Here is a 144,179-nt window from a genome sequence, read left to right as displayed (position 1 = left end):
ACCTTGATCAATACTCATAACCTCCTTGGGTCTCAGTTTTTTAATGAGTTTGGGAAACCTCAGCAAACAATGACCACTCCCTTTATAGATTCTTCATTCTCATGGGGAAATATAAAACACAGTTAGGTCTTTTTGCTGTGAGTAAGAAGATGGTAAGTAGTATAGCTTGAAGAAAAAGTAGAGCAGGGTGGTGGATGGGGGAGGGTGGGTCACCATGTTCAACAGGGTTGTCAAGGTGGTCTTCACTGAGAAAGTGAGGTTTGAACAGAATTGTAAGAGATGAAGGTATAGTCATGAAAACCTGGAGAAGAACATTCCAGACTAAGAGAACGGTTGCAGGAATGGGGACCCCCTTCCAGGCCCGAGAGTGGGCTCTTTAACACTCGGAAATGAATTGTCGGAGGAGACACACAGGCTGACAAAGCAAGAGACTGTTGGGAAGGGGTACCCAGGTAGAAAGCAGCAGAGTAAGGGAACCGAGGAGACCAGGTCTGCTGTGTGGCTCACAGTCTCGGGTTTTATGGTGATGGAGTTAGAGTCCGAGTTGTCTCTGGTCAATCATCTTGCTTGGCCTGTCTTTGGTGACTCAGGGTCCTTCCGGTGGCGGGTGCATCACTCAGCCAAGATGGATTCCAGTGGAGGACTCTGGGAGGTTGGCAGGACATGTGGCATCTCCTTTTGACCTTTCCCAAATTCTTCTGGTTTGCTGGTGGCTTGTTCTGTGTTTCTTACCAGGACCTCCTGTCATGAAATAACTCATGCACATGGTTACTGCAGTGCCTGGATAGGGTGGGTGGTTTCAGTCAGTGTTCCCTGTAACAGAACTGCTAGAACACGGGGCCCCAGGCAGGAATGGCAAGGAAAGTGACCCTGAAACCAGGTGAACTGGGGAGAGTAGGAAAGGAAGTTAGGGGTTGAGAAGACTTGCTCATGTAGGACCTTGGGGGCCATGGGCTTTGACTATGAGTGAAAGGTGGAAGTGCAGCCAGTGTAAGGTTTTGAGCAGAAAAGTCACATGATCTGACTTAGATTTTAAAGGATCATTCTGCCTGTCGTGTTGAGAGTAGACCAACATGGCAAAAAGTGTAGAAACAGGATCTTTTAGGACAGAGTGTCGGCATCCACAGCTTCCCCCGTGGTTCATTGGTAAAGAATCCACCTGCAATGCAAGAAACACAGGAGACGCAGATTCGGTCCCTAGATCAGGAAGATCCCCTGGAAAAGGGCATGGCAACCCACTCCAGTATTCTTGCCTGAAGAAGCCCATAGACAGAGGAGCCTGGCAGGTTGCAGTCCATGGGATCGCAGAGTCAGACACGAATGAAGCAACCAAGCACGCACACACGCACATTAGCATCAGTGGGAAAGATAGTGGTTACTTGGACCAGGTGATAGTGGAAGCAGTGAGAAGTGGTCAGATTCTGGTATAATCTGAAGGTAGAACCAACAATTTCCTCATAGATGGAATGGAGCGTGGGAGAAAGAAGGGGTAAAGATAATATCCAGGTTTGGGGCTTGTGTAACTGACAGAGGGGAGATCAGGAGATTCTTCTTGCAAACACTGCACTGGAGATTCTATTTACACATCCCAGTGGGGACCAGGCAGGCAGCTGGATGTATAACCCTGGAGTTTGTGGCACAGGTGTCGGAGGGATACAGGTTAGGGAGTCATCATCATAAATGGCACTTAAAGCCTTGAGATGGGTCAGGAATTGAGTACTCAGAAGACCAAGGACTGAGCCCTGGGGGTTCTGACAACTCAGAGTTCACGGAGAAGTGTGGGAATTCACAGGGGAGACCAAGAAGGAGGAATCAGAGGATGAAGGAAAACAGTTTGGTGTCCTGGAAGCCAACTGAAACATTGTCACATAGGGAGTGTCAAAAGCTGCTCATCATTCAAGTATGAAGAGGACTGAGAATTGACTGTTGCATTTCGAGACATGGAGAATATCACCTGAGTGGAGGGTAGAAATCTGATGGGAGTGGTGATAAAATTTTCTTATTGGGGTTTGGTGGGGAGGCAGTTAACGCAACACAGTAAGTCTCCTACATGCGAACCTTTATGTTGCAAACTTTCAAAGATGTGAATGTGCATGCCAACCCCATGTGCCAGCTGTTATACTGAACTTTCCAAGATACTGTACTGTAAGATTCAAAATGTTTTCTTTATTTTTTGTGTCTGTTTGTTGTATTATTTGTGTGAAAAATACTATAAACCTATGACAGTACAGTATTATATAGTCAGTTGTGTTAGTTGGGTACCTAGGCTAACTTTATTGGACTTTCAAACAAATTGGACTTAACCAGCTCACTCTTGGAATGAAACTTGTGTTTATGTAGAGGACTTGGGCTTCTCTGGCCATTCAAACAGTAAAGAATCTGCCTGCAATGCAAGAGACTTGGGTTGGGAAGATCCCCTGGAGAAGGGAATGGCGAACCACTCCAGTATTCTTGCCTGGGAAATCCCATGCACAGAGAAGCCTGGTAGGCTACAGTCCATGGGGTCACAAAGAGTCTGACATGACTGAGTGACTAACGCTTGCAGTTTTTCACTTTTTTTACAGTAATATTTGTGAAGGATCTTTGTGAACTAACAAGGACGTGAGCAAGTTCATAGCGATTTTGTCTTAAATTTCATTACACTTCTTGCCCAGTGTATCTTGTATTAACCTTGGCACCTAACACAGTTGAGTATTCACGTATATTTGTTAAGAATTTACAGAAATTGGTTTATGTGGCCTATTCACTCCCCTGTGTCCCAAATCTGTACTGAGAGATGACAGCATTGCATAGTGATTTGGAATTCAGATAGATCGCCACCCCTAATTAGCTTTATGAAAGTGAAAGTGTTCGTATCCGACTCTTTGCAACCCCATGGACTGTACCCCGCCAGGCTCCTCTGTGCATGGGATTTTCCAAGAAAGAATACTGGAGTGAGTAGCCATTCCCTTTTCCAAGGGATCTTTCCAACTCAGGGATTAAACATAGGTCCCCCATATTGCAGGCAGATTCTTTACCATCTGAACCAGGAGGGAGGCTGATTAGCTTTGTGGTCTTGTGCAAATCATGTAAAATAGTCAAAAACCTATCTCAGAGGGTTGTTATGTGGATTAAAAGCTACTACATTTGTATCCATTCAGTGAACATTGCATGCTGACTTTCTGCCAACCTATGTTAAGTACTAGGATACAGCAGGCAGGAAGAAAGAGAGCTAAAGGCCCCCCTCTCCTTGACATGGTTATATAAAACTTACTGGCAGGGAGTACATAAAGCAGCTTTTATAGCACAGGCACCTAATAGATGCTCAGTAAATGATAATTTGCTTTATTGTCTCCAGTCCTTCCTCTTTCCTGTGCTCCAGACTACGAGATCTAGTGTCTGCTCATCAGAAGCATTCGATATGTCCAAAGTTCATTTTCTTCCTCGAAACACATTCTTACCTTTGTCCCAGTTTTGACCAATGGCGATACCTCATTTTCAGTAATTAAAGCTAGAACCTCATCCTTTTCCTGTCTTTATAAAACTTTTTTAAGAAAACCTTTATTGAGGTCTAATACACATGCCATAGAATTCACCCATTGAAAGGACACAATTTAAAGAATGACAAATATTATATGATATCACTTATATGTGGAATCTAAAAAAATAATACAAATGAACTTATAAAACAGAAACAGACTCACAGATATAGAAAACAAATTGATGAAAGGGGAAGAGGGGGAGGGATCAATTAGGAGTATGGGCTCAACAGATAACATGACTATATATAAAATAGATAAAAAAGATTTACGGTATAGCACAGGGAACTTTATTCAATACCTCAGAATAACCTATAATGGAAATGTTACATATATTATACACTCAGTTACAGGTAACTGAATCACTTTGCTGTACACCTGACCCTAACACAATATTGTAAATCAACTATAGTCCAGTTTTTTTAAAAGGTACAATACAGTAGTTTTCAGTATATTCAGAGAGTTGTACTGATATCACCATAATCAATTTTAGAACATTTTATTACCCTTCAAAAAAACCCTCTACCCAATAACAGTCACTGTCTTTCCCTCCCCCCTGCCCCGCAACCCTATATAAGCACTTATTCTGTGTCTCTATAGATCTGCCTATTTTAGTCATAAATATGTAATCACACTGGAGAAGGCAATGGCACCCCACTCCAGTACTCTTGCCTGGAAAATCCCATGGACGGAGAAGCCTGGTAAGCTGCAGTCCATGGGGTCGCTGAGGGTCAGACGCCACTGAGCAACTTCACTTTCACTTTTCCCTTTCATGCATTGGAAAAGCACATGGCAACCCACTCTAGTGTTCTTGCCTGGAGAATCCCAAGGATGGGGGAGCCTGGTGGGCTACCGTCTATGGGGTCGCACAGAGTCGGACATGACTGAAGTGGCTTAGCAGCAGCAGCATGGAATCACACAATACATGGCCTTCTATGACTGGCTTCTTTAACTTAGCATGGTATTTTCGAGGTTCATCTGTGTTGTATCAATGCTTTAGTCTTTTTTGTTGCTGAATCATATTTTATTATATGGACATACCCTATTTTATTTATCTATCAGTTCATGGATATTTGAGCTGTTTTTACTTTTTGCCTACTCTGAATGGTGCTACTCCGAGCATTTGTGTGCAAGTTTTCGTGGAGGCATATGTGTTCATTTCTCTTGAGTATATACCTAAGAGTGGAATTATGCTAACTCTATTGTCTAGTCGTTTGAAGAAGTACTAGACTGTTTTCAGAGGGGCTATACCATTTTATACTTCTATCAACAAAGAGTGAGTTGCACTTTCTCCACACCCTTGACAATGTTATTATTATTTGGCCATACTGGGCATCATGTGCGGTCTTAATTCCGCAACCAGGGATCACCCTTGAGCCCCAGACAGTGGAAGTGTGGAGGCCTCATAGGGAAGTCCCGACAACACATATCTTCTTGATTGTAACCATCCTGGTGAGTACGAAGTGATATCTTATGGTTTTGATTTACATTTCCTAGTGGCTACTGAGCATCATTCCATGTACTTATTGGTCATTTGTGTATCATCTTTGAAAAAGAGTCTACTCAGATCCATTACCCATTTTTAAACTGAGTTATTGATCTTTTCATTGTTGGCTGTGAGAGTTCTTTACATATTCTGAATACAAACCCTTTATCAGGAACATAATTTGCAGATATCATCTCCCCTTTATGGATTGTCCTTTCACTTGCTTGATGGTGGCAACATTTTAAAGTTTTAAATTTTGACTCATCCTTTTCTTAGGTCTTCCCTTACCCAACATCTAATGAGTCACAAATTTCACTGATTCTTCCTTAGAAATATCTCTGAAATGTACTCCACCCCCACTGTCCTGTACAACCCCCTTGTTATTTCTCATCTGAATATAACCACTAGGTTTCCCAAGTGGTTCAGTGGTAAAGAATCCACCTGCCAATGCAGGAGATGAAGGAGATGTGAGTTCAATCCCTGGGTCGGGAAGATCCCCTGGAGAAGGAAATGGTAGCCCACTCCAGTATTCTTGCCTGGGAAACCCCGTGGACAGAGGAGCCTGACAGGCTACATGTAGTTCATAGGGTCACAAGAGTCAGGCACGACTTAGCAAATAACAACACTGAAATCTCAGTAAAGTATTTATGAACTACAGTTAATAATAATGTACCAATATTGGTTCATTAATTGTGGCAAATGTCCAGTAAGTAGTTGATAGTAGGGAAAACTCGGTGCTCCATTCTAGCGTTATAACTTTTCTGTAAATCTAAAAATTATTCTAACACAACATTGTAAAGCAACTATACTCCAAAAAATTGTTTTAAAAAGAGATTAAAACTATTCTAAAATAATTATTTAAAACACCTGTCTGTAAGCCCCCTGACAGCCATCAGAACCTGTTTTCTGTCACGCATCAGTGACCCGCCTTGGCCGGGCCCTGGACCAACAGGCCCCACTCCTGGCCGCTTCTACGATGTGTGCTCTTCAGTGAGTGAGACAATCAGATGCCCAACTGTTGCTGAGAACCCACCATTGATGATGCTGGGTAGTTTCCTTTCCTATTTTTGTTTTCCGTCTGCCTCTTAGGATACATTTTTTTCCTATTTACCCCCAACTCTGTGCCCTGAGAAGCTGACCCACATAGATGGCCTCAGAGAGCATCCTTGTCTTTCGGCTTCCATCTGGGGTTGGTCCTTGGGAAGCCGTGGCAGAAAGTGGCAGGGAAGAAGGATCGTGAAGTTAGGTTACCCATTTTTGGTCCTAGTCCTGCCGGGTCACAGAAACTTACACAGCTCCTATTCTCATGGCCTTTTCCATTCAGCTACTCTTCCAGGTTCCAGTAACACTGGATCCCCTGATCCCTTATCTGCCTGTAGCACAGCCTTGACTCAGTACTATGGTGTTCTCCTGAGAGGTAGCACCTGGCAACCCCTCCGGTGCCTGGATACCAGGTAGATGTGTGTTTGCCCCTTTGTGCTCCCTCAATATTGTACTTGTACTTGTTAAGTCACTTCAGTCTCGTCTGACTGTTTGCATCACTGTGGACTATAATCTCTGCCCATGGGATTTCCCAGGCAAGAATACTGGAATGCGTTGCCATTTCCTCCTCCAGAGGATACTCCCCACCCAGGGATTGAACCCACGTCTCTTAAGTCTCTTGCATGGGCAGGCAGATTCTTTACCACTAGTGCCACCTTGTAAGCCCCAAGCTCAGTATATGTTTGTTGAATGAATTGGTCAGTAAATCACAGAGTGTTAAAGTTATAAGAAACCCTGGGCAAAAAGCAGCTCAGTGTTTAGAACACTGGGCACTCAGTGTTGGGGTTAAATTGTGGCTCCTTCATGTACCAGCTGAGTGATGTGGGGTAATTTAAGTTTTCTGAGCTTCAATTCCTTGTCTTCAAAGTGAAGATAATTCCATTTTCTTCACTACATCGATTAAATGTAAAAAGAGTTTATGCAAAGTGCTTGGCACAGTGTCTGGCACAAAAACATTCAGTAAACAGTAGTTGTAAATATTGTCTAATTAGTTGTCTAAATCCAATCATGGCTAAAATTATGCGGCCTCTTGCAATAGATAAATGAGTAGCCTGCAGACAATTAGCAAGCGACTAGAAGGAACTGGCCAGCAAAGCTGTAAATACAGGCAACCTAACCAGGAAGCGAAGAAATGCAAATAATAGAGACTATGTCTTGCCTACAAAATTAGGACATTGCTTTCATAATATGTAAAGCTGGAAAAGGACATAACCAAGACTCTCAGTCATGCAGTTTGGGCCCTCCACAATACCAGAACACCATAGTCTTCACAATTTAAAATGCAAGACTTCCTTGGTGGCCCAGTGGCTAAGACTCGGTGCTTCCAAAGCAGGTTCCATTCCTGGTCAGGGAACTAGATCCCCCATGCCTCAGTTAAGATTTCACATACCACAAGGATGATAGAAGATCCTACGTGCCACAACTAAGACCCACCACAGTCCAGTGAGTGTTAGTTGTTCAGTTGTGTCCGACTCTTTGTGACCCCATGGACTGTAGCCCACCAGGCTCCTCTGTCCGTGGGATTTCTCAGGCAAGACTACTGGACTGGGTAGCTATTCCCTTCTCCAGGGGATCTTCCCGACCCAGGGATCAAACCTAGGTCTCCTGCATTGCAGGCAGATTCTTTACCATCTGAGCCACCAGGAAAGCACCTTTCAGTCCAATAAAGAAATCTTTTAAAATAAATATAAAACAAATAAAACCACCTAAATATCTGTCAATAAGGAAACACTGACTAAATTTTGTACAGCTATCCTGTGGGTGACTGTGCAGCTGTGGAATACGATTAAGTTCATCTCCAGCTTGAGGGGCTTCCCAAGTAGCTCAGTCAGTAAAGCATCTCTAGGTTGACCACCACACAAGGGAGCCCACTGCCGTCTCTTCTTGTTCACCTGCTGCACCAATTCCTGCCTCCTGCCCAACTCTGAGTCTGGAGATTCACACCCATTCCTCATCTGGAAATGGAGGGTAAGCTGTTTGGAGCCCCAGGGACACTGTGTCCAGGGTGTGAATGGGTGTGAAGGGAGTAGTGGGCTCCCTTGTGTGGTGGTCAACCTGGAGATGCTTTACTGACTGAGCTACTCGGGAAGCCCCTCAAGCTGTGTGGATGCTGGGGATAACCAGGCCTCTTTGTACCCTTGGCAGAGCTGATCAGCTTGTGCAGTAATACCCTAACAAAAATATTTCATCTGAGGAAGGAGTGCCTTTTTCTAAATCTGGTAAAAGGTAAAGGCAATTCAAGGCTGGTAAAGGCCCTTTTGACTTGTGTGTATTTGACCAAAGCAAGTTGCATAACAACAGATACAGTGTGATTCCATCTAAATAAATATGTACATACATGTCAATGCATACAAAAGACGATCACTAGCAGGTGTTGCTGGAAAGGGGAAATATGGGTGGGGAAGGAAGAAAGGAGACTGAGATTTTTCTTTTTTCTTTGTACTTTGAATTTTTTACACTTTGAATGCATTTGCATACTGCTTGTGTAATTTAAAAAATAAAATTAGGAATAACAGCAAAGAAATGCTAAGTGAGTTTCAATAACTATTCAGTTGAATATTTCAGTTTACAGACAGTCTGTAAACTGCCTGTAGAATTGAAGTGAATAAAACCAAAGATTTAGAAAAGTATTTCAGTAATATATTAAGTGAAAAGGCAAGTCACAAAATAGTATTATGTTAAGGTCATATTTATGTTAAAAACAGAAACAGGGACTTCTCTCGTGGTCCAGGGGCTAAGACTCTTGAGTTCCCAATGCAGGTGGCCCACGTTTGATCTGTGGTCAGGGAACTAGATCCCACATGCTGCAACTAAGAGATCCCATAATGCCTCAACAAAGAGTGAAGATCCTGCATGCTGTAACTAACAAACAGACAACAAATTAATTTTTAAAAAAGAAAAGATCTTCAGAGGATCTTTATGCATCTTACACTTTGAGAAGCACTAGTTTGGATCACAGACTTGGCTTGTCAGTGCATGGGCCCCTAGAACAAGGCTCTAGGCCCAAAGGTGAGACCATCACTGAGCAGGACCAACAAGCAGAACAGGACAGGGACCCATCTGAATGGACAGGGACACAAGAGTCCAGACAGAAGGAGTTCCCTGGTGGGGAGAGGAAGGTATGATCAGTTACTCAAGGAAATGGATTCTGTGTCTGGAGTAAGAAAGCAATCTTAGGGAGCAGCACAGGCCTGGACCAGGGCCAGAGCCCAATTGCAACAGGCCCCGTGCACTCACCCCATTTGCGGGGCCTCTCTCAGGCTCTCTGTGCACTTTGCCCATGTTTCCTGCTCAGGCCAGCAGCTGCCTGAATCCTGAGCCCTCAGAACTTTGCTCTTTCTCAGCCCCAGACTCAGCCTGATCAAATCCAGATTCTCTGCGCTGCAGGTCCTGCTGATCCAGCTTACACTCACCAGTAGTTGGTCCCAGAAAACCTGAAGCCCCCCACCCCTGCCCCTGGGCCCCACCCCAGCACTGGGAATCTGAAAAGCCTCAGGTCATCCTGATAGACAGACTCTATCTGCCCAGGTTTCTTCTCTTGGTCCCACAGGCTTATGGAGGAAGAGCCCCAGTGCTACCCAATGGCTAGACAGGTTAAAGAACTTGCCTGCCAACGCAGGAGACACAGGAGATATGGGTTTGATCCCTGGGTCAGGAAGATCCCCTGGAGGAGGCCATGGCAACCCACTCCAGGATTCTTGCCTGGGATATTTCATGGACAGAGGAGTCTGGTGGGTGACAGTTCATGGGGTCACAAGGAGTTGGACACGACTGAGTGACTAAACAATGACAACACGTACTTCAGGAGAGTTCTTAGCCCAAACACAAGGGTGCCCACTCAACTCATCTAGAAGTCCAACCCTGGAATCCGTCTGTACTCAAAGGGGCTGCTTTCCTTGTAAGCGAGAAGCATGTTTCCTTCTTCTCCTTCCTAACGATGGGCATGACCCAACCAGTCCCTAGACACCGGAAATGGGACACTAGATACGTCCCACCAGGTAGGTTTAAGCCAAGGCTAAAGGCGACTTCTCTGCAGAAAGCAGCAAGATGGCTTCCCTGCTCAGGTGGGAGGCCGGGCTTCTTTCAGCACTGAGGTGGTTAGTCTAGAAATAGCCCCCACTCCTCCCACACCCTCCTCACAGCTCTCAGGGGACCCAGCCGCCAGCTGGTGGTGAAAGTGTTGATTGGGAAGGAAAAGAGGAAGGTTGACACTTCCCTGGGTGCCTCATTGTCACCTCATCAGCTGCCTGACTCTGACCGGAGAGGATAGCTGGGTAGAGTGGGATGGTCCCGGGAGCTGCCAACTCAGAGGTTCAGAAAACTCAGCATTGAGATTTCCCAGGGGAGGTGCAGGGCAAAACACAGGATCCTAGTCCAGGCAGCTGCCAGACTGCAGACTGTGGGCGACTGGGAAGCCAGCACCCTGGAGTTGAGCCCAGGAGGTGGACGCCCTGGCTCTAAGCTATGGGAAGGAACTGGCAGGAGCAAGGCAAGGCCACTTTGGGGCAGGAAGGGGCAGAGGGCTGTTGGATAATGGCCAGGGGGCCTGGGCAGCTCTAAAGCATCCCCATGGAGTGGGAAAATGAGAGGGGCTGGATTCCAGGCAATGTGGGTGCTCTAGGCTGATTCTCAGGTCTGGACATCCTATGTGCAGTCGTAACAGAGGTGACCTGAGCAGAGGGTCATGCAGCCTGGGTCAAGGGCATCCCCTAAGCCCCATTGAATGGACAGACCCAGGCTGCTCTGAGTGCATCTGTTCTTGGCCACTGTGGCCTGAAACACTCTGCTAGCTGCTAAGACAGAGGATGGAGGAATGAAGGAGAGCAGCAGGGTCTCCACCCTCCCTCATGGAGCTCAGACCTACCCTTTCTGCCTCCCTGGGGACTGACTCAGCAGCTGAGGTGTGGCTGAGTCAGCAGGCAGCAGGTTGGAACAGCCTGGGGCCTGGGACCTGGGGCTGGCAGGGTGCCACATCAGAGGGGCAGATGCTGACAACGAGATCCCTCCGAATGCGCCAGGGACCACCTCTCTCTCTGTGAGCCCCAGACCTGAGGCCCTGGCCCAAGTGTGCAGAGCAGCACGTATGGCAAAGGGTACAGACTGCAGAGTGGTGATCAGCTCTCCTGTTTACCTGGGACTGAAGGGCTTCCTGGGACGATGCTAAAATGGAACCAGTCCTGGGGAAACTGGGACAGTTGGTCTCTCTGGCAGAGAGCAATGAGGCCCAAGGATTGAGGCCCTCAGGCAGCTGAGAAGGAGGGGTGGCCACACACAAAGTGTGTGATAACTGGCCCTTAGGTGAACTCCCTAGGCTCAAGCCTTGGAAACCTGAAGGATTCAGGGTTGGTGTTTGCTCCTAGATGGTCTAAAGGGCCACACCACGGCTGGGTGTGTGGGAATCAATTAGTGAATGGCATCTCTGACCCCGATTCCTCCAATTCTGGTTCCTTAGTCATTCTTATACATGAGGAAATGAAGTCAGAAAAAGCACTAAAGATTAAACCATGTATTATTTTGATTTGGGTATCTGTTCCCAGTGGCCCCTGGGTGCTTTGTTGTCTTATCACCCTGGATTGTGCAGTTTATTTTATGAGACTGACGCACTACCTACTGTGCTAACGCAGAATCTGGTGCGTTTATTTTAAATATTTTTTTAAATTTTTTTTAATTTATTTTGGCTACTTTGGGTCTTCATTGCTTCAAGCAGGCTTTCTCTAGTTGTGGCGAGCAGAGGCTACTCTCTAGTTGGGGTGTATGGGCTTCTCATTGTGGTGGCTTATCTTGCTAGCAAGAACCAACTCTAGGTGTGCAGGCCCAGTAGTAGTAGCACATGGACTTAGTTGCTCTGAGGCATGTGGGATCCTCCCGGACCAGGGATCGAACTTGTGTTCCCTGCATTGGCAGGCAGATTCTTAACCCCTGGACCACCAGGAAAGTCCTGGCTGGCTTTCCTACCAGACCCTTCAGAATCTTCTGAAAATTTAGTATCTAGCACATAATAGGCACTAAGCAAATGTTTAATGAATGAATACAGGAAGATTCTATTTAGCTCTTGCAGAAACTAGAAGCTAATAGGACAAGATGACATGGTGAAGCTGATCATTCTGAAAGCTGGTAAGTCAAAACAAGAGGACAGGAATAGACAACTGTAGAAAGTCTGGTTACAAGGCAGCAAACAGGAAGCAGTCAGACAACAACCTCATAGTCATCCTGGGGGCCTTGTGTTGCTAGATTTCCTGGCAGAAGGTCCATTTGTTCAGGATCCTCCCCACCAGCTGGTCTGACTGTCAGGTCTTCCGCTGGCTGTTCATTCCTTCAGGCTGGATCCTACTTCAAGGGCACTGGGTGGGCAATAGCAGGGTGTGTGCACGTTTATTCGCTTAGTCGAGTCTCGTGTCTGACTCTTTGCAACCCCGTGGACCATAACTTGCCAGGCTCCTCTGTCCATGGGATTCTCGAGGCAAGAATACTGTAGTGGGTTGCCATTTCCTCCTCCATGGGATCTTCCTGACCCAGGGACTGAACACACGTCCCTTGTATCTCCTGCCTTGGCAGGTGGGTTCTTTACCACTGAGACACTTGGGAAGCCCAGCAGGGTGCTGAAGCTAATAGAAAAATGAACTCCCCTGAGAGTGCATGTGTCCCAGAGGAACTCGGCACAGAGAGCCACGATGTGGTAGAGAAGCCGTGAAGTGTCCAATGTGGGTGTTTCCTTTTGACAGCCATGGCGTGACCTATCAGGTGTAAGCCAAACCTTTCGAAGAGCCGGAAGGGTGCCATTGCCAGTGACTCAGGCCTGCCCTGTGTTTCCTGCACCTGCGTCCTTGCTCACCTGTGCTGGCTCTTGGCTTGTCTCTAGATGTGGCTCTTAAGTGCCACCAACATATATGTGTGTGTGCCTCATTTGGCTTGCAGCCTCTTTCGTGCCAACTGACGCAGGCAGTTGACTCATGTCTTACTCACAGCTGACTCCACCCTCACCTGCCCCCATGGCTTTGATTCTTGGTGTTGGCCTCCTGTACCTACCAGCTCATTAAATGCTTATATGCAATGTTTCCTCTGTGCAGGCGGTGGACTGGGCGCCGGGCTCCACTGGTAAACAAGACGAGTGCAGGCGGAACGCATCATCAAGGAGGAGGAAGGCAATCACCAGACAATTATACACAGGGTATAAACACCTGTGCACATAGGGTGGAGCAGGGGCCGGAGGTGGGCAAACCCAGAGCAGGGAGAGGACGAGGCTGAAGCTCTAATCCTTGGTTGTACATCGTAAATGTTGTATGCCATGAATTTCAGCTTAGTGCCTTGCCCATCTGTCCTCTGTCACCCATCGCTTCACTTATCCATTCATTCATTGGCTTGTGATGTGCCAGATACTCTGTTAGATCTGGGGAACATGATGATTAAAAAAAGACTGGTTCCAGCGCCACATGGACTTCACCAGTGGCTCAGATTGTAATGAATCCACCTGCCAAGGCAGGAGACAGGCGCTCCATCCCTGGGTCAGGAAGATCCCCTTGGAGTAGAACATGGCAACCCATTCCAGTATTCTTGCCCAGAGAAGCCCATGGACAGAGGAGCCTGGCGAACTACAGTCCATGGAGTCACAAAGAGTCAGACACTGTTGTGCAACTAACACTTCCTATGCCACACTGGACTTGAGGTTCCCAAATGTGTCTTGCTCCTCCCTGCCTCAGAACCTTCACACTGACTGTTCCCTGTGTTTGGAAGATCTTAGTCCTATTCCTCTCAGCCCCGACCTTTGCCAGTACGCCTCCTCCGTCTTTTAGACCTCAGCTCGAAGGTCATCTCCATGGAGACGGCTTCCTTGGCCACTCGACCAGTTTAAGGCCTCAGTGTGATACTCTTGTTACAACCTGTCATTTTCTTTCATAGCACCTGTAATTATTTACTTATTAGTGGAACTATTTCATTAATGTTGGTTCTCCCAATCATCTCTGTCAGAGGCTCATTTGTTATAGTATTTACAGTATTTAGTACAGGGTAATACATTTAATAAATGCAAGTTGAATGGATAGATGGGTGGATGATTGGATGAATGGATGAGTGATGGATAGATGGATGGATGGATGAGTGGATGGGTAGATGGATAGATGGATGAATGGATGGATGCATGGTTAGATGGATGGATGGTTGGATGGATGGATGGTTGGATGGATGGATGGTTGGATGGATGGATGGTTGGATGGATGAACTAGAGCTGAAGCAGACAGGTACCAACTAAGAGACTGACCCAATTGTCAGGGCAAGAAAAAGATGAGAATTGGTGAATAGACCAAGGCAGCACAAGTGGGAAAGTTGAGGAGAGAACTGACAGGAGAGAATCTGCAGGATTTGGTCTCTGGTTGAATTTCAGGAGGGAAGCAGAGAGAAGAATACAAGGTGATGACCAGGGTTCTGACAGAGGACAGGGCAGACAGAAAGCAAGAGAGCAAGCTTGGAGGTGTTGGATAAAGATGATTTTACCTTAAATTCTCTTGAATTTGAGATACCTGTTGAGACAATGAAGTGGAAATGTTTAATTCTGGCCACTGTGAAAGTTAGGATAATACTAGCTGCTCTAAGAAATAAATTGCAGCGAATTCCCTGGTGGTGCAATGGTTAAGTCTCTGTGCTTTCACTGCAAGGGGCATGAGTTTGATCTCTGGTCGCAGAACTCAGACCCCACATACTGCACAGTTGGCAAAATAAATAAATAAAGGAAGGAAAATAAATTTCCGCATTATCAATGGCCTAAAATAATATGTTTTTATTAAAAAAAAATTTTTTTTTGGTCCATGCTACCCTGTAAGGATAACAGTTGGATACACAGGTGGAGAACTCTGGGGAGATCTAAGCCAGAGATACCCATGGAAGGGTGTGAAGCCATGGGAGGGGACAGGATGGATCTGGGAGTCCATTTCATGGCAATGGAAGAGGGCCCAGCCTGGAGACGTGATAGTAACAGATGAGAAGGGGCTCCCAGGGAAGTGAAAAGGAACCGAGTGTTCAGCTCTGTTCCCAGCATGCCGAGGCCCTGCTAGAGTCTGCCGTTTTGGGAAATGGATTCCTAGTCCAACAAAATAAATCACTTAATTTTTTTCTTTCTTTTTTTTTAAAATTTGATTTATTTTTTTGGCTGTGCCAGGTCTTAGTTATGGCACTGAAGATCTTTAATTGTGGAATCTTTAGAACTGGGATCTAGTTCCCTGACCAGGGATGGAACCCAGGTCCCTGCATTGGGAGTGTAGAGTCTTCGCCAACTGGACCACCAGGGAAGTCCCTCCCTTGATCTTTCAAGCTTTGTTCTTTTTCAGGTGAATTTCTGCTGCTTCTTTCATGGCTGGTTTTACTAAGGCCACCAAAGAAGACTTCTGCCATTATGATGGTAATTACAGCACCCACACATCCAGAATGGTAATGTCATATAGGTGGGGTCTATATAGATGACACCCTCCCAATACCAGCAATCTCTGGTGATCACAACAGGCATTTTTACCCATACATTGTGCTGTTTCCCAATGAACTCAGATACAGCCTCAAAATCCTTCTCAACCCAGGTCTCCAGGCAGCACTAATAAATTCTTGGGAGTTCGCTCATGAGATGAAGTCTACTTGCTAGCTCAGGTCAATAATTTTTCAGTTTGCACAGTATTTTTATATATATTGTTTCCTTTTCTTAACAGCTTTATGAAGTAGTTGCTACCAGGCCTCTTTTATAGGTGAAAAAATAGCTGTCTCAGGAAGTTAAATGACTTATCTAAAATTACACATAGAAATCATGGGAAACTGAGGGTGTGAACTCAGAGATCTTGGTGTAATAAATCCCAAGGATACTGACAAGGTATTCCTCACCTGTGTGTCTTATAGGTTACAGGGATTTTTTCTTTAAACTTTTTTTTTTGATATTGGCATATACTGAAATAACTATGTTGTGATAGTTTCATGTATACAGCAAAGGGACTCAGCCGTACATATACATATATCCATTCTTCCCCAAACTCCCCTCTCATCCAGGGTGCCATATAACATTGAGCAGAGTTCCCTTGTTGGTTATCCATTTTAAATATAGCAGTATATACCTGTACATCCCAAACTCCCTAATTATACCTTCCCCTCATCCTCCCACCTTACAGGGATTTTTTAAAATGCATTTCAGGAGAACAGAAAAGGTCAAGAGCATTTGCTAAACCTCATGAGCTGGCCAGCAAAAAATAATGGCTTGTCTATCTGGGAAACATGAGCACATTCTAGATAAGCAACTGTTGTCTTTAGCTGGAGTTTGGGCAAGTATTTGAGTCTACGTTCTAAAAAGCCATGTACATGCCAACAGAGGTAGAAAACAGCAATCTTTAAATGTCCAGGACAGTGGACAGTGAGCATCTGCAAAACTGGATCGTGGGGAGTAGTGCCATAGCCACTGAGGGGACAGAATTCAGGGACAGAATTTTGTCCAGTTGTTCACAGTTTTAAAAAAGTAAACATGCTTAGTCCTTTAAAAACATATACTAGGGACTTCCTTAGCAGTCCAGTGGTTAAGACTTCACCTTCCAAAGTAGGGTGTGTGGGTTCAATCCCTGATCAGGGAACTAAGATCCCACATGCCTAGCAGCCAAAAAAAAAAACCAAAATATAACACAGAAATAATAGTGTAACAAATTCAATAGATTTAAAATGGTCCACATCATCAAAAAATATCTTAAACAAACAAATATATACTAGACCCAGTGAAAGGTACCAAACCATGGACACATGGATTAATAGAGATACACATACCCATTGTAAATGAGAGGCTGGAGCTAAAAATGGCATTTTCTAGACTTCCTTGCCCCCAAGTATACAAGGTGTGAATTACTTTTTATCAACCAGATGACCTCGCGTGTGATGCTGAATTATATTGGGAGGAAAATGTGCCAGGGGCTGTGGGAGAAGCCGTGTGGACCTGGTAGCTGCTGGGGACGTCCTGATTTAGGAAGCCACTCCTCAGAGATGCCTGTGGCGCAAGATTTCCTGCCTCTGAAGCTTCTTGGTCATGCAAGAGCCAAAGGTTCCATCGCTGCCCAGTTGTGTGTTGTGGTTTGGGGAGTTCTTCCCAGAGCCTATCCTGGTGTCTGCTTCTTCATCCCTCCCGTGATCCTGTGGTCTGTCTTTGCTGTGTTGTTTCTTATTTGTTGTTGTTGTTGTGCTGTGCTCAGTCATGTCCGACTCTTTGTGACCCCATGGACTGTACATGCCAAGTTCATCTGTCCATGGGATTTCCCGGGCAAGAATACTGGAGTGGTTTGCCATTCCCTTCTCCAGGGGATCTTCTCGACCCAGGGATCAAGCCCAGGTCTCCTGCATTGCCTGGCAGATTCTTTATCACTTGAGCCACCCAGGAAGCCTTTACGCCTTCATAAATACCTTTCTGCTCAAACTCACTGGAGTGGATTCTGTGGTCTAGAACCTAGAACTGTGATCAACACCCCACCCCTGGGAGGAATGCTTCTCCCTGTGGTTGGTTTCTTCCTGGTAACTCACAGGCCTTCTGAGAGGTACTTTGTGAGCGTGGAGCCGGCAGGCATGCAGCCCTCCCCTGAGACAAGGATTGCACCCTGCTCTGGTTCCAGCTGCATGGGGATCCTTTTCTGAAAACAGAAGCCCAGGTCCCCTGGGAGTTATAACTGGAAGCTTCCAGTTGAAAAGGTGATTGCTGTTCCTAATGTCCTGGTTGAAAGGAAACAAGAAGGAAGACGTGTTCATTCTCCCTCTAGAAAGAAAGCAGAGAACTATACTTTGAGCACCTCTTTCTTTTTTCCCCCTAATATTTATTTGTTTGGCTGTGCCAAACAAATGATTTTGTTCTTTATCCACTCAGCCGTGTCCGACTCTTTGCAACCCTATCGACTGTAGCCTGCCAGGCTCCTCTGTCCATGGGATTTCCCAGGGAAGAATACTAGAGTGGGTTGCCATTTCCTTCTCCAGGGCATCTTCCCAACCCAGGGATTGAACCTGGGTCTCCTGCATTGCAGGCAGATTCTTCACCATCTGAGCCTTCAGAGAAACCCATGCTGGGTCTTAATTGCAGCATATAGGATCTACTTCCTTCACCAGGGATCAAGTCTGTGCCCCGCTACATTGGGAGCTTGGAGTCTTAGCTACTGGACCACCAGGGAAGTACCATTTTGCCCATTTTTTAATTGAGCTATTTATCTTTCATAATTGGTTGTAAGAGTTCTTTACATATGCTGAATACAAGCCCCTTATCAGGTATATAATTTGCAGATATCATCTTATCTTTGTGGGTTGTCCTTTCACTTGCTTAATGGTGTCAATATTTCAAAATTCAAAATTTTGACTCATCCTTTTCTCAAGTCCTGCCCTCCCTAACATGTAATGAGACACAAATTTCACTGATTCTGCCTTAGAAATATCTCTGAAATGTACTCCACCCCCACTGCCCTGAACATCCCCACCAGGGAAGTCCTAAGCACCTGTTTCAATAACCCTGGCCCGGAGCTGCTTCCTGTGTGTATGTGTATGTGTGTGTGTGTGTGTGTCTCTGTGTGTGTGTGTCTGTTAATAACTGAAGGACTAATCTTCTGGGGAATTTCTTCAGACCAAACACTCAGCTTGCTTCTTATATTAGTCACATAGTCTGTTTGTTGTTCTCTGATACTCTGACATCTTGGGGACTGCTGGCCCTGGAGAGATTTCCCTTCCATGGGATTAGCCAGTTCCTAGAGACAGTAAGCAACTCACCTGGGAGTGGACCTTTAAAATGTAGACCAATCCAGAGCTTGTACCCCTAACCACTTCCTTTACTGGGTTCTTCCACTCCAGATCATTATCTACCTGCCCTCATCACCCAGGAGCAAGGCCCCAAGTATCTAAGGACAGCCCCCAATATGCCCAGCATCAGCAGAGATTACTTAAACCAGCCAATCCTCAGCCTTCTTCGCCTGCGTCACCTGTAACTTCCTGAGGAAACCCCAGTGGAGGCTCTTGTCCAAACTTCCCCTCTCTCCCTCTGCCACCCAGACTGACTGTGAGGTTTCTCTGTGTGTCACCCATGGTTTGCCACGTCCCCTTCTCTTGGGATCTCTGGGTGTAACTACTTTTTCAGAGGCAGTTGTCTCCTGATTTATTGACCTCACCATACCTAAAAAGTAATAAAGCCTAGATTTTAAAAACACTTCATTGAATACTCATTGGAAGGACTGCTGCTGAAGCTCCAATATTTTGGCCATCTGATACGAAGAGCAGACTCATTGGAAAAGACCCTGATGCTGGGAAAGATTGAAGGCAAAAGGAGAAGAGGGTGGCAGAGGATAAGATGGTTGAACAGCATTGTATCAATTCAATGGACATGAACTTGGCAAACTTCGGGAGATGGTGAGGGACAAGAAAGCCTGGCATGCTGCAGTCCATGGGGTCGCAAATAGTCAGACGCGACTTGGCAACAGAATGACAATAATAGTATTGACAATAAGAGTATTAGGGAGGGATTTCCCTGGGAGTCCAGTGGTTAAGACTTCACCTTTCAATGCAGGGGATGTAGGTTCAATCCCTGGTTGGGGAACTAAGAGCCTACATGCCTTCTGGCCAAAAATCCCAAAACATAAAACAGAAGCAATATTGTAACACATTCAATAAAGACTTTTAAAAAAGAGTAGAAGAGAAACTAAGCGACAGTTCTGTGTGGTTCAAGAAAACTACTGACACTTTGAAGAGGGGTCCAATGGAGAATGCATGGAATTGGAAGAAATACACTGGATTGAGTGTACCAATTTGGCAGATACTCAGACATGTACTTTGCACTTAAGATACAATTTTATTTGTTCTTTTTCTAAATACCATCTTGGACTTGGAATGAAGCAGTATGGAAGCAGCCAGCAAAATAATTCATTTAAGTACATTTTTGCTTTTAAAAGAGAGCTAAGATAAAGAAACACTGTGGAAATGCTAAACCAAGCAACTCAGCACTTTGCAACAGTATTGGGGGATTATGACAAGGGGGTCAGTACATGATCAACTTGTGATATTACATTTCCTACACAAGGAAAGCTGTCCAGTTTATATGTTCTGTTTGAAAGAATGCAAGTAAGGACTGGCTTCAATTTCCCATGGAATTTCTAGTATGAGACTCTAAGTGGAAGTTATCTCTTTGCACAGAAGTTGGTATGATAAAAAAAATACACAAATATAAAAATAAAAACTCTATTCATTCATCCATACATTTAAAGAATATCTTTTGGACTTCCCTGCCAGTCCAGCGATTAAGACTCTGAGCTCCCAGTGTAAGGGGCCTGGCTTCCATCCCTGGTCAGGGAGCTAGACCTCACATGCTGCAATGGAGATCCAAGATCCTGCAGGCTGCAACTAAGACCCGAAATAGCCAAATTAATTAATTCATTAATTTTTTAAAAAAGAATATCTTCTTAAGCCTCTTAAGTGCCAGGTACAATGCTGAGCCTCAAGCATCCAGTGATGAGACAGTCAGACACTGTTGTTGCCCTTTATGCCCTTTAGGGCAACAGACAGGGAACAAATAATCACATAAATCAATGTAAAATTTAAAATATGAAAAACTGCATGAAGAAAAAATCACATAAAGGAGCAGAATGTGGCTTCTAAACTAAAGCCAGACATGTAGGCCAAATGAAGCATGGAGGAGAAGAATAGCATCTGCAGAGGCCCTGAGGCAGGGAAGGGGGTGTATTGGAGGAGAGGAGGGAGGGTTAGGGTAGCCCGAAGCATCAGGAGTGAGAAGCAGCAGGCATCAGATGGTTGCAGAGAGGCTGGCAGGAGGAGGTCATACAAAGCTTCTAGGGACAGCTTCAGGATGTCAGAGTTCTCTCTAAAAGTAATGACATGTCTTCAAAGTATTTGGGACAGAGTTAACCAATCTAGTTTACTTGTTTAAAAAAAATAATTAATTAGAACTGGTTTTTCCGTTGCTAAAGAAATGAGGTTGGATGCTTTTTTTTAAAAGAAAAATCAAGCTTCCTGAGGTAAGATTTACATACAATACAATGCGCCCATTTAGACTTACAATCTGATGTGTGGGTTTTTTTTTTCTTTTCAGTTCAGTGGGTTTTTACGAGTTTTGAAACCCATGTAACCGCCAGCAAGCTATAGAATATTTCCACCACCTCCAACAGTTCCCTTGTGCCCCTGTGCAGTCAGTTCCTGGACTCCAGCCCCAGGAAACCAGCGATTTGCTGTCTCTGCTCTCATGAGTTCTGCCTGTACAAGAATTTCTTATGAAAGAATCAGATGGCATGCAATTTTTGTGTGTTTGTCTTCTTTCACTTAGCGTAACGCGTTAAAAAGTCTCCCTAGATTTGCATGTATTGGCAATCCGTTTTTATGGCTGATCAGTGTCCCATTGCATGGATGTACCATTTCTTTTATCCATCCCTCTGTTGATGGACATTTGGGTTGTTTCAGGTTTGGGGATGTTATGAATAAAGCTGCTACAAATATTGGAGTATGTGTCTCTGTATGGTTATCTTTTTATTTCTCTTGAGTAAAATAGCAAGCGTGGAATTGTGAGGTTGATGACAAATTTATGTTTAACTTCATAAGAAACCGCCAATCTCTGTTCCAAAATGACCATGCGATTTTACAGTCCCACCAGGAGTGCATGAGGCCTCACTTGTTCGATGTCCTTGCCACACTTGTTTTCATCATTTTTGTTTCCTTTAATTCAGCCATGCTAGAGGCTATTGAGAGGTAATCTCTCAAAGTGTTTTACTTCCTGTTTTGAGGTACAGTTGACAAATGAGTAATATATACTTAAAGTATACAATGTGACACTTTAATATATGCATATCTGTGAAATAAATGATTCTCACAATCGAGTTAATTAGCATCTCTATCACCTCACAGAATTATCTTTTTCCCCCCTTCTTTTGGTGAGAATGGTTGAAATGTACCCTCAGCAACTTGCAAGTATAAAATATTGTAGTATTAACTATAGTCACCATGTTATACATTATCTCCAGAACTTCTTTTTAAAAAATATTTATAATTATTTATTTATTACTAAGATATGGCTGCACCACATCTTAGTTGTGGCATGAGGATCTTCTGTCTTCATTGTGGCATGCCAGATCTTTAGTTGCAGCATGCCCTGGTGGTCCAGTGGTTAAGACTCCACACTCCCAACGCAGGGTGCCTGGGTTCAATCCCTGGTCAGGGAAGTGAATCCACTTGGGGCGATTAAGAGTTCACATGCCACATCTAAGAGTTTGCAGGCTGCAACCTATTATTGTTGTACCTGAAAGTTTGTACCCTTTGAGCAACATCTTCCTATAGCCTCCAGCTACTGGCAGCGACCAATCTACTCTCTGTTTCTAGGAAGCTGATTTTATTTCTTCGATTTCACATATAAGAGAGATCATGCATTATTTGTTTTCCTCTGACTTATTTTACTTAGAATAATGCCCTCAAGCCCCATTCATGTGGTTGCACAGGCAGTATTTCCTTCCTTTTATGGCTGAAAAATATTCCATTGTATGTATAGACCACATCTTCTTTATCCATTCATCTCTCAATGGACATTTAGATTGTGTCCAAGTCTTGGCTATTGTGAATAAACACCACAATGAACACGGGAGTGCAGATGTCTCTTCCAGACAGTGATTTCATTCATTGGATATACACCCAGAAGTGAGACTGCTAGGTCAGATGGTAGTTCTATTTTTAATTTTTTGAGGAGCCTCTATAATGGTTTCTTAGAGGCTGCATCAATTTACAGCCCCACCAGCAGTGTGTGAGGGTTCCCTTTTCTCACATCCTTGCCAAGTCTCTCAGTGTAGTTTTAGTTTGCATTTCCATCCCAAGGAATGACGTTGAGCTTCTGTTCATGTGCTAATCAGCTGTGGGACTATTGTGAAATGCCTATTTAAGTCTTGTGCTCATTTTTCAAAGTTGTGTTGTTCATCTTCTGGTTATTGAGTTATAAAAGTTCTTAGTATATTCTGGGTGCAAGTCCTTGGTCAGATATATGCATTCTACTTTTTCTCCCAGTCTGCTACTTTTTTTTCATTTTCTTAAGAATATCTTTTGAATATTTTCTGAAAATTGGTGAAATCCAATGTATTATTATTTTCTTTTATTGTTTAGACAACAGGATAGCTTCTTTGTGAAGTAATCAGGTTCTGTCTGACAGGAACTCTACAGCTATTGCAAGCGAAAATGAGTGAATGAGGACTTTTGGTGTCCAGGGGTAAAGAAAGGTGGGTAGGAATTTGGAGGAGCCTAGGGGAGGAAGGAAGAATTATGAGGGAGGTTTCAGATGTCAGGATCTTTTTTTTTTTTTTTTCAATAATAGAACTATTTTATTAAACATATGAATGTACTTATTTTGTACAACACACATTTCTTTCTTTCTTCTGCGCCAGGAAGCTAGCGCTCTAGAACCCCATGTTTATAAAAACACACTTTTGGCAGCTACTATGACAAGGTGAAAAACGTACAGTTCTGAAAGTAGCAACACATAACCAAAGTGGGGAACAAAAAAAGACAGAGGTGAGTGGCCCCAGTGCTGCTCATCTTCTCTCAAGAGGAAACAATTTAAGAACAGAAACTCTTGAGCATTGTTTAAGCAGTACTGCCCAACTCTCTTGGTAGCATCTCTCTTTCAATTCCATTTATCTTGATGTTGTAACTAACTAATCTGTTACTTTTTAAAGAAATTCTGCCCTGTTTTATATCCTTTTCAGTGGCCTATATCCCTTTGAGCTTCAAAAACACAGAAGTCGCTCAGTCGTGTCCGACTCTTTGCGACCCCATGGATTGTAGCCCACCAGGCTCCTCAGTCCATGGGATTTTCCAGGCATGAATACTGGAGTGGGTTGCCATTTCTTTCTCCACAGATGTCAGGATCTTGAACCAAGAGAGTGGAAACAGTAATACCAATAGTAGCCAGTATTAATTTAATGCTTACTATGTTCCAGGCCCTGTTGTAGGATCTTCACATGTGTTAATCATGAAATTTTCACAACAACCCTGTAGAAGAAATACTTATTATCCCCATTTTACAGATAGGGAAACTGAGTCACAGGTGGTTAAGTAACTCAGGGACATCCAGCTAACAAGCAGCAGAGTCAGGATTTGAACCCACACAGACTAGCCCCTGACTGTTAACTATGCTATGACTGCTCACAGAGCTGGTATTAGGCAAATAGGCTGAAAAATTCTGCTTCATGGGTACTGTCTGAATGTCCATTGGTCTCCTCACCAGAATACTACTCAGGCTTCTGTATCAACAAGCTGCTCAGTCATCACATAAGCTAACCTAAATTTCTGGTTCCCTCAGATTCAAAAGTCTTCCCAGGTGGTGATAGTGGTAAAGAACCCTCCTGCCAATGCAGGAGACATGAGAGACGTGGGTTCAATCCTTGGGTCAGGAAGACCCCCGGGAGGAGGGCATGGCAACCCCCTCCAGTATTCTTTCCTGGAGAATCGCATGGACAGCCCTAGTGGGCTACAGTCCATGGGGTCCCAAAGAACCGGACATAATTGAGTGACTTAGCATGCACGACCCAGATGCAAAGCAACATTTAGTTCCCCAGGAAAACAGAGGGTAGGGAGACCAGAGCCCCCTACCTTGCTTCTCAACATGCCCCCTGGAATGTTTCCATGGGATTTTTGCCTCTCACCTCCCACATTCTGAAATTTACTTCCATCCTTGCTGGGGCTCCCTCAGTCCAGGATATTCCCCTTCTATTTGTATCTCACGTCTCTACCTTCACCCCCAGCCTTTTTATACCATTTGGTCCATTGGCCCCATTTGTAACCCATTTTGAGGGAGCTCCCTCAGAATTCCACTGTCCCCTGCATACCCCCCACAGACTGGGGGACTTGGAGGAGTGGGAGAATGTGGGGTGGGTTCTGTGCTTCCACTTCTGTAGGTTGAGTTGCTGGGCTCTCATTATAAAGATGTAAGAACAGGGACTTCCCTGGTGGTCCAGTAGTTAAGACACTGCCTTTCAATGCAGGGGATGTGGGTTCAATCCCTGGTCGGGGAACTAGGGCCCCACATGCCATGGGAGTGTGGCCAGAAATTTTTAAAAAAGAGAGAGTTAGGTATAGAAAATAAATTTTAAAATTAGTTGTTAGCTATAGAAAGTAATTTTTTTAATGTGAGAACATTAAACAGAGTAAACATATTTCAAAAGATAACTTTATGAAACACAACTCCCTGCTACACACACTTTTTTTAAGCTAGGAGAAAAACCTGTATAGTTTGAGATTATTACAGTGTCAGAATAGTTTCTGGCTTCTTCATCCTGGAAAGAGTAGCTGTGTCTAAGCATTTGCAGATGAATAGGTGACAATAACAGAGACTAGAAAATGGGAACTAAAAAATTACAGTATTCTGTATAATTAAAATATTGCTCTGTCCAAAAAACTGGGTTTAAAAAAAAAAAACTTCAATAGGTTCAAATCCAGGAGACAGTTAGGCGTAATGGAGCCTGAAGGGCTTAAAATGAGAGAGATGAGCTATTGAAAATATTAACGAAGTCAAGGCTTTGATAAAGTTTGAAACTAAGATGAACTTCTAATTGAACTCACCTTTGGTGAGGTTTAAGCGAGACCCCTAGGCTACTATAAGCCATATGTTTCATGAAGATTTATCCTTAATGGAAGATCCCTAACTCTCAATGCAGACTTTTTTTAAATTTAATAATTTAAAATTATATTCTTTTCATTATATGGTAATTATACATGATTGAGTTTCATTTTGAGGTACTTATGCCTCATCTTCCTGTCATGCAAAATGTATTAGAGCATCAGATTAAACGGCCAACTTTTGAACCTTACCTCTGACTTTTCTTGTGACGTGGTTGATGTTAGTCACTCAGTTCAGTTCAGTTCAGTCGCTCAGTCGTGTCCGACTCTTTGCGACCCCATGAACCGCAGCACGCCCGCCCTCCCTGTTCATCACCAACTGCTGGAGTCTACCCAAACCCATGTCCATTGAATCAGTCGGTGATGCCATCCAACCATCTCATCCTCTGTCGTCCCCTTCTCCTCCTGCCCCCAATCCCTCCCAGCATCAGGGTCTTTTCCAATGAGTCAGCTCTTCACATCAGGTGGTCAAAGGACTGGAGTTTCAGCTTCAACATCAGTCCTTCCAATGAACACCCAGGACTGATCTCCTTTAGGATGGACTGGTTGGATCTCCTTGCAGTCCAAGGGACTCTCAAGAGTCTTCTCCAACACCACAGTTCAAAAGGATCAATTCTTCAGCACTCAGCTTTCTTTATAGTCCAACTCTCACATCCCTATATGACCACTGGAAAACCATAGCCTTGACTAGACGGACCTTTGTTGGTAAAGTAATGTCTCTACTTTTGAATATGCTATCTAGGTTGGTCATAACTTTCCTTCCAAGGAGTAAGCATCTTTTAATTTCATGGCTGCAGTCACCATCTGCAGTGATTTTGGAGCACAAAAAAATACAGTCAGCCACTGTTTCCACTCTTTCCCCATCTATTTCCTGTGAAGTGATGGGACCGGATGCCATGGTCTTAGTTTTCTGAATGTTGAGCTTTAAGGCAATTTTTTCACTCTCCTCTTTCACATTCATCAAGAGGCTCTTTAGTTCTTCTTATCTTTCTGCACTCAGTCGTGTCCAGTTCTTTGGGAACACCAGGCTTCTCTGTCCATGGAATTCTCCAGGCAAGAATACTGGAGTGGATTGCCTCTCCCTTCTCCAGTTAAACCTAGGTCTCCTGCACTACAGGCGGATTATTTACCATCTGACCCACCAGGTAAAATGTGGAGCAACTAACTCCAACTAGATGAAGCAACATGCCTCTCTCCCACCTCTTCTGCTATCATGTCAATCCTAAAGGAAGTGAAGCCTGAATATTCACTGGAAGGACTGATGCTGAAGCTGAAGCTCCAGTGCTTTCGCCATCTGATGCGAAGAGCCGACTCATTGGAAAAGACCCTGATGCTTGGAAAGATTGAGGTCAGGAGGAGAAGCCAAACTGCCTTGTTGCTGAAGCCCCTCAATGCCCCAGGGCCCCCTAAGTCTTGCTTGTCTGGGAGCCTGGGGCCAATGGGAGTCAGAGAGCCACAGTGAGGAAAGGAAGACAGCTAACAGCTTAGCAGGTGCTGATGTGTTCACGAGGAATGGTCAACATAGCATAGCTTCCTGCTCACCTTCCTGCTGACTTGAAGGGTATTTGCTTATACTTAGTTTTCTTACCCATCTAATAAAGGAGAGATATTCAGCCAATACCAGACTTTTTAAAAAAGTCATACTTATTTGTTTTATTTGGGTGGTGGAGGGCTGTGCTGGTTCTTTACTTTGTTGTGCATGAGGGCTAAGTTGCCCATGGCATGTATAATGGTATATCATTGAAGTACTTTCAGCTGAGAGTGAACATGATCTGATACAGACCTTAAGATCTCTCTGGCTACTGTATGTGAAATGTCAAGAAGGAAGGAGGCAAGAGTAAAAATAATCATAGGATGAAGATAACCTAAACGAAGGGTTTCTCAGGTGGCACTGGTGGTAAAGAACCCACCTCCAATGCAGGAGATGCAAGAGACACGGGTTTGATCCCTGGGTTGGGGAGGTCTCCTAGAGGAGGAAACGGCAACCCTCTCCAATATTCTTGCCTGGAGAATTCCATGGACAGAGGAGCCTGGTGGGCTACAGTCCATGGGGTCACAAAGGAGCAGACATGACTGAGCAACTGAACAACACATGTAGAATCCTAGTTCCCTGACCAGGAGTTGAACCTCACCCCCTGCATTGCAAGGTGGATTCTTAACCACTGGACCCCCAGGGAAGTTCCCCAGTATAAGGCCTTTGTAGTGAGAAGCCAAAGTGCAATGGAGCGGGGTGGGAGGTGGGATTGAGGAAACTCACCTGGACAGTTGCAGGCCCTACACCTCATGTCAGACTCTTCACTGGTCCCTCTGACCCCACTGTCCACAAAGCCTGCCCCTGTAAAATCTCTGCCAACAGTCTGGCCTCTCCTTGTTCTGTGTTTTGGAGCAGTTGGGACCTGCCCCACCTGTGAGATCACCACATTCCACTAATGACTATAATGGCTTAATTCTTCTGCCATCTGTGCCCAGCCTCAGTAATGATGCTGATTGGAGGCAAGAAGCCCATGAGTTGGTGACTGTGATGTTTGAGGAATGCTTCCCAGATGCAGAGGGGCTGAGCATGGCCAAGAAGCCAAAGGCTCTCTTCAGGAGCACTCACCTTGGGCCGGGAAGTGGGTGTTGTACAGACTTGAAGAGTCTGATGTTGGTGCACATTATCATGTGGCAATACCTCCAGAGTAAAGTCCCTTATCTTAACCATATTGAAAAAGGAAAACTTCAGACTTACAGGAGAAAATAATATGAAGAGATAGTGTCCCCTCCAGGAAGTGGAACTTTTTTTAAGTTTTTTTGTTTGTTTGTTTGTTTTTTTCTGATGGGGACCATGTTAAAAGTCTTTACTGAATTTATTACAATATTGCTTCTGTTTTATGCTTTGGTTTTTTGACATACGGGATCGAACCCGCACCCTCTGCATTGGAAGGTGATGTCTTAACCACCTGCTGGGTTAAGTCTGGGCCATCAGAGAAGTCCCGAGGAGGTGGAACTTTGTGCAAAATAGAGAATTCCCTTCCTCCAACAGCACACAGCACATGCAGGGTGGACCCCTTGCCCTCTTGGCTGAGTGTAGCACAGCCTCACAGGTTCACATAGTGGCTGTATTCATGGTCTGGCACAATCTGGTCTCAAATTGAGCTGGCTTCATTTCCCATTGCTCCCTTTTTTGTTGGGGGACTATCAGACAACCCTCCTGCCCACCGTGGCATGGGCTCTGTAAGGCCTATATCTCTCTGATGCCCTTCTCTCTTCTCTGCTTGGTGGAGTCCTCTATACTGTATTTTCCCCCCAGTAATTTTAGTCTCTTCTTTAAAAATATTATGAAATGTAACACTCGCACAGGAAAAAAAAGTGCATAAAATATAAATTCAAAGCTTCGTGGATTATTATAAAGCAAATATCCAAGTAACAACACCTACTTCAAGAAATAGAACCTCCTCAGACGGCCAGCGTCGCCTCCTCCAGCTTCAATTTTCCTCCCCCAAGTCTTTTCTAATTACAGTCCTCTCTCTCCATCATCCTGACTTTTATGTAAACCACGTCCCTGCATTTTCTTTTTTTCTTGTTACCACATAGGAATGCAGCCCTAAATTCCACCATTTAGTTTTGCCTGTTTCAAGCACTGTGTACATGGAATCATGCAGAATGTCCCTTTATGTTTTGTTTCTCTGCTTCAGTTGTGTCCTCGTGAGATTCACTGAGGTTGTTGTGCATAGCTGTAGGTAGTTCACTTATGAAGTTGCATAGATTTCCTTCATATAAATACACCGCAGATTATTTATACATTCTATTGTGACAGGCGTTTGGATTATTTCCATTTTTGCTGATTGTGAATAATGTTACTGCTGATATTCTTTAGCACCTCTGCTGTTCTATACACACCTTCATTTCTGCTGGAGACATACCTTAAGAGTGGAATTTTTGGATCTTAGGGTGTGCATGTTATCCACTGGAACAAATCCAGCACACTAGCGATTGTATCAGTTTATGTTCCCATCAGAAGGTTATGGGAGTAGAGGCTGCTTAGTATCTGTACCAATGCTTGGTATTGTTGGTCTTTTAAGTTTTAGCCATTCTGGTGGGAGTAAATGGTTTTAATTTGCATTTCTCTGATGATTAGTGACATTGAACACCTTTATATCTATTTATTGACCCTTTAGTATTCTCTATTGCAAAGTGCTCATCCAAGTCTTTCACTAACTTTTTTTTTTTACTGTGTACTCTTTCTTTCCTTATTTTATATATATATATATATCCAGGATAATGTATATAGAGAGAATAATATATATAATAAAATAATAATTGATACATCTATATACACGTTATAAATATGCATGTATTTCATATGTATGTATATCTCCATAATAATATATACACATGTGTATGTAAATGTACATATTTTTATACATGTATGTATATATATCTGGAGGAGGGCACGACAACGCTCCAGTATTCTTGCTTGGAGAATTCCATGGACAGAGGAGCCTGGTCAGCTACAGTCCACAGGATCACAAAGAGTTGGATGTAACTAAAGTGACTTAACATGCATGATCCTCTGAGAGCTTAAGTATACAGCTCAAGGAATTTTTAGAGTATAAACCCATGTAATCACCACTCAGATCAAGACAGAAACTTACAGCAAAATGAAAGACTTCCCAGTGTCTTTCCAAATCACTTAGCCTCCTTCCTAAGAGAACTACTGTTCTAAATCTGTTTATCTCTTCTCTGTTGGGGGATATCTGAGTTGTTTCCGTTTTTCACTATCATGACTAAGTTGCTATGAGCATTCTCTTATACACAGCTCCTAGCACATCTCTCCTAGGCTGCAGACCCCTTGGTCTGCCTCCCTTGGCTATCCCTGCAGCATGTCCTGGGCAGCTCTCCTCCTCTCCACCAGACACGCCCTCCTTCTTGGGTGTCTGAGGGTGTGTCCTTTACGTCCTGTGAGCCGCCAGCTTCCTCATCCCCCTGTTGCTAGTCATTGCTGGTCTGCTTCACAAATGCCTCTCCCCCATCTTTTCCTCTGCATCCTCAGGAGCTCTGCTTTTATTTGGGTCCCAAGTATCTCTCTCCTAGCTACACAAGCATTGTGTGTGTGCATGCTCAGTCGTGTCTGACTCTTTGCTACCCTATGGACTGTAGGTCGCCAGGCTCCTCTGTCCATGGGATTCTCCAGGCAAGAATACTGGAGTGGGTTGCCATGTCTTGCTCCAGGGTGTCTCTTCTGTCTCCTACATTGGTGGGCGGGTTTTTTACCATTAGCGCCACCTAGGAAGACCACACAAGCATTACAAAATCACGAAAGACTCCTAGATCTTCCCTAGTGGTTCAGTGGCTAAGACTCCACACTCCCAATGCAGGTCCCCTGGGTTTTATCCTTGAGCATGGAACTAGATCCCACATGACTCCATATAGACCTGTTGCAGCCAAATAATTTAAAATGAATATTGAAAAGAAAAAAACCCAAAACATCCTACCCGGCCTTCATCCCTCCCAGTCCTCTCCCATCCAGAGTCTCCTCTGTTCCTGAAATGTTTTTTCTCAAATGCAAATTTGACCTTGTCAGTGCCTTACTTCAAGCCCCACTATCCACAAGATAAGTACTACTCTTGTTAGCATGGCTTAAGACTCTATGACCTGGGCTCCTGACCACTGCTCCCCTTTCTTCCCTTGGTTTTTGAGGCTCCGTTTGCAGGGCACCTTTGTAGGATGATGCTGAGCTTGCCCTTGACGTCTATTCTCTTTCCCACCCTATCTCTCCATGCTTCCTTCTCAGCCTGATAAACTCCTACACATGCTAGAGTGCCAGTTCCCTGGTAATCTCGTGGGGAGGCTCTCCAACCTGCCCTGTGTTCCCTTCTATCAGAGCACTTGGCACGTGGGATTACAATGCTCATGCACTTGGCCAACTCTCCTTTCTAGACTGTGAACAACTCAAAGGACAACCTCTTCCCTCCCAAATCTCTGGTGCCTCCCAAACAGCTGTGACAGACAAGGGATTTCTTAAAATACAAAGGACTTTATTGTAAACAAAAGAGATAGCCACTTAGATTTGCAGGTGCTTCCCCAAGAAGGGTTGCTATTGCCCTTGCCAGAGGCTTGGATTTTTCCAACTGAAGCCAAATCTTTGGTAAGGGGCACTGCAGCCCTTTCCACACGATATTGTTGGTGTTGTTCAGTTGCTCAGTCGTGTCCAACTCTTTTCAACCCCATGGCCTGCAGCACGCCAGGGTTTCTTGTCTTTCACTATCTCCCGGAGTTTGCTCAAACTCATGTCCATTGAGTCAGTGATGCTATCTAACCATCTCATCCTCTGTCATCCCCTTCTCCTGCCTTCAATCTTTCCCAGCATCAGGGTCTTCTCCAAAGAGTTGCCAAAGTACTGGAGCTTCAGATTCAGGATCAGTCCTTCCAGTGAATATTCAAGGTTGATTTCCTTTAGGGTTGACTGGTTTAACTCCTGCATTGGCAAGCAGATTCTTTACCATCTGAGTCACCAGGGAACCCCCTCTCTGGATATTAAACCTAGACAAAGGCTTCTGTTCCTCCACTGCAGTCCCACCTGGAAACACGAGGTGGCGATCTATGGAGGCCAGTGGAGGTAGGTTCTGGGCTAGGAGCTTGCCTAGTTCAGCAACAAAGGAGCCCTGATGATCCGGAACAAAACTGACACTTCACGTGTTTGTCATGATGTATAGAGCTAACAGACGTTTGCATCTCTTCATTTATGTGTGTATGTGAATGTAAGAAAAACTTACAAGCAGCATTTTAACTATGTATTTTGGATTCAGACCATGCCGGTTTCACTCCTGGTTCTGCTGCTTCTAGCTGTGTGACCGGTCAGGTTCTAGGGGTCAGATTCCGTCCCGGTGTAATAGAGTTGATACGTCTATGAGCTTTGAATGAAATGAAGTTTTCAAGATTTCTGGCATCCTTTCTGGCACATGCTAGATGTTCAAAAAATATTCATTTTCCTTTTAAGCATTTTTGTATCACCATCTATGCCTCCTTGACGCTTTCTATTTTCTTTTCTTTTCTTTAGTTCTACCAGTTTATTGCTACCAACCTATTTCCCTCCACCCTCATGCACTGCTGCTGCTGCTGCTAAGTCGCTTCAGTCATGTCTGACTCTGTGCAACCCCATAGACAGCAGCCCACCAGGCTCCCCCGCCCCTGGGATTCTCCAGGCAAGAACACTGGAGTGGGTTGCCATTTCCTTCTCCAATGCATGAAAGCGAAAAGTGAAAAGGAAGTTGCTCAGTTGTGTCAGACTCTTAGCGACCCCATGGACTGCAGCCCACCAGGCTTCTTCGTCCATCAGATTTTCCAGGCAAGAGCACTGGAGTGGGGTGCCTTTGCCTTTTCCCGCCCTCGTGCACGCATGCTCAGTTATGTAACCCTACCCCTCCAGGCTCCTCTGTCCATGGATTTCTCCAAGCAAGAATACAGGAGTGGGTTGCCATTTCCTTCTCCATCTATTTTCTTTTTTAATAGCTTCTATATCTGTCTCGGGCTCCCCAGGTGGCTCATTGGTAAAGAATCTGCCTGCTAAACAGGAGACAGTGGGTTCAATCCCTGGACCAGAAAGATCCCCAGGAGAAGGAAACGGCAATACACTCCAGTATTCTTGCCTGGGAAAATCCCATGGACAGAGGAGCCTGGCAGGCTACAGTCCATGGGGTCATAAAGAGTCAGACACGACTTAGCCACTCAACAAGAACATCATCTGTCTTGTTGCTGCTTATTCTAATCTGGGAACTCCTTGAGGGCAGGGCTTGTCTGACCTTTCTCTAACTTCACCATGCAGCTCAGAACCAGGTACATAGTGGATATTTGGTAAATATTCCATGAAATGATATTAACTAAACACAGCACTCGTTTCCCCTCCCTCTCCTCATAATCCTCCTCTGGCACCAGTGTCCTCTTCCTGGGCCAGATAAAAACCTAAGTTATTCAGGTCTAGGTTCGTGGCTATTTTTTTGCATTAAACACACAAAGGGGAAAATCTGGTAAAATCTGAACTGATACTTATGCTGCCAGCAACCCCGGAGGCTTGTTTGGCTGCAGGCACCATCTGCAGCCTGCCTGCAATCCCGTGGTTGGAAAGCCCGCCCTTTGGGGCTGTGCAGAGGTGCACAACTCCTCAAGGTATATGCAAACTCACCTGTTGTGGACAGGAGCCGGTAGGTGGCCCTTACAACCCTGGCTTGCTGGGCAGGGAGAGCACAGAGCAAGAGAGGGTGGGTGGGCTGGGGTTGCCCTCCTTCTGTTCAGGGTTCTGTTTTTTTCCTTTTTTAAATATTTATTTGACTGCATCAGGTCTAAGTTGTAGCCCATGGGATCAGGTCCTGGGGTTCTGTTTCAGTTTCAGTAATCCTGCCAGCAGGTGGCTCAGTGGTAAAGAACCCTTCTGCCAATGTATGAGACGCAGGTTCAATCCCTGGGTCGGGAATATCCCCTAGAGGAGGAAATGAAAACCCACTCCAGTATTCTTGCCTGGGAAATCGCAGGGACAGAAGAGCCCAGTGGGCTACAGTCCAAGGGGTTGCAAAGAATTGGACATGACTTAGCGACTAATCAACAGCAATCCTGAAAACCCTTTTTTCCTGAGGGAAGAGGTTCAGGCATCTCCCTGGGAGCCCTTTCCTAGGCCTGGGGTTTGCCAGCCCAGCCAGGTTGGCAATGGGGAGTGACCTCAAGTCCTCTCAGGCTGAGGGAAGAGCTGAGCAGGTCACCCTAAACTGCAACCAGTTCGCCAGTGAGCAGCTCCCCTGGGAGGCTTCCTTAAAGCCCCTAACTTGGCTGACCCTGGATTTGAGTTTGCCCTTGCTTGTGACTTTTCTCTTTAGAAACGTGATAGTTCATCTCTAGAGAAATGGGAAGTGGGAATTGAAGATTCTGGAAAGTCCCGAAGCTTTTCTAAAACTGGAGCAGCATAGCAGCTGAAGTTATCTGTCCCAGGGATGGAGATGCGGATGCCAAGGGCGACAAAGAGAGGGGCTTTCCTTTGGAAGGTACCTGTTATTAGGATGCTTACTTCTCGAGGGTGCCAGAAAATAAAGATCATAGAGATACTCATATTCAATGGAACTTTCATTAAAAAAAAAAAAAAGGGACAAAAAAACGTTTTTTAGCATAGAATTTTTAAAAATTTGTATTTATTTCTGTGCTGGGTCTTCACTGCTGCATGCGAGCTTCCTCTGGTTTGAGTGAGAGGGGGCACTCTCTAGCCGTGATACATAGGCTTCTTGTCTTGGTGACTTTTCTTGTTGCAGTGCACAGGCACTAGGCGCACAGGCTTCAGTAGTTGCAGCACATGAGCTCAGCGGTTTCGGCTCCCAGGCTCTGGAGGACAGGCTCAATATTTGTCGTGCATGGGTTTAGTTCTTCCAAGGCATGTGGGATCTTCCTGGATCAGGGATCGAACCCATGTCTCCTGCATTGGGTAGGCAAATGCTTCACCACTGAGCCACATGAGAAACCCTAGCATAGAAAAATGGTATTAATAACATACACAAGGTAAAGAGAATAGAGAACTCCCAAGTGCTCCTCAACCAGCTTCACATATTTCCAGCCTTTTGCCTAGCTTGTTTCATTCCTCTCCCGACTTCTCCCTGCCGCCATCTTTTTTGTTAGAGTAGCCACTACTTGACTTATTTTAGGAGGCTAATAAGGCCTTATAAGGATTTGAGATAAAGATTGAATAATTTGTGGAGGTAGAAGGAAATCTGAAAATGTTCTGGTCCAACATTCTTAGGTTGTTGTTTAGTCTTTCAGTTGTGTCCTGTTCTTTGCGACCACATGGACTATAGCCCACCAGCCTCCTCTGTCCATGGAGATTCTCCAGGCAAGAATACTGGCTGCCATTTCCTTCTCCAGGGGATCTTCCTGACCCAGGGATCGAATCCATGTCTGCTGCCTTAGCAGGTGGTTCTTTACCACTGAGCCACCAGGGAAGCCTCTCTTAGGTTTCAGGTGCAAAAACTGAGGCCCAATAAGGAACATGGGCCAAGAAACCAGGCCTGGGCACTCCCAGTGTCATGGACTCTTCTGGTTCCAGGCAATGAAAGGCCACTGACCCCTGCAGCAAAATCTACTGTGAAGGAGGGAAAATGTTGGGGGCACTCAAATCCCAGAGTCCTGAGAGCACAAAGAAGCAGCTCACACTGACATGGAGCTGCTGGTTATGGAATTTGGTTATGGAGTTTGATCCCCACATCTATAACGGTAGGTGTAATCATTCTAGGCGCTTCCCAGGTGGCGCTAGTGGTAAGAATCCACCTGCCAATGCAGGAGACACAGGAGACTTGGGTTTGATCCCTGAGTCAAGAAGATCCCCTTCAGAAGGGAATGGCTACCCACTCCAGTATTCTTGCCTAGAGAATCCCATGGACAGAGGGGTTCACGGGGTCACAAAGAGTCAGACACAACTGAGCACACAGTGTGTATATATGTCAGTGCTAATCTCCCAATTCATCCTGCCCACCCCTTCCTCCCCTGTGTCCACTAAAAGCCATAGAAGCTTCTGGAAGGTAAGGGGGTTTAAGTGAGTGGCAGAGCCAGGACTAGCACCCAGATCTGAGAACATCTTTCCTGGCCCCAGGGCCATTCTCTCATCTGGGCTGTGTCTCTGCTAGAAGGTGGGGGTGGGGCTTTACTAATGGGTCCCTGTTCTCTGAACTCCAAGAGCCTTGGGCCACCAAGGACTAATTATAGCCTTACCTTGAAGAAGAAAACCCACAGAGTCAGTGGCTTTGTTGGGGGAGGGAATCTGTTCTCCTTTGAGAGATCTGCTCATGGCTGATGCCACAATGACTTCTGACTAAGGCCAAGGTGCAGGGGGTTCCCCCCCAAGCAAGAGAGCATCTTCCTGCTTCCTGGTGCAGCGGAGCAAAAGAGCATCCCAGAAACCTTTGGGTATGAAGGAACACAGGCTTTTTCTGGAGTGAGTCTTCTCCCTCACTGCCCACTGGGAGGTATCCTGAAAGGCAGGGGAGAGGCTAAGACCCTGTGCTCCCAATGCAGGGGGCCTGGGTTCCGTCCCTGGTTAGGGCAATCCAGATCCTGCATCCCACAACTCAAGGCTGACCGTATGCCGCTGCAATAAGGATAGAAGATCCCGCACGTAGCAATCAAGACCCGATGCAACCAAAAAAAAAATAATAATAACAACATTGGAGGTCATGAGACCACCGTTCCACACTGGAAAGGGAGAAGCACTGGACCTGACACTCACAATGCATCCAGCTCATGGCAGCCACTGTTCATCTCCCTCGATGATGAACTGTGTTTCTTAGGACACTTTAATCTGGACCATTTTTTCAGGAACGTTCTTAACAGAGACAAAGCCTACTCTTCTGCTGGCACTGTGTTGGGGAAATACATTTGTCTGAAGCCCTTCCATGAAACAACTCTAACTTTGACAAGAAGAAGAATTTATTGGGCTTCCCTCATGGTCCAATGGTTAAGAATCCACCTTGCAACACAGGGGACACCAGGTTAATCCCTGGTCCAGGAACATCCCACATGCCTTGGGGCTAAGCCTGTGAGCCACAACTACTGAGCCCACGTACCTCAGCCACTAAAGCCTGCATGTTCTATAGTCCGTGCTCCACAATAAGAGAAGCCACTGCATTGAGAAGCCCACATACCCCACCCAACTAGAGAGTAGCCCCCTCTTGCTGCTACTAGAGAAAGCCTGCATGTAGCAACAAAGACCCAGAGCAGCCAATAATATTAAAACAAAAAAAGAATTTAGAGGAAGCACCCTGAGATGTCTCAGATACCTGAACAGGGATGGAACAACTGGAACAAAGGGTTGGAAGGCCATGGGGACCCTCTCACCATCTGGCAGCCCCCCTCCTTTCTGCACATGGACTTCATTCACTTTTACCAACTTCCTTCCCAAAGCAGGAAGTATGGCCACATCCCAGTCTTCTCTGGGAAGTGCTTACTTTCTCCTTCGGGCTGAACTTTCACATCTCAGAGTCTCAAGGCACTTATTCTGCATTTGAATTTTCCAGTGGTTTTATGTGAAATCCCCTTACACCTGTGTTAATGAAACAAACTCCTTGCATACCCATCCCCAGCTCCAGGGCAGGGCCTGTGCTTGGTGGGCGCTTTGTAAAATTTGTTGAGCAATAAACCTAGTGAGTGGCTGTGGGCTGTCTGCGCTTCGCTCTTTGGGGAAATCTGAGTTCTGGCCTTTCCAACAGAGGCTTGCCCTTAAGGGGCCCAGTTTCACTTGCTCTCACCAAGCACACTTCCTGCATTTGCTTTGTGTCTTATGGCCATTCCATTTAGGGAGTGGAAAGTCCGAGGCCCTCTACCGAGATCACTTGAAGGTCCTATTCAAATAGGCTTCTGTCTTGTACTTCCCCTGAAATGACATTTGGGGAAAGAAAAGATAATTTTGCTTTTGCTTTGCCAAGTAAAACTTCACAGACATAGTAATACAGCTTCAGCCCCTCATGGCTCAGACAGTAAAGATTCTGCCTGCCATGCAGCAGACCTGGGTTCGATCTCTGGATCAGGAAGATCCCCTGAAGAAGGGAATGGCAATCATTCCAGTAATCTTGCCTGGAGAATTCCATGGACAGAGGAGCCTGGTGGGCTAGAATCCGTGTTGTTGCAGAGTTGGCACAACTGATCAACTGATTTTTCTAAAAAAAAGAAAATCCAAGTCCTTCTGCCTAGATCACTTGAAGGTCTTATTCAAATAGGCTTTTCTCTTGTACTTCTTCCAAGGTAACATTTGAGGAAAGAAAAGATAATTTTACTTTCGGTTTGCCAAGTAAAACTTCACAGACATAGTAACAAAGCTTCAGCCCCAGGATCAGTCTGATTGTGAAGCGGGCAATTGGTCGAATATTCGGTGTTACTGGCAATGATGATAGTAGAATCCAGTCGACGTGTGTCTTGCATGTCAAAGATAAATAGACAGCTCTCTTCCTTGGGGAGCCAGCAGCCAAGGGCACGAGACAGCACCACGGCTTCAGTATAAGATGTACCAGGAGATTGCACGGGCACAGGGTCTCATGGGAACACATGCCGAGATTTCTCCTGGCTCAGGTGAGTGGGAAAGGCTTATTTTCACTGGACGTGGAAGATGGAGGAGGTTTGAAGACACGTGCATGAAAGAGAAAAGCCACTGCCATTGGAGATAGCTGGAAGAACAAGTTCCTAGAGACAAGAGAACACATCACAGAGTCAGGTTAGGGGGTAGAATTGCGGTGAGAGGAGGTCGAATCAGAGCACCAAGACCCTTCCAGGCTTTGGGCTCCTCTTCATAGTCAACACGAAGCCCTTCGTTTGGGGAGCAGAATGAGCAATGGGTGTTCCAGTGAGATTCAGAGAGGGTAAAGGGAAAAAATGGGTCTGTCCACACAGGTGTGCAAACGGGATGTATCACAAATCAACACATCAGGACACGTTGCACTCAGACATTCTACCTTATGTGCGACCATCTACAATTTTAACCTCTGCTGGGACTTTCCTGGTGGTCCAGTAGTTAAGATTCTGCACATTCACTGCACAGGAGACGTGAACTGTTTGATCCCTGGTTGTTGTTCAGTTGCTAAGTCCTGTCCAATTCTTTGTGACCCCATGGAATGCAGCACACCAAGCTCCCCTTTCCTTCAACTATCTCCCAGAGTTTGCTCAAACTCACCTCCATTGAGCCGGTGATGCCATCCAACCATCTCATCCTCTGTCGTTCCCTTCTCTCACCCTCAATCTTACCCAGCATCAGGGTCTTTTTTCAATGAGTCGACTCTGCATCAGGTGGCCAAAGTATAGGGGCTTCAGCTTCAGCATCAGTCCTTCCAATGAATATTCAGTGTGAGCACAGCCAAAAACTAGACCAAGAAAAAAAAATTAACCTCTCCTTGGCTTTCTCCTCTCCTCTTTTCACCTCCATCTCCTTTGTAGCCTCTACAATGTTAGTCAAAAATCCACCCCCACAAGCCGCATTTATGACACCTGCCATCTTCCCTCTCTGTTTCTCAGCTTCCTTGGTTCACAACTGGTTGTTCTCTTCAGGGCCCACTTTCAGCCTTGTCTCCAAATTCGACAGGGGAACTGGGGGAAGTCCCCACATGCTTATTTTGCTCATAGGATTTCCTGGATATTGATCTCCTGGATAGGAACCAAGCTTCCTCCAGGAGCCCTGTCCTACTGAGCAACTCGTTTTTTCTGACACAGTGTGGACAATCTTCCATTGTGCTTTCTGATGATCAAGGCTTGGCCCCACCAGACCCAGGGAGATGATGCCGGGATGAGGGGCACCCAGGTGACTTCTATTCCTCCCTCCCTTTTGTGTTACGACAGCATTCCCACTGAAGACCATTGTTCTCTCTTGGCCCTGGTCAGAGGCGTGGAAAAAGGAAGTTGTCATGATAAGCTCAGAGGACCTGAAGAGTGAGCTAGGCTGGGAGTTTCCCAGGGCCACCTCCTCTGAAGCAGCCAAAAGCGCAGCAAGTTTCCTCCCAATGTCTGCATTTGGAGAAAAGAGAGCTTGACCTCAGCAGCCCCTCCCTGAAGTCCCACACACGGGCCCCTCGTCCCGGAGTTTTGGTTCCTCTGGCCACTTGTCAGCCAGGGTGGCTTCGGGGTTCTCCCCTCAGATTCCCCATCAAAACTCCACCTCTGTCAGTCGTTGCCATAGCAGGAGGTGGGCTCGTGACCTAATAAGATCTCCGAGGTCAGGAGAGAGATGAAATGAAATCTTCAGGCAGTCGTGCTTCAGGCCACTTAGAATACCTCTGTCTTCAGAGAATCTACTTCAGAGGATTCTCAGACCTCTAGTAACTTGATGGTTATAGAGGTGAGCAAGGTGGCTTTGAAGGACCTCCTGGATCACTCAAAGATTTGAACTGCCTCCCTGCTTTCCAAGTCCAAAGGATGGCAGGAGGGTATTGTTGTTGTTCAGTCACTAAGTCATGTCCGACTCTTTGGGACCCCATGGACTGCAGCACACCAGGCTTCCCTGTCCTTCACCATCTCCCGGAGCTTGCTCAAATTCATGTACATTGAATCGGTGATGCTATCCAACCGTCTTGTCCTCTGTTGACCCCTTCTCCTCCTGCCTTCAATCTTTCCCAGCATCAGTGTAGGAGAGTGACACTGGTTAAATTGCACATGATTGTGCCTATAAGTGGCCTTGCATGTGAGTTGCATGCTGTGGCAGTTTTAAAAGGTGGCTACCAATTCTTGACACTCTTCTTATCAATAAAAATATCTACGTTTCCTTTCCTTGAATTTGAGCAGTCATGTAATAACTTGTACAACTAGGTTAGTATAAAAATGATACTGTGTGAGTTCTTTTTTTTTTTTTTTTTGGCTGTACAGCATGTAGGATCTTAGTTTTCTGACCAGACCAGGGATTTGAACCTGTGTCTCCTGCAGTGGAAGCAAGGATTCTTAACCACTGGACCACCAGAGAAGTTCTAATACTCCGTGAATTCTAACCTGGATTATAAAAAGCTATTCAACTCCTTTATCGATCACTGGCATGCTTGCTCTTGGCACCTTTAGCCACCACATGAGAAGTATGACCAATCTGAGATTGCCACGCTGGACAGACCACACGGAAGAATTCTGTGACTACGTGAAGAGAGACGCCCAGCCAACCCCAGCTGTTCCAGCTGCCACTATCTGAAACACTCCAGCTAAACCCCAGACACCATGGAGGAGAGACCAGTCACCCATCTGAGCCCTGCCCAAGGTTCATTTCATGAGCAAAATGCGTGATTAGCGTTTGAAGCCACTGACTTTGGAGAACTCCTTTGTGAGGAAGCAGTTAGAAAGCCATAGATAACATATATGTACAGATGTGGCAATTTACATAAACACCACATATAGACATGAAGGTGTAGTCCATGCGTGTGTGTGTGTGTGTGTGTGTGTGTGTGTGTGTTTAGTTGCTCAGTCATGTCTGACTCTTTGTGACCCCATGGACTGTAGCCCACCAGGCTCCTCTGTGCATGGGATTTTCCAGGTAAGAATACTGGTGTGGTTGCCATTCCCTTCTCCAGGGGATCTTCCCGACCCAGGGATCCAACACTGCAGGCAGACACTTTACCGTCTGGGCTGCCAGGGAAGCCCTGGAGCCTGGTGAATGCAAAGCCAGGTCACAGCGGCATTAACAAAGGATACGTTCTTCTGTCTCTATACCTGCTTCATGATCAGCTACTTGTCTCTGTCCCACATGGCCCTCCCTCCCAACACACCTGAGAAATGGGACATTTCCTGCCCTATCAGTAAGTAAGAATTTCACAGTCATGAGCAGGTGCCACCTTCCAGAGTCAGGGAGCCTGAAGGAGCTTAAGAAGGAAAGAACACCTGCTATCTAGCAGCCATGCCCTACGGTAAGCCCTGAGGAAACTCAGGATGAGAGAACACAGGACATGGGTCCCAGATACCTGGGATGCACATCAAAGGAATGATTTCAGTGAGCCCAGACTCTTGCATCTTCCTATACAAAGAAAAGCACTATCTTCAGATGTCTGGTTTTCCTTTAACAAACAACAACATTTTGACCTTCCCTTTGTTGCAAAACGTCTATAAACTGGCTCCCACCTCACCTCCTTGGAGCAGTTCTCTCAGGGTTACTTACGATGCTACTTCCTAGCCTGAAGTCCTGAAAATTCCCACTGAACAAAACAACTCAACTTTTAGGTTGTGATTGTTTCTTAAGCCTACACATCCCATTCCAGTCTTTTCATACTTTATATACAAATAATTCTTTCTGGAAAAGACTTTGTCTTTCCTCCACCTATCCTGGAAAAGTGATTATTTGGAAATGCTGCAAAATAAACTAAAGCAGACTACAATATTTAAGACTTTTTACAACAACTTCTTTTCAGTTCTAGATAAGGAACCCAGAGCCCTAAATGTAGTTGGCTCCAGGTGTGACACTGGTCATGTTTTGTTTATTCAACAGAGATCTGCCCCTGGCTTCCCTAGGTCCAGGCTTGAACACTGGCAAGAGAGGAGGGAAAAGGTAGACCCTGACCTTAGGAGACTGAATTGCAACTCTTTAAAGTCAGACTTTTTTTTTTTTTAAGTCTTCATTGAATTTGTTATAACACTGCTTCTCTTTTATCTCTTGGTTTTTTGGCCCAGAGGCTTGTGGAATCTTAACTCCCAGACCAGGGTTCAAACCTGCACTCCCTGCATTGAAAGGCAAAATCTTAACCAGTGGACCACCAAGGAAGTCCCCTGTACAATAACTCCTAAACCACCTGCTCATACCATTTTTCCAGAAATGCTCATCACCACGGGAATGTAATTGGGCCGGGGTGGGGGTTGGCAGGATATAATAAATTTTCCCATCATTGCCATGATTCTTTTGGTGCTTGAGGATGATTTGAGGAGAAAAAGCTGGCTGTACTTGGCTTCCTGCTCCTGTGGGCCAAAAGGCATTGTCCTGGGTGGTGGGAGGAGGGGAGGAGGAACCTCCCCAGGGGAAATCCCACAGGTCTGTGCGCTCCTTTGTTCTATAACTCTAGGCGGAAAATGCCCAGAGAGGATTAGATGTGTCAGAGATTTAGTGGGGGTAATGCCTGTGAGGGAGAACGGGGAGGGAGCTATCAGACCACAGTGTGGGCCGGCCTGGCTGAAGAAGAACCAGGAGGAAGGAGGACCCAGGAGGAAGAGTCTCAGTTGGAGCAAAGTCTCAGCCATTCTTCACAAAGCTGATAAGGAGTCGTCAAGCCACCTTTCAAAGGAGGCTGACCTACAGGGATGGCTCTTCCTACTCCTGCCTTGACCAGTCATTGACAGGGACAGCCTGCAGGCAGCACAACCTCCGTGCCAAGTCATGGGGGCGATAGATTAAGGGCCCAGCTGTGGGGCCCTTGGTCAGTTACACCAATTATGCCACCATGGCACGAGGTTCACAGTGCATTGTCGTTTTCTTTCTTCTTTTTATTTTTTAATTTAAGTAATTAATTAATTCATTTAAAAACTTTTGGCCACACCCTGTGGCGTATAGGGTCTTAGTTCCCTGACCAGGGATCTGACATGCACCCTCTGCATTGGGAGGCTGAGCCTTAAAACCACTGGACCACCAAGGAAGTCCCAGGGGTGCATTTTCAGGGCCACCACAAGTCTCTCTCAGCCAGCACACTAAGCAGCAGCTCTCCCGTCCTCCTTAACCCTTTGGAGATAATTCAGAAATACAAGGTACGTGGGATTTTTTTTTTTTTTTTCCTGTTTGCCACTCTTCAGAGACACGGACGCGAAGAATTAAAGTTACTCCATATGTGGATAGAACAACAACAACAACAAAACTAGTGAATCCCGTCTCTCAAGGGACCCTGCACTGTTTACTCTTTCTCCCACTCTCTACTCCTGCCTAGTAGCAACCCTGGCTCCTCGGCCGACAGAAAGATGCGGCCAGCAGACAGGGATACAGTGCCCTGACTGCCTTCATTGCCACATGCTCTGTTCCCCAGGGCTCTTCTTAGCCAACACTTTCACCATTTCCACCAACTGCTTCCCAGAACTGGTGCCAAAGCTAAATGAATGACAAATTTGCAATTCATTTGAACCTAAGCGTTTAGGAGTCTATGTCCTTATTGGGAAGCTGAATTTCTCATTAGTCTGTAAAAGATTGATGGAGAATTAGGGCTGATGAAGGCCCCACATTGTGCCAGCTGTGGTCACAGGTGCTACACGGGTCATCAGTTGCATACCTCACCCCTGGGAGTTCATTGTGTATGGCTGCATTTTACAAACCCTGGGCACATACTGAGTAAGGGAACAGAGATTTGGGTAGGAATGAGGCTTGGGTCCTCTGACTCCAGGTTTAGTGTTCCTTCTGGCCCCTAAATTCTATCCTCACGTTGGACAATTTGGTTGACTTAAATAAGAGGAAATAGAGGTGTTGGCTTATAGCAGGATTTTGTCTTTTTTTTTTTAAATTATTTGTTTATTTCATTGTGCTGGGTCTTAGTTGGGGCATGTGGGATCTAGTTCCCTGTGTGTGTGCTCTGTCGCTCAGCTGTGTCTGACTCTTTGCGACCCCATGGACTGTAGTCCACCAGGCTCCTCTGTTCATGGCATTTTCCAGGCAAGAATACTGGAGTGAGTAGCCATTCCCTTCTCCAGGGCATCTTCCCAACCCAGGGGTCGAACCCACATCTCCTGTGCCCCTGCACTGGCAGGTGGACTCCTTACCCACTGAGGCAGCAACCCAGGCCCCCTACATTGGGAGCCCAGAGTCTTAGCTACTGGACCACCAGGGAAGTCCCAAACCCCTTTAGTTTTGTCTGGAAATATCTCGTTTTGCAGTCTTTAGATTTGTATGTGTTTAACACCTAACCCGTTGCTTAATGCTCTTGGGTAACATATTTTTCATTCTTGATTGTACTTTTAAAAAATTTGTGTTCATCTGGTAGTTATGCAACAGATATTTACCTAAAAAAAAAAAAACAGAGTTCTAGGGTAAATGGGATGTGAGGAACGAAGCAGATACATTTTTCTTCCCTCCCATGTCATCCTATCTGAGCACCAAAGTGTCAAGCGCCGTGTTGCCTCAATGGTGCTTGAGAGGCCCTGTTTTCTGGCTGTTTGCTAATCTGTATTTCAAATTTTCATTAATTCAGCTTAGCCACTGGGCTATATTGAACTTTTTTTCTTTTGGAGGTTAAATTCACATAATGTAAAAATGATCCATCTTATTTTATTCCCTTTATTTTTTATATTTAATTTATTTATTTCACCATGCTGGGTTTTAGTTGTGGCATGCAGGATCTTCATTGTGGCATGTGAGATCTAGTTCCCTAACCAGGGATCGAACCTGGGCCCCCTGCACTGGGAGCTCGGAGTCTTACCCACTGGACCACCAGAGAAGTCCCCACATGACCCATTTTAAAGTGTACAATTTAGTGACGTTTAGCATCTTCTCAGTGTTTCACAGCCAGCCACCACCTCGATGTAGTTCCAAACCATTTTCATCACAAGATAGAAACCTGTACCTACTCAGCAGTTACTCCCTTCTCCCCTCAGCCCCCAGCAATCATCAATTTGCTTTCTGTCTCTGTGGATTTACTTATTCTGGCTATTTCACATAATGGGATCATACAGTAGGAGAGCTCTTACGTTTGGCTTCTACCATTGGGTGCCCTGTTTTTGAGGTTTGTCCATGTTGTAAAGCGTATGGGCACTTCATTTCTTTCTGTGGCTTAAGAACGTTCAACAGTTCATTTATCCCTTTGTCTGTGGATGAACATTTGGTTTGTCTCCACCTTTTGGCTATTGTAAGTGATGTTGCTGTGAACATTCGTGTGTCAGGAGTTGGGTGAGTCCCTATTTTCATTTCTTTTGGGCATATACTTATAACTGGAATTGCTGGGTCATATGGAAGTTTTATATTTAACTTTTTTAAAATTTGTTTTTGGTCACACTACTCGGCATGTAGAATCTTAGTTCCTTCACCAGGGATAAAACCTGCGCCCCCTGCGTTGGAAGTGGAAATTAAACACTGGCCCCCAGGAAAGTCTCTATATTTAAGTTTTTGAGGAACTGCCAAACTTTTCACGGTAAAAGTTCGTGAAAACTGTTTTACAATCCTACCAGCAATGCAGGAGTTCTGATTCCTCCACTTCCTTGAATTTAAGGCTTCAAAAACTACATTAATCACTTACAGGATGAGGAAGTGGCCTGCCTTAGAGACATTTTCCTCTTTGACATCTTATACTTTCTCTTTCACATGCAGCCCACGCCTGAAAGCGGCCAGGAGGAAGGGTAGCTTTAGATGATGCAAACAGAAATTCCACCGGCCTCCAGATACTATCATGTGTCATGTTTCGCCAGGCTCCACAAGCTTGTGCTTCAGACTGTCTTGGTTGCTTGCAGGTGAGCAGGCTCAAGACGCTACTCCCCAGCAAGGAGAAGATGACTGACACTGAGTTTGACTACGTTCACAAGCTGGCTGAGGACTATCTGAAATATGTGTTGCAGATACAGCAACCTGGATCCAAGCCAAGCAAAACATCCAGGGTGTTACAAGACGTGGCTTCCTCTGTCCAGGACGAAGTGGAAAGGACTCTGAAGCAGTGCTTGGATAAGTTTGATGTGGTGTCTGTAGACACTGCCAGAACAATATTCAACCAAGTGATGGAAAAGGAATTTGAAGATGGCATTGTTAACTGGGGCAGGATTGTAACCATATTCGCCTTTGAAGGTATTCTTACCAAGAAACTTCTGAGCAAGCGTATTGCCTCAGACATGGACATGTGCAAGGACATTTCTTATTTCGTGGCGGAGTTCATCACCAAAAACACAGGAGAGTGGATAAGGCAAAACGGAGGCTGGGTATGTGTGATGGAAGTATTCTTCTTTGTTCTTTACTTTAAAATAGGAATTGAAATAACAAGTTTCTTTGCTAATTTAAAAAAGAAATCTACCTAAAGGATTATATTTTCTTTGAGTAGTTTGTTTTAAATTTTTAAAAAAAATTTTAAAGGGGAATTTCCCTGGTTGTCTAGTGGCTAACACTCTGCTCTTCTAACTCAGTGGGCCTGGATTTGAATCCCTGGTCAGGGAACTAGATCCCACATGGTGCAGCTAAGACCCAGCACGGCCAAATAAATTAAAATAATTAAAAAAAAGACATTTCCAGCTGATTTCCAGTGAATCTTAAAACTTTACAGCTGGGAGACACTTGAGGTTTCAGTTTTTATTCCTACAGTGTAAATTGGAGAAGTGAGTTTGGGGGATTAATAAAGCGCCTCCCTAATGCTTCTTCAGAGTCTAGTCCACAGGACTGAGCTCTTGCCAGGGTTCTCATGACAATGCAGAATTAGTACAGAATGAGTTGGTATTAAAATCTGATATATTGAGGTATTTATTCTGTTGCAAAAGACAGGTGTAAATTTTTGTGAGTTTGTTGCTTCCTGCCCCTCTCCCTGCCCCACCCAGTCTTCTAATATACCAAATTCTGGCCAGTAGAGCTTGGCGATTAAAAAAAAATAATGTACTATATCACCAGCTAGAATCTATTCAAGATTTTCCAAATAGAAATTCACTTTATTATCAATGCCGCAAAAACTGAGACCATGCAGGGGTCCTAGATTACAACTCAAATTGTAGCATGCTTAGTCGTGTCTGATTCTTTGCAGCCCCATGGACTATAGCTTGCCAGGCTCCCCTGTCCATGGGATTCTCCAGGCAAGAATACCGGAATAGGTTACCATGCTCTCCTCCAGGGGGCTCTTCCTGACCCAGGGATCGAACCCGGGTGTCTTGCATTGCAAGCAGATTCTTTACTGTCTGAGCCACCAGGGAAACCCCACACAACTCATTGATAAGGGGCCTGTCCCAGCAGAATGTACATACTTTTCTTGATATTCCAATAAACTTAATGCTCACTTTTCTTACAGCACTGATTTCCCATAGATCCCCTCTTCAACCCACAATCCCCGGCCTCCCCTCTTCTCAAAGCTGTCCACTGTTATCAGTTATTTTACATGCAAAGCATCCCTGTTAATTAAAAAAATGCTTGTTGGATATAGCTATAGAAAATATACATAGCACTTCTTTGTAAAAAAAAGTATAAGTTGTTAAATAATATTTAACAATACTAATACTAATATTTGAAGTGAAAGTTGCTCAGTTGTGTCCAACTCTTTGTGACCCCATCAACTATACAGTCCATGGAATTCTCCAGGCCAAAATACCGGAATGGGTAGCCTTTCAGAAATTGTTTGTGTAAATAGTTCTTGGTACTTATTCTGAAAGAACTTTTCTGTAAGAGTGTAAGAACCTTTCTGTAAGAGTAAACTGTCAGATACAATACAACTGTGAAGGTTACATGGGAAATTCCAAAAAGTTTAAATATGCAATTTCTTAAAACTACTCTAATACCAAAAGAAAGCCCCTTTTGAAAATAGGAATGTACAATCAGAACTGGTGCTTTCCATGTAACCAGCATGTTGAAGTCTGAGTCATAAGTGTTATGCAAAGTAGGTTCTATTTTGTTATGATCATCTTGCTCTCAATAATGGTCTGGTGAATTTGAGGGCAAATCAAAGGACCTACACAGGCATGTAGAGGATTAACCAAGTGTTCAGCCTGGCAAAGGCATTTCCAAAATGATGTAATACGAGCTCAAAATTTTTTATATATCCTTTGATATATAAAATAGATTTGGGGGCCAGATTCTTCTTGTATATCTTTTTGAATTTTAACTTGAGATTTAAAAATCATTTAATGAAGAATAAGGTTAGATGTGGTTCAGGTCTCCCTGAGAGCTCCTTCAGGGAGTATCTGTTGGAGTATCCTTTCCACTTGACCAGCTCAGCTCTCTCCCCTTGGGAGTCCTCTGTGACTCCTCTGTGCATACCCTGCATTTGACGCATCAGCAAATTCTGATTCTGCACACCCAGCACATTGGAGCAACTGTCTTCTCTCACTTAACTGTGTCAATAGGCTCCTCCCAGCTTCTCTGCTTCCAAGTTTGCCCTGCGATGCTCTGTTCCCCACATAGCAGAGTGATCAGAGCCATCAGAGGAATTTTTAAAATAACTCATCTTACATATTCCATGTTAACACTTCCAATGTTTATAGACTATCCTATCATTTTTATGCATCATAATTTACTTAAGCAGTTTCCAACAGCTAGACATTTGGATTGTTTTCTGTTTTTTCCTTAGAGTTAACGCTTCAATACTAAACATGGAGATGGTTTTCCAACAGCCCCCACTCCCCATAAAATAAGACTGCCTTTCACTGCCCCTCGCTCTCCATTCTGCCTTTTGACTTTAGGTCCTCACTGCTTCTCTCTCTGACACTAGAAAAGAACTTGGTATATCCAGGGCCCAACGGATGGTTACTTTGAGACTAAAGTCTGCCATCTTCTTAGTCAGCTGGATTTCCAAATAAAGTCTTATTCCTTGCCTCAAAAAAAAAAAAAAACAAACAAAAAAAGAAGGCGGCCTCATGATCACCTTCTCACAATAGAATGATTGGTTCATCTATAATAGAATGATTGGTTCATCTATAATCATACTACTCATACATTTTGGAATACACATTGCCTTCAAAAGCTTTGCTACCAATGGGACAAGCTCACAACTTGATCAGCATTAGGTGGAACCATTAAACATAATCTTGAGGGTTTAATAGACTTTTATTAATAAGGTCAAGTTTAATAAGTCTAAAAAACAGTAAGATTCCATTAAAATGTGAATTTAACAGCTGGTAATGTGGAGTTTTTTTCCCATGTACTTGCTCATGATTGATATTTATCTTCTCAATAGCCTTTGCCTTTTAAATTATTGAGGGCTTGATGATTTTCTCTTATGTTGGAATGAACTCTTTGATGGCAAATGTGTAATAAATAGTACCCTGGTCTGTTGTTCTTATTTTAGTTTCTTATAGCTTAAAAAAAAATGACTCTTCATATAGCTGAATTGTCAGTTTTCTTCCTTTGTTCTTGCTTTAGAACTTTAATAAATATGAGGGTGACATATTAACCTATTAACTGCCTGATAATAATGGTGATCATTGTGATAATAATAAAAATCATTGTAGAGTTGCCCCCACAGTACAGGGTTTATAGAAATTCTAGGAAGAGGAGCACTGAAGTGGATCCCACACCTGGGACGGGTGGGAAATGCCTGAGTGTGTAAAGGCGGGAGAAAGAGGAAGAAAAGCAGGAGCAGCCTGTCCCCTCTATGAGCGTGTGACAGCAAGCGTCTCCAGGCATGACACCACACTTCACACAGAGGCGGCAGTTGGCTTTCTTATGCAATCTTTTCAATGGAAAATTCCTCTGAATGGTGTTAGTCTTCACTGCCGGTGATGCTCCAAAAGACAGTTCCACAACATTACAGAGTTCTCAGTCAAAGAAATATGTTTGGTTTACACTTTTGTGTTAGTCACACTAGACTGTGAACTTCGAACTACTTGAAGACGTTTGTAACCCCAGAAATGGAACTTTACTAGGTGAACATCTAAAACAAATTTTTTAAACAATTTTCTAATCTTCTTGGGAGTGGTTTGAAAATTTATGGATTAAAAAGAGCAGTGCTTGCATTTCAGTACAGGTCCAGGTACTAAGAAATCAGGTAACCTTACTTACATAACATTTTTTTCTGGATCTCCGTTTCCTCATTAGTCAAAATAAGAGAGGACAATAGGCTGGATAAGCTCAGAGGTGCTTTTCAGTGAGGGTGCTCTATAATAATATATCAAAAGTTGATTAAATACAGTGTCCAGTTTATGTGTACATGCATTCTCAGTTGCTCAGTTGTGTCCAGCTCTTTGCAACCCCATGGACTATAGCCTGCCAGGCTTCTCTGTTCATGGAATTTTCTGGGCAAGAATACCAGATTGGGTTGCCATTTCCTACTCCAGGGGGTTCAGTTTATATGCTTCTTAAAAAAAAAAAAGTCTGATTAAAAAAGGAATGAATGTAATCTGGCTTTATTGTTGCATCCTCATGACTCTCAGCACAAAAGAGTTTACAAATAAAGGCTTATTTCAGGGGTTTCCTTAGTGGCTTAATGGTAAGGAATCTGCCTGCCAATGCAGGAGACATGGGTCCTTATCCATGAAGATCCCACATGCCTTGGAGCAACTAAGCCCACGTGCCACAACTACTGAGCCTGTGCTCTAGAGCCGGAGAGCCACGACTACTGAGCCCACATATTACAACTATGAAGCCTAAGCACCTACAGCTCTTGCTCTGCAGCGAGAGGAGCCACTGCAATGAGAAGCCTGAGCACTGAAACTAGAGAGTTACCCCTCATTTGCCACAACTAGAGAGAGCCCACATGCAGCAACAAAGACACAGCACAGCCAAAAGCAAATCAATAAATAAGATTATTTAATAAATGCAGTTTTAGTCCCAAACATTCAGAAGAAAAAGAGGGGTGGGGGTCAGGGGGGAAAAGATAGACTCTCTACCCTCTAGCGCTATGCCATCCAATATAGTAGCCACTTGTCACCAGTGGCTGTTGAACAGTTTCAATGTGGCTGGTCTGAATTGAGATTTGCTGTAAGTTCAAACACACATTGGATTGTAAAGATATGGTACCAATAAAGAAAATATCTTATTTCCATCGTGCTTACATATTGAAATCATAATTTATTTGTTTGCTTACCTATCTATTTATTTATTTTTGGCCATGCGCAGCAAGGCATGTGGGATCCTAGTTTTCCACCGGCCATCAAACCCATGCCCCCCACATTGGAAGCACAAAGTCTTAACCACTGAACCACCAGGGAATTCCCAAAATCATAATATTTTTAGAAAAATTTATTATATTTTAAAAATTAATTTTGCCTCTTTTTACTTTTAAATATGTGGCTACTGGGAATTCCCTGGCAGTCCAGTTGTTAGGACTCCATGGTTTCAATGCCAAAGGAGAAGATTCAATCCCTGCTTGAGGATATAAGAAAGATCCAGCAAAAAAAAAAAAAACAAAAAACCTGTGGCCAAAAAGATTACATATGTAGCTTGCACTATATTTCTGTTGGACAGCACTGCTCTAGGGTGGTCTGGAATTGAAGACAGAGAATGGTAATGAGGCTGAAAAGAATGAAACCAGTGAAAATATAGAGACGACTACCTATATTAATTAAATGAAAGTTTATTTGCTTTTCATTCCAACAAATTTAGTCTCCACTGATTTTTAAAATGTTAACTTTGTTCTCTTATAGGAAAATGGTTTTGTAAAGAAGTTTGAAACCAAATCTGGCTGGCTGACTTTTCTGGAAGTTACAGGAAAGATCTGTGAAACATTATGTCGTCTGAAGCAATACTATTGACTGAAAAGGACACTCCACATTGTGAAATCTGTCTAATTTTTTAAACTCATACAAGAAGTACTGTCAACACTTACTTCTACTTCTAAACAGAGAACTTTGATGATGTAACTTGACATTCTGGAGTTATGGGAATTTTGTCCCCGTTTTAGTGAATAAATTTTATATATTACTTGCAGCTATATGTGATGTGTACTGTCTGGGAGTCTAGCAACAAAATGATAAAGCTCAATAAAGGGAACAGGGGCTGAACTAAGAGAAGGATGACCCAGAAGGTGACATCTTTGGCAGATTTTCTTAAGGGTATGTCCACTACCCCCAAATCATTTCCAGTGTCAGTAGTCTAGATTGATGGGCTTCCCAGGTGCTGTGCTCAGTCACTCAGTTGTGTCCCAATTCTTTGCAACACCATGGATTGTAGCCCGCCAGACTCCTCTTTCCATGGGAATTCTCCAGGCAAAAATACTGGAGTGGGTTGCCATGCCTTCCTCCAGGGGATCTTCCTGACCCAGGGGTTGAATTACAACTAGATTCTTTACTGTCTGAGCCAGCAGGGAAGCCCCTTCCCAGGCGGCTCAGTTGGTAAAGAATTCACTGCCAAGAAGGAGATGCAGGAAACCTGGGTTCGACCCCTGGGTCAGGGAGATCCCCTGGAGGAGGAAATGGCAACCCACTCCAGTATTCTTGCCTGGAAAATTCCATGGGCCAAGGAACCTGGCAGGCTATAGTCCTTGGGGTCGCAAAGAGTGAGACACAACTTACCGACTAAACCACTACACCAGTCTAGACTGGTAGTGGGTGAGGTCTGCTGCCCACATGCCTCTGGGATCCAAGTTTTCTGAAGACCCCAGGGCCCCTGAATGGTTATGTGTGGTTTTCCCCTGATGCCCTCTCAGCTCACTTCAGAGGTGTCCTTTCAAGTTTATGAATATGGCAGCGAGATATGGAGGATACCTTGGGAGAATCTGAACGAGGATAGTCAGGTAAATGACTCAACGTTGAGCCACTGTTAAACTCTCCATTTAAGAAATTTCACAAAGTAGGGACTCCCTTGTGGTCCAGTGGAAGGTCCATTGGAAGGTCTGCCTTCAATACGGGGGACATGGGTTCAATCTTTGGTTGGTGAACTAAGATCCCACATGCCACAGGGCAACTAAGCCCGTGATCTACAGCTATTGAGCCTGTGTGCCGCTACAACCTAACCCTAAGATCGGATGCAGCCAAAAACAAATACAAAAACATTTTCACAAAGTGGAAAATGATGTCACTTAATAGCCCCTGTGTTCTGATTTTTACGTCAGCGCATCTGATTACAATATGGGAGCATTGTACCTTGTTCTAGACTTTCTCCTTCTTCCTCTCCTCCCACAACACAATCTCTACTCACCCTGGGGCTGTTTCACCCTTCCTCTGAAGATGTTGATGGATCCAGTAAAGAAACCAGAGCCTCCTTTCCCCATTGCCCTTCAGGCTATGGGCATGTTCACAGGGGATTTCAGTTAAATGTTTTACCTCTCATGGTGATTCTTTTTCTTTTTTTTGGTTGTGCCACGAAGCATGTGGGATCCTAGCTCCCTGTTGTTGTTCAGTTGCTGTAGAGTCTGTCTCTTTGCAATCCCATGGACTGAAGCATGCCAGGCTTCCCTGTCCTTCACTTTCTAGCTCTCTGACCAGGGGTCCAATCTGTGCCCCCTGAAGAAGAGTTGGATACAATTTAGCGACTTAATAGCAAAAACTGCATTGGAAACTTGGAGTCTTAAGCACTGGACCACAGGTGATTCTTAACAGTGGGGATTAGGACACTGGGGTGAGTTAGCAGGGAAATATTTCTGATGAAAGTAGCTCTGGCTACTGAACAAATCCTAGGTCACCTGGGCAGTGTCTGCAGCAGGTGAAGAGCATTTTCCTTTTCCTCCTTCACCTCCCCTCCCCCTACCAAACTGTGTTCAGTATTAATCACTTTTTGGATTAATCAGCACTAATGGTGGGAATGAATAGTCATGAATGGATGTCAACAGGAAATGTGTGTCAGAGCAGTGCTACCTGGAATAGGTTTGCACAGGAAACCACAAACCCTGGCTTTTATATTCTGCGATAATCTATTTAACAAAGTGACGGTGAGATATCACTGACCGTTTCTGGCTTGGCTGGTGACCTGGTCTTTCAAACTACAGCTTGCTATGTGCTTTGTTTAGCACCTTACTTAAAAGAAAAAAGCTTTGAGGAACCTCAACTTCTAACTGATGCCATAAACAAAAATGAAAGTGAAACAGATCACAAACATATATGTTAAGTTGAAACTATAAAGCTTCTGGAGGAACACACAGGAAAAAACCTTCACAAACTTGGAACTGGTAGATTTCCTAGTGACAACACAAAAAACCTGAACTGAAAAAAGAAAAGATTGGTAATTTAGAAATCACCAAACTTTTAAAAATCATTTTTAAAAGACACAGTTGAGCAGTCAGAGAGGGTATGTGAATTATATCTCAATAAACCTGTTTAAAAAGTAACTCAAAGCAAGTCACAGAATGGGAGATAATATATGTCACATAACTACCTGACAAAGGACTTGTATCCAGAATAAATATAATACTCTAACAATTTGATGAAAACATGACCACTGACCTAATTTAAAAATTGGAAAAAATTTGACCACACACTTTGCAAATGTAGATGGGCAACAGATATGAAAAAGATTCTGGACACCATTAATCATGAGGGAAATGCAAATTAAAACCACAAAGAGAGGACTTCCTAGAAGGTCCCGTGGTTAAGAATCTGCCTGCCAATGCAGGAGACATGGGTTCGATCCCTGGTCTGGGAAGATTCCACGTGCTGTGGAGCCACTAAGCCTGTGTGACACAACCAACAGGAGCCCATGCACTGCAATCAGAAGTCCACATGCTGCAACTAAGCCCCAGTGCAGCCAAAGTATAAAAAATCTCAAAACAAAAATAAAAACCCACAACGAGACCATTGCACACCCTCAAGGATGGCTAAAATGAAGAAGATTGATAATACCATCCTTGGGGAAGATATGGAATAACTGGAAGTCTTGTCCACTTCTGGTGGTAATGGAAAACCACAATTGCTTTGGAAAACAGCTTGGCAATTTCTCATAAAGTAAAAGTTTACTTACTGTAAGACCCAGACTTTCTACTCCTAGGTATTTACTCAAAAGAAATAGAAATATATGTCTGTACTATTCATCACAATTCTATTCACAATGGCCAAAAGGAAAAAAAAAAACAAACCCAAAAGCCTGGAAACAACCCAAATGTTTATTTGACAGGTGAGTGGTTCAGCAAATTGTAGCATATCCACATCATGGAATATTACACAGGAATGAAGAACTGACACACACAATGGAACGGATAAACGTCAAAAGCATGTTGAGCAGAAGCAGCTGGTCACAAAAGCAGTATATGTCATACTATATCATCTAAGTGACATTCTAGAAAAGACAATCTAATACATAGTGACAGAGAGCAGCTGAGTAGTGGCCTGGGACTGGTGTGTGGGTGAAAGGAGTGAGGAAAACATTCTATGTCTTGCTTGAGCTGGTAGAAATTTGCCAAAATTCAGAGAGGTTCACACTTAAAAATAGGTGCCTTTTATTGTAGATAAATAATATCTCAATGAAGTTGACTTAGGAAAAAAGTTCTTTTGTGAGGGAAAAAATGATAAACACTCATTACAAATGATGTAAACAGTAAGGAAAAATACACAAGGAGAGAAATAAATACCACTCTCAATGCTAACTTGAAGTGAAATGCTATTCACACTCAGATAAAATCCTGTAGCACTTGATTTTCACCTCCTAGTCATGCAAAAGGACTTGGCCAGATATTAAAGACTTGCTGATGCCCTACTAGGCATTGTGTGTGTCTGGCCCTCCCTTCATTCATCCCTCTTGTTTCCAGTGCTTCCTCCCAGTGGCTTGTCTTTTCTGCAGCTTCGCTGGTCTGTTTTCATAACCCTTGAGACCACGGTCTTTTCATCTGTTATTCCCTCTGCTCAGGACACATCTTTGCCCCCTGCACCTGGTCATGTTTACTTGCCCTTTGGATTTCAGTTTAAGGGTCATTTGCTTAGGGATGCCTCCCCTGACTAGGTTAGACTCTCCTATTATAGTCTCTGGAAACACCACAATCTCAATTACAGTTTCATATTTGTGTGAGTTTGGAATCTATAGGCCTCTTTCCTCAACAGGAGGGCAGGATCCATGGCTCTCTGTACTCACCATTCTCTTACAGAGTCCTGTTCAGAGCCAAATGAAAATTCAATAAACATGTATTTCAAAAATAAATGAATGAGGACTTCCCTGGCAGTCCAGTGGTTAAGACTCTGCCTTCCAATGCAAGGGGTACAAGTCTCATCCCTGGTCAGGAAGTTAAGATCCTACATGTCCTGAGGCCAAAAGGAAAAAAAAAGTAAAACAGAAGCAATATTGTAACAAGCTCAATAAAGACTTTTAAAATGGCCTACATTTTAAAAAAATCTTAAAAAAAAAATGAATGGATGTCAACTGGTTTGGGGATGGGTCACACACGAGGCTGCGGTGGGGCTGAGTGTTGTGCGTGGAAGGGAGTGATGGCTGTTTATTGGTTGTCTTCCACGTGCTAGGAGCTTCAGAATTCAATCTCTTTCTATTTTCATGGCAGTTCCCTGAAGTAGCTCAAACAAGTCAATCCTAAAAGAAATCAATCCTGAATATTCATTGGCAGGACAGATGCTCAAGCTGAAGCTCCAATACTTTGGCCACGTGATGCAAAGACCCAACTCATTGGAAAAGACCCTGATGTTGGGAAAGATTGAAGGGCAGGAGGAGAAAGGGATGAAAGAGAAAGAGATGATTGGTGGATGGCATCATTGATTCAATGGACCTGAGTTTGAACAAACTCCAGGAGATGGTGAAGGACAGGGGAAGCCTGGAATGCTGCAGTCCATGGGACTGCAAAGAGTCAGACAGGACCAGAGACTCAACAACAATACCAAGAACAAGGTATTACCTCCATTTTGTATGCGTGTGTGTTAGTCACTCAGTCATGTCCAACTCTTTGTGATCCCATGGACTGTAGCCTGCCAGACTCCTTTGTCCATGGAATTTTCCAGGCAAGAATACTGGAATGGTGAGCCATTTCCTTCTATGGGGGATCTTCCCAACCCAAGGATCAAACTGGGATCTCCTGCATTGAAGGCAGATTCTTTACCACCTGAGCCACCAGAGCAGCCTACTCCCATTTTACTAACTGGAGAAACAGGCATAAAGGCAGTGAGAAACTCACCCCAGGTCCTGGAGTTGCATGGGTGTGTCACACTGGCCCCTGTGCCCCAGACTGGGGCTCACTGCCCTGGGCTTCCTCTCTCTGCTGCACTTCCTCCTCATCTCCTGGTGCCGCCCAGACCCTCCACTTCCTTCTCTAGCCCTTTCTTTCACAAGCTGGAGTTGTGTGTGAAGGCCAGCTGGCTCCCAGCTGACTGCACGTCTTTAGCAACCCCGTGGGTGTCCTTGGCCTCTCCCCTCATCATCTTCACTCCACTATGCAGGTCCTCCTTGGAGCATCAGCCCAATTCAAGTTGGCCATTATGATTCTGGATCTGGAAACTTAAAAAAAAAAAATTAATTAATTAATGGCTGCACTGGGTCTTTATTGTTGTGTGTGCTTTCTCTAGTTGTGGTGAGCTGGAGCTCCTTGCTGTTGGGGTGCTTAGGCTTCTCATCTAGCTGGTTTCTCTTGTTGCAGAGCATACGTTCCAGGAGAGAGGGCTTCAGTAGTTGTGGTGCGTGGGCTTGGTTGTTCCCCCACATGTGGGATCTTCCTAGGCCAGGGCTGGAACCTGTGTCTCCTGCACTGGCAGGCCAATTCTTTACCACTGAGTCTCCAGGAAAGTCCTACATCTTGAAACTGTTTTCAGAGGCTGCAAAGCTGCTGACAGGGAAATGTTGCTTTGTATTAATATAATTTCACAGAACATAAAGATAAAACAGATTGTTTCCTTATAATCGTTGCTCTGTTCGGCCATTTCTGCTGGAAGATGCAGTTAGGGATTGGGCATTGGGGTTAAATCATTTCCCCACAGTGCTGGCGGGTTTTTCCGATTCATCTGCCTGATGACCAAAGGTGGGACTTTAAGACAGCTTAAGGAAACTACGGCTACGATTTATTGCCTGAACAGCATAAATGCAACCAATTCACATGAGAGTCAAACCCATTACCAACATTCTCTGAAACTACGTTCATATTAAAGGTTGATGATTGTGACATGAGGACATCTATACGAGAGCATTTTTTAGAAACACTTGCAACATGATTATTTTGACACAATTTGATTCCTGTTGACTCAGCTTTTTACTTCACTGAGAATTTCCACAATTCTCCCCCCCCCCCACCCATATCTAGTTAACTCAGTATGGGTTAATATCCAAGTTTAAAAAAAAATTTTTCTTTTGTATTGGCATATAGCTGATTAACAATGTCGTGATAGTTTCAGGTGAATAGCGAAGGGACTCATCCATACATATACATGCATCCATTCTCCTCCAAATTCCCCTCCCATCCAGGCTGCCACATAACACTGAGCAGAGTTCCATGTGCTATATACAGTAGGACCTTGTTAGTTATCCATTTTAAATATAGCAGTGTGGACATGTCCATTCCAAACTTCCAAACTATCCTTTCCCCCATCCTTCCCTCACCCCCGGCAACCAAAAGTCCATTCTCTAAGTCGGGGAAAATCTTTCTGTTTTGTAAGTAACTCCATTTGTATCATTTATTTTTAGATTCCATATATAAGGGATGTGACACAATATTTCTCCTTCTCTGACTCACTTCACTCAGTATGACACTCTCTAGGTCCATTCATGTTGCTGCAAATAGCATCATTTCATTCTTTTTTAACGAGTAGCCAATTCTTACAGCCTCAAGTCAAAGAAAATTTCTGCTGGAATGTTGGTGTTAGGTGATTTGTTAGGGTGCTATGAGGTGGGCGTTTTTGCTTAATCTGGGGCCAGGAAGCCTGTTGGTGATGATTGGGAGGCTTTTGGCAATGGTTACAAAGGGGCTCCATCAGTTGTAGAGGTGACCTTGGTTCTGGGCTCCCCGTCTGTGGCCTTGGCGCAAGGCCTCCCATCTGTGGCCTTGGGGCAGGACTCCACGCTTCTCTTCCCTCAAACACAGTGGAAACTAGCTTCATGAGCTCCACAATCTCTCCCCTTCTTCTTCTTCTTGTTTTTTTTTTTTTTTTCCAATTTGAGTCACTACCCTCCTTCTATTCCTTTGTGGAGCAATATAAAGTCATCTTATGCACAGCAGTTTAGGGACCATCTTTTCAGTACTCTGGTTTTCACCCTCTAACCCAAGTGAATGAAGCTTTCTCTATATCAGCACATTGTGACAGCTGTAACATCACCCATGCCCAGAGGTCTATAGGAGCACTGCATGCTGTGGGCCAAGTGGCGAGTTATGGAGGTGTTCAGTTCACCTGGGTCCAGGCTGAGAGGAGCCTTGTGTCCCATGATGTGAGGCTGGTTTTGAAAGTAATTTTTGAAAGAGACAGTGATACGGACAGAATGTTTTCTTTGTAAGGAAGCTGGGTTTGGTGGTGGTGGTGTGCCCTGACTGCAGGAGAGCTTACTGGCTGGGAGATGTGTGAGGAGCCTGCTGGAATGGATGGTTAGTGAATACTTGTTGATTTACACCTTGGTCAACTAAAATTTCACAGTAGGAGCTTTCCCATTCCATGCTTTCACTAGTTTATTTCTCAAACTTTTATTGTAAATTGGGATTTCCCTGGTGGTCCAGGGATAAGACTCCGAGTTCCCAGTGCAGGGGGCCTGGGTTAGATCCCTGGTTGGGGAACTAGATCCTGAATGCCACAACTAAAGGTCCTGCATGTCTCAACAAAGATCAATGAGCCTGTGTGACGATGCAGCCAAATAACCGCCCGGGCCCACTATATTTAAAACCATGGGTTCATACTGACACTTCTATTTTTGTGTGTTAAATACTGACACTTCTTTTTCTTTTGGCCATATTACCCAGCATGTGGGCTCTTAATACCCCCACCAGGTATTGAACCTGTGCTCCCTGCAGTGGAAGCGCAGAGCCTTAACCACTAGACTGCCAGGGAAGTCCTGGTACTGAGACTTCTAATTACAACCCTTTATTTTCTGGGGCTCCAAAATCTCTGCAGATGGGTGACTGAAGCCATGAAATTAAAAGACTCTTGCTTCTTGGAAGAAAAGCTATGACAAACCTAGACAGTGTATTAAAAAGCAGACATCACTTTGCTGACAAAGGTCCGTATAGTCAAAGCTATGGTTTTTTCAGTAGTCACATATGGATATGAGAGTTGGACCATAAAGAAGGCTGAGCACCGAAGAATGGATGCTTTTGAATTGTGGTATTGGAGAAGACTCTTGAGAGTCCCTCGGACAGCAAGGAGATCAAACCAGTCAATCCTAAAGGAAATCAATCCTGAATATTAATTGGAAGGAATGATACTGAAGTTCCAATACTTTGTCCACCTGATGCAAAGAGCTGACTCATTAGAAAAGACCCTGATGCTGGGAAAGATTGAAGGCAGGAGGAGAAGGGGATGATAGAGGACGAGATGGTTGGATGGCATCACCAACTCAATGGACATGAATTTGAGCAAGCTCTTGGAGATGGTAAAGGACAGGGAAGCCTGGCATACTGCAGTCCATGAGGTCACAAAGAGTCGAACATGACTGAGTGACTGAACAACAGCAACAACAATTACAACCCAGCACTAGAGGGTTCATTCCCCAATTCTCTATTTGTGACTTGTTTTTCCAACAGGAAGAAACCTGGCTCTCATTATCCAGAATATCTTTCATTATTGTTCAATTCTAGAATAAAGTCATTTCACAACTGTTAATACCCCTGTGAAAAACAAATGTACTAACTAGAGTGCAATATTTTTATAGTTATTTTTTGTCTTTGGCCTTATGGTATACAGTCAAAATACTCTTTTCCAAAGTTACTTAACTTAGTTCTTTTCTTCTCTACCCACTTCATTGTGGTTATGTTAATCATTTACATTACAATTCAGTTTGTTTGTCCCTGCGTGTATTCTAATATTTTGACATCTCTCCACACTTGGCTTGCATGTATATATATGTAGAACATTATAATAGTTTCAATTTCTCCGAACTCTTGTCAAAATTTGTCTCCTGTTTTTTCAATTGTCGACACTCTAGTGAGAAGTGGTATTTCTCTGTGGTTTTGATTTGAATTTCTCTAATGACTAATTATGATCTTTTTAAGTGCTTATTGGTCATTTGGATATTTGATGTGGAGAAATGTCTATTCAAGTCCTTTACTCATTTTTAAATAGGATTATCTTTTTTTCTTAAATTGCTGAGTTTTATGAGTTTTTGTATATTTTAGACACAGGTCCCTTTTAGATATATGACTTGTGAATAGTCTCTCCCATTCTGAAGGCTGTTTTTTCATTTTATTGATGGTGTCCTTTGATGCACAAATGTTTTAAATTTTGATGAAGTCCAATGTACTTTTCTTGCTTGTGGTTTTGGTGTTATAACTAAGAAACCATTGCCTAATCCAAGGTGATGAAAACTTGTGCCTATGTTTTCTTCTAAGACTTTTATTTGAGCTCTTACATTTAGGCTTTTTAAAATATATTTTGAATTTACTTTTGTATGTAGACATTCAGTTGTCCCAGTATCATTTGTTAGAAAAGACTATACTTTCCCTAAAGAATTATCTTGGTACTCTTGTTAAAAATTGACTATAAATGTAAAGGCTTATTTCTGGATTCTCAATTCTGTGACATTTTCCTATCTCCCTTTAGTCAAACACTGTAGTGTCTTGATCATTGCAGCCTTGAAATAACTTTTAAAGTTGGAAAGAGTGAGTTTTTCAACTTTGTTCTTCAAGATTGCTTTGGTTATTCTGGGTTCCCTGCATTAACATATGAATTTTAGGACTGGCTTATTGGTTTCTGCAAAAAGGCCAAGTTTGATAGGTGTTGCATCAATTCTATAATTTGTGGAGTATTACTATTTTAAAAATACTAAGTCTTCCAATCTACAAACATGGGCTGTCCTTTTGCTTATACAGGTCTTTCAACGATGCATTTGGCTTTCAGAAGTTTAACACTTTGTTAAATTTATTACTAAGTATCTTGTTTTTTTAATGTTGTAGTGGTGGTGGTTTAGTTGCTAAGTCGTGTCCAACTATTGTGACCCCATGGACTGTAGCCTGCCAGGCTCTTTTATCCCTGGGATTCTCCAGGCAAGAATACTGGAGTGGGTTGCCATTTCCTTCTCCAGGGGATCTTCCCAACCCAGGAATCAAACATAAGTCTCCTGCATTGCAGGCAGATTCTTTACCAACTGAGCTACGATGGAAACTCCTTTTGATGCTATAGTAAATGAAATTGTTTTTTAAGTGTCAGATTGCTCATTGCTAGCATATAGAAATCTATATTAATCAGCTTTCTTCAGAGAAGCTGATCCTACAGAATATAAACACATATGCTTTCAGTTCAGTTCAGTTCAGTTGCTCAGTCGTGTCCGACTCTTTGCAATGCCAGACCTTATATTTTATTATATATACTTAATAATGTATCTATTATCTTTTGATATGTGTGTATATATATAAATAAATATATACACTATGGTTTTTTCAGTAGTCACAGATGTGAGAGTTTGACCATAAGGAAGGCAGAGCACCAAAGAACTGATGCTTTTGAATTGTGGTGCTGGAGAAGAATCTTCAGAGTCTCTTGGACAGCAAGATCAAACCAGTCAATCGTAGAAGAAATCAATACTGAATATTCATTGGAAGGACTGATGCTGAAACTAAAGCTCCAAAACTTTGACCACTTGATGCAAAGAGCTGACTCACTGGAAAAAACCCTGATGTTGGGAAAGACTGAAGACAAAAGGACAAGGGGGAGGCAGAAGATGAGACAGTTAGGAGCATCTCTGACTCAACGGACATGAGTTTGAGCAAAGTCTGGGAAAAAATGAAGGACAGGGAAGCCTGATGTGCTGCAATCCATGGCGTCGCAAAATCGGATACGACTTAGCCACTGAACACACTCAACAGAATCTGTTGAGTCAATGATGCCATCCAACTACCTCATCCTTCCAGCTTCTGGAAAAGAAAAAGAGGAAGGCACTGAAACAGTAGGGAAAGGAAGCAGGGCATAACCTTGAACAGAATGACACAGCTCAAGGACAAAACATAAACTGATTAGATTAGAACCAAATAGATCCAAGATGGCGTATCTCAAGAGATCTTGAGCCTCAGTATAGGCTCATTACAACACATCAGAAAGTAGATAACACACCCACCAACATCAAGACAGTTCCAAGGCTGACCACAAAGGTCAAAAAGTGGGCAGCAGCCCACTTTCTGGAAATCCCCACCCCTTTCCCACAATAGCTGGAATAGGCCTCCTACTCATTAGTCTTTCCCACCCCTATAAAAAGTGACAACCTGGTAACCCCTGAACCCTGAGGCTGCTCTTGCTTTCTGAGCGGGCTCACACTCTGTGGACTGTCTTCAAATAAATCCACTTCTTACCTTTCACTTCATCTCTCTCTTAATTCTTTCCACAATGAGACATCAAGAACCTGAACTTCTTTAATACCAGAGGCTAGGTTTAAGATCTCAGTTAACAGATCATGGTTTCCGGTCCTGATCTAAGTTACACAGTTTCAGAGTTATTACAAACAAAAATGGTCATTTTTCCTTTAGCTAGTAGGACTGCCATGTCATGTGACTTTCTCAACTCTACCTGCCTCTGTTTTTTCAGGCCCCAGTACTTGCAGGGGCCATGGCACCCAGGGAATCGAGAGAGAGAGAGAGAGAGAGAGAGAGAGAGAGAGAGAGAGAGAGAGAGAGAGAGAGAGAGAGAGAGAGAGAGAGAGTGTCTGTGTGTGTGTGTACAGGGGGGGCCCTACAGTGCTCTTTTCAGCAGTACCCCAGGCCGAGAGGTCAGGCGTGTAGACCTGTCACCGGTGCAGAGCCAGTGAGCAGCAGGGAACCCCTTGCCTTTCATCTGCTGGGGGTGGGGCGCGCATCGATCGCGAAGGCTGCAAGATGCCAGGTCGCAAGGGCGGGAGGCGTGGCGCGCCTGGGGCCGGAAGCGGAGGGGGTGGGGGCGCGCCAGGACCCTCCCTTGGGCCGGCGGACCTCGCGGAGTGCGGACAGGGGCCGGACCGCACCAGGAGATGGCGGCAGCGGTGGCCGTGAGCGGCGCCAAGCGGAGCCTGCGGGCCGAGCTGAAGCAGCGCCTGAGGGCGCTGAGCGCTGAGGAGCGGCTGCGCCAGTCCCACCTCTTGGCCCAGAAGGTGAGAGACCGCGACGACAGCCATCGCAGCCCCGGAGCTGCAGCCAAGCCACGCCAGACCTGCGGATCTGCGCAGGCGCGGCCCTCTGGGCGCGCGCACGTCCGCCCGCCGCGCGCACGTCCGCTGAGCGCGCTCATGCCTGGTCCCCGTGAGCGCGCGCAAGTCCCACGATGGTTGTGGGGTATTGTTGGGCACAGTGTGGAGGGAATCAGCTCAACGTGGAGTGTTAAGGGTCTTGTGAGGGAGACGATGGAGGTGGGTGACAGGGTGCTGAGGCAAGAGCAGCGTGAGAACAGAAAGATCTGGAGGGCGGGACCACTTGGGTCCAAGGTACCTTCAGTTCAGTTCAGTTCAGTCGCTCAGTCGTGTCCGACTCTTTGCGACCCCATGAATTGCAGCATGCCAGGCCTCCCCATCCATCACCAACTCCCGGAGTTCACTCAGACTCACGTCCATCGACTCAGTGATGCCATCCAGCCATCTCATCCTCTGTGGTCCCCTTCTCCTCCTGCCCCCAATACCTCCCAGCATCAGAGTCTTTTCCATTGAGTCAAATGTTCTCATGAGGTGGCCAAAGTATTGGAGTTTCAGCTTTAGCATCAGTCCTTCTGATAGGTAGGTAGAACAGGGAAAAGGAGTCCAAAATGGCAGTGGCTACAAGATAAGGAAGGGAAGAGCCCGTGAAAATGAAACAAAAGATGGTCCCAGGACCAGAGTGAGGACCTCAGGTAAGACAACACTCCAGGCTGGCCCAATTTACATAGGACTGGCCCAGGGAGAGATAAACATATAAATAGAGGAGCCAAAGCTAGCTTTCTCTCTCTCTCTCTCCCGCAGGCTAGGGCGCTCTTCTCCTCGTGTCTTTAGAGCGACATGCCCTCACACCTCAAAGATGGATTTTCCTGCTAGCTTCTAAATAAAATAGAGCTGTAACATTGAGCTGCAACACTGATTTTTCTAAGAGCTATAACGGTCCATTTGAGACCTGAGAGGTATAACACGGTCTATCCAAGACCTGAGAGCTGTGACACGCTGAGGGGGCTTTAATGTCCGTCACTCCAAATCTTTGTTGTGACGAGACAAAGAATCGAGGCACATACACTCACGTGACACTTCCAAAGAACACCCAGGACTGATCTCCTTTAGAATGGACTGATTGGATCTCCTTGCAGTCCAAGGGACTCTCAAGAGTCTTCTCTAACACCACAGTTCAAAAGCATGAATTCTTCAGCCCTCAGCTTTCTTCACAGTCCAACTTTCACATCCATCCATGACCACTGGAAAAACCATGGCCTTGACTAGACGGACCGTTGTTGGTAATGTCTCTGCTTTTGAATTTGCTATTTAGGTTGGTCATAACTTTCCTTCCAAGGAGTAATCATCTTTTAAATTCATGGCTGATTCCACCATCTGCAGTGATTTTGGAGCCCCCCAAAATAAGTCTGACACTATTTCCTCTGTTTCCCCATCTATTTGCCATGAAGTGATGGGACCAGATGCCATGATCTTAGTTTTCTGAATGTTAAGCTATAAGCCAACTTTTTCACTCTTCTCTTTCACTTTCATCAAGAGGCTTTTTAGTTCTTCACTTTCTGCCATAAGGGTGGTGTCATCTGCATATCTGAGATTATTGATATTTCTCCCAGCAATCTTGATTCCAGCTTATGCACTCTTAAAGAATTACAGGGACTTCAGATAGTTCGGACTGTGGCCTCCCAAAGCAGGCCATGGGTTTGATCTCTGGTCTTGGAGAACTAAGATCCCTCATGCTTCGTGATGTGGCTGGAAAAAAAAAGTTATGAAAAAGAGTCCATAGCAGTAAAATGACCAGAGAAAGATACGATTACTTCAGAGGAGCACCTGCAAAATAGGGTGCAGAGATGGTCAAGGATGGAAGCCCTTCGGAACCTGTGGAGGGCTGGGCCCTGTCTCTGTGGCCTCGGGCCTATCCTTATGTCACGCAGTAGGTGAACGTTAAGTACATTTTTGAATTAATGACAGAAAGAACTGATTCTCATACTCAGCCTGCTCAAGAAGATAGGACACAGGAGAGATGAGAGAACTGAGTCTGGTTTCCTGTCTCTTGGTTATGATGCCTCCAGTTTGTTACTTTCACAGATTAACTTGCTGTGTATTAATACTTTGTTCATGTGATGATACCAGTTTCTCTTATCAGTAAAACAGTCGATAGATCCTGTCCCAGAGGCATGTGCCAAAGGTGTCTGTGAGACTGGTTTTTGTTGGACACCAGAGAGGGGAAAAATGAGTGTCCTATGAATAACTAAATATTAGTGATTCTGTGTCAAACTAGTGATCCATCTTCCTCAACATCTGGATGTTATATTTGGATGTTATCAGGATGTTATATACCAATGTTATATTTGGAATTAACTTCTTTTCCTTGATGTGCCTTGAAATTAGATGTGCCATAAGAATTTCTTAATTACCCTTCACTAATATACCATCCATCCATTAGTTTCTCAAAATTCCTGTGGGTTAAAACAGTAAAGCAAATACAAGCATTTCATTCCACTCTTTGTGTATATAGGTGTGCATGAGGTGGGGGGGGTCTATGCAGATGATGTCTATGCAGATGTTGGTTTATTCAAACTCAGTATTTTTAGCGATTATGAGGAAGGCATTGGTTGCTTTAGTGAGTGTGGAGACGCATATCATCTTATCCTTACTCTAGGTGCTTAAAATTTAGCTAATTAATTCACATATACTGAACCCTGTCAGGGTCCAGCCCAGGTGGATCCAGGGAATTCGAAGCGGGGACGGCGTCGGCATCTGAGGAATTAACTGCTTAATTAAAGATATGGAGGGAGATTAGAAAGAAATAGTGTAGTAGGAAAATAAGTGGAGAAAAGAGGCTGAATAACTTGGTTTATGCAGAAAACCAATAAAACTCCAAGACAAGGAGTTTGCACCACCTATGTAGGCCACCGGCTCCCGCTTGAATAGCGGAGGATGCCCCGCCTTGGGCTCCCTCTCGCGTGGGTCTTAGAAACCAGGGCAAGTAAGTAGACATGGCGAGCCTCCATGCTCCAGATCGGAATTCAGCCAGAAAAGAAGAGAATGAGAAAAGACCACACGGGGGAAACCAGTCTTTCCAGGAACTGATCCGTTTCTTTATTTTCCAGGTCCACTTTTATACTTTTAGTTATACATAGAGATAAATGTGTTCTCAGCATATCTTTGTTCTTACAAGGGTCTTAACATTTGTTTTATAAAATCTTCTGGTCTGGAGACCGATTAACATTTTATGGCCCCACCTTTCTTTCTATAAAGGTTAATCGATCAGAAAACTTGTTTCCCCTTAAGATCTGTTTAGTCTTAAGATAGTGATAAAGTTACATTTTTACATAGCAAGGACACAATGATTTATAACAAAGAAAGAGGAGTACAGTGATCTATAACAAAAGAGAAAATTCATTCACTCAAAAGTCTAGTATTGCTAACATCAAAACTACTATATTTCTTTTTCTACATTCCAATTATATCGATTAACATACTCCCAGGTGCCTAAGGATATGGAGGCCTGGCAGCAATCATTAACTCAGCAATGAAACCCTTCACCAACATGCTTTTTGTCTTTAGAAAAATGCTATGCTAACTAAGACTTTCAAAATACTCCAAACTCTCTGTGCTGTTTATGGTTGAGAGGTTGTAAACAATCATGTAGGTAGTAGCAAGAGTGTGGATAAGCCTGTCACACAAGCTAGCCTGCCAGCAGAGAGGTTTTTGGACTGAAACACCCTTGTCACACCCAGGAGATTTAATAACTGGAGTCCTAAGTTAACTCTTTTTCAGAGAGAGGTGGTGGAGAATAGCCCCCCATAATGTCAGAAGTGTAGGTGAAAGGCATAATGCAGCGAGGCAGGCAAACTCTGGTGTTTGGGGCAGATGCACGAGCAGATCCAGCGAGGCTCCCTTAAGGCCTGACTCGCCTTTGCCTGTCGGGCCCCTTAACCTCATGACCTTTGCCACGGGCGGGACTCCTCATGCTCCAGCAGAACCCTTTGTTGTTGTTTAGTTGCTAAGGCATGCCTGACTCGTGACCCCATGGACTGTAGCACGCCAGGCTCCTCTGTCCATGGAATTTTTACAGCAAGAATACTGGTGTGGGTTGCTGTTTCCTTCTCCCAGGGATCTCCCTGGACCAAGGACTGAACCCATGTCTCCTGCACGGAAGGAGCCATCAGGTTTACCTCTGAGCCACCAGGGAAGCCCATATTGAACCCTACTGTGGCCCATACTTTGCCATGTACTTAGTTATAGGATGAAAAAGATAGGATTGTTGCTCTAAAGGAGCAGAGTCTGGAAGAAGAAACAGACATGTGAATAAAGAATTCCAGTGCTTTCAGATAATCTGGTAAACATCAATTGTAGAAATATAACTTAGGGGAGGGGGACTCAGAAGGCTTTCCTTCTATAGGGAGATGTTTGAGATGTTTTTTGTAGTACAAGATGAATTTTGTCAGGTGAAGGGAACGTGGGATGGGTGAACATGTACAGGAATATTTTGGCAAGAGAAGGAAAGGCACAATTGAACATGGATTTTGGAGCTCTGCAGATCTGGATTTAATCTGGCTACACTGCATTTCAGCTGCCTAGGGCCTTGGACAAATCCCTTAATCATTCTGAGCCTCTGGTTCCTTATCTGTAAGAGGGATAGTGCCATCCTTGCAAGACCTATGGTGAGGATTAAAGAAGTGGCTAAGGGATGTATTGATAAATCCTGTAGGAAGAGAATATTGGCAGCACTTTTGGAAAATAGGTTAGGGATGGAAGAACGAAGAAAAAATATATAGAGGGCAGTAGGGGGCTGTTGTGATAGTTTGGATGAGAGATAATAAAGCTATAAACAAGGGTGTGGATGGTGAAGCTGAGGGGAAAAAGGCAGGTGAATGGGAGACTATGCAGTGAGACCCACCAGGATTGGGCAGTTAATTGGATGACATTAGAAAGTACTGGGAAAGAGGAGTCACTTATGATTTCAGAATTTAGAGCTGGAGGTAAATGTTTGTTTATTTATTTTTAAATACTTACTTATTTGGCTGTGTTGGGTCTTAGTTGAGGTACATGGGCTTAGTTGCTCCCCAGCATGTGGGATCTTAGCTCCCAAACCAGGGACTGAACCTGCTTTCCCTGGATTGCAAGGTGGATTTTTAAATACTGGACCACCAGGGAAGTCCTGATAAAGGATTTTTAACATTACTAGGTGCAAGGAATGTAGGTGTTGGAGTAGATTTTGGAGGGGCATGGGGAAAATAAAGATGAGTTCAATTTGGTTTCTTTGTCTTATGGTACATCAGAAACAAAACACTCCAGGTGGGAATAGGAGCCATATAGAGACAGGACCACTGGTATATATGTATAGATATAGAGACAATACACTGGACAGCTGAGCACTGGCATCTGAGGAGAGACCCACAGCTCTCAGTAATAAATATACTTGAGCACATATACCCAGATGTACTCATGTAAGACATCTGTCTCATAACCAAAGATTTCATAACTCTTACTGTATATGATGAACTCTAATATTTTCTGTTTCATTTGCTGATTGTAACTCACGGTTGTTTCATGACCAACCATGGATCAAGGCCCAAAATATCAACGTACTCGGACTAGAACAGTGATTTGCCATAATGTGTGTACAATACAATAAAAGTATTAAGTGATGTCTTTCTCCAGTAATTTTAAAGTAGGTATATTCTTGTTGACAGAGAAATTAAAAAAAAATAATTTAGGATTTTACCAGAAAATGACATATAGTAAAGAAATCAAGCTTTGTGCTGTAATTTGACTCCTCAGCAAATAAGATGAGGAAATTAGTGCCCAGTACTTATTTTGTCTTATATCCTATGTGCCAATTTCTTTCTTTTTTAAAAAGTATTTATTTATTTAACTGTGCTGGGACTGCTTCCCTGGTGGCTCAGATGGTAAAGAATCTGCCTGCAATGCGGGAGACCTGGGTTGGATCCCTGGGTTGGGAAGATCCCCTGGAGGAGGGCATGGCAACTCACTGCAATATTCTTTTTTGTTTGTTTGTTTGTTTTAATATAAATTTATTCATTTTAATTGGAGGCTAATTACTTGACAATATTGTATTGGTTTTGCCATACATCAACATGAATCCGCCACGGGTGTACATGTTCCCCATCCTGAACCCCTCTCCCACTTCCAGTATTCTTGACTGGAGAATCCCCATGGACAGAGGAGCCTGGTAGGCTACAATCCATGGGGTCGCAAAGAGTCAGACACAAGTGAGTGACTAAGCACACAGGAGGGACTTAGTTACAGCAGGTGGGATCTAGTTCCCTGACCAGGGATGGAACCCAGGACATTGGGAACACAGAGTCTTAGCCACTGGACCAGCATGGAAGTCCCACTTCTGAATTGTTTTAATTTCGGTAATCTTAATTTTAATTTCCAAGTATTAAAAAGAAATTATCTGCTTTCTTTCCAAAGCAGCTTTTTTTTGCCCTATAGATGCATCTATCTTCTTGAACTTGTCTGAGAAGACTAATTAGAATTTTTTTAAAAAAATCCATGTTCTCTGAATTACAATTATCTGTTTCCTGCTGGATCACTCTCCTCACCTCCCCTTTTAAAAAATCCTTCTAATTAGTGTTTGGCTTTCTAAAATGTTTGATGAACCTTTATTGTCTGTACATATTTATGAATGAAGGTGTGATCACTAAAGTGGGGATTTCCTTTGCTTTTAGTAGCCGCTTTGGAATTCTGTGGTAAGAACGGACTCTTGTCTGACCTACATCCTTGTTCTCCCAGTGTTGTAATTTGTTGCTGTTATCTGTAAATATTGTCCTATCCAGGGCTTTTCTGGTGGCTCAGTGGTAAACCCACCTGACAATGCAGAAGATGCAGGTTCTATCCTTGGGTCAGAAAGATCCCCTGGGGAAGGAAATGGCAACCCACTCCAGTATTCTTACCTGGGAAATCCCATGAACAGAGGAGCCTGCTGGGTTACAGTCTATGGGGTTGTGAAAGAATCAGGCAGGACCGAGCACTTATGTGCGCGCGTGTGCGCACACACACGCACACACACGGGTTACAGTTCTGTAGAACTCAAAGACATTGTTATGCATATTTCTTTGAGTAGGAACCAGGACCCTATCTCAAGGCTGTATCACCATTTGATTGTTTTTCCTGTTTCTGTAACCCCTCCCCTCCCTGATTAGCAATTGTTTGAATCCACCCTTTGGAACTCAGGGAAAGTCAAGGAGGCTGAATGAAGCCTATATCTTACAGATAAGAAACGGAGAACACACAACAGATCTGTACTCCAGAGCCCCACAGAGTCCTGCTCAGTTTGTATTTAGGGAACTGGGCAACTATGACTGTGATAACTTCCTGTCAAAATGGGGCATAGGACTGCCCCAGCTTGGAGAATAGACACTGAATTGGAAGTATTCCTGAGTTCCCAGTCCCAGAACTGACTCTTGGTCTGCCATTTTGTTGTAACAGACCCAATTAGAAGCAGCTGTAGGAGGGATAACTGGAATTTTAATAGACAAAATAAATGTCACTTCTTTTTAGAAGAATAGGCCTGAAACCCAGTCTGGACCTGGCACTTCAGAGAGACTTGTAGCCAGGTAGCCAGTTGCCCAGTTTTATAAAAAGTAAGGTAGAAAAAAATAAAAAATAAAAAGTAAGGTAGAAGTTCAGAGAAGGCAATGGCACCCTACTCCACTACTCTTGCCTGGAAAATCCCATGGACGGAGGAGCCTGGTAGGCTGCAGTCCGTGGGGTCGCTGAGTCAGACATGACTGAGCGACTTCCCTTTCACTTTTCACTTTCATGCAATGGAAAAGGAAATGGCAACCCACTCCAATGTTCTTGCCTGGAGAATCCCAGGGACGGGGTCGCACAGAGTCAGACACGACTGACGCGACTTAGAAGCAGCAGCAGCAGCAGCAGCAGCGAGGTAGAAGTTACTAGCCTCCAGCAGACATTGTTTTGAGAATGGTGACATCCAAGCCTGACGTGACTCAAAAAACTCGTGTTTAGCAATACAAGGTCTAATCTGAAAGTACACCCATAGCATCACCTAGTTATTTCCCAGAATGTTTGAACCATAGCTACTCTATTTTGACTTTTAATTGTAAACTTTTTCTTAATAGCCAAAGCAGATTTCACCGTTAATGACGTCAGTGTTTTTCTACGTATGAGAAGATGCAAGAATTGGAACTCGTAAAATCTTTTCTGGAAAAGATCTAACTACCTGATGGCCTGTTTTGCCAGTTTTTCCCAGAGCACGGAGTGCCTCATTCTTGATTTTCACCCTGAACTCCTTTCAGGGGAGTTGAAAGTCAGCAGTTGCAGTGGCCATGATTTAATCTTTGTAGATGTGGATGGCAAGTACCAGTTTTCAGTTGGCAGAGCCCCTTTTTGGTTATAAACTTGACCATGATTTTGAGGGAGGCATTTCATGACTATTTTATCCCATGGTGCTGAGAATGTCCATTTTCAGGTTTGGCAAAGATTTTGTTAACAGGCCACTCAATGTGCTGTTACTGGACTAGGCCATAGAATAGTATCCAGAATTCTCTGGACCACCTGTCTTACTAGCCTCTTGGTCCAGGAAAGCATTCCCTCTTGTTGCTTCTTCCCATATCTAGAGTTACACTGTTACCATCATCGATCTCATATGGAACTATATATTATTGTATCACAGGCCTCAGTCACCCATTTGGCAGTGTAAGAAACAGCAATTTTGTAAAACAGGTGAAATACAAATAACATAGCCAGCAGTATTAGTAAAGTCACAAGTAAGACTTAAGAGCTTCCATTAGATGTAGCTCAGTATATCACAGGTCATTGTACTTAGCTTACTCTGTACGAATCTTCATCTTCCAGGGAAATTATATATTGGCACTGTCTATAAGGCACATAGCCCAGTTTTCTGGTGTTACTAGACTGATCATCTTTAGTATGATTTAATTGTTTCCAACATAGAGGAGCCTTTAAACCTAAATTACCATAGCCTGGCATTATCTATATAAATCCATCCTATAATTGTGGGAGATGTGTTTTCCTCCTTTGCTGAAACTTTGCTTGTTGATCTGTTTGAGCTTGAATAATAGAAGAAAGCTCAAATTTATGGCCAGAGTCAGAGCAGGCATTATTAATTGGCCTGGTGAGGGGATCCCATCTAGTAATATCACAGTGATCTGAATATGACTATATATATATATATATATATATATATATATATATATATTTAAAGTAAATTTTCTCAGGGCCAACCAGTTAGAGTCTTATAGTAGAGAAATTTAACAAGGTAACCCAGAACTAGACACAGGTAATTGGCCACAAACCCAACAATTGGATTGATTTCTAAAACTAGCATCGGATCAGGTCTATGATAGAAAAGCATTTGATTTGTATGCAAATGTCTAAGAAGTCAAGAAAACATTATAAATGATCATACAAATCAGGTCCAGCATCTTGGACAAGCTATCTACCTCTGATGTCGTCATCTTCTCATCCTGGTGTAGTGTAGTTTCTCCTCTGTTTGAGCATCATTTTAAGGAGAGATCAGGTCAGCTGCCTTCTCTATAGACCAATCCAGTGTAGTGGCCTTTGGAAGTGGGAATTAATCTAAAAGTTAATTTCTCTTCAGTTTCATGCATGAGCTAGTTAAGAGTACCTGATAAAAAAAGTCCTTCCATCCAGGTTGGAGATAGGCCCTAAAATTATGTCTTTTTCCAGTACTGGTTGTAGGTCATGAGGCATCTGATCTTCATCCAAAGATAGATTACTGAGATAAGCTTCAGAAACAAACTTAGGGTGTCCTTTAAGAGTTCAATTAAATTTTACATTAATATAACAGCAAAAAACTATCCAAGAAATGAGTCTTAGTAGATGCAGACCTCCATTAACAAACTGGGATTTAACATTTATTGAAAAGTCCTTTTTTTTCCCCTAAAATTACCCTCATTTTTTGTAAAATATAACCAAATTAAAGCTAGTTTGTTTGCAAAATAGGTCTGTTCTTACTAATTTTGGTCTGATGATTTATATAACCATAATTGATCATAGACTTTTTATTTTGCTGAAACATTTATAGAGTCTAAGACTGAATTTTTAAAATAAAACAGGGCTGGGAAACTTACACCAAAGGCTTATCACAGATTTTGCCTAACAAATCTAGGTGAATTTTTCCCCTTTTAAGGTCTCAAAAATTCCTTGAGATTTTTGTACCTGTTAGTGAGATAACCTTCCTAACTCATTTGATAAACTTACTGGAAACCTAAGAGTTTCCAATTTCTGGAGGAGTCAGATAGAGAGAAAATATAATTGTTTTGTTTATAACATATAATTTTACCAAAGTATTGTCATAATTAGTTTGAGCGAAAGGTTTTCCCTATTCCCAGAAAACATAAGAAGATTCAAACCCGTAATTTTTTAGATAGAGACCATAAAAGTTATAAGCATATTTGCTGGTTCATTCAGACCTTCTGCTAACTTTTATGTAGTTACCAGGTTTTCCATTAGAATACCAGGATATATCAGAATGTTAAGAACTCCATATAATTTCTAGGATATCTGTATTAGTAATTTTACCATACATTATAACATGAGTGGATTTATTACTCATTTGATAATCTTTTCCATGTAATTTAACCAACCAAATAAATACAGTTTAATATCTCTCCTTGGGATATTTCAGGGGCCCTCTGAAGCACCCCAAAGTTAGCTAGAGGTCAAAAGAACTTCAAAAGAATTCGATTTAGAAAGTTTTATCAAAAAGATCAATTAAAAGGGTTTAGAACATTTGGTCAGATTTAGTCAATGTTGGTGGGTGTATAATTTAGATTGTTGATATGTCAAAATAGGGGTAAATACCAAGGCTCAAGGTCTAGTGAAAGTCAGCTCCGCCATCTTGGACCTAGTTGACTGTAACCAGTTTTTTGATGGCTGTGTCATTTCTAACAAAATCCATTTATCTAACTAATTGTAATCCAGTTTTAGAAAATCCTGATCATGCATAACTCTTTAGTATTTTTTTATACCTTTTTTTTTTTTTTTACTTAAAACATATTTCCTACTTCCCTTTAGCAAACAAGAACTAACTTTTATATTAGCATTTTATAGATTGGTGAGCATAAATACCAGTGATAATTTCTAAAACCCTTGCTTAGAACATTTTAGGATGGCAACAAACATTATTCATTTATAGTCCCAAATCTCTTTAGTTTTCTTTAAAGGAAATTAGTGTTTAGTAGTAAATGTTTCAAAACCTTATTTTATTTGGACATGACCTATTCAATAGACTTCCACCACTTAGCACACTTGGCACAACCCTTAGAAATTTAAGTTACGCCAATCTGGAGAGACTATTTTAGACAGATATTTCTAAAGAATAATTATTCTTAAGAGTTTATATAAAAGCTCATATCTCATTGACTTTTTTTAGAAGTTTCTTCACTTGAGGTAATTTCCTTGTTGATAAACTTGTAACAGATATGATAATATTAATTTATATTAAACCCAGGTACAATGAAAATATTCTACTTAATGTTAATTACTCTAAGACATGTTTATTAGATAGGTCAACAAACAAACATTAATATCAGGTATTTAATACTGAATATTTCCCAGTTCACATGAACCTGGAATTTATTGTTTAATTTAGAATTATTTGATTTGTAAGCACTTACTTTTCTTTAAGCCAATTAAATAGAGCTCATTTACAAATTAACCTCAAAAATATTATCCAGAGACAAAGACATACCAAGACATATTTAGACAGACACAACACAAGATCTAGCTTCATTTTCTTAGTTTAGTCATGAATTAGATACTACAATATAAAATTTACTAGTTTATTAAAAAAACAGTTGAAATAAATAAAAATTGTAAAGTGTTTTTTCCTCTTTTCCCCTCAGTCTCAGGAGTTAGAGATGGTCTAGATAAGTGTTCCTGAGAGCCCTGGTCTCAAGGCACAGGGAAAGAAAATCAAGTTCTAACAAAATGGCGGCAGGTCTAAACCAAATGGTGGCCAGACAAAGCAAAATGGCCATCAAAAATCACAACACAGAACACAGAGTTAAAACACACACATATAAACCTGGCAGTCCTCATCAGACATTCCCTTAAATACAAGAATACAGTCTCTCAGAAAACCTCCTATAGAGACACAGAACTTCAGATCCAAGTACTAACAGAGTAAAGAAAATATCTCGGGTCTTCAGAGATTTCAAAGGGAGGAAAGGAAGCCAGGTTGAAAGAAGGGGGAGGAGGCGGGAGGGGGGAGGCAAAAGGGGTGGCCTTACAGACGTCTCCTGCCACCTGCAGATACCCAGGCATTATGGGACTTTACTCTGGGCCTCCAGAGAAGGGAGGATGGGAACTCGGCCCTACCAGAAATCAGACCAGACCAGAACCAGAATTCTAGTTCTCTGCCAAGAGGAGGTGATCAGTCTCCAATCCTCAGTTCAAGCTGAGGCCCTTCGACCAGATTCCTGCATCCAGGACCGGGGGACTAGAAAAACAGGGAAGGATAGGAAGGGTTAAGGAGAGGAAAGAGAGAGGGAAGGGGAGAGAGGTCAATAAAGTCTCTTGTTCCTTAACGGTCGGGGCACTCTGGCCAGTTGTCCACGTCAGGAAGAGACCAGGGACAAAAGGGTCCCAGTTGTGGCCGCTGGGTCTGGTCCATGGGCAGGCAAGCTAGCCCCTGAGTACCCCGAGTGGTCAGGATGTCAGTCTCAGTGAAGAAGAATCCCCACCAGAGTCGCCGTTTGTTGCAGCAAAGGGGACCCCTACTGCTGCTGCTGCTAAGTCGCTTCAGTCGTGTCCGACTCTGTGCGACCCCATAGACGGCAGCCCACCAGACTCCCCCATCCCTGGGATTCTCCAGGCAAGAACACTGGAGTGGGTTGCCATTTCCTTCTCCAATGCATGAAAGTGAAAAGTGAAAGGGAAGTCGCTTAGTCGTGTCCAACTCTTAGCGACCCCATGGACTGCAGCCCACCAGGCTCCTCCATCCATGGGATTTTCCCAGCTAGAGTACTGGAGTGGGGTGCCATTGCCTCCTCCGAAGGGGACCCCTACCAGGGCCCAAAACCGGGCTCTTGTCTAACACTCGGAAATGAACTGTCCGAGGAGACACGTGCTGACAAAGCAAGATGTTTTATTGGGAAAGGGCACCTGGGTGGAGAGCAGAGGGTAAGGGAACCCAGGAGAACAGCTCTGCCATGTGGCTCGCAGTCTTGGGTTTTACGGTGATGGGATTAGTTTTTGGGTGGTCTTTGGCCAATCATTCTAATTCAGAGTCTTTCCTGGTGGCGCACGCGTCTCAGCCAAGATGGATGCTAGCGAGAGAGATTCTGGGAATTGGACAGATAAGCTGTGTCTCCTTTAGACCTTTCCCGAACTCTTCCGGTTGGTGGTGGCTTATTAGTTCCATATTCCTTATCAGGATCTCCTGTCATAAAACAACTCATGCAAATGGTTACTATGGTGCCTGGCCAGGGCGGGCAGTTTCAATCAGTGTGCTTCCCCAAACAGTCTCACAGTGAATTTTAACTGATGTTTGTTACTGCTTGTTCAGGTTTTGATTTTCTATGTTCTGCTTTAAAGAGCCCAAGATAGGCACTTAACTTTCCCAGAAAGTACTTGGGTGCCAAAAGCCTCAGGTCTGCCCAGTGTCCAGGTCTTACAGTTCCACTTGCTTTGCCCACTTCGGGCCTGATAACAGCTTTGTAACTGCTCAGAAAGATGGAGTTAGCTTCCTTCCTTGGCACTGGGTTGGTGTGCTTTTGTCTACTTAACTCTGTGTCCCTTTTTATTAGGAATAACTGGATATTCTGTGCCTGTGTTTTTCTGGCACTCATATTTATAAGCCACCTTTGCAGTCACTTTTCCTTCTTAGCTCAGAGAACAGGGAAGAACAGAAAAGGAAGAAAAAGGGAGCTGAGGGCTAACTTCAGAGACTAGGGATGTTCTGGGATTATTAACATTTCTATAGTGAGCAAAGCTCAGCCCATTACTTCTGCTTCTTGTTAAACTGAGTATAAAAGAATGCTTTCACCCAGGTCCTCCTTCTTATTAATACAACATGGCACTCATTTTAGAGGGCCTTTGCTTCTCCAGGATCCCCCACCTTCCATTTTTGTGAACACTTTTATTTTTTATATTATTTAAAAAAATTATTTTTGGTGCACCTACTAACTCTAAATATTCATTGGAAGGAATAATGCCCAAGCTGATGCTCCAATACTTTGGCCACCTGATGTGAAGAGCCGACCCACTGGAAAAGACCCTGATGCTGGGAAATATTGAGGACAGGAGGAGAAGGGGGACAGCAGAGGATGAGATGGTTGGATGGCATCACTAACTCAATGGACCTAAGTTTGATCAAACTCTGGGAGATGATGAAGGACAGGGAAGCCTCGTGCGCTGCAGTCCATGGGGTTGCAAAGAGTTGGATACGACTGAGCGACTGAACAGCAACAACTGTGGCATGTGGGATCTTAGTTGCCTGACCAGGGATCAACCCTTGCCCCCTGTGGTGGAAGTCTTAACCACTGGACCATCATAGAAGTCCTTGTCTTTGTTAACATTTTAACATTCATTTGAATAGAAGAGCTTTAGCAATTGGGAAGGGGGTGGGTAGTGCCAACAGAATTGTATGGTATGTCATCTACCCCAGGGAGTTTATAGGCTGGCTAGGATGCTGTGTTTAGGACACAGAAAACAATGAATAATTGACTTATGATAGCACATAGCTGTTAGGTTGTATAGTGACTCACATAGTAAGGGTTCTGCAGAAGTCAGGAAAAGTTAGGACGTGAATTGGGCTTAAGTGGTGGAATTTGAGAGGAGAGAAGCCTGGCAGTCTAGGGAGTAAAGAAACTTGTGCTGGTTGGGAGTTTGAGGGTGGCTTCCCTGGTGGTCCATTGCCTAAGACTATGTGCTTCCAATGCAGGGGGCTGGGTTCCATCCCTGGTCAGGGAAATAGATCCCACATGCTACAACTAAATATCCCACATGTTGCAACTAAGGTCTGGTACAGTCAAATAAATAAATATTAAAACAATGACAACAACAGCCACAGAGGAAAAGAAAACAAGCTTGTGAGAGCCAAGGTTCAGAGTTAAAGCAGAGACTCTTGGGAAAGACACACAAGTCTGCTAGAATGGGCACTACCCATTCTACCCATTGGCACTACCCACCTCCCTCCCAGTGGTGGGGGTCAAGTTTGGAATTTTCCATATTTTTAGACAGCAGGGTCCCACCGTGACCTTTTAATGAAATTTTGCATCTGCTAGAGTAGGAAAAGATCTGGGAAGATTGAAGGCAAAAGGAGAATGGACCAGCAGAGAATGAGATGGTCATATAGCATCACCGACTCAGCTGACATGAATCTGAGCAAACTCTGGGAGATAGTGGAGGGCAGGGGAGTCTGGCGTGCAGCAGTCCATGGGGTCCCAAAGAGTCAGACACAACTTAGAGACTGAACAACAACAACAACAAAGAGTAGATGTGCCAGAGAGGTGTTACGGGATCAGAGAAGTAAGCGTTGGGTCCAGAAGTAAAAGTCAGGCTTCGGGATGCAATGTTATTTGCCATATTGTATCACCCCACTGTTTGTGTGTTTGTTTTTGGTTAAAAAGTCTGGAGAAGGCTGAGAGAAAAGGGAGGAAGTGTTAAAACTGTTAAGGGGAGCCACTTGTTTTAAAAAGTATCATTTCTCGCTTAGGTGTTTACCCATAGTGAATATCAAAAGTCCAAAAGAGTGTCCATCTTTCTGAGCATGCCAGATGAAATTGAGACAGAGGAGATCATCAAGGACATTTTCCGACAAGGCAAAACCTGCTTTATCCCACGGTACCAGCTGCAGAGCAGTCACATGGATATGGTGAAGTTAGCATCGCCAGAGGAAATCGCTTCACTGCCCAGAACTTCCTGGAACATTCAGCAGCCCGGTGAGGATGAGGTTCTGGAGGAGGCCTTGTCAACAGGTGAGCATTACAGTATTAGAACTGCCATGTTAGGATGCTGTCCTGCTGCATAGGCTTGTTAGACCTCTGATCTGCTTGTCGAGGTTGAGTCGGGAGGGTCACTTTTTCTACAGGGATGAATTTCACTTAAGTTCCAAGTATTCTACAGGGATGTATTTCACTTAAGTTCCAAGTCACCCACCTAACCTGACTTATGGTGAGATGCCCTCTGTAAGCTGTGACATGTCAACTGTAATAGTAAAGTATCAAGGTATTGTTCGGGGCTTCCCTGGTAGCTCAGTTGGCAAAGAATCCATCTACAGTGCAAGGAGACCTGGGTTCGCTCCCTGGGTCAGGAAGATCCCCTGGGAAAAGAAATGGCAACCTACTCCACCTTTCTTGCCTGGAGAGTCCCATAGACAGAGGAGCCTGGCGGACTGCAGTCCATGGGGTCACAAAGAGTCAGACATGACTGAGTGACTAAGCAGGACGAGGGTATTGTTCCTTTCCACAGACTCTTGCCCTGAACTTCTGGGTTGGATAATACATCTTTCCTAAATAATACTCTGTTTCCCAGGACTTCCTGGAGGTCCAGTGTTTAAGAACCCGCCTTCCAATACAGGGGATGCGGGTTCAATCACTGGTTGGGAAACAGATCCCACTGGCTTAGGGCAACTAAACCCTCCGGTTGTAGGAAGAACCCTCGTGCTGCAGCAAAGACCCAGCGCAGCCAAATTTAAAAAAAAACACCAAACACCTGCATTTTCCGTGGTTTCAGTTGCAGTCTGTCTGGTAATGAGTGAGTGAGTGAAGTCGCTCAGTTGTGTCTGACTCTTTGAGACCCCATGGACTGCAGGCTCCTCCGTCCATGGGATTTTCCAGGCAAGAATACTAGAGTGTGTTGCCATTTCCTTCTTCAGAAGATCTTCCCAATCCAGGGATTGAACCCAGGTCTCCCACATTGTAGGCAGATGTTTTACCATCTGAGCCACCAGGGAAGTCTGGTAATGAGTACATTACGATTAATGCAATAAGCATTTGTGTCTCCAGCACAGACTTGTCAGCTACTAGGGCGTCCCAGGGTCATATCACATACAACATGTTCCAAAGTGAATCGTGCTCCCTCATGCCTCCTGTCTTGTGTTTCTCTTAGTGTTTAGTACCATCACGCACCCACTTGACCGTGTCAGAAGTCTCAAGATCACCCTTGACTCTTCTCTTTCTCGCATGTTCCATGTGTGGCCCATTGCCAACTCCTGGTGATTTTTCTTGTTGTTCAGTCACTAAGTTGTCTCTAACTCTTTGTGACCCCATGGACTGCAGCCCAACATTCTTCTCTGTTCATGAGATTTCCCAGGCAAGAATACTGGAGTGGGTTCCCATTTCCTTTTCCTGGGGATCTTCCTGATCCAGAGATTGAACCCAGGTCTCCTGCATTGGCAGATAGGTTCTTTACTACTGTGCCACCAGGGAAACCCCTGAGGATTAATACTTATTCAATCTGTCCACTTCTGTCTTATCCCACTGCAGTCCAAGCCACCATACCCCTTTGTCTGGGGTATTATAATAGCCTCCCAACTCTTCTTCCTCTCCACGCCTTGTATTCTGTCCTCCCTCTCAGTCATATTATTTATATAGTCATTGCAACAAGATTTCTGAAATGCAAAGTTAACTTCTTCTCTCCCCAGTTTAAAGTCTTTCAGTGACTTTCTGCTGCCCTTACTTTGAAGTAAACATTCCTTAACAAGGTTCTTCCTGGACTTCCCTGAAGGTCCAGTGGTTTAGAGGCCACCTTCCAGTGTAAGGGGTGCAGGTTAGATCCCTGGTGAGGGAACTAAGGTCCCACATGCTGCAAGCTGTGACCAAAATTTGTACATCTTTCTACTCCCTTACTTTATCATCTGAATTCCAGCCACTCTAAATCTCTTTCAGTTTCCCAACCCTATTTTTAAAAAATTTGAAATATAGTTAATTTACAGTATTGTGTTAGTTTTAGGTGTGTAGCAAAGTGATTCAGTCATACATATGTTCAGTTCAGTTCAGTTCAGTTCAGTTTAGTCGCTCAGTCGTATCCGACTCTTTGCGACCCCATGAATCGCAGCACGCCAAGCCTCCCTGTCCATCACCAACTCCTGGAGTTCACTCAGACTCCCGTTCATCGAGTCAGTGATGCCATCCAGCCATCTCATCCTCTGTTGTCCCCTTCTCCTCCTGCCCCCAATCACTCCCAACGTCAAAGTCTTTTCCAATGAGTCAACTCTTTGCATGAGGTGGCCAAAGTACTGGAGTTTCAGCTTTAGCATCATTTCTTCCAAAGAAATCCCAGGGCTGATCTCCTTCAGAATGGACTGGTTGGATCTCCTTGCAGTCCAAGAGACTCTTAAGAGTCTTCTCCAACACCACAGTTCGAAAGCATCAATTCTTCAGCGCTCAGTCTTCTTCACAGTCCAATTCTCACATCCATACATGACTACTGGAAAACCATAGTCTTGACTAGACTAGTCGGCAAAGTAATGTCTCTGCTTTTGAATATGCTATCTAGGTTGATCATAACTTTTCTTCCAAGGAGTAAGCGTCTTTTAATTTTATGGCTGCAGTCACCATCTGCAGTGATTTTGGAGCCCCCCCAAAATAAAGTCTGACACTGTTTCCACTGTTTCCCCATCTATTTCCCATGAAGTGATGGGACCAGATGCCATGATTTTAGTTTTCTGAATGTTGAGCTTTAAGCCAACTTTTTCACTCTCTTTCACTTTCATCAGGAGGCTCTTTAGTTCCTCTTCACTTTCTGCCATAAGGGTAGTGTCATATGCATATCTGAGGTTACTGATATTTCTCCCAGCAATCTTGATTCCAGCTTGTGTTTCTTCCAGTCCAGCATTTCTCATGATGTACTCTGCGTATACGTTAAATAAGCAGGGTGACAATATACAGCCTTGACGTACTCCTTTTCCTATTTGGAACCAGTCTGTTGTTCCATGTCCAGTTCTAACTGTTGCTTCCTGACCTACATACAGATTTCTCAAGAGGCAGATCAGGTGGTCTGGTATGCCCATCTCTTTCAGAATTTTCCACAGTTTATTGTGATCCACGCAGTCAAAGGCTTTGGCATAGTCAAGAAAGCAGAAATAGATGTTTTTCTGGAACTCTCTTGCTTTTTCCATGATCCAGCGGATGTTGGCAATTTGATCTCTGGTTCCTCTGCCTTTTCTAAAGCCAGCTTGAACATCAGCAGTTTCACGGTTCATGTATTCCTGAACATCAGGAAGTTCACGGTTCATGTATTCCTGAACATCAGGAAGTTCACGGTTCAAATTCCTTGGAGAATTTTGAGCATTACTTTACTAGCGTGCGAGATGAGTGCAATTGTGCGGTAGTTTGAACATTCTTTGGCATTGCCTTTCTTTCGGACTGGAATGAAAACTGACCTTTTCCAGTCCTGTGGCCGCTGCTGAGTTTTCCAAATTTGCTGGCATATTGAGTGCAGCACTTTCACAGCGTCATCTTTCAGGATTTAAAATAGCTCCCCTGGAATTCCATCACCTCCTCTAGCTTTGTTTGTAGTATAATTGATATTATATCCATCCATGATGGGCTTCGCTGGTGGCTCAGTAAAGAATCTGCTTGCAATGCAGGAGCCACAGGAGACATGGATTGGATCCCTGGGTTGGTCAAGAATATCCTTTGGAGGAGGAAATGACAACCCACTGCAGTATTCTTGCCTGGAGAATCCCATGGACAGAGGAGCCTGGCAGGCTACCGTCCATGGAGCCACAAAAGAGTTGAACATGAGCGACTGAGCGACCAGACAACAACAATAGCATATCTTGCACCCTGCACCCCCCTCTTAGGTGCTTGCTCTTGTCCTCTGTCCATTAGACTGAGGTCACCTGTGCCTTTCAGCAGCAGGAGCAGTGTATGCTGTGGAATCCACCTGGACTGCAAGCCCTCAGCTTCATTTCTTGTGAGCTGAATGCCTTGAAGGAGCAGTTAGACCTCTCTGAGCACTGTGTATGTTTCTTTCTTCAGGGGATGGTAGTAATACTTGCCCTTCTGCCTCACCAGGTAGATGAACTGATCAGCTTATGTGATTCATCCTTCTGTCCCTGGGGTATAGATTGGTGCCTGCCACATTGTAGACACTTCACAAATGTTAGCTTCTGTGCTTCTTTTCATCTTCTAGAAGCTGGACTTTGGATAAGAGTCAGATGTTGCATAGGATGATCTGAACAGGTAGCTACTTGAGTATAGTCAGGAAACTTAGATAAATATGATCAAGGGATGTCTTATTTTATCTTTCACTCTCATTCTTCCCTTCATAGTAAATAGAACGGAGATCAGCGTCTTTCCAGGGAACCACAAAAACTGTTCCCAGAGGTAGGGGAAAGGATTCCACCTGCTTAGTGGACCACGGGCACCTCGCAGTGTAGGATACGAGCTGGTCACACCAGACTGCGTGGGCAGGGATGGATGGATGGACATTTCACTGAGGTCCGTGAGGACTATTATAATTAGACAAATTGATGAAAAGATTAGACATATGCACCCTGCTATATTTAAAATGGATAACCAACAAGGATCTACTGTACAGCACAGGGAACTCTGCTGAATGTTATGTGGCAGCCTGGATGGGATGGGAGTTTGGGGGAGAATGGATACATGTATATGTATGGCTGAGTCCCTTCTCTGTTCACCTGAAACTATCACAACATTGTTAATTGACTATACCCCAAAACAAAATAAAAAGTTAAAAAAAAAAGATTATTTACAGACATGGAAAATAGCATCCCAAGAGCAAAAGCAGGAAATCGTGGGGCAGGTGTGTTGGACAAGGAATCTATCCGTTTATCTAGGATCGCCCAAGTGTAATGGGCGATGCTATGGGTGAGGTGATTGGGGTGAGAGTGTCGTGGCTGTGCACCCAGTTAAGGATGTGGATGTTACCTTTAGGAGATTGCTACTGACGGAGAGTTTTGGGACATGGGGAGTCATGGTGAAGGATGGATTGGGACCAGCAGGGCCTGGAGGTGGGATGACAGTTGGAATTCCAGGAGAAATGCCATCTTCAAAAAGCTGAGCTGAGGTTTCTGGCAGTATGCAGAGCTGGCATGGAGAAGTTTATCATGTTCCTGCAGAGGACTTTGTGGGAGATGTGGCCAGGACACTGAACTTAGCAAGAAGAGCAAGGAGAAAGAGAGAGAAGGTTATGCATAGGATATGTTGAAAGGAGTGTTAGAAAGCTCCATTTAACTGCTGGACTCTCACACTTACTGTTTTCAGCTTTCTCTTTAGTATTAAAGGGAGTCCTCTGGCCAAGCTGATTATATTGTCCTACAAAACCCAGGATGGGCAGTCTGAATTCAGAGCATCCTAAGAGGTGTCTGTGGCCCAACTGCCGCCTCCTTGGCCAGAGGTAAAAAGGATGTTTTATGAAGGTTAACTGAATCCTCAGTGCCTAGTGTGTACTTTCAGTCTCAAGAATAAATCAAGGCCTTTAGAGAATCCTCTTTCCTCATTTTCTTTCAGGGCCTAGTTCCTGGGCTTTTATTTTTTTGCCAGGGGGCAGGGGGTGTCGATGAATTCTACAGCTCAGCGTCTGCCCCATTTCCCAAAGTTAACCTTACCCTGCCAATTCCCTTGTTGATGACTCTGACGATACTGTCCTGTCTGCACGTTACTGTCCTTTTTGCCAGCTACTGACATTGTTTCCACTTCCTTCTATGGGAAACTCTTTCCTTATGTTCTGTGATGTGGGTCCGCAAAGGAACGGAGGAAAAGATGTGTGCAGGTATGTTCTGGATGTGATGACAGAGCTGAACTTTAAGCTCAGGAGGAAGACTTGGAAGGGGCAGAGTCTGAGCCAGAAGTCACTGTGATTCCCGAGAGAGAGATGAGCAGAGCAGGGACAGGGAGGGAAGGTGACGATCAGTGGCCAGAGCCCTATAGCAAGTTGGGATTAGAGTAGATGAGCAGGTGTTGATGAGCAGGTCATCAAGAAGGTGACCTTCCAGATGACCTTCCCCAAGAAGGTCATGCCTGTCATTGGAGGTGTGCTCAGCCAGGTTTTGCAGGCAGGGGTTGACAGGTGTGCTGGGCACCCAGGAAAAGCTGAGTTCATCTCGCAGTTCTGCAGGAAGTCAAAACAGCTGCTGATAGTGGGGGCCCAGCCTGGCTGGCAGTCTGAACACCTCTACCCTGAACAGCCCATTCCAAAGAATTCATGGCTCCCAGCCCTTGCTGGTACATCTTTGCCAGCAACACTGCATGTGTGGTCAGTCCTTGCTAAGCTGGAGGTCACTTGGACCCCCCCAGGACAGCCCTCAGAAGGCTGAGGCTCAGTACAGGATGGCCACCTGGTAGATGATTGGGTTGGGTGTGTGCTGCTGCTTGCGAGCAGTGCTGGTGTGTCCAGCTCCCCGCCATGGGCTGGAGGGTCACTCCCTGAACCTCACAGAGTCCATGGAGCTCCTCACGACCTTTGTGGCCTTCTGCACACCTCTAACTGTGGGCAGCTTTTCGTAACTTTGAAGACCCTGCCTTCCTCTCTGAGCCCTGTGCTGACAAGGCCGTGGCCAGTTCTGGTCCTTGTGTCCCTGGGAGAGTTCCAGCCAGAGGACCAACCATGGGACCCCATCTGGTACCTTCGGAATGTTCCTGAATAGGTCAAAGGTCGCACTCATGTGAATCCAGGAAAGGAGGACAATTTGGCCTCCCCGCTTCTGTAAGAGGGGAGATGAAAAGGGTCAGCTTAGCCCTCCTAACAGCTCACCCTACTGCTGCTAATTGACTTTGACAAGACCTCTGTCCTTCCTGACTTCCCTCTGACCCTCTCCAACTCTGCCAGTTGTCAGCGCCCTAGGACACTGACTCCCAAACTTGGCAGGAGTGTGTGTAGGGTCATCTGTATGCTTAGAGAAAAAAAAATTAAGAGAAAAAGGACTTAGGCCCTATCCCTGGAGATTCTGTTTATCTTCTTTAACATTTATTTTTATTTTATTTATTTGGCTGTACCAGGTCTTAGTTGTGGCATGTGGGATCTTTAGTTGAGCCATGTGAACTCTCAATTGTGGTTCATAGGATCTAGTTCCCTGACCAGAGATAGAATCCAGGGCACCTGTATAGGGGTAGCAGCCTCTCAGCCACTGGATCACCAGGGAAGTCTTGAGATTCTCTTTAACTAGGTGTGGATAGGGCCTGGGAATCTGGCATTTTTGTACATGTGTACATGAAAAATGGAGAAGGGCATGGCAACCCACGCCAGTATTCTTGCCTGGAGAATCCCATGGACAGAGGAGCCTGGCAGGCTACAGTCCGTGAGGTCGCAGAGTCATACACGACTGAAGCAACTTAGCATGCATACTTGAAAGAACTGCCAGAGGATGGATGATGGGCTTACTAGTTGCTGAGTAATTTTTATTTCTTTCTTTGTCTTTTAGTTTTTTCAGATTTTCTACAGGGATCGTGTATTTCATTAAAAATCATAGGAAAAATAGACATCATTTATCAATCATCATATACACCACCATGTGTAAAATAGAGGGCTGGTGGGAAGCTGCTGCATAGCACAGCGAGCTCAGCTCGGTGCTCTCTGATGACCTAGACGGCTGAGGGCGGCAGATCCACGTGGGAGCAGACATATGTTACTTTGCTTACAGCAGAAACTAACACAACAGTGCAAAGCAACTGTGCTCCAAAAAAAAAAAAAAAGGGCGTCGTTGCAAAACAAAAACCAGATCGGGAAGTGATCGGTTTTTTCTTGCCCACATTGGACATTGTGCCATGGTAGGGCCCAAGGAGAAAGGTGGATGGGTTGTCACTGACGTCTTGCATCTCGATAATGAACTCTGATGGGGGCTTCAGGGGTCAGTTGGCGGTCTGATCCAGGGCTTGGGCCAGTAGCACGTACTGTGCCTCCCTCTCCTGGCCCAGGCTCTTGGTGACATGGACATTGCCTGTGGCCTCATCAATCACAAATACAGTAGCTGCCCCCTCTCCAGTCAGTGGGTACCTGGTGTGGCCCTAGTCCCTGTCCATATTAACCTTCCTTATAAATTTGCTCCTCTTTTCCACAGGGGGACTTGACCTCATCTTCGTGCCAGGTCTCGGGTTCGACAAACAGAGCAACCGTTTGGGACGGGGCAAGGGCTACTATGACACCTACCTGAAGCGCTGTCTGCAGTCCCAGGATGTGAAACCCTACACCCTGGCCTTGGCTTTCAAAGAGCAGATCTGCCTCCAGGTCCCGGTGGATGAGAACGATGTGAGGGTAGACGAAGTGCTTTACGAAGACTCCTGAGCACCTTTGACTCTGACGACCGCAGCTGAATAATCAAGGTTTTGTGCCAGAAAAAAGTCGAATATGTGTATTTTCTCTTTGTCAGAAATTAGTGGAAATTGCACACTAATGTGAATATGGGCTGTATTGTTTTCAATGTAAGATACACCTAACATGAAACCAGTTTTTAAACTCAATAGCCGTGTGTGTAATAGGACATTGATTAAAATGGAGACTACCACCATGTGATTTTAAATTTAACTTTCTGGCCTTAATGTCCCAGGTTGGTCTCTCTGCTTTGTGGTGGTGGTGGTTTAGTTGCTCAGTCGAGCCTGACTCTTGGTGACCCCATGGACTATAGCCTGCCAGGCTCCCCTGTCTATGGGATTCTCCAGGCAAGAATACTGGGGTGGATTGCCATTACCTCCTCTCGACCCAGGGATTGAACCCAGGTCTCTCACATTGCAGGCAGATTTTTTTTTTACCATTTGAGCCATTAGGGAATCCCTGGTTCTGCTTTGAAGTGTAAGTTGAACATTCATGAGGCGCTGTGCTCTAACTCAGAGTGTGAGGGGAAAGGAAGCTTATGGGGAATGGACACTGTCATGAAGTCCTGTCAGGGGTCTGAGTCAGTCTGGCAGGCACACAGAGACCCAGCAATTACTAAATGATTTGGAGTTTGCTTTGCATTCAAAGTTCCCCAAGAATATTCTCCACTTTTATCATGGCTTCACTTACTCAACTGGAAATCATGTCTGATGCTTTCTAACATTTGATGGACAACAGACTAAAACCTTTTATGATTTAAATATTTAAATCTGGCTAATGTGTTCCCATCTCTGCTGTTCCGGGTGTCAGTCACTGATGAATTTAAGATCTGGTGTCTTAAAAGGACGCATTTGAATCAGTTCTAATGAGATGGATGAAACTAGAGCCTATTATACAGAGTGAAGAAAGTCAGAAAGAAAAACACCAATAGAGTATATTAACGCATATAGATGGAATTTAGAAAGATAGTAACGATGACGCTATATGCGAGACCGCAAAACAGACACAGATATAAAGAACAGACTTCTGGACTCTGAGAGAAGGTGAGGTGGAATGATTTGAGAGAATAGCATTGAAACATGTATATCACAATCTGTGAAATAGATGACCAGTCCAAGTTCGATGCATGAAACAGGGCACTTGAAGTCGGTGCACTGGGACAGCACTGAGGGATAGGATGGGAGGGAGGTGGGAGGGGGGTTCAGGATGGGGGACATATGTACACCCATGGGTGATTCATGTCAATGTATGGCAGAAACCACCACAATATTATAAAGTAATTAGTCTCCAATTAAATAAGTAGATTAAAAAAAAAGATCTGGTGTCCTGCAAGCTAGACATTATTTCTGTTGATTGGTAGTGTCTGCTCAGGAGATGAGATTTGAGCTGATGGTTGGTAGATGGCATCACAGCCAGGGAACAGGAGTCTCATGGGGGAAGTCTGGTTATAGCCAGAGACCCAGGAGGCTTCCAGGGTGCTGCTCTTTCACTCACATCCCACACTGTACCTGTCCCCAGGTCCCATTGATTCTGCCTCTGAGCATGCATACGAGCTCAGTCTCTTCAGTCTCTTTGAGACACTATGGACTGTAGCCCACCAGGCTCCTCTGTTTATTGGATTCTCCAGGCAAGAATACTAGAGTGGGTTGCCATGCCTTTCTCCAGGCGATCTTCCTAACTCAGGATCAAACCCATGTCTCCTGTGTCTCCTGGCTTGCAGGCAGATTCCTTAACCACTGAGCTACCTGGGAAGTCTCTCTTAACCTGTTCCTTCCTCTCCTCATCCTATTGTCCCTTTTGTCCAGACTCTGAGTGTCTAAGCTAAACTGAGCAAGAGCCCCATCCTTGGCTCCTGCCGTCAGTCTACTTCTTTTCACTTTATTTCTCAGATCACAGTCAAGGTGATCTTATCAGACATGAACCTGACCATGAAGTACCCCTACTCGTCTCCTTCCAGGCTCAGCTCTCCCTGCACTCTTCCCTGTCCCAGTTGTGTGGACAACCACACAGCTCCTCAAACACCACCAGTTTCTTCCACCCTTCCTGTCTCTTGGGCTGCTTTTTCTCTGGCTGCAGTGCTTCTTCCTTTTTTGTTCATCTGGGAGACTCCTGTTTATCCTTCAAGACTTAGCTCCATTGCCTGCTCTTCTGTGAAGTCTTCCCCTGTCCCTTCACTTGCATAAGTGGCCCTCAGCATTGTTCTTCTCATATCATAGTACATTGCCATTAACCCCACCATAGAGCTGCCAGAACTTACACAGGATGGGGGAAACAGACTCCTGGAGGGCACAAACAAAACCTTGTGTGCACCAGGACCCAGGAGAAAGGAGCAGTGACCCCACAAGAGACTGACCCAGACTTATCTGTGAGTGACCAGGAGCCTGGCAGAGGCATGGTCGGCCGTGGACTGGTGCAGGTTCGGGGGCACTGAGTGTGGCAGTGTCTGCATGGGACCTTTTGAAGGAAGTTGCCATTATCTTCATTACCTCCACCATAGTTTGGCCTCAGGTCAAACAATAGGAAACACAGCCCCACCCATCAATAGAAAATTGGATTAAAGTTTACTGAGCATGGCCCCACCCACCAGAAAAAGACCCAGTTTCCCCCTCAGTCAGTCTCTCCCATCAGGAAACTTCCATTTGCCTCTTATCCTTATCCATCAAAGGGTTGGACAGAATGAAAACCACAATCACAGAAAACTAGTCAGACTGATCACATGGACCACACACAGCCTTGTCTAATTCAATGAAACCATGAGCCGTGCCGTATAGGGCCACCCAAGACAGGTGGGTCATAGTGGAGAGTTCTGACAAAATGCGGTCCACTGGAGAAGGGAATGGCAAACCACTTAAGTATTCTTGCCCTGAGAACCCCATGAACAGTATGAACAGGCAGGAAGACAGGACACTGAAAGATGAACTCCTCAGGTTGATAGGTGCCCAATATGCTACTGGAGAACAGTGGAGAAATAACTCCAGAAAGAGTGAAGACACACAGCCCAAGCAAAAACACCCAGTTGTGGATGTGACTGGTGATAGAAGTAAAGTCTGATGCTGTAAAGAACAATATTGCATAGGAACCTGGAATGTTAGGTCCATGAATCAAGGTAAATTGGAAGTGGTCAAACAGGAGATGGCAAGTGTGAACATCAACATTTTAGGAATCAGCGAACTAAAATGGACTGGAATGGGTGAATTTAACTCAGATGACCATTAAATCTACTACTGTGGGCAGGAATCCCTTAGAAGAAATGGAGTAGCCCTCGTAGTTAACAAAAGAGTCTGAAATGCAGTACTTGGGTGCAAACTCAAAAAATGACAGAATGACCTCTGTTCATTTCCAAGCAAACCATTCAATATCACAGTAATCCAAAACTATGCCCTGACCAGTAATGCTGAAGAAGCTGAAGTTGAATGGTTCTATGAAGACCTACAAGACCTCCTAGAACTAACACCCCAAAAAGATGTCCTTTTCATTATAGGGGACTGGAATGCAAAAGTAGGAAGTCAAGAGATACCTGGAGTAACAGACAAATTTGGCCTTGGAGTACAGAATGAAGCAGGGCAAAGGCTAACAAAGTTTTGCCAAGAGAATGCCCTGGTCATAACAAACATTCTCTTCCAACAACACAAGAGAAGACTCTACACATGGACATCACCAGGTGGTCAATACTGAAATCAGATTGCTTATATTCTTTGCAGCCAAAGATGGAGAAGCTCTATACAGTCAGCAAAAATAAGATCAGGAGCTGACTGTGGCTCAGATCATGAACTCCTTATTACCAAATTCAGACTTAAATTGAAGAAAGTAGGGAAGACCACTAGACCATTGAGGTATGACCTAAATCAAATCCCTTAAGATTATACAGTGGAAGCTACAAATACATTCAAGGGATTAGATCTGATAGACAGAGTGCCTGAAGAAGTATGGATAGAGGTTCATGACATTGTACAGGAGACAGGGATCAAGACCATACCCAAAGAAAAGAAATGCAAAAAGGCAAAATGGCTGTCTGGGGAGGCCTTACAAATAGCTGAGAAAAGAAGAGAAGCTAAAGGCAAAGGAGAAAAGGAAAGATATACCCATTTGAATGCAGAGTTCCAAAAAAATAGCAAGGAGAGATAAGAAAGCCTTCCTCAGTGATCAATGCAAAGAAATAGAGGAAAACAATAGAATGGAAAAGACTAGAGACCTCTTCAAGAAAATTAGAGATACAAAGGGAAAATTTCATGTAAAGATGGGCTCAATAAAGGACAGAAATGGTATGGACCTAACAAAAGCAGAAGATATTAAGAAGAGGTGCCAAGAATACACAGAAGAACCGTACGAAAAAGATCTTCATGACCCAGATAATCACGACGATGTGATCACTCACCTAGAGCCAGACATGCTGGAATGTGAAGTGAAGTGGGCCTTAGGAAGCATCACTATGAACAAAGCTAGTGGAGGTGATGGAATTCCAGTTGAGCTATTTCAAATCCTGAAAGATGATGCTGTGAAAGTGCTGCACTCAATATGCCAGCAAATTTGGAAAACTCAGCAGTGGCCACAGGACTGGAAAAGGTCAGTTTTCATTCCAATCCCAAAGAAAAGCAATGCCAAAGAATGTTCAAACTACCACACGATTGCACTCATCTCACAAGCTATCAAAGTAATGCTCAAAATTCTCCATGCCAGGCTTCAACAGTACATGAGCCGTGAACTTCCTCATGTTCAAGCTGGATTTAGAAAAGGCAGAGGAACCAGAGATCAAATTGCCAACATCCGTTGGATCATAGAAAAAGCAAGAGAGTTCCAGAAAAACATCTATTTCTGCTTTATTGACTACGCCAAAGCCGTTGACTGTGTGAATCACAACCAACTGTGGAAAATTCTTAAAGAGTTGGGAATACCAGACCACCTGACCTGCCTCCTGGGAGACTTGTATGCTGGTCAAGAAGCAACAATTAGAACCGGACATAGAAAATCAGACTGGTTCCAAATCAGGAAAAGAGTACATCAAGGCTGTATATTGTCACCCTGCTTATTTAACTTACATGTAGAGTGAAAAAGTTGGCTTAAGACTCAACATTCAGAGAACTTAAGATCATGGCATCTGGTCCCATTCACTTCATTGCAAATAGATGGGGAAACAATGGAGACAGTGACAGACTTCATTTTGGGGGGCTCCAAAATCACTGCAGATGGTGATTGCAGCCATGAAATTAAAAGATGCTTGCTCCTTGGAAGAAAAGTTATTACCAACCTAGACAGCGACATTGCTTTGTCAAGAAGGTCCATCTAGTCAAAGCTATGAGTTTTCCAGTAGTCATGTATGGATGTGAGAGTTGGACTACAAAGAAAGCTGAGCGCTGATGAATTGATGCTTTTGAACATCAGCTCCAACATCAATGTTGAAGACTCTTGAAGTCCCTTGGACTGCAAAGAGGTCAAACCAGTCAATTCTAAAGGAAATCAACCCTGAATATTCATTGTAAGGACTGATGCTGAAGCTGAAACTCCAATACTTTGGCCACCTGATATGAAGAACTGACTCATTTGAAAAGACCCTGATGCTGGGGAAGATTGAAGGTAGGAGGAGAAGAGGACGACAGAGGATGAGATGGTTGGATGGCATCACCATCTCAATGGACATTAGTTTGAGTAAGCTCCAGGAGCTGGTGATGGATAGGGAGGCCTGGCTTGCTGCAGTCCATAGGGTCACAAAGAGTCGGATACGACGGAGTGACTCAACTGACATATCCATCCCAAACTACCTAACTATCCCGTGCCCCCAGCAACCATAAGTTTGTTCAGAAAGTGGTATTATTTCGATGACTGTAGTGTCAAGATCCCTTGGAGACAGGAATGGCTGCCCACTCCAGTATTCTTCCTGGGAAAATCCCATGGATAGAGGGGCCTGGTGAGATACAGTTCATGGGGTCGCAAAGAGTTCGACATGACTGAGTGAGCACACAAACACGCAGACCCATTTTAAGAGGATGGATTTAGTAAAAACTACATAATATAACACATAAATCCACATGTATGGGAATATTGAAAAAACACAATACATCACAGTATGCTGAAAGGAACCTAACACCTCTGTTCACACTTCCAACAACTATTTTCTGGCTTGCGTCCTAACTGGACATGAGGCCCTCTGATGTGCCAGTGGAGTTCAGGGAAGATGCCAATCTGTGGTTTAAGTTTTAGCAAAACTTAATTCATTGTCTTTTGAAGTTAAAAAGTTTAAGTACAAACAGAGATTCTAATTTCTTCTTCTGAAGCCCCAGTGGTTCACCTTGCCCACTCCCTGGGACGTGTCACCTTGTTTGGAGACCACTGCTCCAAGGACTTGCACTCCTAGTGGGGTTGATAGAAGTTTCAGTTCACTGGTCCTTCCACTAACAGACTTGCCTGAGCTTTGGGGCACTGACTTCATCCACCTCTTCTCTCCTTGCCTCTTTAAAAAAATTTTTTTATTGATTTATTATTTTTGGCTGTGCTGGGTCTTCATTGCTGCTTGCAGGCTTTCTCTCGTTGCAGTGAGTGGGGGCTGCTCTCGAGTTGCAGTGCACAGGCTTCTCATTGCAGTGGCTTCTCTTGTGGAGCACGGGCTCTCGAGCACGGGCTCTCGAGCACAGGCTCAGTAGTTGTGGTGAACAGGCTTAGTTGCTCTACAGCACGTAGGATCTTCCCAGTCCAGGCATTGAACCTGTGTCCCCTTCCACAGCAGGTGGATTCTTAACCACTGGACTAACAGGAAAGTCCCCCTCCTTGCCTCTTATTGACCACATGTATCGGGTCAATACATGTCTTCTGAGTGCTCTGCTGGGCTATTCTCTTGCCCATCGTGTTCGAGTACTGGGAGAAATCATTTCTCCAAGTTATTCTTTGAAAAACAGCATGGCCTAAAGAACCCTATTGCCTAGAAATCAGCAGATTCCTATCTGTTGGTTCTTTCCCTCTCAGAGACCCTGGCTGACCAATCTCCACCCTTTGGGTGCATCAAAGGACTTCTGAGCCCAGATAAAAGATGAGGAACACTTGTTGAGTCCTTCACTTCCTTGCATGTCAGCCCTCAGTCCACCCCCAGTTGCAGCTATTTTTCATTTTCATGTTTGTGACAACAGACCACATGAATACTAATGGGAAAGATATCTAAAGGAAAGTCCGTTGTTTTGAGTGTGTGTGTTCCGTGAATATCCTCCTTGTATTTTAGCCTTAAAATGTGTAGAAAGTACACTTTATTTTTAAATGTGTATTTACATTATTTTTGCTTGAGTATAATTGGTTTGTAATGTTGTGTTAGTTTCTGCTGTACAACGGAGTGTAAAAAAGTGTACTTTATACCTATGGCTAATTCACGTTGATGTATGCCAGAAGTGAAACCAATATTGTATAGCAATTATCCTTCAATTCAAAATAAATAAAATTTTTAAAAAGTATACTTTTGAAGCAAACAGTTGTTGTAGGGGTGAATCAGATCCCAAATAGTTCACTACTAGAAATGGTGGACGTCTGGTTTATTGCTGAGAAATTATCTCTTAGGGATAAAAATACAAAAATCGTCTGTTATTTTCTCTCAAGAAAAGAGAATACTACATTATTCTGAAGATCTGGGTTGAGATACTTGTGGACATGGATGCTGGAGGATAGATAGGTTTTGTAAGTCCTAAATATTTGCTGTTCCTCAAATCTAGCAATAAGATTAGATAGCAAATGCTTCTCCCTGTATACTTCATATAAGACCCTTATACTTCATACAAGACCCAATGGACAATGGAGATTCCTGTGTGACCAGCCATCTCCTCTACCCCATCCTCCACAGTTAGGAGCCTTATTGTCAGAAAACAACCGTACTTATTTTATCTGCCTGCTTAACATCTTTGATGGTTCTCTATTGCTGAAACCCTGGCTAGCATATAGGACCCATTCTAACTTGACTACACCATCACTTCATCTTTCTCTTTCCCTCTTTATATTGACACGCACACACATCCTCTTATTTCTTCTAAACCAATAATGCTAGTTACATCAGAATCCAGCATTCTGGGTAAAAATTGGGTTAGACTGTTAATACAGTTGGATATTAGAATCTGTCTGTAACAAGAGAGTGGTGTTAACGGATGGTAAGTGGCTCAGAAATGGGGCATCTCAGTCAGGCACCAAAATGTTCTTGAAAGTGAGTGTCAACCTTCATTGACTTATGGTTTGCCTGGGGATCTTGTTCGTTTTAAAATTTTTATTTATTATTATTATTTTTTGGCATGTGAGATCATAGTTCTCTGACTAGGGATCAAACCCACTCCTTGCTGCAGTGGAAGCTTGGAGTCTTAGCCACTGAATCTCCAGGGAGCTCCTGCCTGGGCATCTTGTTAGACTGCAGATCCTGATTCAGTAGGTCTAGAGTGGGACCTGAAATTCTGCATTTCTAACAAACCCCCAGGAGCTGCTATTGGTTTGCTGGGCACTCTGGGCATCAAGGTCCTGAGCTGTGCTGTTCAAGACGGTGACCCTTGTCACATGTAGCTATTTAAATTGAAATAGATTAAAACTGAATGGCTACCCACTCCAGTGTTCTTGCCTGGAGAATTTCATGGACAGAGGAGCCTGCTGGGCTCCTTCATGTCCATGGGGTTGGGAAGAGTCAAACACGACTGAGAGATTACACTTTCACTTTTCAGAACTGAATAAAACTTAAAATTCACTCCCTTGATCACACTAGCCACCTATTAGGTGCCTACTATACTGAATAGTGTTGAGAGAAAACATGGCCATCACTGCAGAAAGTTCTCTTAGACAGCACTGTTTCCTAGAGCGCTGTTTTTCAATGGTTTTCTACAGGCCATCTACTGAATCAGAATCTCTAGGGGTAGTGGCCTAGAAATGTGCATCGTAAGCAAGCACCCCTATGGGTTCTTATGCATGTTCAAGCCATGGGAAAGCCATGGGAAAGCTTTTGTGGAGAACTAGAGTCTGATGTTTAGAGATAAATGTAATGTTTGCTTGCTCAGTCGTGTCTGGCTCATTTTCAATCCCATGGATTGTAGCCCACCAGGCTCCTCTGTTCATGGCATTTCCCAGGCAAGAAATCCCATGCCATTTCCTTCTCCAAATGCGGGGATAGGTAATGGAGCAGCTCAGCTTAAACTGGAATGCCCTTTTTGCCAGCCATGAATAGTATATGCAGTTGTCTATAGGTATAGTAGGTTTCACCTGGTGGGGCTCACCTCTGACACCAAAGTCGTGTAGGGTGGAAGAGGTGTGAGCCCCTCAAGGCAGCAGTGTTCTGCAGGTGTGCAGCCAATCCCAGTTGTGTTTTGTGGTCCCATGTGCAATCTGCACTTGCAAAGCAGGGGTTCTGGGTTCGATTCCTGGTCAGGAAACTAGAACCCATATGTGGCAACTAAGACCCGGCATATGGACTTCCCTGGTGGCTCAGACGGTAGGGAGACTGCCTGCAATGCAGGAGACCCAGGTTCGATCCCTGGGTCAGGAAGATCCCTTGGAGAAGGACATGGCATCCCACTCCAGTATTCTTGCCTGGGACACCCCATGGCAGAGGAGCCTGGAGGGCTACAGCCCAGGGTAGGGGTCACAGAGAGTCAGACACACACACAAGACCCAGTGCAGCAAGAACAACAATAACAAAATGTAGATACCTGTCTCCCATTGTCCCCGCCTTGGAGATTCCAGAAATTCCACACAGAAGGAAAAACCCCGTGTAACAACCCTTTTCACAGGGTAATTGGACCTGGAGGGTTGACAGGCAGGGACTTATGCCAAGGCAAAACTCTACGATGGTTAGCAGTCTGCAGAGTTTTCCTGCTGATAGAAGTTCACGTTCTTGTGCTCATTTTTAACTGGGGCCATGCACAGTGGACAGACAAAGCTGGAGTTAGTTGTTGAAGAGAGCTCTCCAAAGGCAGGAGGTAAATTTAAGTCTACTGTCCGAGAGATCTCTGTGTCTGAATAAATCAGCTGTGATCCTTTACTTCAAGCAGAGACTGAACTTAAGTCTGAGAAGATGATGGAAGGAGCAGCGGCTGCTGTGACGAGCTGCCCGACCCCTCCTTGAGGTCTCAGCTATGCTTTCCTCCAGGTGCTGGTGGCCCAGAGCTGAGCCCCTCCCCTGGAATTGCTCCTGGTTAAACAATTGCTCCTGATGCTGCAGCTCCAGTACTTTGGCCACCTGATGCAAAGAGCCTGATGCTGGGAAAGACTGAGGGCAGAAGGAGAACGGGGCAACAGAGGATGAGATGGTTGAATGGCATCACTGACTCAATGGACATGAGTTTGAGCAAACTTCGGGGGATGGTGAAGGACAGGGAAGCCTGGTGTGCTGCAGTCCATGGGGTCGCAAAGAGTCAGGCACGACTTAGTGACTGAACAACAACAAAAAACAAAGGCATCTCTCCCAAGGTTAGAGCCCCTTCTTGGTGACAGCCCACACTAGCATCTGGTCACTGAAGAGGTGGGAAAGTCTGGCCCGTTTGCTTCAGGGCAGGCCACTGGTGAGGGACCATCCCAGGGCAGCTGCCATGGGCCTGCCTGAGGCCGTGTGCCCGTGCATGCCTGCACTGCAGTTCTACTTCTCCCCTTACCCGGTCCTTTTTTAAAATTATATTAACTTTTTTTTTTTTTGGCTGTTCTGGAGATTCTGCACTCTGGCTTTCTCTAGTTGCAGACAGCGGGGGCTACTCCAGTTGCAGTGTGCCGGCTTCTCATTGTGGTGGCTTCTCTTGTTGCAGGGCACAGGATCTAGGATTCATGGGCTCCAGTAGTTGTGACACGTGGCTCAGTAGTTGCAGCTCCCAGGGCTTAGTTGCTCTGCAGCATGTGGGATCTTCCCAGATCAGGGATCAAACGTGTGTCTCGGGCATTGACAGGCAGATTCTTTACCACTAGCGCCACCACGGAAGCCCCTTCCACAGGCTACTTTCCTCAAATCTGGGTTTTCTCTTGATTTCCTTATCAGCCTTTCTGTCACCACCGAGTGATGATGTTTTTTGCTTTTCAATTTCCACATATGGTCCAACCATTACACATCTGCATCCCTTCCCCTTCTCTTTCTTTTCCTTCTTTCTTCTTCCCCCGACTCCTGCACCTCTTTGCCCCCTCTCTTTCATTCTTTCTCTCCTTCTTCCTTTGTCTCCCTCCAAATCTGTCTCCCATCTCTGTTTCTCTCTTCCTCTCTCTTCATCCCCAAGCAGCTCACTTTGAATCCTACAGGGTCAGGGCTATTTGCAAAGGAGGGGTCTCAGTCACATGAGTATGAAGCACCTCCCTATGTTTTTTTTTTAATTAAAAAAATTTTAAACAGAGTGTCATTGCTTTACACTGCTGTGTTAATTTCTGCTGTACAGCAACATGAATCAACTATATGTATACATATATTCCCTCCTTCTGGAGCCTCCCTCCCACCCCCTTCTCACCCTCTAGGTCATCACAGAGCACCAAGCGGAGCTCCCTGTGCTATCCAGCAGCTTCCTGCCAGCCGTCTATTTCACACATGGTGGTGCGGGGCTTTCTGGGTGCTGCTACTGGTAAAGAACCTGCCTGCCAGTGCACGAGATGCCAGAGACTCGGGTTCAATCTCTGGGTTGGGAAGATCCTTAGAGAAGGAAATGGCAACCTGCTCCAGTATTCTTGCTTGGAGAATCTCATGGATAGAGGAGCCTGGCAGGCTACAGTCCATGGGGTCACAACGAGTTGGGCATGACTGAGCTCATACACACACACACACACACACACACACACACACACACACACACACCACACACAGAGTGTATATATGTCAATGCTGCTCTCTCAATTTGTCCCTCCCCTTCTCCCTCTGTGTCCAAAAGTCAGTTAGAGACCCCTTCTCCCTTTATCTAATAGAAAGCAGTAGCCTGGGAATGTTCTGCTGGGGGCTGAGGGTTCATGAAGGAGTCCTGAATATGATGGAAACTCTCTGGAAGGTGCTGGGCTTGGGGCAGCTGCTGTGGGAATGAAGGTGGGTATCTGCCCCTCCCACCCCTGAGTGAGCAAGAACATGACAGGAGAGAGGAGGTGTTCCCCCACTTCATTTTATCCTCTTGATGGTTTTGCCCAGAACTAGTCCTGCCAGTGTTATTTTTGCCTGTAAATGCGATTTATTTCTACTGTCAAATCCATCCTTTTTTAAAAAAATTATTATTAAAATTTAGATAAAGTTTTAAAAAAATCCCCTCAACATCTGGCACCAGAAGGGAGATTTCAGAGAATGAGATGTTCAGATTTGCCTCACCCCGGAGCTCCCTTTTTGAGCAGTGATAGGTCTTTAGAGGCATTTAATCTCCATCAGAATCCTGAGATACGTATCATTACCCCTGTTTGCTAGGTGAAGAAAATTGATGAGCACAGGAGGGAGGGACCACAGGGCTTCACTGGAGGGCCAGTGGTTAAGAATCAGCCTCCTAGTACCGGGGACACAGGTTCGATCCCTGATTCGGGCCGGTCCCATGTGCTGAGGAGCAACGAAGCTCCTGCACTACAACTACCGAGCCTGTGCTCTTATCTAGAGCCTGGGCGCTGCAAGCACTGAGGCGCATGCGCCGTAGAGCCTGTGCGCCACCGCTAGAGAAGCCACCACGGTGAGAAGCTCACGCGCCGCAGCTAGAGACCCTGCTCACTGCAACTAAAGACAAACTTGCTCGGCAGTGAAGATCCAGTGCAGCCAAAAACAAACAAATAAATAATTTTTAAACTTTAATTAATTAATTGAAAATAAATACAGAATCACGGAATGGAGCGGCAGAGCTAGGGCAGTAGCCCAGATTTTCCAAGTCCTAGTCACGTGCGCCCTTTGCTCTATCAGGCTACCTTACCACCAAAAGCACTCTAGAGGGAGATGTTAGGGGAGCCATCTTTTGGCCTCAGGCTTCAATGTGCAAGAATTGATAGATGAAAGGGGCATGGGAGTTAGGTAGAGGCTGTGGAACTTAGAGGTTACAAGCATAGATTCTAAAATCAAGCTCTGGGAGTTCAATTCCTGGGTTCCCCACTTAGAAACTGTGTGACCTTGTATAAGGTACTTAACGTCTCTGTGTCTCTTTGTATAAATGGGAAATGATAATAATATCTACCTTGTAGGTTTGTGGTAAAGGTTAAAAAAAATAAGGGGGAACTTCGCTGGTGGTTCAGTGGCTAAGACTTTGCACTCCCAGTGCAAAGGAGGTCCTCGATTCTGGGTCAGGAAACTAGATCCCACATGCAGCATGGCCTTATTTGCTATTAAATCAAGCCTTTGACTGTGTGGATCACAAGAAACTGTGGAAAATTCTGAAAGAGATGGGAATACCAGAGCACCTGACCTGCCTCTTGAGAAACCTATATGCAGGTCAGGAAGCAACAGTTAGAACTGGACATGGAACAACAGACTGGTTCCAAATAGGAAAAGGAGTACGTCAAGGCTGTATATTGTCACCCTGCTTGTTTAACTTCTATGCAGAGTACATCATGAGAAACGCTGGGCTGGAAGAAGCACAAGCTGGAATCAAGATTGCCAGGAGAAATATCAATAACCTCAGATATGCATATGACACTACCCTTATGGCAGAAAGTGAAGAGGAACTAAAACGCCTCCTGATGAAAGTGAAAAAGGAGAGCGAAAAAGTTGGCTTAAAGTTCAACATTCAGAAAACGATGATCATGGCATCTGGTCCTATCATTTCATGGGAAATAGATGGGGAAACAGTGGAAACAGTGACAGACTTCATTTTGGGGGGCTCCAAAAATCACTGCAGATGGTGACTGCAGCCATGAAATTAAAAGACACTTACTCCTTGGAAGGAAAGTTATGAGCAACCTAGATAGCATATTCAAAAGCAGAGACATTACTTTGCCAACAAAGGTCCGACTAGTCAAGGCTATGGTTTTCCAGTGGTCATGTATGGATGTGAGAGTTGAACTGTGAAGAAAGCTGAGCGCTGAAGAATTGATGCTTTTGAACTGTGGTGTTGGAAAAGACTCTTGAGAGTCCCTTGGACTGCAAGGAGATCCAACCAGTCCATTCTGAAGGAGATCAGCCCTGGGATTTCTTTGGAAGGAATGATGCTAAAGCTGAAACTCCAGTACTTAGGCCACCTCATGTGAAGAGTTGATTCATTGGAAAAGACTCTGATGCTGGGAGGGATTGGGGGCAGGAGGAGAAGGGGACGACAGAGGATGAGATGGTTGGATGGCATCACTGACTCGATGGACCTGAGTTTGAGTGAACTCCGTCCAGTAGTTGGTGATGGACAGGGAGGCCTGGCGTACTGCGATTCATGGGATCACAAAGAGTCAGATATGACTGAGCGACTGAACTGAACTGAACTGATGGAATTCTTGTTATTATATTTTCAGTTCTAGAATTTTTAAAAACACATTTTCATCTTTCATTAGTAGTAATATTCTCCATCTTGTCCTTCATTTTCTTGGGCATATTGCTCGCAGTTATCTTGAAAGCTTATCTGATAATTCCACTATTACATCTCCCTGGATCTGTTTTTGTGTCTCTTCTTTCTCTTGGTCTTTGGCCTTTCACATCTCCTAGGACGCTTTGTGGGCTTTTCTGGTGGCTCAGATGGTAAAAGTATTTTCCCACACTGCGAGGGACCTGGGTTTGATCCCTGGGTCGAGAATATCCCTCCGGGAGTGGAATGGCTACCCACTCCAGTATTCCTGCCTGGAGAATCCCGTAGACAGAGGAGCCTGGCAGGCTACTGACCATGGAGTTGCAGAGTTGGATATGACTGACCAAGCAACACACACACACCGCGGTTGGTTTATAATTTGCTTATGAAGTGTCAGGTATTGTTTATGAAGAATTGCGAGATAACCCGAGACTCTGAGAGGATTTACTCTTGTTCTTGGAAGTCAAAGGAAGGGCGGATCATTGTGATCCAGTCTAGGATTGAGCAGATTTGAAATTAGGCTTTAGTCTATGGCATGAGTTTGGGTAAACTCCAGGAGTTGGTATTGGACAGGGAATCCTGAAGTGCTGCAGTCCATGGGGTCCCAGAGTCGGACACGATTGAGCGACTGAACCGAACTTTAGTCTTTGTGAAAACGGAAATGACTCTTTCTGGTTAGTCCACATTCCTAGGCTTCAGATCCCATCTGAAATCTTGGGGTGCACACCAGGATTCCACTTCTTGCCCTGAACCCCCATCTTTGCTCCTCCAGTTTGCTGAGATGACAAAAACCCTGCTTAGCTTCAATCTGCTTGGCTGCTGGTTTCTACTTTGTTTCTCCTTCTCTTGGCTTTCTCAGTGATCAGTTTCAACAAAGCACTCTCTGCTTTTAGGTTTTGCTTAAGAATCAGCAAATGCCTCAAGGCAAAAAGCTGTGCCAAGTATCAGGTTCACCTCTTGTGATTTCCTTCTGTGAGATCTGAGTGCCTTAAGATCTTACCACCTTTGATGACTCTGTTTTGTTTTATTTTTTGGCCACGACATTTGGCAAGAATCTTCCCTGCTCAGGGATGGAACCTGTGCCTTCTGCATTGGGAGCATGGAATTATAACCACGGAACCTGTTGTTTATAAACAGAATTTTTTTTAAATGTAGTTTTGTTCATAGTTTTTATTTGTTTGTGGTAAAAATGTTGATCTGTGTACATTCAGTTCAGTTCAGTTCAGTTGCTCAGTCATGTCCGACTCTTTGAAACCCCATGGACTGCAGCATGCCAGGCCTCCCTGTTTCATCACCAACTCCCAGAGTTTACTCAAACTCACATCCACTGAGTCAGTAATGCCATCCAACCATCTCATCCTCTGTCGTCCCCTTCTCCTCCTGCCTTCCATCTTTTCCAGCATCAGGATCTTTTCAAATAAGTCAGTTCTTCACATCAGGTGGCCAAAGTATTGGAGTTTCAGCTTCAACATCAGTCCTTCCAATTAATATTCAGGACTGACTGTATACATTAGTCTGCCACAGAAATGGAGCTCCTTGGTCAGATCTTCTCTGAGGATTTTAGTGTGAGAAGTGCTGGACAGAACCAACTCCTTGACAGATCATAAGCAGCACCTGAGGCCCTTGTTTAAACATCTTATTTCTGGTCCTACCTTAGGCATACTGAATCACAGGCTCCAGGGAAAAAGACTGGTGATTTGTAGTTCCAACAAGTATGTCTAACACAGGCACGATAGGGAAACACTGAGCGTGACTAGGGTCCAAGTGCGTGTGTGCATGTGTGTTTAGTCGTGTCCAACTCTTTGTGACCCCATGGACTGTAGCCCAGCAGGCTCCTCTGTCTATGGGATTTCCCAGGCAAGAATACTGGAGTGGATTGCCGTTTCCTCCTCCAGGGGATCTTCCCCACCCAGGGTTTGAATTCATGCCTCCTGTGTCTCCCACATTGGCAGGCAGATTCTTTACTTCTTGAGCCATCAGGGAAGCCCTGACTAAGAGTCCAAAGCACATTCCACTTGTGTTCTGCTTGTCCAAGCTATTCCAGTTACCCTAGTGACCCCTCTCTACCTACCAGCAAGCCCTATATGTATATGGATGAGAAAGAGCCTGGTTGCTCTGAGACACAGGCAGGGCAGAGAGCTGCTTTTTCACTACCTCCTCGAAATTTCCTTTGCATTCACAGCTTCAAGAGTGGGAGCTTCCTTTTGCTGAATTATTTCCAATTTCCTCTTCAGACATTTTAATCAGAGATGAAAAATGATCGGTCTTCAGCCAGGCTTTCAGTCTAAAAGGAAGTTATTTTCCTCTTAAAGGTCCATTAATCTGCAGTGGCTTTAGCGCAGAAGACAGAGTGGTGCTGTAGAAAGGGACCTAAAATCTGGGGTCGGGGTGATGAGCCCAGAGTACCTGGGTGGCCTAGGAGTCCCTCATCACCTCTGTTCCTCCCTCTGTTAGTGCAAGTTCCCTTTGCCAGCTTGGTGGCTTAGTGGTAAAGAATGCGCCTGCCAGTGCAGGAGACTCGGGCTTGATCCCTGGGTCAGGAAGATGCCCTGGAGAAGGAAATGGCAACCCACTCCAGTATTCTTGCCTGGAAAACCCCATGGACAGAGGAGTCTAGCAGTCTGCAGCCCATGGGGTCATAAAGAGTTGGAGACGACTTAGTGACTGAACAACAACCAATAAGAAAGCGATGACATATGCCCAAGGAAAAGGAAAAAAGGATGTGAATAGGTAATTCATAAAGGAAAAGGCACAAATAGCCATAAACGTACGAGAAAAAGTTAGCTTCATGTATCATCACAGAGCTGCAAGTCCAACCATGGGAGTGATAAAAAAACTTAGAATAATCATAGTGAGTTGGGCTCTGAGTTTGGCAACCCACCCCAGTTTTCTTGCCTGGGGAATTCCATGGACAGAGAAACTTGGCAGACTACAGTCCACAGGGTCGCAGAGTCGGACATGACTGAGCAACTGAGCATGCACATATGCATATCCTGCTGTGAGGTTATAAAATTTTCAGTCTTTCTGGAAAGCACTTTGGCAAAATATAACAGAAATCTTGTAATTTTATATGACTTTTGACGCTGTGCATTTTGTTGTTGTTTTTGGTTGGATTTTTTTGTTTCTTTAAATTCGGCTATGTGGGCTCAGTTACTGTGTGTGGACTCCAGAGTGTGCAGACTTAGTTGCTCCACCGCATATAGGATCTTAGTTCCCTGACCAGGGATTGAACCTGAGTCCCCTGCATTGGAAGGTGGTTTCTTCACCTCTGGACCCCAGGGATGTCCCAACCCTGTGTTTTTACTTGCAGGTGTTATGTCCAGAGTTCGAGTCCCCAAAACTGAGAGAATAGGACGTTCACAGCAATGCAAAAGCATAAAGGGGTTTATTACTAGCTCGAGCCAGGGCCCAGGTTTCATCCAGCACAGTGTAATCCGACAAGGGCCCCGAGTTTTGAACCACATATACTTTTATACAGACGGTTCTTTGTTTCTGTAACAGCATAGCCAATTGGTTAAACCGTTTGCGCGCGCGGGACTTTTAAACCTCGCATCCCTATCTGGATTGGCTCGGGTCTGGCGTGGGCAGGGGGCCACGGGGATTTTTTTGATTGGTCTAGCTACACTGCCTGCGAGAGTTTCCAGAGCCTCAGCTTTTCTCAGGCCTAGCCTGCCCCTTAGAGCCTGTCCTGGCTTCAGTTTGGTTCTAACATTCCCCCCTGTCTTTAGCTACATAGAGGAATCTTTCTCTTTATTTTGGGGCAGGGCCTGATACTGTTGCCTCAGTACCATCAGTTGGACAGTATTGACGCGGTCTTTTACAAAGGCAACGAGCTTAGTTATTATGCATGGATCAAAAGTAAGTATTAATAGTAGCACTATTAGAGGGCCCACCAGGGTAGAAATTAGCATTGTTAACCACAGGGACTGTTGGAACCAGGACTCAAATTAATTTTGAGACTTTTTTTTTTTTTTTTAGCCCTTTTTTCATCTTGGCCAGGGACTCCCTGATTACCCCTGAGTGATTTACATAAAAACAATGTTTTTTCTTTAACACAGCACATAGGCCCCCTGAGAGACTTCATACTCAAGATACTTTTTGGGAATTGGGGCGGAGGTCTCTTTCTTTTGTAATTTCTTTCTGCTGTGCATGGGCGTAGGCCTGCCTAGCAGAGCAGAAGTCTCTCTACCTGATCTAAGTTGGGGTTTTTCACACCTGAAACCAGCTTTTACCCTTGTAGTGGCAGCAATTTAGTTGGTCTCTCTCAGAGATGAAATAGACAAGGGCCAAACAAGAGACCTAACAGGATGGTCATCTCTGGTCCCTGGAAACAGAAGGCAACATTTGGGGTGAGGGTTACAGGGTTTGTGACCCCTTCTGATTGGTTGGTGGTGAGGCAACAGAGCAGTGCTCCAAGAATCTTGTGTTCAGTCTGAAGTCTTTTAGCTGGGTTATGCATATTTTTTTGAGTAGGAACCAGGACTCTGTCTGGAGGCTGTACCAACCTGTGATAGTTTCTGTTTTCGTATCCCCTCCCTTCCCTGATTAGCAATTGTTTGAATCTATGCTTCGGAATTCAGGGAAGGCCAAGGAGGCTGAACAAAGTCTGTATCTTACAGATAAGAAATGGAGAACACAGAGCAGATCTGTACTCCAGAGCCCCGGAGTCCTGCTCAGTTTTAATTTTAGGGAACTAGGCAAAAATGACTATGATAACTTTCTGTCAAAATGGGGCATAGGACTGCCCCAGCTTGGAGTATAGACACTGAATCAGAAGTATTTCTGAGTTTCAAGTTTTAGATCTGAGTCTTGTATGATTAAAATCCTAATCTCATTTCTTTTTAGAAGAATAGGTCTGAAACCCAGTCTGGACCTGGCACTTCAGGGAGACTTGTAGCCATGTAGCCAGTTGCCTAGTTTTATAAAAAGTAAGGTTAGTAGCTTCCAGCAGACATTGTTTTGAAAATGGCAGCATCCAAGCCTGACACGACTCAGAAAACTCAAGTGTTTAGCAATACAAGGTCTAATCAGAAAGTACACCCATAGCATCACCTAGTTATTTCCCAGGATATCTGAACCATAGCTACTCTATTTTGACTTTTAATTGTAAACTATTTTTTAATAGCCAAAGCAGATTTTACCGTTAATGACAGTGTTTTTCTAGATATGAGAAGATGCAAGAATTGGGACTCATAAAATCTTTTCCTGAAAAGATCTATCTGATGGCCTGTTTTGCCAGTTTTTCCCAGAGCACAGAGTGCCTCATTTCTGATTTTTACCCTGAACTCCTTTCAGGGGCGTTTAAAGTCAGCAGTTGCAGCGGCCATGATTTAATCTTTGTAGATGCAGATGGCTGAGTGTCAGTCTTCAGTTGGCAGAGCCCCTTTTTGCTCATAAACTTGACCATGATTATGAGGCGGGCACATCATGACCATTTTATCCCAGGGTGCTGAGAGTGTCCATTTTCAGGTAAACAGGCCACTCAATGTGCTGTTACTGGACTAGGCCATGAAACAGTATCTAAAATTCTCTGGACCACCTGTCTTACTAGTTTTTTGGTCCAGGAAAATATTCCCTCTTGTTGCTTTTTGCCATATCTAGAGTTACACTGTTAACATCATCGATCTCATATGGGACTATATATTATTGTATTAGAGGCCTCAGTGTAAGAAACAGCAATTTTGTAAAACAGGTGAAATACAAATAACATAGCCAGCAGTATTAGTAAAGTCACAAGTAAGACTTATGTTAAGAACTTCCATTAGATGTAGCCCAGTATATCTTCAGGTTATCTGACTTAGTCTGCCTTGTAGAATCTTTATCTTCCAGGGAAATTATATATTGGCACCATCTATAAGGAACATAGCCCAGTTTCTTTTAGTGTCACTAGACTGATTATCTTTAGTATGATTTAATTTTTTTAAGTAAATTTTCTCAGGGCCAACCAGTTAGAGTCTGGTCATAGAGAAATTTACCAAGGTGACCCAGAACTAGACACAGGTTATTGGCCACAAACCCAACAATTGGATTGATTTTTAAAACTAGCATAGGATCAGGCCTATGATAGAAAAGCATCTGACTTATATGCAAAAGTCTAAGAAGTCAAGAAAACATAAATGATCATACGAATCAGGTCCAGCATCTCGGGGAGGCTGTTACCTCTGATGTCATCGTCTTCTCATCCTGGTGTAGTGTAGTTTCTCCTGATAAAAAAGTCCTTCCATTCATGTTGGAGACAGTCCCTTAAATTATGTCTTTTTTCAGTTGTGGTTGTAGGTCATGAGGCATCTGATCTTCATCCAAAGATAGATTACTGAGATAAGTTTCAGAAACAAACTTAGGGTGTTCTTCAAGAATTTAATTAAATTTTACATTAACATTACATAACAGCAAAGAACTATCTAAGAGATGAGTCTTACTAGGTGCAGACCTCCATTAAAAAACTGGTATTTAACATTTCGAAATATCTTTTTTTTTTCTTTAAAGTTACCCTTATTTTTATTAAATATAACCAAATTAAGGCTAGTTTGTTTGCAAAATAGTTCTGTTTTTACTGATTTTGGTCTAATGATTTTTATAACCATAATTGATTATAGGCTTTTTTTATTTTGCTGAAACATTTATAGAGTCTCAGACCGAACTTTTAAAATAAAACAGGGCTGGGAATCTCACACAAAAGGCTTAGCACAGATTTTGCCTAACATATCTAGGTGAATTTTTCCCTTTTTAAGGTTTTAAAAATTTCTTGAGATTTTTGTATCCGTGAGATAACCTTCCTAACTCATTTGATAGACTTACTGGAAACCTAAGAACTTCCAATTTTTGGAGGCGTCAGATAGAAAATATAATTGTTTTGTTTATAACGTTTAATTTTACCAAAGTATTGTCATAATTAGTTTGAGAGGAAGATTTTCCCTACTCCCTGAAAACATAAGGTTTAACCCCATAATTTTTTTAGATAGAAACCATAAAAGTTATAAGCATATTCACTGGTTTATTCAGTCCTTTTGCTGACTTTTGTGAAGTCATCAGGTTTTTCATTAAAATACCAGGACATATCAGAATGTTTAAAACTCCATATAATTTTTAGGATATCTGTATTAGTAATTTTACCCTACATTATAATATGAGCAGATGTATTACTCATTTGATAATCTTTTTTAATGTAATTTAACCAACCAAATAAACACAGTTTAATATCTCTCTTTGGGATGCTTCAGGGGCCCTCCGAAGCACCCCAAAGTTAGCTAGAAGCCAAAAGTGCTTCATAGAATAATTTAGGAAGTTTTGTCAACAAATATCAGAAAGGTTTTGAGCACTCAGTCAGATGGGACTATAGGTCACTGTGAAACAATAGCTATTCACTCAGCCAAAGTAACAATATGGGATTTCAGAGGCAAATACAGAACAGACCATTTAAGAAGCAAATGAACTTAAATCTATTGTCAAATGCAGTTCAACATCTGAAGAAAGTGTGTCTTTTTAACAGAGAGAAAAGCCAAATTCAAGTTTTTGCGCCAGCTTATTTTTAGTCGTTAACAGTCCCAAATTTCTTTAGCATTTTTGTAAGAGGAAACTAATGTTCAGTAATAAATGTTTTAAAATTTTACTCTATTTGGAAATGAGCTAGCTAGTCAGTTAACTTCCATCACTTAGTTTAGCACAATCCCAATTCAAGTTACCCCAATTTAGACAATTTCAGACAGACATTCCTAAAGCATAATTATTCTTAATAAAGTCTATCTAAAAGCTCATATCTCATTTACATTTTTCTTTGAAGTTTTTTACTTGAGGTAATTTTTTTGTTGACAAACTTGTAACAGATATAATATTTAACATATTAAACCTAAGTACAATGAAAATATTTTTTTAACATTAAGTACTCTAAGACATGTCTATATTAAATAGGTCAACAAACAAACATTAATATCAGGTTTTTTTTTAATTTTAATTTTTACTTTATTTTACTTTACATTACTGTATTGGTTTTGTCATACATTGACATGAATCCACCACGGGTGTACATGCGTTCCCAAACATGAACCCCCCTCCCACCTCCCTCCCCATAACATCTCTCTGGGTCGTCACCATGCACCAGCCCCAAGCATGCTGTATCCTGCATCGGACATAGACTGGCGATTCGATTCTTACATGATAGTATACATGTTACAATGACATTCTCCCAAATCATCCCACCCTCTCCCTCTGAGTCCAAAAGTCCGTTATACACATCTGTGTCTTTTTTGCTGTCTTGCATACAGGGTCGTCATTGCTATCTTTCTAAATTCCATATATATGTGTTAGTATACTGTATTGGTGTTTTTCTTTCTGGCTTACTTCACTCTGTATAATCGGCTCCAGTTTCATCCATCTCATCAGAACTGTAATATCAGGTATTTAACACTGAATATTTCCCAGTTCACATAAACCTGGAATTTATTGTTTAATTTAGAATTACTTGATTTGTAAGCGCTTATCTTTTTTAAGCCAAATAAATAGATCTCATATATAAATTAACTTCAAAAATATTACCCAGAGACAGAGACATACCAAGACATATTTAGACAGACACAGTGCGAGATCTAGCTTCAAGTCTTTTTTTTTTTTCCTTCTCAGTGTCAGGAGTTAGAGATAGTCTAGATAAGTGTTCTTAACAGCCCTGGTCTCAAGGCACAGGGAAAGAAAATCAAGTTCTGACAAATGGCGGCAGGTCTAAACCACATGGTGGCCAGACAAAGCAAAATGGCCATCAAAAATCACTACACAGATCACAGAGTTAAAACACACACATATAAACCCGGCAGTCCTCATCAAAGTGAAGGTGAAGTCACTCAGTCGTATCAGACTGTTTGCGACCTGTGGACTGTAGCCCACCAAGCCTTTCCGTAACATCAAAGATTTTAAGGGAGGAAAGGAAGCCAGGTTGAAATAAGAAGGGGGAGGAGGCGGGAGAGGGGGCAAAAGGGGTGGGCTTACAGACGTCTCCTGCCACCTATAGATACCCAGGCCTTACGGGACTTTTCCCTGGGCTTCCAGAGAAGGGAGGACTGGAACTTGGCCCGACCAGAAATCAGAACCAGAATTTGAGTTTTCTGCCAAGAGGAGGTGATCAGTCTCCAATCCTTAGCTCAGGCTGAGGGCCCTTCGACCAGATTTCTGCATCTAGGACCAGGGGACTAGAAAAACAGGGAAGGATAGGAAAGGTTAAGGAGAGGAGACAGAGAGGGAAGGGGAGAGAGATCAATGAAGTTTTTAGTTTCTTACCGGTCGGGGCACTCTGGCCAGTTGTCCGTGTCAGGAGGAGACCAGGGACAAAAGGGTCCCAGTTGCGGCCGCTGGGTCTGGTCCATTGGCAGGCAAGCTGGCCCCTGAGTACCCCAAGTGGTCAGGATGTCAGTCTCGGCGAAGAAGAATCCCACCAGAGTCATCATTTGTTGCAGGAGGAGGGACCCCTTCCAGGGCCCGAAACTGGGCTCTTGCCTAACACTCAGAAATGAATTGTCTGAGGAGACATATGTGCTGACAAAGCAAGAGATTTTATTGGGAAAGGGCACCCGGGTGGAGAGCAGTAGGGTAAGGGAACCCAGGAGAACTGCTCTGCTGCGTGGCTCACAATGTACATGCGGTGTCTCCTTTAAACCTTTCCCGAACTCTTCCAGTTGGCGGAGGCTTATTAGTTCCATATTCTTTATCAGGATCTCCTGTGATAAAACAACTCATGCAAATGGTTACTATGGTACCTGGCCAGGGTGGGGCGGTTTCAATCAGTGTGCTTCCCCTAACAATTCCCCCCGCAAGATGGGGTATATAGCGGCGCCGTTGGTTCAGGCTCCTTGAGATTCTTTGGGTTCTTTCTTACATGTGTTGCCAACACCTGAGGGGTAGAAAATACCTGTTGAGGCAAAAAAAAAGGTTTTACCCAAGGAGGGGGGTCGGGGCTCAGTCAGGGTGTCCGATCCGCAGTCGGAAGATGATATCTCGGACTTGGTGTACAGGTCCCAAGTCAAAGGTGCCTTCTGAGGGCCAGCCTACATGGAAGGTCGGCCATTCTGCGCTGCAAAAAGTTATTAATTTGTTCTTCTTCACCAGCACCGATAGATTCTGTGCTCTAGACTTAAAATCAGAAAAATGGTCAGTCCTAAGGGACAACGGAGTGGAAGTCTCTTGCCCCATGATTACAGGATAGAACACAGGAGACAAGACGAACACACAGAGAGCAGTGACAATGCCGGCACACACAAAGATGCGAACAGAAGAGACAAACCTCGGCCGAGAACACAGTACTAGGTCTTCCTGGGCCCCCTGAACCCTTCTATCCCCCTAGGTTATCTTACCAACAAGGCGTTCACAGAGCCAGCCGCCTTCCCAGGACGTTGCCGGGCCTCGGCCTTACACCGGCTAAGACGACTAATTCGCCCCTGATTAAGCCTGGCAAGAGCTCTCTTCTCACCAGAGCCAGCTGCCTTCCAGCGCGTTAGCTGGGCCTCGGTCTTACACTGGCTAACCAAACTTAACACCGGTGTTCAGATAGCTTTCTTCCAAGTGAGGAAACCCCTTCTACCGGGAGAGTGTTATTCTTTCCAGTTAAAGGGATCCCGGACGAGCCCCCAAATATTATGCCCAGAGTCCGAGTCCCCAAAACTGAGAGAATAAGACGTCCACAGCAATGCAAAAGCATAAAGGGGTTTATTACTAGATCGAGCCAGGGCCCAGGTCTCATCCTTGGAATTCGACAAGGGCCCCGAGTTCTGAATCACATATACTTTTATACAGACAGTTCTTTATTTCTGTAACAGCATAGCTGATTGGTTAAACCCTACGCGCGCAGGACTTTTAAACCTCGCATCCCTATCTGGATTGGCTCGGGTCTGGCGCGGGCGGGGGGCTACAGGGATTTTTTTGATTGGTCTAGCTACACTGCCTGCGGGAGTTCCCAGAGCCTCAGCTTTCCTCAGGCTTAGCCTGCCCCTTAGAGCCTGTCCTGGCTTCAGTTTGGTTCTAACAGCAGGAATTTCGCAAAGAGTCAGATATGACTTAGCAATTGAACAGCAACACCATCATCCTAGTGAAATAACGTAAGCTATTTGCCCAGAGTTATATACAGGGATGTTCGGCATGGGGCTGTTTTCATAGTGATAATTGGTGTTATCTGGTGAAATACAGCCACATAACGACAGGGGACTGGCATTATTATACCAATGATACACTGCAGAGCCATTAAAAATATTGCTGATGAAGGTTTAAAGAAGAGAAATGTCCAAGTTTTAAGCTTTGAGAAGAAAAACAGCTTACAAAGCAATATATCACAACAACTGCATTTTATAAACAGATACTAAAATGTTAATATGGCTATATCACTTTGTTTTATGATACACAAAAATCACAGAGACATGAGTTATTCAAAAAGACAGGAATAAAGTAGGAATACTTATCACTATTGTGTGGGAAGAGTGGCTTCCATTCTAGGTGTGAATTTGCCTCCTTTGCTCTAAGAGAGCCTGACGAGAGAATAAGACGTCCACAGCGATGCAAAAGCATAAAGGGGTTTATTACTAGCAGGTCACCTTGGCTCTTTGAGGGGCTGTTTCCTCATCTGTAACATAGAAGTGGTCTTTGCTCCCTGTAATAGCATCCATATATGTTTGGGACTTTCCTGACTACAGGCCTTTTTTTGTTTGTGGTTTTAAATTTATTCGGCTGTGCTGGGTTTTAGTTGCAGCACCAGAACTCTCAGCTGTGGCATATGGAATCTAGTTCCCTGACCAGGGAGGGACGGTTAAGAATCCACCTGCAATGTGGGAGACCTGGGTTCAATTCCTGGGTTGGGGAGATCCCCTGGAAGAGGGTATGGTAACCCACTCCAGTATTCTTGCCTGGAGAATCCCCCTGGACAGAGGAGCCTGGCGGGCTACAGTCCATTGGGTTGGCGAAGAGTCGGACACGAATGAGTGACTAAGCACAGCACAGAGTGGCGTGGTGTGGTAGCCGAGTAGAGGCTGGGCAGGACCTGGGGGGAGACTGGTCTGCACTGCTGGGTCTGTGGTCAGTTACTAGTTGAGGATGGAGAGATTGGTAGCAAGCCACAGCCAGGACTGGAGAAGGCCAAAGAGAAATGTTGGAAAAACCAGAAAGTGGTGAGGGAGAGAGGAGCAGGGGCTGACCTAGCAGGGATGGTCTCACTGGAGGCCCAACACAGGGTCCTGGTGGCCAGATACAGCACTTGAAGGCACCCCCCAAAAAGAGCAGGAGCCAGACCAGGAGGATCCAGCTGGGCAGAGGAGAGGCTGAAGACTTCTGAGTCTGGGAGCGAGCCTGCAGGCATCACTTTGACACAGGCCGACCTGTGTGTAAGTCGCAAGTCTGCATTTATGCAAAACCAGCAGCAGTGGGGCATGGGTAGTAGATGAACTGATCTGCAGATAATCTGGACAAGTGAACTCACCTAAGTGAGAATCGAGCAGTTCATTTCCTGCTCGCTAACAAGTCAAAGCCTAACCTTTAAAACTGATGCCCCTGGTCTCGAGGCGCCTGCGGTGGTAATGTTGGCCATCACTGACATGGTTTATCTTATCTTTTAAGTACATTTCCTCTGACAACAACTGAACTGAACTCCTCAGTTTATGGAAAAGGCTCAGCATGAAACTGCAGATTAACTCTCCCATTACAATCTTTTAAATTACTGCACGAACCCAATTTTATTATCCAATTATGAGGAAGGTTAAAGTTCATCAAGTTACTCGTTTTATGTGAAATTCCTTTATTTCCAAAAGATCTGAGGAACATTAAAGAACAAATGAAACAGTCGGTTGCAGATTACACAGGGTGATTTATCACCCATCTTCCACGAACAGCAAAATGACTCTAAGACTTCCCCCCGTCTAACCACAGTTCTGTGTGTCCAGTGTACTATAGATTTTTTCATTTCAGTCTTGAAAAAAAAATATGATCTACCCCCGGCGGGAGTCATAATTTCACGAAATGTTCAGTGCTTAAAGCTGCACAGGGCTCAGCCAGTTTGTTACAGCAGATGGATGAGAACCCAGTGTTTCATGAAATTGCTTTTGAATATTTGCAGAATGACCTTTTCCCACTCGATCCCACTGAAATGCATTAACTCATTCTACACACAAGGAAAAAAAAGGCAAACCGCTCTCCTGCAAGGTCTGGTTGAAACAACACATCTTTTTCTAGGAAACCTATGGCCCAAGCTTCTGTCAGATGGCCCCCACATGTATCACTTTAATCTATACTGTCTCCAAATGAAAACAATGACAATGTCATGCTTGTGTGTAAGATGCTACAACGAACCTACATTCAGTCAGAGGCACTCACCGTTTTCTCAGAAGAGGATACAGAGTCCTGTTTTTTTGTGTGTCTTGCAGTACTGTTCCCTCTTCTCTTACCACTCTCCCTTTGAGATATTAAGTACTGACCGATAAAGCTAAATGTTGCTAATGCACCTTATGCAGATACTGAGGGGGTGATAGAACAGTACTTGGTTTACTTGTACCAGTATTTATATCAAAATGAGAAATAGTCATGAGCATGACAGTCTCCTTTTCTACAGCTGGTTACCTGTCATAGCTGGCATTTATAAGCACTGTATTTCCTTGCTCATTCAGTACTTCCTTTGCCTACAGTAGGTACCTGGGTGGTGGGTTTAGGCTAGGAATTTGCAAGCTTTTTTGGTGAAGGGTCAGATAGTAAACATTTGGGCTCTGAGGGTCATAGAGTCTCTGTCTCCACTGCTCAACTTTGTGGTTACAATGGAAAACAGGCTTTTGTCCTTGTTCAGTTGCTAAGTAGTATCCGACTCTGCCATCCCATGGACTGCAGCACACCAGGCTTCCCTGTCCTTTGCTACCTCTCAGAGTTTGCTTAAAATCATGTCCATTGAGTTGGTGATGCCATCCAACCATCTCATCCTCTGTCACCCTCTTCTCCTCCTGCCCTCAATCATTCCCAGCATCAGGGTCTTTTCCAATGAGTTGGCTCTTTGCATCAGCTTGTCAAAGTATTGGAGCTTCAGCTTTAGTAACAATCCATCCAGTGAATATTCAGGGTGATTTCCTTTAGTAACTCGTTTGCTCTTGCTGTCTGAGGGACTCTCAAGAATCTTCTCCAGCGCCACAATTCGAAAGTATCCATTCTTTGGTGCTCAGCCTTCTTTATGGTCCGATTCACATGTCTGTACATGACTACTGGAAAAGCCATAGCTCTGACTAGATGGACCTTTGTTGGCAAAGTGATGTCTCTGATTTTTAATACACTGTCTAGATTTGTCACAGCTTTTCTTCCAAGGAGCAAGTGTCTTACTTTCATGGCTGCAGTCACCATTTTCAATGTTTTTGGAGCCCAAGAAAATAAAATATGTCACTGCAAAACAGTTACAGACAACATATAAACAAATGGGTGTGGCTGTGTTACAGTAAAACTTTATTTACAAAAATACGTGGAGAGACAGATTTGGCCTTTGGGCTACATTTTGCTGATCACTGCCTACATCATTAACAGTTCTGCCTGAAATGGGTTGTTGCAGTTTTCCCATTAGCAAAGGAGAACTCTTGCAAATTGGGATGATTCACTTGGCTCTGCAAGTGTTCTCGTGTCTAGCAGTTTGTGTCTTATGGAGCATGCATTGGGGGCATGTCATGGAAAATACTTTTTTTTTGGTGCAGTTCTTCTGTGTATTCTTGCCACCGCTTCTTAGTACCTTCTGCTTCTCTTAGGTCCATACTGTTTCCGTCCTTTATTGTGCCCATCTTTGCATGACGTGTTCCCTTGGTATTTCTAATTTTTAAGAAATCCCAAGTCTTTCCCGTTCTATTGTTTTTCTCTACTTCTTAGCCTTGTTCACTTAAGGAGGCTTTCTTACCTCTCCTGGCTATTCTTTGGAGCTCTGCATTCAGATGGGTATACATTTCCTTTTCTCCTTTGTCTTTCACTTCTCTTCTTGGCTACTTGCAAGGTCTCCTCAGACAACCGTTTTGCCTTTTTGCATTTCTTTTTCTTGGGGACGGTTTTGATCAGCGCATCCTATACCATGTTATGAACCTCTGTCCACAGTGTTTCAGACACTCTATCAGATCTAATCACTTGAATCTATTTGGCTCTTCCACTCCTTTGACAGCTGTTGCCAATTTTCTTCCCACCAACTGCACAGGGGTCTTCTTCTTCCTCCAGGTTCTCTCTTCCATTTATTGTTTGTAGACATATGAGGATGACCATTGTCACTGATGAGATTTGATTTCCGATTGTTGTTCTAATGGCGTTCCTCCAGCAATTAGGGATGCTGAGCATCTAGTCCTGTGGTGAAGGTTTGGGTTCTTTTTTATCAGTGGATGGTGTGAGGAAAATTTCCCGGTGGAAGTTGCCTTCCTGATAGTTAGTTGTGTTTGGAATTTATTTCTGCAATAACCACCCCATGACATTTCACGAGGCCAGGTGTCAGTCACAGAACCCCAGGCCTTGTGAATTAGAGGTGCCAGTTGGCACCTGTGATCAAATTGTAGTTATAGTAAATATCCGCAAGGTGGCAGCACTTTCCCATGCCCACCTCTGGCTATCAGGACAACCAGAGCCTTAGGGAAATTTGGCTTCCTGGGCTGTCAATTTAGAGTGGAATGCCTGAGCAAACATCCAAGAGCTTGTTTCTTAGGACTTTCCTGTTTTAAAGCATCACACACACATACCCACTAGACTAATTCCTCCGGGGTCCTCAGCACCCTACTCAGGTTGCACTGAAAGAAGGAGGCTTGAGCTGGAATCCCCAGCACCAGGAGATTAGGAGGCTTGGTAATTATCGCCCTCAAGTTCCTCAAGACATTGATCCCCGTTGGGACTCTGATGCAAGCCAGAACATAGCAGACAGTAGATCTTAAAAGAGTTCAGTGAAGGGCACCATGCCAGACTGTCTCGACTCCATCCCAGTCCAGCTGTGGGACCCAAGCCCACTCAGGGTCCAGGGATGGGACACCAGACCAAGTCAGGGAGGTTGGGGGGAATAAAGAAGGCACTGCCTTTCTTTCATTCTGTCTAACATCGTGCCCTTGCTATGTTGCATCATAGTCAATTTGCAATGTTGTGATTGTTGCCAGTGTACAGCCGCTTGATTTCAGGCGTGACATATCTATGGAGTATCTGGATTCTTTCTTGGACATTTTGCCATAAAAGTCAAGCCAATTGTTAAGCATCAGGTCCTTGTGGATAATGTATCTCAGGTACAGTGTTTTGTGTATACAACGAAGGAAGGAAGGATATAATTTTTGGATTATCTCCTAGAGACACATTTCTGTTGTATAGGTTAGAGATAACGGATTTCTGTGTACGTGTGTAAGGACAGAAGAAAGGAAGAGGATAATCCGTGTGCATTATCGAGTACAGGTACAGATTTCTGTATCTATGTTAGTCCGGACCTCCTAATTCATTCCGGACCTTTCATTTCTTTTCTCTTTGAACCCTTTCAGTACTCAGGGTCTCGCATCATTTACTATTGTCTTCCTTGGCCTTACTGACCTCCCTTAGTTTATGATTCTTCAAGGTCCATCTCTGTGGCTAGACCAGTGTCATAACTTCCTAATTTCAATGACGGTTTTTTATGGCTGGGTCATAGTCCATCATACATACGCACCACATGTCTTTTCAAGCTTTCAACCTCTCAGTTTAGATTTTGCTTGTCATCTGCCTTGGCTATTGGAATTAGTGCTGCAGTGTTTCTTGGGGTGTGTGTTTCTGGTGACTGTCAGCCTCAAGGTCCTTGGGGCCTTGTTCCCCCTTGGGACTCTGGTCCTAGGTGGAGGACAACAGACAGTAGAGGTTTAAAAAGGGCTCAGTGAAGGGCACCCTGCCAGGCTCTCTCAATCCCACGCAGTCCAGCCATCTGACCCAAGCCTGCTCAAGCTCCAAGGATCAAACGCAGCCAATGTCTGGGAGATCGGAGGGAAAAAACAAGCCGTGGCTTTTTTTTCCATTTCTTTAATTTCATGCCTGTGATGTATTGGAGTATAATCGATGTGCAGGGTTTTTCTTATTGTCAGTATATAGATGGCTTATTCATTTATAACATGTATGTAAAGCATATCTATGCTTTTTTGGATTCTTCTGCCATAGAGGTTATTATAGAGGTTGAGCCAACTTCCTTGTACTAAACATCAGGTCCTTTTGGAGTTTCTGTGGGAGATACAGATTTCTGTGGTTATGCTGGTGATACAGATTTCTGTGAATATGTTAGTCTTGACCTCCTAATTCACCCCCAGCTCTTCACTTTCTTTTTTCACCAGGCGGGGAGGGGTCGGGGGAGCCCTTTGTGTTTGTATTCTCCGATTCTCTTTTTCTGTTGTAACTTACTTAGTTCCTTTTTTTTTTTTTTAAATTTCAATTTCCTTTGATTCAGGAAATCAACCCTTAATACTCACTTGTTCAGCTGAAGCTGAACCTCCAATACTTTGGCCACCTGATGCAAAGAGCTGACTCATTGGAAAAGACCCTGATGCTAGGAAAGATTGAGGGTAGGAGGAGAAGAGGGTGACAGAGAATGAGATGGTGGGATGGCATCATCGACTCAGTGGACATGAGCTTAAGCCAACTCTGGGAGATAGTGAAGAACAGGGAAGCCTGGCATGCTACAGTCCATGGGGTCACAAAGAGCTGGACACGACTGAGCAACTGAACAATGACAAGTGGTATTACAAAATAATGGCTATATATACCCTCTGCTGTTTACTACATCCTTGTAGCTTATTTATTTTATACATAGTGGTTTGTATCTCTTAATCTCTTTACCATCTGAGCCATCAAGGAAGTCACTGTTCAAGGAAACAGTGGGATAGGAGACAGATGGGCTCCAGGTCCGAAACTCACAGCCAGCCTCTATTCTGCATTTCCTGGGGCAACAGATGGGTGGGTTCCAGTTGAGGAACTTATAACCAGCCCCCTGTTTGCTCTCAGAAATTGAAGTAACAACAGAAACAGAGTAAGTAGCCAGTCTTTGTCTCTTGTAAACACCTCCAGGGAATAATCTTGGCAAGGACAAGGAGAGGCAAAACCCTGTCTGAGTGAAGGATTAGGGAGAACACTACACAGGCACAGAAAGGCTCTTTGGGTCAAAAGTCAGAGGATAATTCCAAGCCATAATGAGCCTTGCTCCTCCCAGAAGCCTTCACTTTGAGATCCATCTTGGCTAAGGTGTGTGTGCATACCTTATGGGTCCTGAAGCAAATTACTGAGATGTGGGAGACAAAGATGATTGGCCTGAGGGAAGACAAATACCTGGAAAACTGCCCCTTATAAAGGATATAAGGATATAGGATATAAAGGACATAGGATATATACTTTCAAAGGCATGACTCTGCCTCTGAGCTCCCCCGTGCACTTTCCCCCATGTACTTTTCTTTTAAATAAACTTTTTACTTTACTCTTCACCTTCTGCCTCCTCTCCTGAATTCATTCTTGACAAGGCAGGCAAAGACTAGGGACCTTAGCCCTGACTGCTGGCTCTGTGTACCAGTGGTTAGGACTTGGTCTGGGAAACTAAGACCGTGCTTCCAGCTATTGCTCGCTGCCACTTACCACTGCATGAGTTGGAAATGACCAGCACACTGTCCTCCAGAGTGGCTGTCAGCAATTTGTGTTTCAAGCAGCAGAGGAGAAGGGTTCCCATTCTTCCACAGCGTCTGCAGCATTTAACGTTTGTGGAGTGTTTAACAATGGTCGCTCTGACCTGAGTGAGTGATACCTCATTGCAGGGTTGCCTGGACTTCCCTAATACTCAGCGATGTTGACATCGTGTGACTTTTTTCTTAAAGGATGTGAGTTAAAGGCACCTGCTGAAATCGGCTCCCTGAACGTCTGCCCAGTTTTGAATTCTCTTTTGGTGACCAGAAGCCTGGGGGACTTCTGGAGGGCAGTTGTTTACTTCCAGCCCCACGGACCTTGGGAATATAAAGTGCCCATCAGTGCCGCTTTTATAGTTGCTGTTACAAAAAACGCCTGCAAGGAAGAAGCATTTCTTCATGTCCTACTTTTTTCCTTTTTCCGGACCTCCATTGTTATTTTATTTTGGAGTAGACTTGATTTCTGATATTACATTTATCAGTTCTTTTGGGGGTTCTCTTCTCCATATAGATAATTAAAATGTGTTCCGTAGGCTACCCTATACTATTCAATGGATTTATTTTGATCAACTATCTGATAAATATATGAGCATATGTTATTAGCAAAGTCTTAATTTATCCCTCAATCCTAAGGTTTTTTTTTCATAATAATAAGATTTTTTCCAAGTTTGTGTCTGTTTCTATTGTGTAATATCTGAAATTTGCATTCATTTCAAGAATATACCTTTCAGTGATACCCTGTGATATTTGTCTCTCTGACTTACTTTGCTGAGTAAGGTAATCACTCTGTCCATCCACGCTGCTGTCAATGGTGTTATTCTGTTCTGATTCATGGCTGAGTAGTGTTCCAGTGCAGAGGTGCACCGCTCGGTCCTCATTTTTCTGTCAGTGGATTTCTTGGTTGAATTTTTTGCAATGAAAAGGAAAAAAAAGAGGAATGAGTTTTTTCTTTCGCTTTCCTGAGAACAAAGACGATGAAGAGAACAGTGAGCAGTCCTGAAAGTTCCTAGTTTTTTAAACTTTGCTCCTAACTCTGCATGTCTGTAACTAAGTGTGATTTTCTGCCCCCTAACTCTGCAGGAGCTATGCTTTGGACCTATTTTCCTTTGACTCTAGGCTAAATACATCTCCTGTCTGGTGTCTACTTTTACAACACCCTCCCCCTTGTAGTTGCACGTCAGAAAGAAGGCTGCAGAACCACCGAACGGCCAGACTCAATTACTGGATACTGACACCAGTTTATGACTGTCCTTGAAACTATGCAAGAGGAAGAAATCAAAATCCTATCACCTTTGTTCCTCATTACCGACTCCTGACTGTGAGCCCTCATCTTACATGAGCCCCCAAACTCCTCATGGAGGGGGGCACAATTCTTGAGGCTCGAACCTGATGTGTTCCCCTCTTTGCCAACTGAGAATTAAAGCCACTTTCTATTTCCTCCAACCCCTGTCTCCGTATTTTTTATTTGGCTTCACCGGGCAGAGAAAGCCAATATTTTGTCCTGCAGCAGTTCTAGTTCTTGGCCATTGTCAACTGCACTGCCCTAAAAAACAAGGGTTCATAGATTATTGTGAATTCTGATTTTCTCTGGGTCTAAGCCCAGACGTGGGATGGTGGGACCATGTGGTTTCTGCGTGTTTAGTTTATAAGGAACCTCGTTGCTGGCTTTTATGGTTCCTGCACCCAGTTACATCCACACTAAGACTGTAGGAGGATTCCCTTTGGCCTCCATCCTCCGTAGCATGGGTTCTCTGTAGATGTTTTAGATGGCCATTCTGACCTGTGTGAGGTGATTTTTCATGGTAGTTTTGATTTTGTTGTTTTCAATCACTCAGTCGTGTCCAACTCTTTTCAGCCCTGTGGACTGCAGCACACCAGGTTCCTTGTCCTTTACCATCTCCCAGAGCTTGCTCAAACTCATGTCCATTGAGTCAGTGATGCCGTCAACCATCTCATCTTCTGTCATCCCCCTCTCCTGCCTTCAGTCTTTCCCATCATCAGGGTCTTTTCCAGTGAGTCAGCTCTTCGCATCAGGTTGCCAAAGTCTTGGAGCTTCAGCTTCAGTGTCAGCATCAGTCTTTCCAATGAATATTCAGGATTGATTTCCTTTAGGATTTACTGGTTTGATCTCCTTGCAGTCCAAGTGACTCTCAAGAGTTTTTTCCTGTATCACAATTGGTAAGCATCCATTCTTTGGTGCTCAGCCTTCTTTATGATCCAACTTTCACATCTATACATGACTACTGGAAAAAGCATAGTTTTGACTAGACAAACCTTTGTCGGCAAAGTGATGTCTCTGCTTTTTAATACACTGTCTAGGTCTGTCATAGCTTTTCTTCCAAGGAGCAAAAGTCTTAATTCCATGGCTGCAGCCACCATCCGCAGTGATTTTGGAACCCGTGAAATTATTATATTGTCATCGTTATACTGCTGCCTGGTTTGGTTATGACCTACACATACAGCGTATTTCTTAGTTTGGATTCTTTTACCATAGAGGAATTGCCGAAGATCTTGCAAATTTCCCTGTGCTGAGCATCAGGTCTTCATGGAGTGTCTATTAGAGATGCAGATTTCTGTGTATATGTTAAAGATACAAATTTTGGTATATATGTTAGACATACAGATTTTTGTTTATATCTGGAGGAAGAAAGCAAGGAAGGTGATTATCTATTACAGGTATGGATTTCTGTGTATGTGTTAGTGATACAGATTTCTGTGTATTCTCAGAGATTCTGAAATTTCTGTATTTGTGGAAGGAAAGTTTTAAAAAAAAAAGTGAAAGTGTCAGTCACTCTGTCATGTCTGACTTTTTGCCACACCATGGTCTGTAGCCTACCAGGTTCCTCTGTCCATGGAATTTTCCAGGCAAGAGCACTGGAGTGAGTAGCCATTTCCTTCTCCACGGGATCGTCCTGACCCAGGGATCAAACCCAGGTCCCCTGCATTGCAGGCGGATTCTTTACTGTCTGAGTCACCAGGGAACCCATTTGTGGGGGAGGGACAAGGAAAGGAGAAAGGAGGGAGTCCTTCTGGATTATCTATTTCAGATGCGGATTTCTGTGTGTATGTTAGCCACTACATTCTAGCTCATCCTTGCTCTTTCAGTTTCTTTTGAACCCTCTGTGTTTGAATTCTCAGAGTCTCTTTATGTGTTGTAAATTAATTTGTCTATTTCTTTTCAAATTTTGCCTAGTATTCACATCATATGCTGTTTTCTCCCTCTGTCTGCCTGACTTAATTTAGTGTATGATTTTCCAAGGTCCCTCCTTGTAGTGACCAGTGGAATAATTTCTTAATTTCAGTAGTGGTTTTTCATGGTTGAGAAATGGTTGATTGCATGTATGTACCACATTTTTAAGCTTTAGTGTGTCTATTGTTTAAATGTAGACATTCTCCAGGATCTGTGTTTTGGCTACTGTGAGTAGTGCTGCAGTGAACACTGGGGTGCATGTGGGTTTTTGAATGATGGTTTTCTTGGGATATAGGCCTACATGTGGGAACATCATTCCTGCATTGGGAAGATCCCCTGGAGAATGGAACAGCTGCCCGCTCTAGTATTCTGGCCTGGAGAATTCCACGGACTGTATAGTCCATGGGGTCTCAAAGAGTCGGACACGACTAAGTGACTTTCACATTCATTTTCTCTAGATGTAGGCCCACGTGTGGGAATGTCAGATCCTAGGCTTAGCTCTCTAGAAGAAAAATTTTTTTCTGGCTGTCCTTTCCAGTGGCTATTGCTAATGTCCATTCCCACGTGCTGTGTAGGTGGGCTCTCTGCCCTCCTGGCTTGCTGCTGCATTATTGCTGGCTGTCCTTTCCAGTGGCTATTGTTAATGTCCATTCCCACGTGCTGTGTAGGTGGGCTCTCTGCCCTCCTGGCTTGCTGCTGCATTATTGCTGTGACAGGTGAGAATGGCCATTCTGAGTCGTGGGATTTGATTTGTCACTGTCATTTTGATTTTCAGTTTTGTGCTTGTTGGCAGTGTGCAGCCACCTGAGTCAGTTGTGACGTATACAGACAGCATACCTTTTGTTTTTTTCAATTCTTTTTCCATAGAGGAACTTGCACAAACCTCAAGTAAAGTTTGGGGTGATGATCATCAAGTTCTTGTGGAGTATCTGTTAGGGATACAGATTTTCTGCACATGTGGAAGGAAGGAAGGAGATACAGTCTCTTTTTTTTGGGCTCTCTTTGTTTGGGTTTGAAGTCTCAAAGTCTCTTTTTGTCTTGTAAATTAGTTCCCTGTATCTGCTTTTTTATTTTGCCTCAAATGGACTCATATGCTATTGTCTTTCTGTCTGGCTGACTTCACTTAGTGTATGATCTTCCAAGGGTCATCCCTGTGCCTAGCAGTGGCGTAATTGCAATTTCAGTGGCAGTTTTTCTTGGTTGAGTGGCAGTTCATTATCTACATGTACCACATGTTTTTTAAGTTTTAGCCTGTTGCTGGACTTCCTGCTGGTTCTCTGGTAAGGAGTGCTGCAGTGAAGGTTGGGGTGCACACGCCTTTTGGAATGTTGGTTTTCTCAGGACATTGACCCAGGTGTGGGAAGGTCAGATCATAGGATTAACTGCCTCAAGGGGCTGCCTCTACCCCACCCAGTTCTTCCTCCCTTCCTAGTGACTCTCTCTTTTTCTTTTTTGGCCAGGTGTGTGCTTCAATCCTTACCAAATTTTAGTTGGGTTGTTTGGTATAATTTGAGGAAAGAGAACCCAGCTACACAGTACGCGGGAATGGACATTAAAAATAGACACTAGAAAGGACAGCCTCCCCTGCCAGAAAAAAATTTTTTTTTTCCTAGAGAGCTAAGCCTAGGATCTGATGTTCCCACATGTGGGCCTATATCCAGAGAAAATGAAAGTGAAATTCGCTTAGTCCTGTCCGACTCTTATCTGATATGTGATTTGAAAATAGTCTCTTCCAGTTTGTGGTTCATTTTTGGATTTTTCTGAATAAGGTGTTTCATAGAGTAGAAGCTTTATAAATAATTTTATAATTTTTATTTTTCTGAGGAAGTTTTTAATTTTCTGAGGAACTTTTTAATTTTGGGGGGAAGGTTTTAATTTCCTGAAGAAGTTTTAAATTGTATTAAAGTGAGTAATTCTATGAATATTATTAATGTATGAAAGTTATTTATTTTAGGGAAGTAAATAATTTTATGTGTTATTCAATTTATGAAAATTATTAATTGTATGGACATTTTCAACTTTATGGAAGTTATTAACATATGGAATATCTGTGTAGTGATATAAATATTTATCTACTGAGAGATATAAATAGCTATCTACCTAGACATGTAAACATCTATCTACAGTTCAGTTCAGTTCAGTTCATTTCAGTCTCTCAGTCGTGTCCGACTCTGCGACCCCATGAATCGCAGCACGCCAGGCCTCCCTGTTCATCACCATCTCCCGAAGTTCACTCAGACTCATGTCCATCTAGTCCATGATGCCATCCAGCCATCTCATCCTCTGTCGTCCCCTTCTCCTTCTGCTCCCAATCCCTCCCAGCATCAGAGTCTTTTCCAATGAGTCAACTCTTCTCATGAGGTGGCCAAAGTACTGGAGTTTCAGCTTTAGCATCATTCCTTCCAAAGAAATCCCAGGGTTGATCTCCTTCAGAATGGACTGGTTGGATCTCCTTGCAGTCCAAGGGACTCTCAAGAGTCTTCTCCAACACCACAGTTCAAAAGCATCAATAATTCTTCAGCGCTCAGCTTTCTTCACAGTCCAACTCTCACATCCATACATGACCACTGGAAAAACCATAGCCTTGACTAGTCGGCAAAGTAATGTCTCTGCTTTTGAATATGCCATCTAGGTTGCTCATAACTTTTCTTCCAAGGAGTAAGCGTCTTTTAATTTCATGGCTGCAGTCACCATCTGCAGTGATTTTGGAGGCCAAAAAAATAAAGTCTGACACTGTTTCCACTGTTTCCCCATCTATTTCCTATGAAGGCCAACTTTTTCGCTCTCCTCTTTCACTTTCATCAAGAAGCTTTTTAGCTCCTCTTCACTTTCTGCCATAAGGGTGATGTCATCTGCATATCTGAGGTTATTGATATTTCTCCCAGCAATCTTGATTCCAGCTTGTGTTTCTTCCAGTCCAGCGTTTCTCATGATGTACTCTGCATAGAAGTTAAATAAGCAGGGTGACAATATACAGCCTTGACGTACTCCTTTCCTTATTTGGAACCAGTCTGTTGTTCCATGTCCAGTTCTAACTGTTGCTTCCTGACCTGCATACAGATTTCTCAACAGGCAGGTCAGGTGGTCTGGTATGCCCATCTCTTTCAGAATTTTCCACAGTTTATTGTGATCCACACAGTCAAAGGCTTTGGCATAGTCAATAAAGCAGAAATAGATGTTTTTCTGGAACTCTCTTGCTTTTTCCATGATCCAGTGGATGTTGGCAATTTGATCTCTGGTTCCTCTGCCTTTTCTAAAACCAGCTTGAACGTCAGGGAGTTCACAGTTCACGTATTGCTGAAGCCTGGCTTGGAGAATTTTGAGCATTACTTTACTAGCATGTGAGATGAGTGCAATTGTGTGGTAGTTTGAGCATTCTTTGGCATTGCCTTTCTTTGGAATTGGAATGAAAACTGACCTTTTCCAGTCCTGTGGCCACTGCTGAGTTTTCCAAACTTGCTGGCATATTGAGTGCAGCACTTTCACAGCATCATCTTTCAGGTTTTGAAACAGCTCAATTGAAATTCCATCACCTCCGCTAGCTTTGTTCGTTGTGATGCTTTCCAAGGCCCACTTGACTTCACATTCCAAGATGTCTGGTTCTAGATTAGAGATCACATCATCATGACTCTCTGAGTTGTGAAGATCTTTTTTGTACAGTTCTTCCGTGTATTCTTGCCACCTCTTCTTAATATCTTCTTCTTCTGTTAGGTCCATACCATTTCTGTCCTTTATCGAGCCCATCTTTCCATGAAATGTTCCCTTGGTATCTCTAATTTTCTTGAAGAGATCTCTAGTCTTTCCCAATCTGTTGTTTTCCTCTATTTCTTTGCATTGATCACTGAAGAAGGCTTTCTTATCTCTTCTTGCTATTCTTTGGAACTCTGCATTTAGATGCCTATATCTTTCATTTTTTCCTTTGCTTTTCGCCTCTCTTCTCTTCACAGCTATTTGTAAGGCCTCCCCAGACAGCCATTTTGCTTTTTTGCATTTCTTTTCCATGGGGATGGTCTTGATCCCTGTCTCCTGCACAATGTCAGGAACTTCATTCCATAGTTCATCAGGCACTCTGTCTATCAGATCTAGGCCCTTAAATCTATTTCTCACTTCCACTGTATAATCATAAGGGATTTGATTTAGGTCATACCTGAATGGTCTAGCGGTTTTCCCTTCTTTCTTCAATTTAAGTCTGAATTTGGTAATAAGGAGTTCATGATCTGAGCCACAGTCAGCTCCTGGTCTTGTTTTTGTTGACTATATAGAGCTTCTCCATCTTTGGCTACAAAGAATATAATCAATCTGATTTCGGTGTTGACCTTCTGGTGATGTCCATGTGTAGAGTCTTCTCTTGTGTTGTTGGAAGAGGGTGTTTGCTATGACCAGTGCATTTTCTTGGCAAAACTCTATTAGTCTTTGCCCTGCTTCATTCCACATTCCAAGGCCAAATTTGCCTGTTACTCCAGGTATTTCTTGACTTCCTACTTTTGCATTCCAGTCCCCTATAATGAAAAGGACATCTTTTTTGGGTGTTAGTTCTAGGAGGTCTTGTAGGTCTTCATAGAACCGTTCAACTTCAGCTTCTTCAGCATTACTGGTTGGGGAATAGACTTGGATAACTGTGATATTGAATGGTTTGCCTTGGAGACAAACAGAGGTCATTTCAGAGAGATATAAAAAGTTCTCTGTATATTGATATAAATATCTATGTACATATCTCTTTATATTCTTTGTCCTGGTGTGTTTTTCAGTCTTAACCAAATTTTAAGGAGCTGTTTGGTATAATTAGAGTACGGATCCTTTCTCTGATATGTGTGTTGGAAATAGTTTCTTCCAGTCTGTGGTTCATCTTCTGGTTTTCTGAATAAGGTGTTTCAAGTCATGGATGCAGTCACCATCTGCAGTGTTTTGGAGCCCAAGAAATAAAATAAATAAAATAAAATAAAATAAAATAAAATCTGCCACTGTTTCCACTTCTTCCCTATCGATTTGCCATAAAGAGTTTGGAATAGATGCCATGATCTTAGGTTTTTGAATATTGAGTTTTATTCCAGTTTTTTCACTCTCCTTTCTCACCTTCATCAAGAGGTCCTTTAGTTCCTCTTCACTTGCTGCTGGTATCATCTGCATATCTGACATTGTTACTATGTCTCCCGACAGTCACGATTCCAGCTTGTGCTTTATGCAGCGTGTCATTTCGCTTGATGTACTCTGCATAGAAGTTAAATAAGCAAGGTGGCCATATAAAGCCTTGATGTACGCTTTCCTAATTTTGAACCAGTCCATTGTTCCATGTCTGCTTCTAACTGTTGCCTCTTGACCTGCAAACAGGTTTCTCAAGAAGCAGGTTGGGTGATTTGGTATTCCAGTCTCTTTAAGAATTCTCCACAGTTTGTTGTGATCCACACAAGCAAAGGATTTAATTCTTTGAAAGTTTAAAATTTTATGATATAAAAAATATATTTATGTTTTACATATGACTTATATACCTCTTTTTATGTATGAGGTATGTACCTATATTGTCATATAAGAGATGTAAACAAATATTTTCACATAAGACATACATACCTATATTGTCATATATGAAATATATAACTCTATTTTCACACATGAAATACATATGGAATACTACTCAGAAAAATAGCAAAATAAAAACAGGAAAAATTTGAAAATAGATGATGTCATCAAGAAACAGGTTTTGATGAGGTTTTTAAAAATCACATAAAATAGTTTTACTCCTCTTTTTCTTTGTGTGTGCTCAGTCACTTCAGTTCTGTCTGACTCTGTGACCCCATGGACTGTAGTCTGCTGGGCTCCTCTGTCCATGGGATTCTCCAGGCAACAATACTGGAGTGCCATGCCATCCTCCAGGAATTTTTGCTTTACAAACAAGTTTTCAGTCAAGTCAGCCAGTTAATCTAACTACAGGATAAATTAAAAAAAAAAAACAAAAAACTTAAGTTGCTTCTGTCAATATTTCTCTGACAGAACATTTTATTTTCATTATTTTTGATGCCTACATATTAATTTCAGTTCACAATGTCCTATAAATTGAAGTCATTTAGCAATCTTCTAGTTTCAAATGAAGACCTTTGTATGTATTAAGACGTAAGACAATGTACTTGATTTAGAAGTGTTATCTTAAGTTTCTAAATGCTTTACTCAAAAGGCACAGTGATTTTCATTATGGTCAATGGACTGGTATTTAAAAACCTACTAAATCAGAAGCTCTGGAGTTGCTGTCTGACAATTTTAGTTAATAAGCCGTCCAGGTAAATCTGAAGCACTGGCACAAACTGAAGTTTGAGGACTAATGCCCTGGAAGTGCTGGCAAAACACACATTTTACCAAGTCCAAGTTGCAGGAATTAGTATCATTATAAGTTATAGTAAAACTTTCATTCTTTTGGTTAAAGAACAGTAGCAAAGGAAAAATATACATATATTTATCTGCAAATGCATATGTATATATTCATATATGGAATATATACCTAGGTTTTCATATTTGAATATACTGAATACTACTCAGCTATAAAAAAGATTAAAATAATGGCATTTTAGGCAGTATAATCCTAAAGATTTCATAATAAGTGATGTAAGTCAGAAAGACAAAGAGAAATACCGTATAATATCACTTACAGGTGAAATCTAAAGTATGACACCAATGACCTTATCTATGAAACAAACAGACTCAAAGATACGGAGAACTAGTGGTTACCAGTGGGGATAGGGTAGTGGGAGGGGCAAGATAGGTGTAGGGGATTAGGAGATAGAAACTAGTATGTATAAAATCAGTAAGCTATAAGGATATATTAGACAGCACAAGGAAATATAGTCTTTATTTGTAATGCCTTTCAATGGAGTATAATCCATAAATATACTGAATGTTGCATACCCTAAATTCATATAGTATATAGTGAATGTTGTATACCCCAAACTTATATAGCATTGTAAATAAACTGAACTTCAACTTAAAAAATTGTTGTGACTGTCTATAAAAACAATAATCAAAAAGAAAAAATAAGCAAAATAAAAATGGGGAAATTTTAAGAAGAAAAGATTCTATCAAGAGACTAATTTTGATGAGAATTTTAAAAATCACATGAAGTAGCTTTACTCTTGTAATTTTTGCTTTCCAAGAACTTCTTAGTCCAGTCAAGCCAATTAATCTGTCTAACATGAAACCTTATCAAGCTAAGGACACTAAGCCCATTTTGTCACCAAGTTTTTCCAAGATGCCTCTGGTTGGCAAAGGTGTGTTTTTTTTTTTTTTTTTAACTTTATCCTTTCTTGTCACTAACTGTAGCTATGCCAGGAACAATATTGTTCTGGTGGCAACCTCATGTGGTCTAACAGGTCTGAAGACCACATTACCAAGGGTTTTGACTGAGCAATTAAAAAAAAAAGCTGTGCTGTACTTCATCTTGTCAATGTTAAATTCTCATTGGAGAGGAAGTCACTTGTGAGGCTTTTAGCTCCAAAGTCTTCTATTCTCAACCTAAAGTGCTCCTGTCTTGCATTATTAGGAGTTTGGGAACTGCAAAGTGAAGAGACTACTGTGTTGATGGAGCTAGGAAGTGGCCCGTTTGGAGCAGTCCGTCTGGGCAGGTGGGAGGGGCAGTGTGATGTTCTGTTAAGGTGATCAAGGAGGGCTCCATGCCAGACGATTTCTTCCAGGAGGCCCAGACCACAGGTCAGCTTCTTCTGGGGAATCGTGGTTTAGCCCTCACCATGAGAGGATGTTCATGCTAACAGGTCTGTGTGAAACATCTGTAGGGCCTGAATCAAGAGTCCACCTATCATAGAATATATAATGGAATATTGCTCAGTCATAAAAATGGAATAGTGCCATTTCAGCAACATGGGTGGAGATTAGCACATCAAGAGAAGACAGAGAAAGACAAATATTATATATCACTTATGAGTAGACTCTGAACTATGATGCACATGAGTTTCTTGACAAACAGTTTCAGACAGAGAAAACAGACTTTTAGGGTTTTCAAAGGGGAAAGGGATGAGGGATTAATTAGGAAGTTGGTATTAACCAATATACAGTGCTATATATAAATAGATAAACAAGGCCTTCCTATATAGTACAGGGAACTATATTCAACATTTGAAATCACCTAATAACCTGAAAGTATGTATGCAGGTGTGTTTTTATATATTATGTATTGTATGTTTATATATAATAAACATAAAGTATATTATATACTATATATATAGAATATATCAAACTGAATCTATTTGGCATGCTCCTAGAACTAGCACAGAAACATGAAACAGCTATTCTTCAATTGAAAACATACCTGTTTTCAATGCAAAAAAGAGTCCACATATCATTGATACAAATATTTGAAGTTTAAATCAATTTAAAATACCATTACACAAAATGCATGTCTTTAAAACTGCTTAAAGATGTGTAACCAAACTCATCACCTTGAGTAACATGAAAATACATGTTCTTATAGTTAGACTAAGAAGAAAGGAAATACTAAATATGTGATAAGTTCTTATCTGTGAAAAAATTGTCAAGTTGACATGTTAAACTTTATTTTACACGTCTGAAAAGTAAAGAATTATCCTTAATGCTCCTCTTGTTTATTATTTGAGAATGCAAATCAAATCTACACTGAGGTACCGATTCAAACTGGTCAGAAGGGCCATCATTAAAACGTCTCCAAATAATGAGTGTTGCAGAGGGTGTGGGGAAAAGGAAACCCTCTAACACTGTTGGTGGGAATGTAAATTGGTACAGTCACTGTAGAGAACAGTATGGCAATTCCTCAAGAAAACTGAAACTAGAGTTACCATATGATCCTGCAATGCCACTTTAGCCAAACATCCAGACAAAGCTATAATTCAAAAAGATACGTGCAGTATTCTAAAAGAATTTGTGCATGAGTATCAGTTGCAGATCTGGCAAGTAACCTTTACTCTCACGTCTGAGACACCAGATTTGTTTTCATATATTGTGTGCTATAGACTCTTGGTTCATACTCCATGTAACCCCATCGTATCATAGTTAAATCCAATGTGAATTTTAGCCTTAGTTTTAGGATGTGGTTCCCCTCCAGCAGCATAGGAGCCCTCCCTTTTCTCCAGGTCCTGTTTCCCTGGTATGACATTTCAAACCTCAAAAACTGTTACTTGTTCATATGAGTATCAATTGCATTCTAGCTCAGTTTCAACAGAGAAGCAAAAAGTCAGGGGCCTATGTTTTCTGTTTTCTTTTTTTTCCTTTATTTATTTTTTATTTTACTTTACAATACTGTATTGGTTTTGCCATACATTGACATGAATCTGCCACGGGTGTACATGAGTTCCCAATCCTGAACCCCCCTCCCACCTCTCTCTGTTTTCTTCATGGAGAAAAATGAAACTGTTAGAAAAACCACCTGCAGCTCACATGCTCTTTGAGCCACTAATTGTTTGCAGGAATTTTCTTTTCTTTCTTTTCAAGTGTGACTTTTATTCATATCATAACAAATAACAGAATTAGAAGAAAGTAGTTTGAAATGATGGCTTGCTTCTACCTAGAAAATCTGAACCAAAGGAAACAATGGGAACTGCAAATATCAGGGTGCCAAGCTTTTAAGAATATTTTAGATTTGCAAATAATAACTAATATGCTTGCAATTTCAACAATATATTTTTATTCTGACCAAGAATATACTTTTCCAGAAGGCTTCCAGTGTGGCCATCTTCTGCTGGAAACCTGGGATGTTGGAATTTGGCCACTTCCTGTCTGTCTTTAAAGGACACTGGGCTGTACTCTAAGAAATTCTTGGGTCTCCCCTAGGTCCTGATGATCATGCGGCCAGAGAAATTGATAACATTGTTGTTTTGCCTGTGGAAATGTTTAATGAGGCAGATCCTTTCAGTTTCCTGGTGTGGGTGAAGTGTGGAGCCCAGAGATTACTTCTTCAAGAAATGTACATCCTAGTTCCCACACGAGGGTGAGCCCCCTGTCCAATGATGAGAGACCCTGCATGTGTGTGACCTGTGCCTCCTGGGAGACCAGCCCTAAACTCGTCTGAACCTGACCAAGTTCTGTCTACATGGTAGGTTTAGACCTCTCCAAGTCCTGCCTACACTGATGATGTTTAATGAGACTGTGCGCTTTCTGCAGTGAGGACATTTAGGCCTGACTGTTCTGTGTGCGCTGGGACGTGGGGACCCGGGTGAAGGCCTGGCCTGGCCTCTGTCTGGAAACTCCGTGCCTGCGTCTGAGCGTCAGCGCTCAGATGTCTGGGCTCTGCGGCTGGGTGGGCTTCTCTGGGAACCATGCTCTCCTCTGAGTGGGCTTCCCTGGCCCTCCCGGGGGTCAGTGCTGTGGTCGGGCTCCTAGTCTGTCCCCTGCCGGGTTCACCTCCCTGGGGCTCCTGGAGACCTCTCAGGTGGGCTACCTGGTAATCATTCCAACTTTCCAGCACATTCAGGTTGAGTAGGGAGGCAGGTTCACCTGGTGAATTGGTTCCAGGGCACAGGGATCCGGCATAAAGTCTCTGGGCAGCAGGTGAGGCTGCTGCTGTGATCTCCTTCCAGTCAACTCTCTCCTCCAAAGAGAACAGAGCTGCCCCTCATCTCTCAGCCCAGCTCTCCTGTTTTCTCAACACCTCAGCGGGACAAGAAAGACAGAGCCTGCCAGAACCGAGGTAGAGTGTTCACCTCTAGCATGAGCTTTCAAACAAGGGGAAAATCATATGGTACCAAGGTGAAAACAGGAGGGCCTGACTTCTCAGGGACAACTGAAGGGAGAGGAGATGGTCCCTACACTTCTTTCTAGGGTCCCAGGCCCCAGGGTCCTGGCTTGTTCACACACTGGGGGCCCGCTAACCACAGCCATGGTGTCCTGACTGAGGGGATGTGTGACCCCAGTTTGGGGGTCTGGGCACTGTGTGAGACTCGCCCCGTCTGCATGTGTACAGAGAGACCACAGACTCAAATCTAAGAGAAAGTGAGGAATACGTGAGAGCTTCACTTGAGTTTAGGAATTAGTGCTTTACGGTGTTCACTTTATACGGGCCTGTGCCTGTTTGCTTATTCACCCCTTCGAGGTTCACCCTCCCTGGGGCTCCTGGAGACTCCTCAGGTGGCTACCTGGTAATTATTCCAATTCACCAGCACAAGCATTGCGGGAAGGGAGGCAGGTTCACCTGGTGAACTGATGCAGGGCACACGGATCAGACGAAAGGCCAATGGGCAGCAGGTGAGGTTGCGGCTGTGACCTCCTTCCAGTCGACCATCCCTACTCAGCAGAGACCAGACCTGCCCCTCGTCTTGTAGCCCTGCACCTCGTGTTTGTTTTCTCAACACCTCAGTGAAACAAGAAAGGACCAAGCCTGCCAGAAACAAGGTAGCGCGCTCAGCATTGTCACGACAGCTGTGAAAACAGTTACTATCACACAGAACCAAAGGGAAAAGACGAGGACTTCTATGGGACAGCGCGGGGGCAGGAGACCGACCCTACACTTGTTCCCACCATCCCAGGAGATTATAGGAACCCACTTGTTCCTACCTTAGGGGCCCAAGCAGCAGAGACCTGGTGTCCTAACCAAGGGTCTGGGGAGGTGGTGTCACCTTGGAGACTGTGGAAGTGTGTCCCCAGGTGCAGGGTCTGGGGATTGTGTGGGTCTCACCCCATCCACGTGGGTCAGGATCCTGTTCCTGGAGACCACATATTTGCTCTTTACCTGCAGGGTGTCTTGTTCCCTTGGAGATTCCCAGTGTCTGAATTGAGGGTGTTGCCTGATTAACCCATGGCCTTTTTCTTCTCTTCATCTTGTCACATTCATATGACGTCAGGTACCTTTGAGTGGGCTGTTGCTCTCTGCTGAATGTAAACTTTGGAGGTGTCATATTAATATCATAGCATATCCCATATCTAATTCATAGGGGTCACCACTGTTTGGTTCCCCCTACACCAAGCTCAGGTAATTTGTTTTGTAATTTAATTTTTATTTTATATTGGAGTAGGGTTGTTTTGTTGGTTTCAGATGTGCAGGAACTTAATTTGATTTTACACAGATGTAGGGAAAGAACAAATTAGCCAAGATGGTGATCTCAGGCTCTCTTGCCCCATGGCATCTTGCTTTTGCCGCGTGTTTTGTAAATAATGATTGTGTAACAGCTGAGGTAACTTAATAGCACTGTGCACGTGCGTCGCAAGGTACTCGCTTGGCCATGGGCTACTTTTGTACAGTAAGTACATAAAAGCTCCACCTGGAAAGCCCTTGAGGTTCTATTAGGCTCTGTTATGACTGCTGCTATGGCTGCTGTGTCAGCCAGGAGAGGATAACTGTGTCTGCAGGTCCTACCGCTCCTTGCGTTTTCTTCCAGCTTCCCTGCTCGCTCCGTGCCTGTCATGGGTTCAATGAATAGCGTGCACAGTGAGATGCAGTGATGCCATTGGCACAGTGAGCAGGATCAGCAGGACAACACCGGTGTGTCGATTCATTCTCCATTTTTTTCCTCATATAGGCTATTACAGGTTTTTCAGTAGAGTTCCTGATTCTATTGAGTAGGTCCTATTTGACTATCAATTTGATAGATATTAGTGTGGCAACACACTCCAGTACTCTTGCCTGGAAAGTCCCCTGGGCCAAGGAGCCTGGTAGCCTGCAGTCCATGGGGTCACTAAGAATTGGACACAACTGAGTGACTTCACTTTCACTTTTCACTTTCATGCATTGGAGAAGGAAATGGCAACCCACTCCAGTGTTCTTGCTTGGAGAATCCCAGTGACGGGGGAGCCTGATGGGCTGCCGTCTATGGGGTCGCACAGAGTCGGACACGACTGAAGCAACTCGGCAGCAGCAATGTGTATATATTAACCCAAATTAATTTATCCCTCCCTTTAAACTTTCTTTTGATGATCGTAACTTGGTTTTCTCAGTCTGTGAGTCTGTTTCTGTTTTGGACATTAGTTCATGGGTATGAATTTATAGATCCCACTTGTATATGATACCTTACGACACTTGTCTTTTGTCTCTGACTTACCTCACTTTGTATGAAAGTTTCTCAGGCCATCCATGTTGCTGCAAATGTCACTTTTTCTGTTTCATGGCTGAGTAGTATTCAACTGCATAGCTGTATCACGTAGTCTTCATTTTTCTTCAGTGGACGTATTGGTGGATTCTATGTCTTGGTTATTGCAAATAGTGCTACCCTGAAAGTAAGGAGCACATGTCATTTTGAATGATGAATTTCTCCAGATCTAAGCCTGGGAGTGGGATTGCAGGACCATATGATACATCTGTTTAGTGTTTCCGGGAACCTCCATGTTGTTTTCCATCGTGGCTTCACTATTTACATTCCCACCGAGACTGTAGGAGAATTCCCTTTTCTGTACATCCTCCGCAGTATTTATTTTTTGTAGATCTTTTCAGTGATGCCTGTTGTGACCGGTGTGTGGTGATACCTCATTGTAGTTTCGATTGGCAATGATTTGATAAATTTTGGTGTATCTTTCCATATGCTTGTATTGTTTTATGCTTTGTGAGTACGGCTTACCTCTTGAAACTGGCTTCTTGAAAGTTAGCCCTGTTTGGAATTCTCCAATGATTTACCACAGGACATTTCTTGTGTCTGATGTCCTTTAAAGCCCTGTTGGACTTTGGACTATTAAGAGACCTCCACCACCTGTTTCACAGTGTGTCTGTTAATCTGAACCAGCCAATTGCTCCCCGCTCCCTGTCAACTTTTCTCGGTAACCATGAGATTCTTTTCCAAGTCTGTGAGGATATTTCTCTTTTGTAATGAAATTCATTTGTATCCATTTTTGATATCACCAGAAATGACGTCCTATGATAACTGTCTTTCTGTCGCACTTAGTATGATCGTCTCGAGCTTCTTCCCTGTAACTGGAAATGGCATTTTCCATCCTTGCTAATTCAGAGTAACATTGCACTGTGCATGGGTACCTCATCTTCTGTGTCCGCTCATCTGCCCTTCTGCACTTAAGTTGCTTCCCTGGCTTGGTTAATGTGCCTAGTGCTGCCATGATTGTTGGGCAGCAGTTATCTTTTAAAAGTTTTGTGTTTTTTTTTGCAGATCTACGTCTAGGTATAGGATTGCTGGGTCACTTGGTGCTTCTATGGAGTTTTTTAAAGAACCTCCATAATATTCTCCCTAGTGGACGTGCCCATTTACATTCCCACCCACAGTGGCAGTGTTTTCTTCTCTCCACACTTTCTACGGATTTTATTGTAGATTTTTGAGATGGTCATTCTGGTTGATGTGACGTGATATCTCACTGGATAATTGATTTGCTTTTCTCTAAGAACTAGCGAGGCTGAGTATCCTTTCTTGTATCTTACGGCCATCTCTCCGCCTTCTTTGGAGAAATGAGAATTTTACTCTTTGGCTGATGTTTTCATTGGATTGCTTGTTATTGCATCATCGAGTTGTTTGTACGTGTTGGAGATAAATTCCCTGTGGGTGTCTTAGTTTGTAAGAATTTTTTCCATTCGGAGGGTTGTCTCTTTCTTCCACTGATGGTGTTATTTGCTGTGCAAATGCTTTTTAAAAACATGTATTGTATCCCATTTGTTTATTTTTGTTTTATTTGTCCTGATTCTAAAACGTGGATCAAAAAAGAATTTGCTGCATTTTATGTCAAAGTGTGTTTTTTTTTTGCTTTTTTCCTTAAGAGTTTCATAGTATCTGTCCTTTTATTTAGCCCTTTAACCTATCGGCAGTTTACTTTTGTGTATGGTGTTAGGGAATGGTCTAATTTCACTCTCATTCTCATGCTAAGGAAGCTGCCTGGTGTCCTCCTTGGTGGCTGCTCGCAGTTTCCATTCCCAGAATCTGTAGGAGGGTTCCCTTGGCTGGACACCCTCTCCAGCATTTATTGTTTGCAGAGTTAGGCCATCCTTACCTGTGTGAGGTGATACCTCACTGAAGTTTTTATTTGCATTTCTCTCATACTTAGCAATGTTGACATCTTTTCATGCATTTAAAACACTGTGAGTTAAACTTACTTATTCAAATTGGCTTCTTGAATGCCTGACCCATTCTGAATATTTTTCTGACGACCTCATTTAGGACATTTCCTGAGGATGGTGCTTTTTACTTACAGTCAGGTGGCTCAGACTGTAAAGCGTCCGCCTACAATGCAGGAGACCAGGGTTCAACCCCTGGGTCAGGAAGATCTCCTGGAGAAGGAAATGGAGACCCACTTCAGTATTCTTGCCTGGAAAATCCCATGGATGGAGGAGTCTGGTAGGCTACAGTCTATGGGGTTGCAAAGAATCGGACAAGACTGAGCGACTTCACTTTCATTTCCCCCAGACATTTTGAGTATTAAGTGCCCATGAGCAAAGGTTTCAAAGTTGTTGTTATGGGAAATGGCCACAAGGCGGCAGCATGTCTTTATGCCCAACTCTGGTCACTGGGGGAACCAGAGCCTTGGGGAAAGTCCTGTTCCCTAGACGGTCTGTTAGAGTGGAAAGTGCCAGAAGAAACACCCAAGGCTTGTGTCCCATTCTTCTTCCTCCCCTACCCCCTACCCTGGACACATCCCACTTCCTGCAACACCAGTCTGGGGAGGGTGCTTTCATCCATAGGTGGGACGACCCAAAGGAAGGAGGCTGGAGGTGGGAACCCAATCACCGGGAGACATGGACCCACGGGGCTTTTCAAAGCTCTTCAGCCCAGAGGCTCCACGTCCTTTGGGTGCAGTAGGAGTAGTTTCCCTGCAGGAGGGCCCTCCTGGAACTGGAGGTTGTGGGACCATGTGGAGGGGAGCAGGCTCACCAGGTCCACGGGGCAGGGCTCATTGGCTGGCACATCCTCCCGGGTTCTGTCAGCCCCGTGACAGTCCATCCTTGGGAAGCCAGCCTGCCCAGGCTTCAGGGATGTGACAGCAGCCCAGGCCACCAAGGCCTGAGGGGAATAGAGTCAGAATTCTCTTTATAATTTGTATTTTATATTGGTGTTGGTGACTTACAGTGTTGTAGGGTCTGTTTGTTTTTTGGTGGACAGCAACATGATTCACTTATGCATGGATGTGTACATATCCTTTTTGGGTTCTCTTCCCGTATAGTTTATTATGCAGTGTTGAGTAGAGGCCCTCACTGATTTTTTTGTAAAGAGTAGTGTGTGTATGTTCGTCTCCACCTGCTCATTTCTCGATGCCCATCACATTTCCCTTTTGGTAACTATAAGGTGCTCTGCATGTTGTGAGGGTTTCTGTTTGGTAAAGAAGTTCATTTGTATCCATCGTTATAATTCAGCACTAAGTGATATCACATGATACTTGTCTTTCTTTGTCTCCCGTCACTTAGTATGATCGTCTCCACTTCCTTATTGCTGGACATGGCATGATGTCACCCCTTTATGGCTGAGTAATAATGCGCTGCATGCGGGTACCCCATCTTGTTTACCCATTCATCTGTCCTTATCCACTTAGGTTGCGTCCATGTCTTGGCTGTTGTACATAGTGCTTCCTTGAACATTTCGTGCACCTGTCTCTCAATGGTTTTCTCTGAATCTATGCCCAGGAATGGGATTGCTGGTCCTATGGTACTTCTCTGTTTAGTTTTTAATGAACCTTTGTCCTGTTCTCCTATGTGGATTAACTGACTTTCATTCCCACCAACAGGGAGGAGGGTTCTTTTTCCTTCATATCCTCTCCAGCATTTATTGGTATTGATTTTCTGATGCTGACCATCGGAGTACGTCAAGGCTGTATATTGTCACCCTGCTTATTTAACTTCTATGCAGAGGACATCATGAGAAACGCTGGGCTGGAAGAAGCACAAGCTGGAATCAAGAGTGCCGGGAGAAATACCAATAACCTCAGATATGCAGATGACACCACCCTTATGTCAGAAAGTGAAGAGGAGCTAAAAAGCCTCTTGATGAAAGTGAAAAGGAGAGTGAAAAAGTTGGCTTAAAGCTCAACATTCAGAAAACGAAGATCATGGCATCTGGTCCCATCACTTCATGGGAAATAGATGGGAAACAGTAGAAACAGTGTCAGACTTTATTTTTTTGGCATCCAAAATCACGACAGATGGTGACTGCAGCCATGAAATTAAAAGACGCTTACTCCTTGGAAGAAAAGTTAACGACCAACCTAGATAGCATATTCAAAAGCAGAGACATTACTTTGCTAACAAAGGTCCATCTAGTCAAGGCTATGGTTTTTCCTGTGGTCATGTATGGATGTGAGAGTTGGACTCTGAAGAAAGCTGAGCACTGAAGAATTGATGCTTTTGAACTGTGGTGTTGGAGAAGACTCTTGAGAGTCCCTTGGACCGCAGGGAGATCCAACCAGTCCATTCTAAAGGAGATCAGCCCTGGTGTTCTTTGGAAGGAATGATGCTAAAGCTGAAGCTCCAGTATTTTGGGCACCTCATGCGAAGAGTTGACTCACTGGAAAAGACCCTGATGCTGGGAGGGATTGGGGGCAGGAGGAGAAGGGGACAACAGAGGATGAGATGGCTGGATGGCATCACCGACTCGATGCACATGAGTTTGTGTAAATTCCAGGAGTTGGTGATGGACAGGGAGGCCTGGTGTGGTTCATGGGGTCACGAAGAGTCAGACACGACTGAGCGACTGAACTGAATGTTAAACAATGCTGACATCTTTTCATGTTAAATTTTTTAAAAACTGGTGTGAGTTAAGCCACCACTTGAAGTTGGGCACTTGAATGCCTGCCTTGTTTTAAATTCTTTTTTGATGACAATTCCTAGGACATTCCTTGAGGGCATATGTTTTTTTGCTTCCAGCCCCTGGATCCTTGTGAATATTAAATATCCAGCAGCACAATTCTTCATGGTGTTGTTACAGAAAATGGCCACAAGGCGACAGCGCTTCTTCACGCTCACACCATTTCAGTTTTTTCCTATAATCTTCTCGTTATTTTCCTTTGGAATAGATTTTATATCTGATACTGCGTTTGTTTCAGGTGTACAGGATCTCGATTCAGTTATGCATAGCCATGCATCTGTTCTCTTTCTGGTTCTTTTTCTCGTATAGGTGATTGCAGTGTATTCAGTAAACTTCCCTCTGTTTTTTAGTATTTACTGTGGATCCAATTCCAAAGAAAGGCAATGCAAAAGAATGCTCAAACTACTGCACAATTGCACTCATCTCACATGCTAGAGAAGTAATGCTCAAACTTTTCCAAGCCAGGCTTCAGCAATACGTGAACCGTGAACTCCGTGATGTTCAAGCTGGTTTTAGAAAAGGCAGAGGAACCAGAGATCAAATTGCCAACATCTGCTGGATCATGGAAAAAGCAAGAGAGTTCCAGAAAAACATCTATTTCTGCTTTATTGACTATGCCAAAGCCTTTGACTGTGTGGATCACAATAAACTGTGGAAAATTCTGAAAGAGATGGGAATACCAGACCACCTGACCTGCCTCTTGAGAAATCTGTATGCAGGTCAGGAAGCAACAGTTAGAACCGAACATGGAACAACAGATTGGTTCCAAATAGGGAAAGGAGTACATCAAGGCTGTATATTGTCATCCTGCTTATTTAACTTCAGAGTACATCATGAAAAATGCTGGACTGGAAGAAACACAAGCTGGAATCAAGATTCAGTTCAGTTCAGTTAAGTCGCTCAGTCGTGTCCGACTTTCTGCGACCACATGAATCGCAGCACACCAGGCCTCCCTGTCCATCACCATCTCCCAGAGTTCACTCAGACTCACATCCATTGAGTCCGTGATGCCATCCAGCCATCTCATCCTCTGTCATCCCCTTCTCCTCCTGCCCACAATCCCTCCAAGCATCAGAGTCTTTTCCAGTGAGTCAACTCTTCGCATGAGGAGGCCAAAGTACTGGAGTTTCAGCTTTAGCATCATTCCTTCCAAAGAAATCCCAGGGCTGATCTCCTTCAGAATGGACTGGTTGT

At 43.8% G+C, this 144,179-nt stretch overlaps 2 protein-coding genes and 2 long non-coding RNA genes across 8 annotated transcripts; 2 read left to right on the top strand and 2 right to left on the bottom strand.

Moving 5' to 3' along the window:
* Window positions 1-31,664: 31,664 nt before the first annotated feature.
* On the bottom strand, window positions 31,665-57,787 carry LOC121817092 (uncharacterized). 4 transcript variants are annotated; one of them, XR_009597217.1, is made up of 4 exons: window positions 57,735-57,787; window positions 50,756-50,851; window positions 39,335-39,521; window positions 31,665-38,847 (listed from the first exon to the last, which is right to left on the bottom strand). It is a non-coding gene; the product is annotated as an uncharacterized LOC121817092 (long non-coding RNA). The 4 variants fall into 4 exon arrangements; XR_009597215.1 differs by lacking the exon at window positions 50,756-50,851 and having other exon boundaries at window positions 31,665-35,148; window positions 36,388-38,847; XR_009597216.1 differs by lacking the exon at window positions 50,756-50,851 and having other exon boundaries at window positions 31,665-36,646; window positions 37,452-38,847.
* On the top strand, window positions 46,506-52,621 carry BCL2A1 (BCL2 related protein A1). The gene is made up of 2 exons (XM_012098558.4): window positions 46,506-46,986; window positions 52,339-52,621. The coding sequence occupies exons 1-2, from the start codon at window positions 46,567-46,569 to the stop codon at window positions 52,444-52,446; spliced, it is 528 nt and encodes a 175-aa protein (XP_011953948.2). The 5' UTR covers window positions 46,506-46,566; the 3' UTR covers window positions 52,447-52,621.
* A 6,841-nt stretch (window positions 57,788-64,628) lies between the features above and the next one.
* On the top strand, window positions 64,629-96,526 carry MTHFS (methenyltetrahydrofolate synthetase). Its single transcript, XM_004017785.6, has 3 exons — window positions 64,629-64,798; window positions 80,535-80,796; window positions 88,848-96,526. Exons 1-3 carry the CDS (start codon window positions 64,679-64,681, stop codon window positions 89,069-89,071), a joined length of 606 nt encoding a protein of 201 aa, XP_004017834.2. The 5' UTR covers window positions 64,629-64,678; the 3' UTR covers window positions 89,072-96,526.
* A 14,911-nt stretch (window positions 96,527-111,437) lies between these two features.
* LOC121817090 (uncharacterized) lies at window positions 111,438-123,270 on the bottom strand. Of its 2 annotated transcripts, none has more exons than XR_006056829.2 (4): window positions 122,879-123,270; window positions 122,071-122,174; window positions 112,768-120,672; window positions 111,438-112,679 (listed from the first exon to the last, which is right to left on the bottom strand). It is a non-coding gene; the product is annotated as an uncharacterized LOC121817090 (long non-coding RNA). The 2 variants fall into 2 exon arrangements; XR_009597213.1 differs by having other exon boundaries at window positions 111,438-111,932; window positions 122,879-123,269.
* Window positions 123,271-144,179: the final 20,909 nt, after the last annotated feature.

Source organism: Ovis aries, chromosome 18 (assembly GCF_016772045.2).
Source record: "Ovis aries strain OAR_USU_Benz2616 breed Rambouillet chromosome 18, ARS-UI_Ramb_v3.0, whole genome shotgun sequence".
Classification (NCBI taxonomy): domain Eukaryota; kingdom Metazoa; phylum Chordata; class Mammalia; order Artiodactyla; family Bovidae; genus Ovis; species Ovis aries.
Note: the sequence above shows the minus strand (reverse complement) of the source record. Positions and strands in the feature narration are given on the sequence as shown.

Coding starts and splice junctions, on each gene's coding strand:
- BCL2A1 (XM_012098558.4), top strand. CDS start 46,567: ATGACTGACACTGAGTTTGACTACGTTCACAAGCTGGCTGAGGACTAT. Junction 46,987..52,338: donor TAAGGCAAAACGGAGGCTGG/GTATGTGTGATG, acceptor GTTCTCTTATAG/GAAAATGGTTTTGTAAAGAA.
- MTHFS (XM_004017785.6), top strand. CDS start 64,679: ATGGCGGCAGCGGTGGCCGTGAGCGGCGCCAAGCGGAGCCTGCGGGCC. Junction 64,799..80,534: donor CCCACCTCTTGGCCCAGAAG/GTGAGAGACCGC, acceptor TTTCTCGCTTAG/GTGTTTACCCATAGTGAATA. Junction 80,797..88,847: donor GGAGGAGGCCTTGTCAACAG/GTGAGCATTACA, acceptor TCTTTTCCACAG/GGGGACTTGACCTCATCTTC.